Genomic DNA, 144,179 nt, shown 5'->3' on the forward strand with positions numbered 1-144,179 from the left:
AAGGGACCTGCATATTTATGCACAAGTGCAAGGGTTAAAAAAACACATCCTATTTTGCCCACTGTGATTGATCAGGTACTACATATGTATATTTATTAAACATTTATTCTGATAGGCGAACCCACGATCATAGAAATAAAATCAGGTACTTAAATATAAGCGCGCCTCTTCAATTTGAACCCAAATGCGTTCACACAATTCTAAGTTCAGGTAGGCACACGTCAATGCCCATGTCCCATGCATACACACAGGCACATACACACACGCACATGTAAAAGCACATAGGCATACAAATGCTTCTACAAAAGATATCCCATAATTGTTCGATTCAGATCCCATGCGTACACACAATCAAATGTATATGCATACATACATACATTGTATGTATGTATGTGAGAACATCACAAGATCAACCAAATGCAAATGCTGGGACCTAAAATTGCTACAGGCAGCAAGAGCTTCGCACACAGGCACACAAATGCTCATGGTACATGTAGCAAGGGAGAGTGTGTGCGTGCGCGCTCGTCGCGAAAGCATTTTCACTATGAGCACCAACGCTTTCATACCCTTCCCACATTTAATATTGAAAACACAAATACATATTTTGTACGAGCTTGCCAAAAGGTTTAAAGAGTTCGGTATACTCTTCACACAGAAGGGAAGACATGGGTTCTTGCTGCGAAGAAATTTAAATTTTCGTGTGCTGCTGCTTGTGCTCGCATGCATACATACATATACATATGTACATAGCTGAGAGAGCAAAGAGCACCGAGAGAGAGAGAGAGAGCAAGGGAAACATTTAGCATAGAGGGATCTTTTGTTTAACAATCGATCATCTCGGTTGAGCGCATGAAGAGAAATGATTTTGTGTTCCCATATTTTCGTAGCACAAGCCTAATTAGTGAGGAGCCGAGCAAATACGAACGGTCTGGGAACCAATGCTCGAAAATAAGTGTGCAAAATGCTTTGCACTACGTGTTCGGTATATGAGTTGTCTGGTTAGTGGTTCAATTGAGGCTTTTGAGCCTTTTAAGCCAAAATCAATTTTTCGATTATTCTCGATAAAAGTTATCTGACGATTTATCGAAAAAAAGCACACTCGTACAGCGTATGCACACAAAATTTCAGCTCTCTAGCTTTTGTATCTTGTGAGATCGACGCACTCAATGGGTTCAGGGTATAAAAAGTGTAGTACCTGATTCATCTCAGTATACAACATGTACAGTGGCTCACACCTTATTTCGTGCAGCAGCATAGTAGAACTTTGAAACAGTATTCCCGCTAAACCAGTAAAGATATCCAAAAAATTTAAATGAGGTTTTATTTATTGGTTATTCATTATGTATTAACACTTTCAATTATTTTTATATTATAATTAATAAGTTTTAAAACTAAAGAAAACTAAAAAAACAGCCCTTTTCCATGTCACAGCTTATTTCGTGCACTTCACTTTCAATGACTTTATTGTCCAAAAATTCTCAAATTAGGATAATTTTTTAACTCATTTTTGTTTAATCACCTCTTTGAATAGTGATACCATCGAGTTTACTCATTTTCGGGTGATTCCTCTGGAGATTTTTGGCCAATCCTCCAACACGGCCGTTTTGAGGTCATTTTTATTGAATATTGACCATTTCCGAATGGCCACGCCCAATTTTGCCCACAAATTTTCTATAACGTTCAGGTATGACCATTGGGCCAGCGGATTTACCACATTTGGACTGTTCCAGATCAACCAGGACTAGTCAATACCCGGTTTATTGTTTTGGTCAATTGCCTGATGCAATCGGGATCGCCCTTCTAGACCCAGTTCTTCTGCATTTTGGAGCAAATTCTTCTTCAAAAAAGATAGGTACATGTTATTGTTCATATTACCATCAATGAAAACTAAGTATCCAACTCCCAAACCCGACTTGCAGGCCCAACCATGCAACAGCCACTTCCATAGGTAATATTTGGTTTTAGGTGCTGATCTTTGAGCTCAGTATTTGGTGGGCGCCAGGCAGATTGCTTCCAATCCGACCCATATATATGCACATGAGTCGAAATTTAATATATTTGCGTCGGATGGGCTCCAATATGATTGCCGCTAAGCAAATACTGAGCTCAAAGATCAGCACCTAAAACCAAATATTACCTATGGAAGTGGCTGTTGCATGGTTGGGCCTGCAAGTCGGGTTTGGGAGTTGGATACTTAGTTTTCATTGATGGTAATATGAACAATAACATGTACCTATCTTTTTTGAAGAAGAATTTGCTCCAAAATGCAGAAGAACTGGGTCTAGAAGGGCGATCCCGATTGCATCAGGCAATTGACCAAAACAATAAACCGGGTATTGACTAGTCCTGGTTGATCTGGAACAGTCCAAATGTGGTAAATCCGCTGGCCCAATGGTCATACCTGAACGTTATAGAAAATTTGTGGGCAAAATTGGGCGTGGCCATTCGGAAATGGTCAATATTCAATAAAAATGACCTCAAAACGGCCGTGTTGGAGGATTGGCCAAAAATCTCCAGCGGAATCACCCGAAAATGAGTAAACTCGATGGTATCACTATTCAAAGAGGTGATTAAACAAAAATGAGTTAAAAAATTATCCTAATTTGAGAATTTTTGGACAATAAAGTCATTGAAAGTGAAGTGCACGACATGGAAAAGGGCTGTTTTTTTAGTTTTCTTTAGTTTTAAAACTTATTAATTATAATATAAAAATAATTGAAAGTGTTAATACATAATGAATAACCAATAAGTAAAACCTCATTTAAATTTTTTGGATATCTTTACTGGTTTAGCGGGAATACTGTTTCAAAGTTCTACTATGCTGCTGCACGAAATAAGGTGTGAGCCACTGTATATAAAACAACTCCGCTGGCGGCGCCACCATCAGCGTTACAACGCGGCTTTATGTTACCCCAATATTCTCATAGTCTAAAATATTTTTAAATATTATTATCAAATCAAATTTATGTAGTTAAATATTTTATTATGTTATAATCTCGCATGGATTGACACCTTTGCTCATAATTAAAAAGGGCTGATTCCAATTTTCTGAATTCGACATTCAATAAACTGTTACTCTTTTTTAGCTGGACTATAAATGCATCGACTGGCAACTTTGGACTCAATGCTGAAAAAACAAAAACACATGTGAGATGGTATATATATATGTATATGTATATATAAGTATATGTTATGTCCAAATATGTAAATATGTAGCTTCATTTACTTTCGATCTGAAGTTTGCGCTCAATTGTTGGTGGCGCGTTTGAGGGAAACCGTCGTGCTTTACTTCCACTTTCCACAAATTGAGCAATTACAGCTCGGAATTTTTCAGGAATTAAGAAGAGTCTATCCAAATTTCCTTTTTTGTAACAAAGATATGCTGACTTCATTTGAAACCATTTCCGACGAACTTGAGTTGGAGATTTGTTTGGAAATCCACGCTTTTTCATCTTACTGGCAATTTGAGTAAAAGTGTTGTGCGTCGTCGTAATATGTGAAGACCCTTGATTTAGTTTTACTTCTTTTATTAAATTAAGCATGCATTCAATTTCAGCAGTCAACCAAAAATTCCTTTTTAATTTCCCAGCCTTCATTTTTACATATGTATGTATGTAAAAAACCTTCACTTAGAGAAATGCATCAATATGCTTAATAACGTGACACTTAGGGACACATCCATCGAATACTTTACAGATAATTTCACTTTCAGACAAGTCGTGATATTATACTCAAATTAGGGATGCAAATCCATCGATTTGGGATATAGGGTATAGATAAATCGGGAATCTCATGATATATCGATTAATTTTCATCAATTGATAGTTTACTACTTGGTGCGTGTATTCAATTGTATGTTTACACATGAAGTTAATGCTATTATTATTTTGTAATTAGCTTTTAAAGCAATATTTTAAAGATATTTTGTGGTTCTTCGTAAGAAGAAAGCATTAATTTCTAAGAATTTATAATTTTCGATGGATATCGATAGTATCGAAGGCTCGTTCCATCGATGTCACAAACAGTGAAGTCATTTTTTTCTGAGCGAAAAAAGCCAGATTAGCAAACAAAATAAACTGAAAAAAGCTGAGTCCCAGTAAAAAAAATCGAAAAAAAACTATTTTTTAACAAATATTTTTATTTATTTACAAAGACATTATTTAGAAAAGTAACTCAAAATTAAATGAAATCTAGGATATTTTCCTGTTCCTCGGTCGGATAGTAATTTCTTTGCACTATTTTACTTAGGCAGCTTGGTGGCACTGACCAAACAACACATAGACTAGATATTTAGTACAAAGTTTTTCAACACCGAAAAATCTGCCTCCTAGGGTCTATCGATTTCATATTTGCTCGGCTCTTCACTTTTAGGTTCAAGCTACGAAAATACACAGGTGCACAAATGTTGAATAAAAGACGCCTCTGTGCTCAATTTATGTTGTTGATCTCTCGTGATGATTTCAGCGACCATAGAGAGCGAGAGAGAGGGACTGAGAGAGAGAGAGAGTAGAAATGGCTAATAGCTGTGCTTCATACGGAATTGGGACCATTTCGATTGAGCGCTCACAGCGCACTGTTTCTGTCGTGCAGTAGTTTCACTGCTCGAACTTCCAGCGACCGAGCCGAGCACATACGAAGTATAGTGGTCCACCAACGTAACAGTTTCGAGCTGTAGAAAAATTTGTTCTACATGTCTCATCTATGCGTTGTCTGGTCAGTGGTTAAACGCTTTACCCACTTTTTTTGGAGATTGCGACCCTCACAACTTCGTATTTGCTCGGCACCTCACTTTTAGGTTCAGGCTACGAAAATATACGAAAGCACAATCAATTTGCTTCATGCGCTCGACCGAGACAGTCGATGGTTGAACAAAATATCCCTCTATGCTCAATCCCAGTGGCGGAAATGCCCATTTTTTGTCCATTACTCATGGATTACTTTTCGCATGTGTGCATGAGAAATCGATTACAGGGTGTCTAACTTTTTTAAGGAATGGCCGCTTTTTCTACCGGGTGCAAGAATTTTGTAATGCAGAAAGTAATGAGGTGCCGAAGTTTCCTTCGGCTCTCCTTTACCCATGCGTATACTTTTTAAATATTGTAATGTAGAAATTCCGCACTCTGAAAAAAAACGCCGTATATAATTTCAAAATCGCTTATGGGTTAGTAATGTGCGTACATTACTACACAATATACTTACTTACTTACTTCTTTGCAAATGTAATTACATAAATAATAGATTACTAATGGAAATATGGAAATGATTCAGTAATGTACTATTTTTTACGGACACGTAGTGTAAAGTGTTTTGCACACTTTTTTTTGGACATTACGACCCACACAACTTCGTATTTGCTCGGCTCCTCACTTTTAGGTTCAGGCTACGAAAATATACGAAAGTACAATCATTTTGCTTCATGTGCTCGACCGAGATGGTCGATGGTTGAGCAAAAGATCCTCTATGCTCAATCCCAGTGGCGGAAATGTCCATTATTTTGTCCATTACTCATGGATTACTTGTCGCCTATGTGTATGAAAAGATCGATTACAAGCTGCCTTACTTTTTTAAGTAATGGCCGCTTTTTTCCCGGGTGCATGAAAATATTGAATTTCATAATGCAGAAAGTAATGAGGTGTAAGAATAAAAATGAACTGATCAGCTATGTTGTCATTTAGCGAATGATTTATTGAATTATAAAAGGTTTCGTCTTAGCTTAAATACATAAAGTTTACATAAAGAATTCTGTCGCTAAAAGCAGCGGCAGAATGGGAGTATATAGCATGTGGTATGTGTGTGTATATATGTTTGTATGTATATGCAGAAGGCATATACATTTTAGCGTTTAAGCTGCGGCGTAACAATGCTTACGTTGCAGATCCCACGCTGCAGGCCGGTCTATACATAAGTGACCGATCATATTACGGCACTTATGTATAGCTGTTAAAATATAAATAAAGCAACAAAGTGTTGCTATGTTGTGGGCATGATAATGTTCGGGCATATGTAAAATCATATATTGTGTACACTACTATACTGTGAGCATATGCTTATATGTATATCATACAACATACTACACCTCCCCTTTTTAAAAAAATAACGTAATATAATGTAGTTATTTAAAAATAAAAAAAATTGTTTTTATATATTTATAGCTATGTTGTATTCTTAAAACAAAATATTATACTTTTTTTTTTTAATAATTTTTTTGTAACATTCTTTTTTTTTACATTTTTTGTGTATTAAATTTTTAATGAATTAAAACAATATTTTTTTTTTATTTTTTTTTTACAAAAAAAAAAATACAATGTATTTAAAAAAAAAATGTTTTATTTTATTATTTTTTATATAAAAGAAATACAATGTTTTCAAATTTTTTTTGTTTTTGTTTTTGTTATTTTTGTTTGTTTCTTTTTCAAAAAAAAAAAAAATAAATAAATTGATTTCATTGTTCAAGAGATGATGGCATTAATATATAATATGTTTTATATATATATATATCCTTAAATTGGTTGATCAGACCAATCTTATATCTTATCATTTTTTGAATTTATGAACTGTTCTTGTAATCACCTAAGACTCGTATGGACCTCATATGGACCTAATGTCTGTTTTGTGCTTTTGTTCTTTAAAAATTCGCACGTCTCATTAATTGTGGTATTATTACTTTGGTTCCATGTCCGTAATGAACGTCTTCATTGGACCATGTTTTAGAACAAAAGTTTTTTAATATTGCTTTGGCAATTGTATGTAAACAGTATCGCTTCTCGATCGTTATTAATTATTAGGGTCACCGGCTTGAGTAGCGCTACTCTAAAATATATTATTGCCCATATTATTGAAAGAATCAGTTGAAACAAGTTCAAAGATCTTTTGCACGGTGCCTCTTGTGTTGCTGATTATATATACACCGGCTTGTCATGCAAGCCTTTGGAAAATCTGACCTAAGTCGAGAATTCCATTGGAGTACAAAATCGCTAACATCAATTCTTGCTATAATTTCTTCATGTTTCTAAAAACATGTCGATTTGTTATATGCAAGGCCAGTACTTTTCATATTTCGTCATTACAAATGACGTTGGGCTTAGAAGCGTTTGTTAAGAGATTGCTGAAGCAAATCTTCTTGAACATATCCTGCAGGAATTTTTTTGTTTACTTGCCTGGTAGTGACTTCAGGACTTTCATAAAATTTTGGTCTTGGCCAGTTGAGATTCTTAGTCGCCTTTTACGACAAGCGTTCTCTCACTGTGGTTGTATTCTAAAGCCCCGCGACCACACGGGTGGGTCTTAGGCTGGCTTTAGTTACATATTAAATCATAATTGTTTTGTATGTAGGATATTATAATATCCATTGTAGCTATTATGCCAAGATATTTTATGACGAAATAAATAATAAGTTCAGGGCTGAAATCGACAATATCGAGTCAGCAAGAACACAAAATTTCAAATGAAAAAGGATCAAAACAGAGTTGTGCAAATATAAATCAAATAAAACTTATAATTTTTTGGTTTAAATTGGTATTTCTTGAATAGTTTTTCATACCTAATCGACCAACGCAGTGGTCTTCCTGGCTAATATTTGCATGGCTTTACGGGCCATGCTCTATACCGAGCAACGCAATCGTCGCTCAGTAGTACAATTTTACAATTTTAATTTAATAAAAAAAAATATTGTTGGGCGTCCTCGGAAACGCTGTCGGTCCATAAGTTGTGTGCTCTTTGTAGCACTGTCGGTCCTTGAAGATCCGTTGGCCTAGCTTGGCGCTATCGGTCCATAAGTTTTGTGATCTTTGTAGCACTGTCGGTCCTTGAAGATCCGTTGGCCTAGCTTGGCGCGCTAGGCGTGGCCGGTGCAGGTCTTCGCACAGGCTTTCCTATTTATAGATGCTGATGATTATAGGTGAATATAGATGTCAGTTGTTACTGTTGCTCATTGTTTTTGATGTTGTCGCTGTTGTTGTTTTTGTTGTAATCAGCTTCTGTTGTTGCTTTAGTAATGGCTGCTGTAGCTGTTGCTGCCGCTGCTGCTGTTGAATCAGGCATATGGGTGATTCTTCGTTGAGCAGCAAGGCCAAGAAAGTGACACAATTTTGACGCTGAGGTGGGCCCATGAAGACTTGATGTGCATGGAGCGTACGTTCAATTCAATTCTTCTTGTTCTTCATTGGTTGTTGGATTGATTGACTGATGTAATTAGATGTCGCTGTGCTTGCACATTGCAATCAAATAACATTGCTGAGTGATTGCGATCTTGTTGTCTCTGTTTATTTCATCTCGCTTTGTTTGATTTTCACTGCTTTATATTATTAGCACAAACATGCTAGGCTTGTGACCATGTCACGGTCGCCATGTAAGAATAAAAATGAACTGATCAGTTATGTTGTCATTTAGCGAATGATTTATTGAATTATAAAGAGTTTTCGTCTTAGCTTAAATACATAAAGTTTACATAAAGAATTCTGTCGCTAAAAGCAGCGGCAGAATGGGAGTATATAGCATGTGGTATGTGTGTGTATATATGTTTGTATGTATATGCAGAAGGCATATACATTTTAGCGTTTAAGCTGCGGCGTAACAATGCTTACGTTGCAGATCCCACGCTGCAGGCCGGTCTATACATAAGTGACCGATCATATTACGGCACTTATGTATAGCTGTTAAAATATAAATAAAGCAACAAAGTGTTGCTATGTTGTGGGCATGATAATGTTCGGGCATATGTAAAATCATATATTGTGTACACTACTATACTGTGAGCATATGCTTATATGTATATCATACAACATACTACAGAGGTGACGAAGTTTCCTTCGGCTCTCCATTACCCATGCGTATACTTTTTAAATATTGTAATGTAGAAATTCCGCAGTCTGAAGAAAACGCCGTATACAATTTCAAAATCGCTTATGGATTTGTAATGTGGGTACATTACAACACAATATACCCACAACCTATTTTCCCACTATATAATATGGCTTACTTCTTAGCAAATGTAATATAGAAACGAATCAGTAATGTATATATATTTTTTTTTTAATTTATAAGAATAATTTATTTTGAAATATTACGTACATATCTTCTTATCTTCTTATATATATAAAAGAGAGTTGTGAAAAGTGTCCCTACACTTATAACTCGAGATCTGCTGGACCAATTTTCATGGTTTTTGATTTGTTGGATTTGTCTCCGCTACGAGTAGGATAGTAGATCTTAAAAATACTGAAAAAATTTGACGAATACTTGAAAAACGCGGTTTTTTCCTAAAGATTCAAATTTCCATTGATACTCAGTAGGCTTGATAACAGTGACAGTTTTCGGTCCTGCTTTCATATTATACAATAGTATAGAAGTAAATAAACAAATGTAGTCAGTCAGTCTACGGCACAGCCTCAGGCGAACCTGACTATTCATAAAAAATTAAAATAACACGCGTGCATACAGAAGCTAAATATCTCGAAAGTTCAGTTATTTGTTTGTCTCAAACATAAATTTGTGTAAATTATTTATATTTATATTTCTCGATTATTTTATGTGGTTTTGTGCGAGGGCATATTCAGTATTACTATTAATAAAAATGCCGCGTCCTAGATGATCTAATCTTCCCCGGCGGACCCATGATGCAATTTTCTGACGAAGAACGAGAAATCGCCCGAGAAAGGCGCCGCGTTAGTACCCTTTATTCGTGCTTCTCAAAGAGAGGCAGCCCGTGAAACGGCAATAAGAAATGGCTCAAAGATTTTATTATCTGGCGATTTCCAACAAACACTACCAGTAAATCTAAGATCTACTGCTGGCAACGAAATAAATGCTTGCCTCAAAGCATCAAATCTGTGTAACCAAACTTCAACTGTCTGTAAATATGAGAGTTGCATTGTTGAACGATCTATCTGCTGTTGATTTCTCGAAGCAATTGCTGAATATCGGTAATGGCCGTATTCCTGTTGACGAATCGAGTGTTTTGATTTCATTTCCTCAAAATATTCGTCTCATTAAAAGATGAGCTTATCAACAAAGTATTTTCGAATATCATTGCTTTCCACTAAAATACTAAATGGTTAGGTGAGCGAACAATTTTGGCGGCTAAAAATACAGATGTGGATGACCTTAATTTTATAATTCAAAATAACATCGTTGGTACTCTGTATTCATTGAAATCTATCGACTGTGTAACAAACGAAGAAGAAGCCACAAATTATCCAACTGAATTTTTGAGCTCCTTGGATGTGCCTGGTTTACCACCGCACAATTTACAACTGAAGGTTGGCTCGGTAGTTATTATGCTTAGAAATTTAAACCAACCAAAACTGTGCAAAGTAACGCGTGTGGTGATAAGAAAACTGATGAGCAATGTGATTCACGCGTCGATACTCAAAGGAAAATTTAAAGATGATGTTCTTATTCTTAGGATTCCGATGATCCCAAAAGATATGCCCTTTGAGTTTAAACGAATTCAATTCCCGATTCGTCTTGCCTTCGCCATGATGATCAACAAATCACAGGGCCAATCTTTGACTATTTGTGGCCTCAAGCTATAAAATGCGTGTTTTTCTCATGGTCAATTGTACGTGGCATGATCACGTGTTGGCAAACCATCCGCATTATTTGTTCGTGCACCTGACCAAAAAACAAAGAATGTCGTTTACCACAAGGAATGGCTCTTTTTCTCCTGGGTGCATGAAATTATTGAATTTTGTAATGCAGAAAGTAATGAGGTGACGAAGCTTCCTTCGGCTAACCATTACCCATGCGTATACTTTTTATACCCTGAACCCATTGAAAATGGGAAATCAGGGTATAATGGTTTTGTTGAAATGTATGTAACAGGCAGAAGAAGGCGTGGCAGACCCCACAAAGTATATACATATATTCTTGATCAGGGCGACGAGCTGAGTCGATTTAGCCCTGTCCGTCTGTCTGTCCGTCCGTATGTTTGAACGCGTCGATTTCAGAAGATATAAGAGCTAGAGACTTCAACTTTTTTTTAAAATGTCCGTATATATCACGCGCATATCGAGCTTATCACTAAAAAACGATAACTCATTCCGATACTTTTTTCTCGATAAAAACCTTATCGAAGATCACTTAAAAAATTATATCTCCTACATCTTTCAAGCTAGAGTCTCCAAATTTAAAATGTATATTAGATGTATTTTAAACAATTTCGGTTTTTGTTAAAATTTACCCCCACCCCTAAATCCTTCCCCTCACCATCATCTTTGTAAAAGTCGTATATCGAATACTAGAGACTTGTGTATACACATACATTTAAACATCATGATTACGTTCTGAAAGTTTCATTACGATCGTACGTCTAGAAATTAAATTATTCAATAAATAAGTTCTCATAATATTGCCAACACTGCAGCGCATCCCAAGCGCAATCGCCTGTATATGTGAGTGTGTGTGTGCGCGTGTGTTTATTTGTATGTGTATGTGCGTGTGTGTGTTAGTTTGCATGTGTGTGTCTGTGCTAATTATTATTGAAATATCAGTTGCTTGTAGGGTTCAGGGGATCTCGTAGTCGAGCAGTCTCGACTAGAGCTTTCTTACTTGTTAAATATTGTAATGTAGAAATTCCGCAGTCTGAAAAAAAAAACGCCGTATATAATTTCAAAATCGCTTATGGGTTAGTAATGTGCGTACAATACTACACAATATACCCGCAACCCATTTTTCCATTTTATAATATGGCTTACTTCTTTGCAAATGTAATTACATAAATATTTGATTACTAATGGAAATATGGAAATGATTCAGTAATGTACTATTTTTTATTTAAATTTATAAGAATCATTTATTTTGTAGTATTACCACTAACCAGAGAACACATAGACCGGACACGTAGTGTAAAGTGGTTTGCACACTTTGTTTTGGACATTACGACCCACACTACTTCGTATTTGCTCGGCTCCTCAAACGGTTTAAAGAGTTCGGTATACTCTTCACACAGAAGGGAAGACAAGGATTCTAGCTGCGAAGAAATTTCAATTTTCGTGAGCTGCTGCTTGTGCTCACATGCTACATATATATACATAGCTGAGAGAGTAAAGAGCACCGAGAGAGCGAGAGAGAGAGAGAGAGAGAGAGAGAGAGAGAGAGAGAGAGAGAGAGAGAGAGCAAGGGAAACATTGAGCACAGAGGGACCTTTGTTCAACCAGCGACCATCTCGGTCGAGCGCCAAAAGCAAAATGATTGTGCTTTCGAATATTTTCGTAGTCTGAACCTAAAAGTGAGGAGCCGAGCAGATACGAAGTAGTGTGGGTCGTAAGTCCAAAAAAAGTGTGCAAAACACTTTACACTACGTGTCCGGTCTATGTGTTCTCTGGTTAGTGGTATTACGTATCTATGTATATAATTATTTTTGGTTTTTTATCAAATTTCTGCTTTGCAAGCCGACCCTTGTAAGCCCAAAAGCAGTTCCTGTGCACCCATTGGTTTTAATAGCATCTGTTAACTAAACATTATTAATTTTTTGTCATTAAAAATTATATTAAGATCATTTATACATACATACAGACAGAGCATCGTTCAAATATTTGAACTGCTTTCACGAATATAATGCAACAAGCCAATTTATATTATATATTATATATTTATAACTTACTGTAGAATACTTCCCTTTAAATTCACGTCCGTACGACTCAAAAAAATCAATAAAGTGACTCGTCACGGCGGGTAAACCGAAAACAAAAATCATCACACATATGCAATTTTGCACTTGTATTTACACTCATTAACACTATACACACAAAAGGAATAGGCATAGACAAAAAAACAAACGAAAGAAGGCCGCATTCCATGCAACAAACGGTAAAATTAAAAAAGAAATTCGGCGATTTCGTCACGACGCAACGAAAGACGAAAATCGTTTGTTGATTAGCGGGGAAGGGGCATACAAAAACGAAGTTGACAACAGCTGGAGTCTGTCGTATGAGTAGCACTTTTTATATTGTACATTATGAAAGCGTGGCGTAAATGCGTAGAGCATAGAGAAAATGTTTTCGCGATGACCATGCACACACACACTTTCCCTTGCCACATGTATTATGAGCATTAATATGCCTGTGTGCGAAGCTCTTACTGCCTGTAGAAATTTTAAAGCCCAGCATTTGCATTTGGTTGATCTTGTGAAGTGCTCAAGTACATATGTATGTACGTATGTACGTATGTATGTGTGTATGTATATACATTTTATTGTGTGTACGCTGGGCTGCAATGCTAACAGTTATGGGAGATCACTTGTAGAAGCATTTGTATATCTATGTACTCATGGGAGATGAACATTGGCGTGTGCCTACCTCAGCTTAGAATTGTGGGAACGATTTTGGGCTCGAATTGAAGAGCCGCGCTTATATTTAAGTACCTGATTTTATTTCAATTATCGTGGATTTGGCGTGGCACTGGTGCATAGAAATTATTAAAATCAGTTCGGTGATTTATTCGTAATGATTTGTTACAAAAATATAATTTGTTACAAAAATATAATAATGGGCGCTGGCGCTGTATCGCTGCCGCTGCTGCCTACGTTGCTGACGCTACCGATGCCACTGCGGCTTGTTGTAGTTGCTGCCGCTGCTGCTGGTGCCGCCGCTGTTGGTTGTTGTAGTCGCTGCCGTCGTTGCTTGTGTCTCTGTGGTTTGTTGTTGTAGTTGCTACAGTCGCTGCTAGTGTCGCTGCAGTTGTTGTTCTTCTTTGACTCCGTGGTAATGCTGATGCAGCGCCCGTGGTGGAAGCCTGTGGTTGTTGTTGTGTTTTTGGACTCCGTGGGAATGCTGACGCAGGGCACGTAGCGGAGGCCTGTTTTTGTTGTTGATTTTTGACTCCATAGGAATGCTGCACTAACACTGTTGCTGAGCAACTCTGCTTGGTATAACTTTGTGTGCTAGCTCCTCCCCATTTAAGATGCTACCGTCCCCGGTAGCGATGGATAAGCCTGTTTGGGTTATGGTTGAATTTTAGGCTCATCTGATGCTTTCTTAGCGGTGCACGATGTTTGCTTCAGCTTACAGACGGTTATGGCTGCGATAATGGCCACCAGGATCGTTGAAGACGTAATGTTCGTCGCTGTTAGTGTTGAATTGTCTTCTGTTATTTATTCGATCTCCAAGCTGTAATTTATCTTATTACATTAGATAATAATTTTATATTTTATTTCGTTAATAAGTTTTCCCTGCTTAATTTGTATTAGGAGTGTGGATATACAATTTTCGTTAGTAATTAGTGGTATGTTAATAATGTACAATAAGCTTTTGCCGTTTCTTGACTTTTGAAAATTCTAGTAATTCCTCAATGTTAATGAACACAACCTCTTTCTCTGAATTTTGGGGTAAACTTTCACCCTAGCCGCTTATCTATACTAACGTAGACCCTTTCTCCGACCTGGTACTTTCTGGTGGGTGTTTTCTTTTGTTATGATAATTCAGATCTATATTGTTTGTATTTTCGTTTCTCGGTGATTTTTTCTCTGCACCTGTAATTTCAGCTGGTCTTTTTCTAGTCTATTTCCGAAAAAAAAACGTCTATTGGCTGAGGCATTATATTCTTGTACGGCTCTGTTAAGCTGTCGAGATTTTTCGAATTGCCTTAAAAATATTAAACGATTAGTTTATTAACTATTCTTTGAGTTTACAGAGCTATGTGATAGACGCGAGCAAGCGACTAGATTGTCGTGCTGTCGGCTACTATGTATGTAATAGTCAATCTAACACTGCATCTGTTCTAAACTAGAGTTAATTGCTTACTAAAATCAATGACCGCAAGCCGGCGTGATCTCGTTTACAAATTCTCTTAAATGCTAGCAGATTCGTTGAACTGTCGCTCTTAATTACAACGAAGCGATGGTTAATGAGCCCAACAGGCTCAATAAATCAAGTCTTCGTCAGTATTCAAGCATCTCATGACTTCGGTCAGAGTCGAGTGAAATCTCTCGACGTGGCTGTTGCTATTGAGGTATGCTTGTAAGGAACTTTATGGCTGTTGAATTTAACGCTCGCTCGTTATCCATCACTTCTAATCTATTCGTACCGAAAGCTGTCTTCCGACGCTTTTGATTTGATTATGTGCGAATTTCGGAAACTTATCAATGGCTGCGAGAATTGAAATCTTTTGTATTGTGTAGATGTCAATATGGATTATCTCCCCAGGAATATTTTGCCACCTTGCAGGTTTTATATGATTTGGCGGTGGCATCTGTTTTCTTTCGAAGGCTAGGGAAGATATATTTGCTAAGTATTTGTATTTTATTTTCTACGGCGTTTCTATGGCACCTCTTCGGAGGTGACGTCGATAACTTGTCTTTGGGTGTATCTACTTTTGAAACACCTGAAGTGGAGGGGATAGATATTTTTTATTTTTCCCATGATCCTTTCAGAAGTGAAAATGCCATTTATGATTTTGGGGTCTAGGTGTTTTTTCAGAATGTCTACCAGGCTTTCCTTAGAAAATGCTCTTCTCTTTATGGTATGCCGATGGTAGGTGGGGAAGGGGAGAGTGAATTCTCCGCTCTCTGTATCGGATTCTATTATAAAAATTTGATTTTTACAGACGTTAATGGGAACGTTCTCGACTGGAATGAGATTGTGGGGCGAGTTTTCGTCACTATGAATCGTGGCTGTAGTTCTATTTATTTGTGGAGTTAGCGGGATCCTTGATAAGGCGTCTAGTTCACCGTTGTGGTTTTTGGAACTAAGGGCAAAAGTCAGAGGTTGATGATCTGTGAATATTATCACTTTAGCGGTACCGTAGAGGTACATCCGCAGGTTTTGAAGTGCCCAGACTATGAGATATGAGGGGTCGAGTGTGAGTTGGTCTAGTATTGTGGTTACGGAAGTCCGGGCCTCCCCAGTTTTTCGCTGGGATTCCCATTGAATGGGGGTTATAATAGAGTCTGGGGTTAAAGGTCTGCCAGTTAGTTGCTGTATGGTTTGATATCAAGGAGACCTGATAGTAGACCGCCTGATAGAATTCGGCAATGGTCAATTAGCTCTGGGAGTTGATATTCTAGTGTTGTCAGGTCACGCTTATCAGGAAATGATCTGTTAAGCACTTCGAAATAACCTTCCAGTTCAGAGGCGTGTTATACGATTCCAGGACTGCATCAGCTTTACCGGTAACCTTGTTACGAATCGCTAGCGTCATGAGATAATAGGCCTGTGTATCTTCCCTACATTCCTATAAGCTCATGGTACGTGATACGTTCTTCCTCCATGAGCCGATCTCGGTACGATTTCCTGAGAACTCCCTAACTAACTTTGCTAAGTCTGGAAGCTTTTTCTGGTCTCTTGGAGAAAGGGTTATAACTGGTACATCGGTTAGCGTTTCCGCCCTATCGTTCTGACCCTGGAAAATATCCCCTCTTTCTAATGTTTCCTCAATCAGACTCACGATAACTTCCTTCAGTTCTAGGCTAGCTACGGGAGTACTAGATGCATTTGGGGTTCTTTTATTAGTGCTTATCTTTTGGGCAGCCAACGAGCTAGGTAATTCTTTATCCATTTTGTTTTAACTTGATTAGTTTCGGTTTCAGACAGACAATGCTTAAATTTTGTGGAAATATGTGTGTTGTAATTGTGTTAATTATAGAATTATCAAAAATATCAAAAAATTTTCGTCTTATTGAGCTCGATTACTTATTACTTATCGACGTAATTTATACTTTTTTTCTTATATTTTAGTTTTCAAAAATTGTATTTGTTTTTCTTTTTTATTCACAAGTACTTTTTCGTCTATGTTTTTGTGTTCACTTAACTTATTTCTTTCTTATTCACTAACTTACGTAATTATCCTATGTTCCGCGTTGGCTCCTCGGGTTCCAGGTGACTCGGGACCCTCTGGCAGCACTGAATTGAAATTGAAATTGTTCGCGTTCTTCTGCGGACGGATGATTATTGACACGCGGAAAATTAGCGAACAACGTGTGGCGATGGGGCACAATATAGATGTTGAACGCGATCCTTATGGTTAACGGACATCGCGATGGGGCACGATCTAAGTGTTGAACGAAATCCTTTACTAGGATACAATGAGACGACTGGCAGGTCGTGCTATTGCAGTCACTCTGAGTTTGAGCTACCATTTGGCATGCTCTGGCCTCAGCATTACCAATTGTGCTCAGAGACTGAATAGCCTTTGAAAATACCACGGGATCAAAAGTATCCAGCCGATACGATTCCCTCCACAAGGTTGACGCCATGGCAGGTGGCTCACCTGTTGTGAACAGAAGTGCCGTATGATCGCTGCCCGTATAGCTATTGCAGTGGCTCCATGTTGCTTCCCGAAAGAGGGATGAAGTGACAACAGTAATGTCAATTACAGATCCGTATCCAGCCCGACTGAAGGTGAACTCGTGGCCAGTGTTGAGCAGTGCAACATCTAGTGTCGCGAAAATCTCCAGCAGGATAAGGCCTCTGACATTTGTTGAGTGGCTACCCCATTCTAACGCCCATGAGTTAAAATCTCCTGCTATAATGGTTTTCCGAACCCTAGCATCCTCGGCAAGCTCGTCTAGCATCGTTGTGAATTCACTGAGCTGCATGCTGGGAGCCAGATAGCAACTGTAGAGCCATAAGTTACCAAATCGGCCACGTACGAAACCATTGAATGACCTAACATCCGAAAGTACATTCGCTGAGTTGCCACATACCCACAACACAGCTTTGCCATTTGCGTCTGTTGCCCATGCTCTACGGCAGGCCGACCTACAGTGATGAGGATCACTGAGAAAGGCTGCGTCTATATATTTTTCTCTTATGGCCTGCTCAAGTAGATCTTGGGCAGCAACACAATGATTTAAGTTAAGCTGGAGGAACCTTAACATTTCATTTTACGTGCAGCTTCACGGTAGGATGGGCACTTGATGCTGCCTGCTGAGTGATCCGTCTGCCTTTCACCTTTCCGGATGCAGAGGCTACATTTGGGTGGCTTGGTGCATGCTTTTGCACTGTGACCCATCTCTGAAACAGGCGCCCTTTAGGTAACAGTCGCTGCGACAGTTTGCTGCCATATGACTGTAATCAAGGCACTTGAAAGAGCGTTTAGGATGATCCACGTGGCGGATACGGTATACAACCCATCCAATTCTGATTTTGCACAGCTCGAGCAGAGTTTTGGCTTTCCCAATTGGAAGAGCAACTGTAGCTCTTTGCTATCCACCAAAAGCCGGTCGAAGCGACTTGATAGCCTCAATGGGGAGTGAGCTATCCTTCAACTCCGCCCTAATTGATTCCAAGATCTCCTCTTTGCTCGCTAACTCATCTAGGTCACGAATCTCAATTTGAGCCGATTCGGTGAGTGTTTTAAATACCGCTCGATCACCCAGGGCCTTGCCTACAGCTTCGTGAAGGGCCTCAGCACTATGCTCCGGCTTTCTGCTCAGTTGCAACAAAAGGTCCCCCTTAGCTGTCTTCCTAATGCCTTGAACGTCGCCGCTCAGATGCTTTAGATTTGGGTCGGTCTTGAATACACGAAGCATGTCCGCATAGCTACAACCACCTACGCCTGAAATTGCAATTGCGTCACTTCTGGGTCGTTTTTGGATGGGCTTGCGTCCTTTAACGACTGTCCAGCTGTTCGGGTTCGTCTGTCGACCTGCCTGATTTGAATTTTCAGCTGTAGCCCGTAGAGCCATTGGTTCTTTTGGGTTCGCTGCGCCTTTATTGGGCCTCGGCTTTTTTGAGGGTGTTTTCCTCTGATCGGTGGCAGCTTCCCTCGACCGCTTGGGCGTATTGCTACCTAAGATCGCGCTAGTGCTCGCTTTCTCCACTACTTTCTGGAGCGGCATGGTCTGCACCTCGCAGTTTTTAACCGGTCGGTTGCAGAGCTTTTCGGCCGTCTTATGGAGATTGACCAGCCTAGCCAGCTCCTCTCTCATTAGGGCATTAATATGCGGCTGACCCCCAAATAAGGCAGTCAAGCCCTCTAACGTAACGCTAACGCTTCTATTAGTGAGTTGGGTGCCTGGCACTCAGCCACTGGGGACTGATTAAAGGTCGGAGGCTGCGGCAGCGCCCTCTGTTGTTGCTGCGTTGATCGCTGCAACGAGGAACGGCGCGCGAAAGCTTGCAGCTCGTCCTCCATACTGGCATCCATTTTTGCTGCGACTACAACGACGTGAAGTCTGTAGTGGGTAATGGCTACTAATATAATTTGAGTTTACAGACCGGAGTATCTTAAACTCAGCTTAACTACAGAGAGAGCCCGAAAGTATGCACTACTTTTAGTAACTACGTCTTCACTCCAGATGTTAGGTTGCTGTCTATGCTAAGACTTAGCAACTCACCAAAGTTAGCGAGCAGCTGATTGTCCGCAATTTCCAGCACTGCTAACAGCTGTTAGAGTGAATGCACCTGATTTTTATTAATTGCGCAAGTGCGACGCCTAGTGACAAAACTTTTTGCGCTTGGAAAAAGAAAAGTAAAGAGAAAAGCCCTGACGCTATTGCCCTTTCTTGCAACAACTGGATTCTACCACCGGGGTATTCCACGAACCGCCGTGCAGTAAGTTTTTGGTAGCTTTCGAGGTCGCTGGGTACGTTGCGCCCACAGCATACATGTTTTCTTCAGATATTTCCACTTTCGCAGGGAAAAACTCGGAACAAGCTATAGTCAACGATGGATCACAATAACATCGACCGCACTCCACGAAAACGCAACTCGAACTCCTGTGTGTGTGTGTGTGTGTGTGTGTGTGTGTGTGTGTGTGTGTGTGTGTATACGTGTGTCTGTGCAAATTATTATTGAGATATCAGTTGCTCGAAGTTTTCAGGGGATCTCGTAGTCGAGCAGTCGCGACTAGAGCTTTCTTACTTGTTTAGTGATAAACTCGATATGCGCGCTGTATATTCAATAAAAGTAGTACAAAATTGAGCACCGGTGCCAGCACTTCGTTCGTGCCTATTTTAGAGAGACCGCAAGTTGCAGTCTACATTAAAAAAATATATTATACACTGGCCCATCGACGGACCAGACTCCTTTTGGAAGGATATTTTTGGCGCCCCCGGGTGGACACTCTCTGGAATTGAAGGAAGCTGGATTATGAACTTTGTGGATAATCAGGGAAGTACATAAATACATAGAGCACATAGATGACCAAGTAATGCAAACGATAAATAAATAAATGCTTTACTTGAGACATACAAAATATTAATGTATGTATAATCTCCGCCTATGTACATTGTGTTGAGCTTATTTAAAATTGAAATTTAATAAAATAAAAAAATAAGGTGTGTAAGATCAGAAGCGTTTTTCTGTCTAGCATGAGTTCAGAGTATGGGGATGCTGTTCTAACTAAACTAATGAGCCGTATATGAAATTCAGCGCATCGTAGGTGCAACGTTTATTCGTAGAGTTATTAATATACACTAAAAGTACAAACGTATGAGCAAGCGCAGCTTGCTTAGAGCTAGGCGAATTAATGCAAGTAATAAGAGTTCACCACGCAAGAGAGACAGAGTAATTAGGGTGAACCCAAATGTAAAAATATAGGTATAAAATTCAAGTTAACAATAAGATGAGTGAATTTGGCCCAACATCCCGGCCCCATTGAATGACGAAGTCTTTCAAGAGACAGGAAGAATCGCTATTTTGTGAACTGGTCTCCGGATTATGCCTTTGGTAGTGCGGACATCTACCACTCGTACTCGTTGATCTCGTCCAGGAATTGTAGCTGTAATGCGACCCATTATCCACTTCTGAGAAGGTACGTTGTCTTCATGTATGATAACCATGTCCCCGATAGAGATACTGGGTGATGGTTTGGTCCACTTGTGGCGCACGTTCAGCTCATTGAAGTAGTCTGTCAACCAGCGTCGCCAAAAATATTGTTTGATACCAGTTATCAAACGCCAGCGATCCAAAGATTTCAACTGTTCATCTTCTATGTTGTGTTCAGGCAATGCTCGCAGGGAGTCTCCAACTAGAAAGTGACCAGGTGTCAGAGCACCCAAGTCGCTTGGATCTGATGATAGTGGTGTGAGTGGGCGTGAGTTGAGGATGGCTTCTACTTCTGCTGTGATTGTGGCCAATTCCTCAAACGTGCAACGGGCGTTCATAAGGCTGCGCGTCATAAGCCCCTTGGCGCTTTTAACTGCGGCTTCCCAGAGGCCGCCAAAGTGTGGTGCTCTGGGCGGGATGAAACGAAAGTTTATGAATTCATTTGTGCAAAAACTAATAATTGACTGTTGATTTTCTTGCTTGAAGAAGAAGGTTCGCAGTTCCTTTAATTGATTGCTTGCTCCAGTGAAATTCGTGGCATTGTCGCAAAATATATCCACAGGCAATCCTCGTCGTGCAATCATGCGCCTCAACGCGGCTAAGAAAGCATCCGTTGAAAGGTCAGATACCACTTCGATATGCACAGCCTTGGTGGCGAAGCATACAAATATGGCAATGTAGGCCTTGCGAGGAGCCTTGCCCTGAATGCGGAGATAGACGTTGACTGGTCCACAAAAGTCAACTCCACAGCGAGCGAAAGGTCTCGATGGCGTCAATCGCTCTACAGGCAGATTTCCCATGAGTTGCTGTTGCAACCTTGGCTTGTAGCGCACACAGTGCACGCACCTTCTGACAATAGAGCGAGCCAGGTCTCGAGCATTTACGATCCAGAATTGCAGACGAATTAGTGCGACAAGTGCCTTTGAGCCAGCATGATAGTGTTGCACATGAAGAAACTGCACGTAGTGACGAACAAAATCATCTTTGCTGGGAAGTATGATTGGATGTTTCTGAACCTCCGGAGCATTTGCCAATTCGAGACGGCCGCCAACCTTCAATAGTTGATATCCGTCTGTAATCTGTAAAAATGGATTTAGAAATTTTATATGACTTGATATTTGCCTATTTTTGTTCAAAGCGTGAATTTCATCTGCGAAGTGTTGCTGCTGCAGATTCCAAATAATGCAATTAAATGCACGCTGTAGCTCTTGAGGTGATGGCGAGGGCGTAGACAGCTCAACGGGTTTCCGAAGCGCGTGTATAAAGCGCAGCATCCAAGCAACAATTCGCAAACAACGACGATGCGAACTTATGTTTCTGAGTGTGTCGAGTAGATGATTGATATCCGTCGTAGCCTTGAAAGCTGACTTGCGCATCTCAAGTGCTACAATCGCAGGATCTGGTTCATGATGTTTGTCTCTTGGCCAAGTGTTTGAGCTCTGCTTTAGATACGCCGGCCCCATAAACCAGATTGATTCGTTCAATTCGATGGGTGTACACCCCCTCGAGACCAGATCGGCGGGATTCAATTTAGTTGGGACATGTCTCCAATGACAGTCCGGTGTAGCTTCTTGTATGTCAGAAACGCGGTTTCCAACAAAGGTTGATAGTGTCGACGAATGTTGCTGTATCCAATGAAGAACTATCGACGAGTCGCTCCACAGATAGGTTTGTTTCGATGTGAAAATCCCCTTGATTTTCACGTAGAGTTAGGCCAGTAGGTGAGAAGCAGCGAGTTCCAGTTTTGGTAGCGATAACTTACGAGTTGGTGCTACTCTGCACTTTGACGTGATCAGGTGAATTTGAACCTCGCCGTCCGCTGCGACTGTGCGTGCGTAAATGCAGCATCCATATGCACGTATGGAAGCGTCACAGAATCCATGCAACTGCAACTCCTTGGTGTTCGGCTGCATACAGAATCGAGGTATTTTCAGCGACTCTAGTGAAGTAAGTGATGCAGCAAACGATTTCCAAGCTAAATAAAGGTTTTGCGGCACAGACTCATCCCATTGTAATTTGACTATCCACAGTTCCTGTAGAATGATCTTTGCTGTCACAATGATTGGCGCTACCAATCCCAATGGATCAAAAAGTGAAGATGCCACAGATAAAATTGTCCTCTTGGTGATTGCATCAACGGAGCATTTGGGTCGCAAGGCAAATAGCAACACATCCAGACGTTGGTTCCATGCTAAGCCCAATGTGCTAGTAACTGAGCCATCTTCTAGATTCAAATCTTTGATCGTGCTGTCGTCGACAAAGTCCGGATGATTCGAATGCCATTTTGCTAATTCAAATTTGCCCTTGCCAAGTACTTCGATGACCTCTGCCTTGAGTTGTTGCAGGCCTTCTGCTGTGTCATGCCCACAAAGAAAGTCATCCACGTAGAATGATGAATTTATAGCTTGTGATCCCAATTTGTGAGTTTGCATATGTAGATCAGCCAAATATTTCATACTGCGTATGGCGAGATATGGTGCTGAGGCCGTACCATATGTGACTGTGTTTAGTGAATATGTCCGTAGTGGTTTGTCTGTTGAATCTCTCCAAAGAATGTATTGGAACTTGCGGTCACGATAGTCCACCAATACTTGCCTGAACATTTTCACAACATCGGCAGTCAGTGCATATTTGTACGTTCGAAAGCGTAGCAGAAGCGTATATAGATCAGTCTGAATAGTCGGTCCAACCATTAGCAAATCATTGAGTGATTGTTGCGATGAAGTTCGATTTGAGGCATCGAAGACAACTCTGAGCTTCGTTGAGGTGCTATTTGGCTTGAAGACGCAGTGATGTGGTATGTAATTATGTGGCTCGTCAAGCCTTGGTGAGTGTACCAAACTCATATGATTTAAATCTTCATATTCGCGCAGAAATGCTATGTATGCTGCCCTTAACTCGGGATTGCGATTTAAGCGCCGTTCCAGTGACTCAAATCTCAGCTTAGCAGACTCGTATGAAGATCCTAGATGTCGTGGGTCATCCTTGAATGGTAGCCGAACAATAATTCTACCATCTGCTTGTTGGCGTACAGAGCGAGTAAACATTTGTTCGCACTGCAGTTGCTCAGGTATGAACTTGTCGATTGGTTTACTCAAGTCTTCGATACGCCAGAGTCGTTCCAAATTGTTGTTTATTGACTCCTCCTGTGAGAGCGAGTAGCAGTGCGTCTGTTGCTGTCCTCCCTTATAGCGTCCAGACACAATCCATCCAAGTAACGTTTTCTGAAGCATAGGAAGGTTGGGACCCAATTTGATTTGTCCCACTGCAAGAATTTCAAAAAATGTTTCAGTGCCAATAAGTAAATCGATATGACGAGTTTTGTGAAACTTCTCATCAGCTAAAGGTGTGTTCTTCGGTATGTTCCATGATGAAGTGTCGATGTCCGATTCTGGCTGATAGGCAATGTGTGACGTTACGCAGAAATCAATGGGCATCTTGAAATCCTCCAAGCGTGATTTGATTGTGGCCGAAGTGCCAAACTTGATGTATGTGTGTGACTCACCAACGCTACAGATTCGCATGTGACGTTTGACCCTTGGCAAGCGTAGTGCTTGTGCGAACTGTTCTGAGATGAAGTTCACCTGTGAGCAAGAATCCAATAGAGCACGACCGATCCTGTAGTTTCCAGATGCATCCATGACCTCAACGATGGCCGTTGCTAGAATGACTTGGTCTGTTCGATTGGTGTGTGTATGTGTCACCACATCATTTGAATTCGAGCCGCTGGGCAACATAGTTGTCGATCTACTCACAGCTGCCTCTCGATGTAGTAAGCTGTGATGAAGTCTCGAGCAACATCGACATCGTTGAGTAGAAGGACACTTGGATGCCTGGTGGCCCTTGCCAAGACAGTTTAGGCACAGACCATGTCGTTTCGCTGCTTCATAGCGCTCTGCAACCGACATCTCTTGAAGTCGACTGCAACGTGAGACTCGATGCTCTGAGCTAAGACAAAGAGGACATGAGTGAGTTGAACAATTAAAAGACAAACCATGTCGCGTGGTTGTCTGGCTTCGTGGTTTGCTAGCAGTCGCTGTACGGGCCTGGCTCGATTCGGACTTACCGCATGATTCCAAATATTGGCAATGCCTCTCAACTACCTGTACACATAAATCCCACGTAGGCAACTTGGAATAATCCAATGATTCGTTCCATTTGCGCTTAGTTTCCATGTCCATCTTATCCATAACAATGGCTATTAACATTGCCTGTGCGATTTGTGCCTCGTTGCCTAATGATTTTAGCGAGTTGTACAATGCTGTAGAGTTGTCAATCAAACTTCGAATTTCGTGGCTGTTTGACTTTGATACACTCTTGAGCATAAATAATGACGAGATATTGTCCAAGAACACTAATGTTGGATTGTCGTAGCGTTGATTCAAACGATCAAGTGCCTTTCGGTAGTTTTCAGGTGTGATCTGAAATGCCTTTACCGTTTCTAATGCTGGTCCCTTTAAGCAGCTGATTAGTTGATTAAACTTCTCGATGTTTGATAAGCTGTTCTGTTGATCCACCATTTGGTTGAATAGCGCACTAAAGTTCTTGTAGTCCGCATAATTGCCATCAAATGTAGGTAACGCAAGTCTGGGCAGCTTGGCCGACGATAAGAATGTGGGCCCAGATACCGCAGCGAATGTTGATTCGTGTATATCCTCCGTGAGTTGCTCTGTAATGCAAACCTTTATTTCTACATACAGTTCCTCCAATTCGGTGCGTCCTGTATCGGTCGAACATTCCTTTTCAATTTGAGTCTGCAATACCATTGCTTGCTTAAAGTAAGCTTCCAAAATTTCCAAGCGACACTTTAATTCAGCTTGAACTGGTGCAGATTTTCCTTCTCTTAATTTGGGATCGACAACATTGCGGATGCGACTAATATTGCGGCGAGTATTCGCGCGCTGTGTTTTAAGGCTCTCCAGAGACATTATTCGATCAACAACAACTTTATGGGTTTATTTAAATAACGATGATCAAATTCACTACCAGAGTTAAACCCAAATTGCACAAAATATTTATTAGCGCGAAGAAAATGCAAGTGACTAATTTCACTCAACTGAGCTAATGTTGCGTGATGAATATAAGAGCGACGAATAATGCAAGAGACAAATTCCACTCAACTGAGCTTGCAGAAATTCGGCGATGAGTTTCACTCAATAATATCAAGTGAGAAGAGTAATTCCAGCGGTGAATTGTATATGTATATGTGTATGTAAGTGCGTTTGTGATTAACCGCACTTATGTATTTCGAATTCGACGAATATGATTATCCAAACGTTTGACGAATATGATGGTAAGCGCACTGCCAATAACTTGCTGCTGCGATCGCGGGGGGATCGTAGGGGTAGCGAAGTGACGAAGATTGCAAGCAGAAGCTGCTTTGCTGCGAGAGATTGACAAAACGAAGAAGATGACTCGGTGATGCGACGACGGGGGTCACAGAGCGACAGCGAAGTCAACCAAAGCGAATGACCGGTGCGAACAGCAAGGCAAGCGAGTGCATGCACAACTAATAGCTTGTATGCTGATATATCCCACTTATGCACAGAAGTATGTATGCAGAATATGTCTGTACATAAGCCGAACTATAACTCTAAATGCGTTCCACGGAACTTGAACAGCAATGCCCCACGTTGGGCGCCAAAATGTAAGATCAGAAGCGTTTTTCTGTCTAGCATGAGTTCAGAGTATGGGGATGCTGTTCTAACTAAACTAATGAGCCGTATATGAAATTCAGCGCATCGTAGGTGCAACGTTTATTCGTAGAGTTATTAATATACACTAAAAGTACAAACGTATGAGTAAGCGCAGCTTGCTTAGAGCTAGGCGAATTAATGCAAGTAATAAGAGTTCACCACGCAAGAGAGACAGAGTAATTAGGGTGAACCCAAATGTAAAAATATAGGTATAAAATTCAAGTTAACAATAAGATGAGTGAATTTGGCCCAACAAGGTGCATATTGTAATTGACCTGTGATCTGCAACAAATTCAATCTCTATTGCCTCGCATAATCCAAGTTTTCTTTGGCGCCGTTAGTGTGTTACAGTTTTTTGCTCATTTTCGTCTCACACTTTCGTTCTGCGCTTGCGCTCACAACTCGCTCTCACTAGCCCATAAAAGTTCGTTCTCGCTTGCACAGATAATTGCGCTCTTAATTTACGCTCTTCATTTGCAAGCGCGCTTGCAATATCGTTTGTACTCGCGCTTACACAGTAAATTGCGCTCGTACTTAACGCTCTTCATTTGGTAGCTGGCTTGCAATATCGTTTGCACTCGCTTTTACACAGTAAATTTCGCTTTAATTTACGCTCATCGTTTTCATGTTCGCTAGCAATATCGTTTGCACTCGCGCTTGCACATATACATAGTTGCGTTTTCATTTACTGTCTCGCTTGCGCATATTGCACTCATTGCATGCTCACTTGCAATATCGTTTGCACCCTCGCTTACACACAGTAGCGCTCTCGCTTTGCGCTCAAAACTTGCGCTTGTCACTTGGATTTATTGCCGCTCAAAACTTACACTCTCGCTTTGCGCTCATCGTATGAGCTCGATCTACATTTTTATTTCAAGCTTGCAATATCGTTGCGCTCTCGCTTGTGCATGTGTATGTGTGAATGCATTGCACTCAATCGCTCTACAGTCAAATATAAAAATAACTCAATGTACCCATACTAATACTCACTCAACATTCTGGTTGTTGTCTTTGCTATATCGTTAGCAGCTGTCTGTAACAGTCACTCAAGTATAGTTTAACACTGCCAGCGTAATATATTGAGATTTATTACGATCGCGCGCAATTGTTAATAATCTTGAGTTGCTCTTCGCTTGTTGTCATACATTAGGTGAATTTTTATTTGTTTCGATTGAAATTGGTTTCACATGAGCATCACTTATAGCATCATGACTAATAAGCGAGGAAAGAATAGGTCTATGGACGAGTCATTATCGGAGCGTGTAGAAACTCTGTTGGCCATTTACAAAAATGTTACAAACGATATAACGCGCATAAACAAGTAGCTAAAAGATTACACAAAACCAACTATTTGATCTCCCACACATGTCCGAACCATCAGCATCACCTTTGCGCATGCTGATAGACTCAGTCCGTGCCATTTACAAGTCTCTATTATCGCTAGGATCTGATAAGCAGATTTCGAATGCCATGCTCATTCATTTAGTGATGATGAAAGCGGACGCTGGCACGCGCTCTAGGTGGGAAGAGAATCTTGACTACAATAAGCTTCCATTGTGGCAAGATTGTGAAGCTGCCTTAAACAGACAGTATCAGCATTTAAGTGCTGAAGAATCATCTGGTCCAAGTATCAGCAGTCCCTGTCCTGCTGCTCGGTGCTGATATCTTTTTTGATACATTACATTTGATACATCCTGATAACAGCCCAACATTGCAATTGACTGCCTTTGGTTGGATTGTATCTGGTCGCTGCCGAACATTGAATGCAGCTACTAGTTCGTCGACTTCAATTAGCGTCGTAAACGACGACGTAGCTATAGATTCAATAGTTCGCAAATTCTGGGAGTTGGAAGAAAAGCCAAATACAATTAATTCGAATTTGTATACCCCAGAGCAACAACTGTGCGAGAAGTCATTTGTGGAGACTATTTGCCAAACTACCTCGGGTCGTTTCAGAGTGTCGCTGCCATTCAAATTTTATGAGACAGCCAAGCGACGATTTCTGGCCTTGGAAAGAAAAATGAGCAAGCAAGAAGACATTCGGCCAATGTACATTGACTTTATGAAAAAGTACTTGGCCTTGGGTCACATGAGCCCAACTGACAATCAAATTCCGAGAGAGCCGCATTATTTCATCCCATATCAATGCGTGCTAAGACCGCATAGCGCATCCACTAAACTTCGAGTAGTGTTTGATGCATCTAGCAAGTCCTCCTCTCAATTGTCGCTGAATGATCTACTCATGGTGGGTCCGACCATCCAGCCGCAGTTATGGGAGACTTTGCTAAGATTTCGACTTCGTCCTTGGGCTGCTACAGCAGACATCGCTAGAATGTACCGTCAAATTGAGCTTGACGAGTCCCATCGCAACTTTCAACTTATTGTGTGGAGGGAAACGCCCACTGATCCGTTACAAATCTTTCGATTAAACACAGTAATGTATGTGACAACGACTGCTCCATTCTTAGCAATTCGATGTTTAAAACATCTGAGTGACTTGCATGGCTCCACTAATCCATCTGCTGCAAGATCGTTAGCCCGAGATTTCTATGTCGATGATTTGTTGAAGAATTGTGCTTGTTGCATCGAGACTTGATAGCAATTCTTGAAACATTTGGGTTTCCTCTCACAAAATGGTCGTCCGATTGTAAACAACTCGCAGCACAACCAGCCAGAAATGATATTGTCATTGGTCATCAAGAAGACACAAAAACATTGGTATTAATTTGGAATTCGATGAATGACAGTTTTAGATATTCCATGAGCTGTCCAGTAGAGGTACAGCCGACCAAAAGATCCGTTTTGTCATTTGTGGCAAGGTTATACGACCCCTTAGGTTTGTTAACTCCGATTTCAACTCGTGCGAAGGTCCTTTTACAAGAAATGTGAACGTGGGTGGGATGACCAATTGCCTGTCCAAACGTGGCAAGAATTTGAGGCAGTAACTAGCTACTTTTCAAATCTAAACTCGTTGCATATACCTCGTTACGTTGGCATACTGAAATCAAAAGGATGCCAAATACATGGATTTGCTGATGCCTCAACGAGAGCTTACGGTTGTTGTTTATACGTAAAAATGCAAACAGATGAGGGTATCACTACCAGGCTGCTAGTCGCCAAGTCTAAGGTAGCACCCTTGAAAACAAAATCTGTTCAATCTGTTGGAGTTGTGTGCTGCAGAATTGTTAGCTACCTTGTGGGATGCGGTAAAGAAAATACTTGATTGTCCTATCAATCAAGTCACATTTTGGTCAGACTCTGAGGTTGTGCTTCATTGGCTGCGAATGTATTCATCTAGCTTAAATACATTCGTTGCTAATCGCGTTGCAGCCATCCAAGAGTTGACAACTAATGTATCTTGGCGTCATGTACCAACGAAAGATAACCCAGCAGATATTGTATATCGGGGATGTTCGGTTGAGGAGCTTAAGATATCATTGTGGTTTTGCGGACCAGGACTTTTAAAGCTTTCTGACACGTTGTGGCCAGCCAACCCACAAATTGCCTTATCAAAAGAATTAGAGCTGCTATAGAAGCGTAGAACTGCAATTACTATGATCGCGGTCGATAAGGTAACAAATCCAATCATACAACTTATTGAATCAATTTCGTCATTCTCTAAGCTACTCCGCATCGTTGCATTTATGTTCCGCTTTTTCAATGGAAAACAAGAGAGTCATTCTTCACTTGTTCCTACAGCTTAAGGCTTAAGCCTCGCATTCCTTGCAGTCATATCTGTAATTGAACACATTGAATTCAGCGAAGAAATTAAGAAAGTAAAGACGTCAATCGGGTTGCTGTCATTGCAAAAACTGACACCGTTTTTGCACCCACATCAGCATAGCAGGCATGTGTTGTGTTTGCTACAAGTAGGAGGTCGTTTATTGAAGGCACCATTAGCACATAATGCCAAATTCCCCTTATTGCTTTCAAAAAGGTGTCGCTTTGTGACGCTTTATTTCGAGCATTTGCATCGCTCTCATTGCCACGCCAATCCACTGTTACTAATGGGCCTGCTTCGTCAGCAGGTTTGGCTGGTCAATGCTCGAGAGGCTTGCAGTGCAGTAGTCCAAAAATGTGTAATTTGTTTTCGCTACAAACCGAAACACTTATCCCAAATAATGGGCGATCTTCCCTCTGATCGCTTACATGCTAATAGGCCATTTGAGATCAGCGGACTTTTGTGGTCCAATACTAGTTTCGCTGGGAATTCGTGGCAAATCGCCAGTCAAAATGTATATTGCCATATTTGTTTGTTTCACTTCGAAGGCAGTGCATCTTGAATTAGTCACCGACTTAACCTCAAATTCATTTCTGATGGGTTTATCCAGGTTCGTTGGTCGACGTGGGCTTGTCCGGAAGCTGTATTGCGACAATGCCACCAATTTCGTGGGTGCTGCACGCACGCTGGACCTCAAGACAACTTTCCAGGGCAACACAGCGGCTATGGAAACGTTTGCTTTTGGGAAACGTTTGCCTTTGGCAAGCGGCGGTGAAATCTGCGAAGGGTTTGGTGCTGAAAGCGATGGGCAGCGCTCGATTACGGCAAGACGTGGTGGCCACCGTGCTGGTCGAGGTCGAGGCCATACTCAACTCGCGGCCAATGATCGCTCCCAGCAGCAACCCCAACGACGGCGAAGTGCTCACGCCAGGGCACTTCCTAATAGGGGGAACGCTCACGCCGCTGCCACTCGTGTCCACAGAACCAGTCGTCGACGCCAAGCTGACAATATTAAAAAGATGTCAGCTGATATCAAACATCAAGCGTCGGTTTTGGATAGACTGGTCAAGGGACTAAATGGACCAAGGAGAGCAGAAACCTACAGGTCGGAGCAGTCGTCCTCGTGGGAGACGACAACGCTCCTCCACAACAGTGGATGCTAGGCGTGGTAATGACAGCCATAGCCGGAGGAGATGGTAGAGTGCGCGTAATTGTCGTTAAGACAAAAAATGGCACATACAAAAGGGCAATTCACCGTGTTGCCCCACTGCCACTCAACTAATTACCCCATATTATTGAAGCCCTGCGGCCTTTCAACGCGGCCGATGTTGAGGCATTTGGATATATGCCCTCTCTATTATATAGAATTAGCAAAAATGAAGAAATTGAATTATAAAAATTGTATAGGTTAAGAATGGAAATGAAACCACTGTAAAGTAGTTGTTGTTGTACGCCCCAGCACGGGAGTGTCGCTCACGCACCCGCGCTCCGCTAACTGCGCAGTAAGCAGCGACTGCGCTTGTGCTGCGCAATAGTATGAGAATTTACTTGGTGAATAACTTCTTTTGTAAACATACGATCTTAATGAAATTTTCATGCAACTAAAAAAAAAAAAAACAAGTAAGAAAACTCTAGTCGAGACTGCTCGACTACGAGATCCCCTGAACCCTCCAAGCAACTGATATTTCAATAATAATTCGCGCACACACACGCAAGCAAACAAACACGTGCACGCACGCACATATACAGGCGATTGCGCTTGGGATGCGCTATAGTGCTGGCAATATTATGAGAACTTATTTGTTGAATAATTTAATTTCTAGACGTTCGATCGTAATGAAACTTTGAGAAAGTAATCATAATGTTGATATGTATGTGTATACCGAAGCACGGAATGCACACGAGCCTATACGACGCAACGAGATCAGAGCGAACAGCATTGTAAGAAGGAAAAGAAGGTGGTGCATCTTCACTAAAGGGCGGTGGATACATACTCTCATCTCGGAGCTTGAGCCATGGGTAAGCCCCAAACACGGCGAGGTTAATTTGTATCTTTCACAGACTCTTTTGGCACATGGTTGCTTGCGAAGCTACTTGAAGCGCTTTGGCCACGATGAAACCGACGAATGCTCTTGGTGCGGACGAGGTCTGGTGGAGGATGCCAACTACGTCTTATTCGAATGAGGACGCTTCCTAAAGGAGAGGCGCTGAATGGAAATATGATAGTGAGGAGGTGGATATAGGGAAGGACGGGTAAATTTTAACAAAAATCGAAATTGTATAAAATGAATCTTAATATATATTTAAAATTTGGAGACTCTAGCTTTAAAGATGTGGGCTATAATTTTCTAACTGATCTTCGAAAAGGTTTTTTATCGATAAGAAATATTGGAATGAGCTATTGTTTTTTAGTGTTAAACTAGATATGCGCGCTGTATATACGGACATTTAAATTGAAAGTCTCTAGGTCTTATATCTTCTGAAATCGATGCGTTCAAACGGACAGACAGACAGACAGACGGACAGACAGACAGGGCCAAATCGACTCAGCTCGTCGCCCTGATCAAGAATGTATATATTTTGTTCCTGTTACATACATTTTAACAACATACATACATTTTAACACACATGCACACACACACACGCACATACAAAAGCATACGCACGCATCCTGTTCCAGCATTCACATCGTGTTAATGGCCAAAATTGTAAAATTGTTTACTGTGCGTGCACAAACTTTGATCCAGGCCGCAGAATTCATTAAGACCGAAGTGACGGGAGAGAAGAAAAATGTTGCTATTATCACGTTGAACCGCCCCAAGGCATTGAATGCTTTGTGCAACGGTCTCATGAAGGAGCTGTCCACAGCCCTGAAGGGATACGGCAAGGACAGCAACATCGCCGCTATTGTTTTGACTGGCAGCGAGAAGGCACCCAACACATACTCGCAGTGCATTCAAGGCAACTTCCTGAACGACTGGATTGAGGTGGCCCGCACCCAGAAGATATCATTGCTGTTGTCAATGGTTACGTCCTTGGTCATGGTGTGTGACATCATCTATGCCGTCGAGAAAGCTTGGCCGAAAAAGTTTGGTCAGCCAGAAATCGCATTGGGCACAATTCCCGGAGCAGGTGGCACTCAGCGCTTGACCCGCGTGGTGGGCAAGTCAAAGGCCATGGAAATGTGCCTCACCGGCAACATGATAAACGCCCAAGAAGCTGAGAAGTCTGGTCTGGTCAGCAAGGTTGTGCCAGCCGATCAACTGGTAAGCGAGGCCATCAAGCTTGGTGAGAAAATCGGCACACACTCCAAGAGGCAAGAGGGTCTCAATTTTGAGCGTTGCACCTTCCATGCCATATACTCGACGGCTGATCGTAAAGAGGGCATGCAAGCCTTCGTCGAGAAACGCCCTGACAATTTCATGAACGAATAGATGGGAGAATTAAGATTATCCAATTAAAAGCCAGTAATGCATGTTTATACGCAAATAAACAGTAATGAAGTGACGAAGTTTCATTCGGTTCTCTATTACCCAAGCATATACATTTGATACTCATAGAGATATTTTTCTTACTCTGTCTGTTTCTATGCCCTTTCCGTTTAGAGAGTATATGTAACTCTTGAAAGGGTTTGCCATGCTCATGCAAAATGTAAGTGTTTTCATGTCATTATCTTATATATCGATCTATACATAATTTTATTACCTTTTATATTAATTACTAGCTGTCCCGGCAAACGTTGCATTGCCCTATCCATTATTTCTAGGTAAAAGATTGTTGAAAGCTATGTTGTTCAGGTTGAGATACACTCTGATTAATTTATTAATCGGATTTTCATTCAAGCATCTTGTGGTAAACGACATTCTTTGTTTTTTGGTTTGTTTGCCAACACGTGAGCAGCAATTGACCATGAGAAAAACTCACATTTTCTAGATTGAGGCCACAAATAGTCAAAGATTGGACCTGTAATTTGTTAAAACAATCGTGAAATATAAATATAAATAATTTACACAAATTTATGTTTGAGACAAACAAATTCTTGAGCTTTCGAGATATTTAGCTTCTGTATGCACGCGTATTATTTTTATCAAATGTGTTTTTTTTTTTTTTTTATGAATAGTCAGGTTCGCCTGAGGCTGTGCCGTAGACTGACTGACTACATTTGTTTATTTACTTCTATAAAATTGTATAATATGAGAGCAGGACCGAAAACTGTCACTGTTATCAAGCCCACTGAGTATCAATTAAAATTGGATCTTTAGGGAAAAAACCGCGTTTTTCAAGTATTCGTCAAATTTTTTCTGTATTTTTAAGATCTACTATCCTTCTCGTAGCGGCGACAAATCCAACAAATCAAAAACCATGAAAATTGGTCCAGCGATCTCGAGTTATAAGATCTGGAACACTTTTACACAGCTCTCTTTTATATATATAGATTATTGCTTTCTACAAACACTAAGCAGAGAACACATAGACCGGAAACGTAGTGTAAATCGTTTTGCACACTTATTTTCGAGAGTAATCTCCCAGTCAACTTCGTATTTGCTCGGCTCTTCACTTTTAGGGTCGGACTACAAAAATATACGGAAGCACAATCATTTCGCTTCATGCGCTAGACCGAGGTGGTCGATGGTTGAACAAAAGATCCCTCTATTCTCTCTCTCTCGATGCTCTTTGCTCTCTCAAATATGCTCGGTGAGGCAACTCATATAACCGGACTCATTTTTATTCAACTTTTTCTCGTTCAATTAAATATTGTGCCTCTGAATCATATACGAGCGCACTCACTCACTCATAAAATTTCTGATTTGGCCTCGGTGCCACTCATTTCAGCATGAGCATTGTTAATTCGAGTACGTTTTTTTGGCACTCATGCAGCCCTCTAGTAGGCAACGACAATGTTCATGTCCCATGCATACACACACAAACGCACATGTAAAGGCACATAGGCATACAAATGCGTCTATTAGTGATATCCCACAATTGTGGCCATCAAGTCCCCGGCGTACTGTATATAGATATGTATGTATGTACATATGTAAGTGTGAGCACTTCTGAAGATCAACCAAATGCAAATGCTGGGATCTAAAAAAATAACACAGGCACACAAATGCTCATAATAGATGTCGCAACGTAGACTGTGTGTGTGCACGCTCGACGCGAAACGCACAGAGAAGGGAAGCCATTGTTCTAGCTGCGAAGAAATTTCAATTTTCGTGAGCTGCTGGGAAACGTGAGCATAGGATCTTTTGTTCAATCATCGACAATCTCGGTCGAGCGCATGAAGCAAAATTATTGTGCTTTCACCCTCGTCTTTTTAAAAGTCGTATTCCTAGTACTAGAGACTTATGTTTGGAATGTAAATACATAGATTTGAACATTAAGTCCTGAAAGTTTAATAAAGATCGTACGTCTAGAAATTAAAATATTCTACAAATAATTTCCCATTGCTACTTGCCGTCGGCAATTTAACCTGCATACATGTCGGCATTTAACCGTACATATGTTATTTTTATTTAGGTTTTATAAATATATTTATCTATTACGAATGCACTTTTTCTTTTTTGCTCTTTTAGTCACTATTGCATAGTTCTTTTTCGCACTCTTTATCGCTTAATAGATTTTTTTCCTAATTCTGCCACTATATCATTTCCTCCGCCATTTTACTTGTTCAATTGCTCAGAAAAATTTGTTACAGGTGGCCTTTACTGGCCTAGAGTTTAGGGAATCTTTTATGGACCACTGAAGACTAAAAAAAAACAAGTAAGAAAACTTTAGTCGAGACTGCTCGACTAGGAGATACCCTGAACACTCCAATCTGATATTCTACTCACTCTACACTTCGTTTAGGCACACATTGATTGATTTGTTGAATAATTTAATTTCTAGACGTACGATCTTAATGAAACTTTCAGAACTTAATTATAATGTTCAGATGTATGTACATTGCAAAGCAGAAGTCTATAGTACTTGAAATACGCCTTTTACAAAAGTGAGGGTGAGGGGGTGAATTTAGGGGTGGGGGTAAATTTTAACAAAAACCGCAATTATATAAAATACACATAAGTCTACATTTAAAATTTGGAAGCTTCAGCTTTAAAGGTGTAGAAGATATAATTAAAAAACTCTTTCGATAATGTTTTTAATCGATAATAAAATATCGGGAGTTGTTATCGATTCTTAGTGATAAACTCGATATGCGCGTGATACATAAGGACCTAGGAAAAAAATTTGAAGTCTCTAGCTCTTATATCTTCTGAGATCGACGTGTTCATACATACGGACGGACGGGGGGACGGACGGGCGGACGGACGGGCGGACGGACGGGCGGACGGACGGACAGACAGACGGACAGGGCTAAATCAACTCAGCTCGTCGCCCTGATCAAGAATATATACACTTTGTGGGGTCTGCCACGCCTCCTTCTGCCTGTTACATACTTTTAACAAAACCATTATACCCTGATTTCCCATTTTCAATGGGTTCAGGGTATAAAAAAACCAAGCTTAATTTCTTGCAAACTAAGCTTGTTCACAATATTTTACATATACCAGATATGTTTCTTCTTTTCAACCACTTTTAATTGGGAATGGCAGCTAAAGCGCGTGCAGCTGCGCAAAGCAATAAAACTGATCAGCTGTGCCGTCAGCGCCCTGCCACATTCCAGTGCTCTAATAACTATCTCTCCGCACTAACTAGCAGCTCGAAGAAAATCGTCTGGGCGATGATTGCAGTGATAACAGTTTAATAGTCTGAAATCCGCGAGATCGACTCAATTGAACTGAGAAGCTAGCATCTCTTTCTTTTTCGAAGCTGTAGCTGATCGCAAATCAGCAGGGAGTGGTGACAAAGTGAAGTTGAGATCCTGAATCTATGAGTATACGACACGGAACGAATTTTCCAGCTTGATTCTTGACAAAGATTATAGTAGTGGCTAGAAGCACAATATCAGTGAAATGAGGCGATATATGAGCTTTAGGCAAAGATGGAGACATTGCAACCATAGCAGAGAGATGTATAACATTTGTTTGTTGAACAGTGTTGGATGTAGCTACTGAAGATTAATTGATTGTTGGATATAGCTACTGAAGAGTAATTGTAATGAAATAATGAATGATGCTTCAATTGCCAAGCTGATCTGATGGTATCCAACGCAAATGCTGGAACTTCTTAATAGGGCTGAGATCAAGATCAGAATCTATGATTTATTAATTGTTCAGGCATGAACATATGAATATACGAAGATCGTAGACATACTTCCGACGCACTCAGCGACTAGCTGGCAGTGCGCTGTGAAAAGATAAGGGTCACTTGTACGGACTGTATAAATAGACAAATGAAGACCAACCCTTGCAACTCCAGAGTCAGATTACAAAGGAGACGAGCGCTGAGCCTTACAAACTTAGCGATAGGATAAGAATAGCTAATAGACCAACGCGGAGCCTTGAGTTTTGGTATATAAACCAAGGCTCAGAATAATAAAGATCAATACAAAACTAAACACCATTATAGTCAAGTGTATTCGTTCATTAATATAGCTTTTTATTTGTTAATTTCATCCCGAGTCTATGGTAGCTGTTTGGAAAAAGTTATTTCGATGCGAAAGACACAAATATGTAGCTGTTGCGCGAATGAAGACAATTTTTGTACAGAGCTTAATAGAATAGAGGACTATGCAATTAACAAACACATCAGCCGAAATTCATATTCGTATGTGTGTTATGTTTTGTCATTTGCATGAGTGCACTCACAGCGAAAAAAAAAAGTGAGAATGTTGCAGTCGGGCGTTACCGACTGCGGAATACTCATGCACACCCCATAAACAATTTAGTAGCCAAGTTTATCTCTAATACTGTAGAAAGTTCCGTTTATCTCGATTTGACACGTCCTTACTGGACGCAGACACATCATTTTCGGCCAGCTCATGCAAACCGTAACCTAGCGGCAAAACTTGGATGCCTATGCCAAAAAATGAAAAAATTAAACGGTATTTTTTTATATGCCACGCCCCTGGAAAGGTGTAACAATATTATTTGCGAAATCTATATTACATTCCAAATTTCGGCTTTCTAGCTCAACTAATACGATTTCCGACATATCGAAAAAAACATTTTCCGATTTGCCACGCCTCTAGTGGGCGGATCGGGACTATTTTAACACTTTATAAATCGGAGATATACACGAGAGTATGTGATCAAAGTTTAAATTTCGTTAAACAGTTAAGCTTCATATTACAACGCATGTTTTTCGTTTGAGTGTAACTGATTTGAGGCCAGTTTATATTCGGAGTAGAGAGAGTTTAGATCTTTTGTTACCAAATCATATAAAATATATTATTTCATTGAACACAAAGCTGTATATATTCACAAGAACCCACCACAGCGTCGCCAATCACTAGTGCTCTAGTGTGGGAGAGCTTAACTTGTATGAGTTACTCGCCGGCATACATCAGCTTTTGGTGGACAGCAAAGAGCTACGGTTGCTCTTACAATTGGGAAAGCTAAAACTCTGCTCGAGCTGTCAGAATAGGATGGGTTGTATGCCGTATCCGAGCCGTGGATCAGCCTAAATGCTGTTTCAAGTGCCTCGATTACGGTCATATTGCAGCCAACTGCGTCAGCGACTGTGACTTAAAGGTCGCCTGTTTCAGGTGTGGAGAGATGGGTCACAGTGTAAAAGCAGGCACCAAGCCACCCAAATGTAGCCTCTGCACCCGAAAAGGTGAAAAGCAGACGGATCACTCAGCAGGCAGCTTTAAGTTCCCACCCTACCGTGAAGCTGCACGTTAAATGAAATGTTAAGGTTTCTTCAGCTTGACTTAAATAACTGTGTTGCTGCCCAAGATCTACTTGAGCAAGCCATAAGAGAAAAATGTATAGACGCAGCCTTTCTCAGTGAGCCTCATCACTGTAGGTCGGCCTGCCATAGAACATGGGCAACAGACGCAAATGGCAAAGCTGTGTTGTGGGTATGTGGCAACTCAGCGAATGTACTTTCGGATGTTAGGTCATTCAATGGTTTCGTACGTGGCCGATTTGGTAACTTATGGCTCTACAGTTGCTATCTAGCTCCCAGCATGCAGCTCACTGAATTCACAACGATGCTAGACGAGCTTGCCGAGGATGCTTCGGAAAACCATTATAGCAGGAGATTTTAACTCTTAGGCGTTAGAATGGGGCAGCCACACAACAAATGCCAGAGGCCGTATCCTACTGGATACCTTCGCAAAACTAGATGTTGCACTGCTCAACACTGGCCACGAGCTCACCTTCAGTCGGGATGTGTACGGATCTGTACTGACACTACTTTTGTCACTTCATCCCTCTTTCGGGAAGCAACATGGAGCCATTGCGATAGCTATACGGGCAGCGAACGGCACTTCTGTTCACAATAGGTGAGGCACCTTTCAGGGCGTCAACCTTGTGGAGAGAATCATATCGCCTGGATACTTTTGATCCCGTGGTCTTTTCAAAGGCTATTCAGTCTCTGAGCACAATTGGTAATGCTGAGGCCAGAGCATGCCAAATGGTAGCTCAAACTCAGAGTGACTGCAATAGGAACATGTTACGTCGCAAACAGTTCACGCGACAACAGGAGCCTATGTATTGGTGGAATGTACAAATAGGTGACATTCGACGCAAATGCATCCAGGCGAGAAGAAGCTATCAACGGGCTCGGGTCTACGTTTTTCGAAAAACAATTAGCTTACCAGGCAGCTAGAAGACAGTTGAAGAAGGCCATTCGGGCAAGCAAAAGAGAATGCTTTCTAGAGTTGTGCGACTCAGCCGAATATGACCCTTGGGGCAGGGCATATAAGACAGTAGCTAAAAGACTATACGCAGGTAAACAGGTGCAGCCGACGGATCGTCTGGAGCTTAAATCGATTGTGGAAACGCTCATTCCAGAACAATTAAGCTCCATTCATGCCCCTGTGTCCGAGGCTGCTGATCCCAAATCGTGCGCTAAAGTTAGCCCTCGCCTTGCACCCTAGTACGTTTGCCGAATTATACAATGAATTTTTAATTCAGGAGACTGGAGACCTCTATTACTAGCGCCGGAGGCCTGTCACCTAATCAATTTGGTTTCCGAAGGGCCCGGTCAACAACTGATGCGATAGCAAAAGTTGTTGGCCTGGCAACTTCCGCCATCCAAGGCACCAGATGGAAGTACGGAACGAAACAATAATGCATCATCGCGACCCTGGATGTAAAGAATGCCTTCAACACAGCTAGTTGGGATATGATACTGAATGCGCTGTCACAATATAATATCCCTAAATATCTAAAAGAGATAATAAAGAGCTACTTCCGAGGAAGAACACTGGTATACAACACGAGTGAGGGTTCCCAAACTCATAAAGTTTCAGCTGGAGTACCCCAAGGCTTAGGCCTGGGGCCTCCTATGGAATATCATGTACGACGGCGTACTGCGCTTAGAACTACCAGCAGGTGCGCACACCATTGGCTTTTCTGATGATGTAGCCATAGTCGCCATTGGCAAGGAGCTTAAAGATACTTAGGATATGTGCAGTGAAAGTATCAATCGCATACGAAGCTGGTTGGCAGGAGCTGGGCTCGAGCTAGCTGCCGTCGTAGTCAGCAGTCACAAAAGAGTGGGGACTGCCGATAAAGAGATCGGCAGCGTCACCATTGCGTCAAAGAGGGCGATAAAACATCTTTGTGTCATGATAGACCCAAGATTAACTTTCCAAAACAGCAACGACGTCTTCTAATGAGCGTCATAAGGTCAGTCATCCTCTATGCTGCGCCAATATCGACCAGAGCGTTTGCAACGCCGAGCTACAGCCGAGGCATTTGCCCAACCTACAGATTGAGCGCAGTCAGAGTCTGTTGCGCATAGCCGGCATGGCGCCTCTGGAGGACTGCCCGTAGGATTTCACACGAGCCTATACGACACAACGATATCAGAGTGAACAAGTTCACAATTTTTTTTAAGAAAAGCAGCGTAGATAAGCTGGTTTATTTTATTGCAGCAAACGTAAGCTCTTGCAGTTACTCAAAGGTATTAAAAATAGGACAATTTTTCCATGCTATCCCTCCGCTTAATGCGAATTGCGCAAGGGTTTTTTCCTTAATAAATATGCAGTGGACAGACGACAGAAGCAATTTACAAGTTGAAAATGTTAGAAACATGCTTATTATACAATACATTTTTGCGGACATGAGCTGTTTAGACTATATAAAAATCGATGGATAGAACAAATGCAAATGTTTTGAAAAAAAAAATAGGCAGTACGGAGAAATATAAATGAGAAATGTAATGAAATAATGTGAGCATATGCATTCTGCGCACACGAGCTGTTTAGACTTTTAATGGATAGAAATAAATGCAAATGTTTTGAAATAAAAATAATATGAGCATACATATATGTATATATATAAAATAAGTATCAATGTACAGAAATACTTGTTTTTCAATATGAATGTAAATTTTTTATTGTTCAGTTTTCCAATATACTTTGCTTGTTGATTATATAAATTTGAAGTCTGCTAATTTTTATACTCATTCACGAAAGTGAAATGAGTATATTGGTTTTGTGCAATGTCCGTCTTCCTGTCCGTCCGTCTGTCCGTATGAACGCAGTCTATTTCGGCGCTATTGAAGCTAGAGACTTGTAACTAACCTTCTTCGGTTTATCCCGAGTCTTAGCTGGGCTAGTTTCAGCTGACTGTGGACTCGTGCCAATAAATTTATTTGTTGAAGCCCCTGCGATATTAATTTGTCACTTGTGAGTTATGATTTAGAAACGTACAGTAACTTTCTTGAAGATCTTATATAAATTTTACATATCACTTAAGTATAATTTATATGCTAATTCGCTGTTGCACGGTACGCCTGCTGAGTGCTGATTCAGCGCACTCCGGCTGGGAGAGTGTTGTGCTAAGACACGCCAGTTTCACTTGAGCGATTCGGAAAACGCCCGGATGTGGATCTATAACTCCGGCAGTTCGCTCGGCTATACAGATCTCTCCAACTATTCCACTAACTCTCAGCAAACACTAGCTTGTTTCACTCACCACACTTCTCATACGCACGGCTACGTGAACTTACTCAGCTATGCAGGCCTCGCTTCAGCTGCTGGTCTGCATCAATGTCCTTGTTGGTGCCGCTGACGATCCTGGTTGCCTCTTTATTCGTCGCAAGGATTCCCACTGGATGTCCTTGCTATTCCCACGATGCCCTGGAAGTCCTTTGAAGTCCTGTTTGCCACTCGCGTTGACTTGCCCGTACTAGTTTCACTTCGGCACGTGCTTCACTAATCACTTTCACCCTTCTTCAAACTTTGACTCTTTTTCTCCAACTCTAACTCCTCGTATGGAGCCGCCGGTGGCCTTGTATAGCCCAGCCACAAGCCCTGCTTAGGGTGGTAATGGGACTTGTTCGGCTCTGGAGCGGGGCCTTTCTGCCGCTCATGCCCATGAAAACGGTAAAGTGGCGTGATCTGGGGATCTGGTGCCCTGCAAGTGAAAGTGTCCACTACTATCACCCGTCCCGACCGGCACCTCGGCTAACGGTCCTCGGTGATCGTCGTGTGTGCGACGTGAGCCCATTTCTGAATCTGTAGGAGCGAAAGAGGCCGACTATAGTCGGACCTTGACCCCTTTCTAGTCGCGAGGGTCGCTCCTACAGTACTCGCGTCGCTGTGTGGAGCAACATGTATATGCACGTATATGCATATACACAACGCACAACGAATACGTACGTTCATATACATTCATACGTACATACCAATATTGCTCCTCATACCTATATGGCGCCTGCCTCGGCTGCGCCGCTCCGTTTCGCGTCGCTCCATCTCTCGGTGCTCCATTTTGCGCTGATTGCCGCTGTTATCGCTCTGTTAACGCCATCAGCTGCATTTCCGCTTACCTCTGGCAATGCTGTATACTGCCGATAAGTAAAAGGAGTTAAATATTTTTTTTTATTTTCAATAAAATTAAAAAACAATGTTATTTTTCAGGCTGGGCATCTTCTTCTCCATGCCCCTTGACCTGATGGCCTCCTTTCGCGTCGCTCCATCTCTCGGTGCTCCATTTTGCGCTGATTGCCGCTGTTATCGCTCTATTAACGCCATCAGCTGCATTTCCGCTTACCTCTGGCAATGCTGTATACTGCCGATAAGTAAAAGGAGTTAAATATTTTTTTTATTTTCAATAAAATTAAAAAACAATGTTATTTTTCAGGCTGGGCATCTTCTTCTCCATGCCCCTTGACCTGATGGCCTCCTGCTGCCCAATGCCCACGCCGGGCCCTGCTGCAAAATTCGCCTGTCGGTTTGCAGCCCCCTGTGGCATTGGCGCACGTGCTCGCGGCAATGGCCATTTCACCCATTTGGCGCATGCTGTCCCTCGCCGCTGGAGACGACCAACTGCTGGTCTCTGCCGCTCACTGGATTCTCAGTGATGACCCGGTGGGGCACTGCAGTCATTACTGCTGCTCTGAGATCGGACCACAGACGTCGTTCGCAAGTGGACACCGGTGTCGGATTTTTGGGGTCGGTACGCTTGTTGGCTAATCCTCTTTAGCGCACTGCCGACAGCGAAGTCCCTGGCCAGTGCGCGAGGATCGGTTGCCAAGCTTTCCCTCCTGGTTGCTGCTGCGTCTTCGTTGCGGTGCTGCAGACCAAATTCTGGATTGTTGTTGGGAGTTGGCCACATCGATGTCGTTCGCAACTGCCACCTGTGCCGAACTTTGACGCCGGCTGACATTTTGTGGCAGGCATCGATGGTGGCCCGAACTCCCAACGGGCAACCCAACTTATGGCTGCGTGCTCCTCGTCCCCGCTCGAGCACTATATGGCATGTGGACGGCACACTCGAGCGCCGTCAGTCCACTCAGGTAACTCATCCAAAAGAACCCGGCCCGATGCTCCCATGCCCATTTTATACCCTATGCTTCCATACCGCCGTTGCGTAGGCGGCAGCATATAACAGGTCCTGTACCCTCTGCTCAGCCCACTCTAGCCTTCCCTGCCATATGACTGAATTCCAGGCAGGCTACGGTATCGCCCAGATACCGTTTTCCACACTCTCATCGGCACACGCATACATAGCCCTTCGGTGGTCGAACATCCAAATGCAAGCTCTTCTGCTGCGTTGTATTGTTGTTGGCCGGTTTATGTATCTCTTTGGTAGTGATTTTTTTTATACCCTGAACCCATTGAAAATGGAAAATCAGGGTATAATGGTTTTGTTGAAATGTATGTAACAGGCAGAAGGAGGCGTGGCAGACCCCACAAAGTATATATATTCTTGATCAGCACAACGAGCTGAGTCGATTTGGCCCTGTCCGTCTGTCTGTCTGTCCGTCCGTCCGTCCGTCCGTCCGTCCGTCCGTCTGTCCGTATGTGTGAACGCGTCGATCTCAGAAGATATAAAAGCTAGAGAGCTCAACTTTTTTTAAAAAATGTCCGTATATATCGCGCGCATATCGAGTTTATCACTAAAAAACGATAACTCATTCCGATACTTTTTTATCGATAAAAAACCTTATCGAAGATCACTTAAAAAATTATATCTCCTACATCTTTCAAGCTAGAGTCTCCAAATTTAAAATGTATATTAGATGTATTTTAAACAATTTCGGTTTTTGTTAAAATTTACCCCCCACCCCTAAATTCACCGCCTCACCATCATCTTTGTAGAAGTCGTATATCAAATACTAGAGACTTGAGCTTGTGTATACACATACATTTAAACATCATGATTACGTTCTGAAAGTCTCATTACGATCGTACGTCTAGAAATTAAATTATTCCACAAATAAGTTCTCATAATATCGCCAACACTGCAGCGCAACCCAAGCTCAATCGCCTGTATATGCGTGTGTGTGTTTGTTTGTATGCGTGTGTGTGTGTGCGTGTGTATGTGCGAATTATTATTGAAATATCAGTTGCTCGAAGGGTTCAGGAGATCTCGTAGTCGAGCAGTCTCGACTAGAGCTTTCTTACTTGTTTATATGTGTGTTTTGTTGTTGGCGGTTTTAGATGTCGCTCGCTTTGACATCTTCGTGCCGCTTCGTGCGCTAGCGATTGCTGAGCAGCCGACGTAGGCCCTTGACCCTTGCCTACGATCGCTTGCTCTCGCTTCGCTCTGGGTGTGGGTGTGCAGCAATTCTTTCGTCTGGAATGTAAGTGGTTTGTTGTTGTTTTTCCGCTTTACGCTTTCGTTAGAACAATATATATGTAATTTCGGCTGAGCGTATTGTTGTTGTCGAGTGCGCATGCATTGTAGGTGGGTTCTGCTTGCACTTTCACTGCTTTTTGTTGTATTGCATTGCGCATGCACTGGCAGCTAAGTTCTAGGTACCGAACTGTTAAAGTGCTTGCTGCTGTGAGCGCGCAGTTTAAACATTTGTTGTTGTGCAATTATACAGTTGCGTTTCGACGACAAAATTCTGCATTTTGAGCAAAATTTTTGCTGTATTTTTGTTTTCTTCTCCTTCTCTTCTGTGCTTATTCACTCCTTTTTTTTTGGAAAAAAAGTAACAGCCCCAATGCTCACCCGTGTCTCCTCTCCACGGATTGAGTGCCGCCACATGCGCCGTCCTGGTCCGTTAATCGGCCTCCGACCTGATCCGGCAGATTACTGGGGACACAAAACTGGCCATTATATCAGGGCCTCCATAGCGTGGTGCCAGTTTTGCTGCAAATCCCTCTGCGGCATTCGACAAGTGGCGTTCCTTTGCCCACACCTTGTCACTTACGGCCGGCTTCCACTGCCACCTGCGTAGGTTATGATGCCGCGCCTGATCCTGTCCAGCTCTCTCCAGGTTTCGACGCACTATCTCGAACACTTCGCGCATCTTATCGGCTCTCTCCATTGGGCTCTGTGCCTCCTGCCTTGTGCCGATTTTTTGCGCGTCGAACAGTGATTTGGGCAGCCTTGGCTCTCGTCCTTGCGTGATGAAGGCGACCGAATACCCTGTGGATGCTGACACGCTGCTGTTGACCGCCAACGTCAACTCCGGCAATGCGTCGTCCCAGCATCTCTCCAGCGAACTGCGCAATCATCGTCTTCACTGTTCTGTTGGCCCTCTCTTGAGGTGTGTATGGTGCTGTCAACTGGTGACGCACCCCAAGCTCCTCCAGAAACACCTTGAATGCCCGACTGGTGAATTGGGTGCCATTGTCAGTAATGAGCACCTTTGGCGTGCCGAACCGCGCCAAGATCCGCTCTCGAAATGCCTTTTGGAGAGCCGCGCTATTCGCGCTCCGCAGCGGCACCATCTCCGTCCATTTCGAAAAGTGATCTATGAAAATCAAAAGCATAGTGTTCCCATGCTTTGATCTCGGCAGAGGGCCAACAAAATCGGCACAAACTGTTGCCCATGGCTCTTCGGGCACCTACGTCAGCATTTTCCCAGCAGCTTGCAGCTGACTGGGCTTATATCGCTGACACACTTCGCAGCGCTGTACGTATGCTCTCACATCCCGATACATACCTAGCCAGTAATACCGCGCTGCCACCAAGGTGGCCAGCGGTGGCTGCGTAGTGACTCTTCTCCAGAACTTGTTTGCGCCGATCCGCCGGCACGCACAATTTCCATGCAGCCACATCTTCGTGGCCGGCTTGATGTGGGATGTGCCGATATAAGTTTCCAGACTCTTCCATATAGTCTGGAAACTTATGTGGCGCCTTCTTAATGTCCTGCCGAAGCTTGGTGAGCCAGCGACATCCTGTCCCAGCTGGCATCTCCTTGCTCTTAACCAAACGGCACGCCTCCTCTCCTAGAGGCTGCCGTGAGAGCGCATCTGCCACCACATTCTGCTTGCCTTTCCTGTAGCGAATCTCGAAGTCGTACTGCTGCAGCTCCAGTGCCCATCTGGCAATCCTTCCCGTCTGCAAGCAAAACGGCTTCGGGAAGTTGGGACACGCCAGCACCGGTGACTCCGTTAGTTTGGCCTTCACCGTCTCGAACGCCCTTTGCCGCTTCTCCGTCCACTCCCACTTCGTGCCTTTTTTGAGCAGTGCATTTAGCGGATGCACTGTGGCTGCAAAATTCTAAGGGGGCTCGCCGATCGCCGCCTTCAAGTTAGTAGTGAGTTAAAGTTGAGATAGTTATATACTATTTAAGATAGTGATAAGTGGTAGTGTGTAAGGAGTATTGTTGGAATTCTAGATTAACAATAGGTTAAAATTGAAATAGCGATAAGTTTTAGCTAAGATGCCAATTTGATTTGTATTTGAATAGGCCGCCCAAAGTGCAGACGAACTATCGGCGATCGGCGGCGCAAACCTGCGTGGAGAGGTCTTGAGTGGAGAGTTACGTCGCCGACGTCGAGCGTTTTGGGCGAGCGTAGAAAATGAGTTGAGTTAGTTAATGCGTGACCATCGGGCGAAGCGGTCAAAATGAAGATCCCCTTTTTTGGCCTAGTTTGAGAGCAGAGGTAGTGATTAAGCGAGCGCCGCACAAAGCGGTTGTAATCTAATATATAGTTTCTTATTTGGAGTGTTAAAGTGAAATAAAAGGCGAAGAACGTGGAAAGAGGATCGACAAAGGACGGAGGAGACTCAAGGTTAAGCGGTGTTAAAACGGTACACGTGAGCGCTGGTTAATTATTATCTCCCCCTTTCCCCCTATTCCCGGCCCAATTACTAAGACTAAGTGCATAAATATATGTGTAAAGTGAGTATAAACTTATGAGCTCTGGTGTATATGAGTATGCGGGCATGGGCATATGTATATGCGCGGCCAAAAGTGGACATATATTTGAGCAGAGTGGGGTGCGTTGGATTTAACCGTTCGGCCGGAGAGCGACTTAACGGCGGGAGGGCCATAAAATCTGAGCGCACAGTGGGACGAGTGCAGCGGAAACATAGTCATGTGAGCGTGCATGGGCGTATAGGCGAGTGAGAGAAAGAGAGTGAGGGTCAATTTTTGGCCGTTTGTCCGTTACATGGGCTCGCTACACCCTACGTAGGGCATATCCGACATGTTGGTATGAGAACGCGTTTTACTGAGATTTGTCTGTTTTTATTGGCCTTTGGCCAACTATAGTAGCTCGACTACTATAGTTGGTTCGCCCGTTGCATTATTTTGTGATGCCCAACCTAGGGCATATCCGACCAAATAAAATAAAATAAAATTTAAAAAAATAAAATTTAAAAAAAAATTAAAGTAAATTAAATTAAATTAAAATTAATTAAATTAAATAAATAAATAAATAAATTAAATAAATAATAATAATTGAACAAACAATAATAATTAAAAATGAATTCGAAAGGTGGGAAGGCAAAGAAAAGAGAATAACGAAATAGATTAAGAGGAAATGAAATTAAATAGAATAAGATGGTATATGTAAGCAAAATTGTATAAGTGAAAAGAAAAGAAAAATGATATATATAAAAAAAAAAATTTTTTTAAATTAATAACTAAATAAATATACAAAAAAGAGAAAAAGAAAAAAAAAAGGGAGAGAACAAAATAAATAGAATAGCAGTAACGGGATAAGATTTGAATAAACTGAGGGGAATAAACAGACATTTAAGATGGAAGACGCCGAATATCATAAGTTATGATTCATAACCCAGGCTTGAGCTTGAGGATTTACCAGCAGTGCAAGGAGGAGCTAATCACAATAGCTCGCGAGTTCGGCCTGGACGGTGAAGGGCGAGTAGAAGATCTGAGGAAAAGACTCTCCACGTTCATACAAAGCAAATATTACTCGGCGGAGGCCAAAACGAGTTTAGCCGAGATCGAGAAGCGTTTCGCGAAGGGGTCTGAGTTCACTCTGGGGAGCGTTGCGCCAAGCATGGACAGCCGAGCCTACCTGAAATTGGAGCCGAAGTTGCGAAAGGTTCAGGAGCATGGTCCCGTTCCTTGAAACTGAGGGTGCCCATGGTGAACAGCACGGCGGCGCGGCGTCGTGAAGAGCGGAAGGAGCTCAGCAACGCTGGAGAGGGTGGGGCGCTATCGACGACTTCAAAGATTGGTCGACAAGGCCTCGCGCCCACGATCCCGTCGGAGAGATCCTCGCCCTGGGAACTCGCCGAGCAAGTTCGTAAATGGGGCATGCGGTACGATGGTCGAACGGACCCGCTAGGTTTCGTGAAGATCGTAGAAGAAAGAGCGATCACTTACGGCATCGAGCTAGATCGGATGCCACGGGCGATGAGCGATATCGCTTATACGTGCTGCCCTGGACTATCGGTTACATGTGAGGCGTCATGACTTTGCCACACTGACGCAACTCATGCCGAATACGAAAATTTTCAGAAACAGAGGAGGGAACAGGACAGAGAGGCTGCAGCGAGCAGAACGAAGGCTGCATGGTCGAGCCCGGCCGAAAATCGACCGAACAACCCTTTCCGCACACAGACGCCGGGATCCCAAACTAGAGGTCAGGCGGAAGGAGCAGCGGTGACGCCCGCGGCGACATTTCAAGAGGCTGACCGGATGATGGCACAGGAGACTGAGCCCGGAGTCGGAGCACGACGAACGTGCTATCGATGTGGACAAGCAGGCCATTTCGCACGCGAATGCCAAAGCGGACAGGCGCCGTCTTGTTGCCGATGCGGAAAGAAAGGGAAAAGCACGCGGGAATTCTGCGAGCACGACGACGTGCGAAACGGATGACGAGGTGGACGAGTTGATTTGAGCTAGAGCTATCGAACCTTCGCGAAGTCCGCATAGTGCACCCATCGTCTTAGTAAAGAATAAGACTGGAGATTGGCGCATGTGTGTGGACTACCGACAGTTGAACGCACACTCAATCCCAGACGCCTACATCGTTCCGCGGATCAATCACATCCTTGAGAGGCTGAGACATGCGCGATATATATCCACCTTAGACTTGAAGAGCGGACTTGAAGAGTGAATCCATTTGGTTTACATTCAGCAGGCGCTACGTTCAAGAGAGCGCTGGACACGGTTATAAGACCGGACATGGAGCTGCACGCTTTTGCATATTTAGACGACATTGTGGTAATCGGCACCACGAAAGCGCAGCATGTGAAGAACTTGAGGGAGGTCTTCCGTCGTTTGAGGAAGGCCAACCTTCGAATAACCCGGAAGAAATGCAGTTTCTTCAGGAAAAGGTTGGTTTATCTCGGACATGTCATCAGCGAAGAAGGCATTGCACCGATCCCGCAAAGATCGAGGCAATCCGTAATTTCCCGGCACCCTCGACTCTCAAGGAGTTACGACAATGTCTAGAGATGGCGTCGTGGTACGAGACTCCTTAAGAAGGGCCAGAAATGGGAGTGGAGCGACGAACAGGAGGAGTCATTGAGGAAACTCAAAGAAAGTCTCACAACCGCGCCAGTGTTGGCGTGTCCCGACTTTTCGGCGAGGTTAATACTACAGACGGACGCCAGCGATTACGGCTTGGGCGCAGTGCTCACGCAAGAGGTCGAAGGCGAGGAAAGGGTGATTGCGTACGCTAGCCGGAAAATGATGAAAGCGGAATTCAATTATTCAGCCACAGAAAAGGAATGCCTCGCGATTGTTTGGACGATCAGAAAGATGCGGTGTTATATCGAGGGCTATCGATTTGAGATGGCTACAGAGCACTTGGCGTTGAAGTGGCTCAACTCGATAGAGAGCCCCACGGGGAGGATCGCGAGGTGGGAGCTGGAGGTACAACAATTTCAGTTGGACATCCGCTATCGACGAGGGAAATTGAATGTTGTGGCCGACGCACTCTCTCGACAACCTGTGGAAAGCTGCCAGCAAATGATGGAGGCCACTCCCCCTGGCAAATGGATAGCCAGAATGCGTGGGAGGATCAATGAGGATCCAGAGAAATTTAAGGATTACGTCGAGAAGAACGAACAGCTGTACCGTAACCTTGGCCACCGAATGGATGATGAGGAGTATATTCCCTGGAAATTGTGCGTCCCAACTCACCAGCGGAAAAGAGTACTACTAGAATGCCATGATGCTCCCACGGCGGGACATCAAGGCATGAGGAAAACAGTCATGAGGCTAGCACAGCGATACTACTGGACAGGGATGTTCCGGGAAGCGGCCAGGTACGTGAGGCGATGCGAGGAATGTCAGAAGTCTAAGAGCGAGCAACACAAGCCGGCGGGTCAGATGCTGACCAGACAGGTAGCAGAGCCTATGGCGATTTTGTGCGCGGACTTTGCCCCGGTCGAAGCGTGGGAACACGATGTTGCTTGTGTTCCACGATGCGTTCGCTAAGTGGAGCACGCACAATTCGCGAGCAAAGGCTTTCGGTCGGTTATGGAATCCTTAGGGGTGCGGTTACAGTTCACTGCCCCGTACTCCCCGCAGGAAAATCCTACCGAGAAGACGAACCGCACCGTAAAGACGACGATGGCCCAGTACATCGAGGGACACCAGAGTTCGTGGGATGTGCTGTTGCCGGATATATCGCTAGCGATCAACTCTAGTGTCGCAGATTCTACCGGATTCAAGAAATCTTTGAAGTGGTCCGTAGCAATCTTCAAAAGGCATCGAAGGACCAAGGCAGGTATTACAACCTGCGACGGCGAGAATGGAGGCCCACGCTAGGGTCGATGGACAAATGACCGGACTGCAGCGAACTCCGCCACATGTGGAGGAACCAACTTCCCTTCCCGGTTCGCCGACCCCATCGTAGCCAAAAAGCCACGATACTTCGGCGGACGAGGAGTCGGAGAGATGGGCCAGTCCGACACCATGGACTGCCAGCGAGGGGGAGGACGAGGCTGTTGCGAGAGAGGTCCCCGACCAGCTCTCGCCACGCGGGGTAGGAAGCGGCAGGGAACACTGTCCCTCCGTCCCCAATCTTACCCCAGGAGTCGCGGCGCGAGCGGAGGCCGGAGAGCCAGAGGAGCTGTGAACAAGAAGAGTCAACCGATGCGATTACGTGAAGCCGAGCCCGATTCCACAACGCTCGTTGGAGAATGACGCGGATGAGAATCGCCGCTGCGAATAAACGCGAGGTCGCTATACTTCCGGGGCCGTGGAGAATAGGCGTCGACTGGCAGAGCCAATCTCTCGGTCAGAGCGGGCGAGGGGCATGCACGAACGACGCTGGAACACCAAGTCATGGTGAGACCACTCGTCGGAGGAGACGGGCGAGTTTCACTGGGTCGCAACCCAAATGGATGATGCTGGATGATTCCCGCATGGGTGGATCGAACCACAGGAGAGAGCTCAATACCGTGGTCGAGCGGCGAAGATGGGGCGGAGAGACGGGCGCTCCCTTTGGTCCCGTGGAATTGGAAAGTGCGTCCGGTTGGAACTGCTTTGGCGAAAGAGGCTGTCGAGCTGATACAGAAAGAAGTTGGCGCCTGTAGCCGGCGACATCGCCGTACACTATTCAAAGTGACGTCGGCAGACAGCGTTTGCAACGTCACGGTGACGGCCACAAGAGCCGTGGTCGTCTCCTTGTTAAGTAAGGAGGGGTGTAAGGCGGCTCGCCGATCGTCGTCTTCAAATTAGTAGTGAGTTAAATTTAAGATAGTTATAAGTTGTAATAAATAGTGAATATTGTTTTGATTTCTTAGATTAGTATGAATATCACTGAATAGTAAATATTGTTTAGATTTCTTAGATTGGCGATAGGTTAAATTTAAGATTAGCGATAGGTTACATTTAAGATAGTGATAAGTGGTAGTGTGTAAGGAGTGGCTCCAATCATTTACGAAGGCAAAAAATAAAAACCAAAACGATATAATTTAGCTTATGATTTATTAATTTAATGCCGAGTCTGTGGACACTGTTTAGGCGGAGTTAATTAGATTCGAGACAAAATATGTAGGTGTTGCGCGAATGAAGACCGTTTTTGTGCAGAGTTTAAAAGAATATAAGTAAAGAGGACTACGCAATTAACAGAGCGGATGAGATTTACATATGTATGTGTGTTATGCCTTGTTATGTGCAAGAGTGCGCTAACAGCGAATGAGAATGACAAGAAAGAGATTAACTTAAGAGAAACTTATTTAACTATTCAGAGCAATTATTAGCTGCTGCGCCGAACATCCTCCCCACCGTTAAAATCCCATGACTTTTAACAGGATAATCAACCGGAAGGACGCACAGCTTATTGACAGCTCGACGTGTAGTTCCAGTGGGTGTACGCAGAACAGCGACTCTCACGGCTCCATCGGCTCCAGCAATGATCTCAACGACCCGGGCTAATGGTCACTTCACAGGTGGCAGGTTTTCATCTTTCACACAGACGACATCGTTGACCTTGATAGAAGGCCGTGGGGTCCGCCATTTTCCACGCTGTTGCAGAATTGTGAGCTAGTCCTCACTCCATCGCTTCCAAAACAACTGCTGTATGTATGTCATACGCTGCCAGCGATCGAGGCGATTGCAGTTGATCCGAGATAGATCTGGTTCGGGGAAGTCGATAAGTGGTCGACCAATCAGGAAATGTTCTGGAGTGAGAACTCCAAGATCATCAGGGTTTTCTGAAATTGGAAGAAGAGGACGAGAATTGTTTATAGCCTGAATTTGGCATACCAATGTGCGCAGTTCGTCGAAACCAAGAAGTGCCGATCCCATAGACCGATATTTTAGCTGTCTTCACTGCTGCCTTCCACAGACCGCCAAAATGTGGCGAACGAGGAGGTATGAATTTCCAATCGAAGCTGTTTCTGATGCAGTAGTTGTGAACCTCAGTACGATGTTCCTGGCTCAAAAATAAACGCCTCAGATCCGCCAACTCGTTCCGTGCACCCACAAAGTTGGTTGCGTTGTCTGACCAGATGCATGTTGGAATGCCGAGGGTACTAACGAAACGCTTGAGGGCGCCCAAAAAAGCAGCTGTCGACAGATCCTTTGCAAGCTCCAGCCATACAGCCTTAGTTGTGAAACAAACGAACACGCAGATGTAGCATTTTACTGATGCTCTATTTCGTCCATCGGGCTTGTAATAAAAAGGTCCACAATAGTCAACTCCAGTGATTGTAAATGCCGGTGAGCACTGTGCACGCTCCTTAGGCAAGTCTGCCATTATATGCTCAACTAAGCGTGGCCGGGATCTGCAGCAAATTATGCATTTTCGCAATGCTCGGGCAACAGTTTTCATGACGCCTATGGGCCAAAACTGCAAGCAAAGCCTGCGGTCCGGCATGGTGATGCATTTGATGAAAATGGGATATTATAGCGAAGGTTAAGGGATGGTTTTTGGGTAAAATAATTGGGTGACGCGCATCGAAGCTGAGAGTAGAATGCCCCAAACGACCACCAACTCTTAGTAGACCAAAATCATCCATAAAAATAGCGAAAGAATGGCGCTTTGCGAGTGTATATTCCTTCCATTCTGTAGGGCAGAGTATTCCGGTTGCAACTGAGCTCTTTGAGCAAGACGACATAATAGGAACGATCCTTGACGCAGATCATCCGATGATAACTCAGGTAATTTTATTTTCCGGATGAATTTATGAACATAACCAAAGATTCGCTTCATTATTCCGAACGAATTTATATACTTGAATGACAAAGAGATGTCCACATGCTCTGCCGACAGCAAGACTCTTTGACGCATTTCAGGCAAGCATGCTTCAGACAAGCAGTGCCTGGGTCAATAACATTTTTCCTCTTGTAAAAAAGAAGGTCCATGCATCCATAATTTCGAGTGCAAGAGCTCTAACGGTGCTGCTCCTTTAGATAACATATCTGCAGGATTCATCTCAGTTGGCACGTAATGCCACTCCATGCCGATTGTGAGCTGCTGTATGGCACAAATCTTGTTAGCAACAAAAACATTGAATTTGGATGGCTCTTCCTTTAGCCAAGACAAGACAACCGCTGAATCTGACCAGCAATGCATCTCACATTCGAACAAGTTCAGTTTCTCTATCTCGCTTATCAAGTTCGCAAGCAGAAATGCAGCGCATAACTCAAGCTTAGGCACAGTGAGGGTCTTTAGTGGGGCGACTCTAGCCTTGGAACAGAGTAGATGCACTTTAACAGCATTATTCTTCGATGACCGAACATAAACACAAGAGCCATAGGCCTGAAGGCTAGCATCGCAGAAGGCATGTCATTCAACTCTTGCTTTAAGTTGGAGTACATAACGAGGAAATGCTGCATTGCTCACTTGATGAAAGTCCTTACAAAATTCGCTCCAAATCGTTTCCAACGATTGCGGTTGTCTCTCCACATGCGTTGCAAGATGATTTTTGCCCTAGTTAATGTTGGGCCGATCAAACCTAACGGATCGTAGCATCGCGCAATGGTCGACAGAACTGAACGTTTTGTGTGTTTTCCAACACTAATTTTGGGCTCGAAAGTGAATACGAAGCTATCCTTTCGAGGCTCCCAGATGAGTCCAAGAGTTTTTGTCACATCGGTCCCATCGCCGAGTTTGAGAAAACTCTCCTGCTCGATTTCTGGAACCCCGCGAAGAATGTCGATTGAGTTTGAGCACCATTTTCTCAATTTGAAGTTGCCTCGCTCAAGAAGATTTTTGGTTTGTTCCATTATGTCGCGAACTTCTTCAACTGAATTGTCTCCTGAGATCAGATCGTCAACATAGAAATCTCGCAAAACCGTTTTAGCTCCTAGTGGGTATGATGACGACTCATCCATTGCTAATTGGTGCATTGCACGAATAGCCAAAAAAGAAGCGGGTTTGGTCCCATAAGTGACAGTATTCAATTTGAAGACTAGAATGTCGTCGTCTGATGAGTTTCGCCATAAGATGCATTGAAGCACTGCATCAGGCTCTGAAACCTTCACACTCCTATACATTTTGCTAAAATCACCTGTAAGTGCAATAGAAAATGTGCGAAAACGAACGAGTGTGTGAAACAATGTAGCTTGTATGGTCGGTCCTGACATAAGAATATCATTTAATGAAAGCCCAGATGTGGTAACAGCCGAACCGTCGAATACCACTCTCAACTTTGTTGTCGAACTTTCTTCTTTGTATACACAATGATGAGGCAAGAAGTATTTGCATTTAGAAATCTCTGCGCTGGGCACCGGTGACATATGGCTGAGATCAATATATTCTTTCATAAATGCAGAGTATTTTTCCTTCATAGCATGATTTCGAGCAAACTTACGCTCCAAATTTAAGAGCCGACGCTTGGCCTGCACATAAGAGTCGCCCAAAGATTCGAAGCCTTGCTTTTTTGGCAAGCAGACTAAGTATTCCCCTGAAGACAATCGACGATGAGTTGCGATGAAATGGTGCTGACAGTGGAGCTCCTCTGTTGTTACCTTGGCGATAGGCTCGAAAACGTGCTCCACTTCCCAAAATTGACGAACCAAATAATCAAGCCGAGCGCTGTGTTTGGTATCATCCGAAAGTCTTTGAGTTGCGATGAACGACGAGAGTTTGGGGGCCGATCGCCCGCCACCTGATATGATCCAACCGAGTTGAGTTTTTTGCAAGACTGGCAACCCAGGTGCCAACATAATTTGCCCAATACACAGCAGCTCAAAGAAAAGACCAGCTCCGATGAGAAGATCAATCCGCTGTGACTTATAAAATAAGGGATCAGATAACTTTATATTTGAGGGTATGTTCCAACTATTAGTAGACATTGAAATTCCAGGCTGATTATCAGTAATAGTCTTGGCGATGATTGCGCTGATGGTGGTTGAGTAATCTGAAATCCGCGATTTTAGAACGAGATCGACTGAGTATCCATCAGTTGAGAAGCTAGCATCTCCAATGCCAGAAACTGCAGTAAGCGACTTTCTTTTTCGGAGCTGAAGCTGATTAGCGAATTGCGTGGTAACAAAGTGAAGTTGAGATCCTGAATCTAAGAGTACACGACACGGAACGAATGTTCCAGCTCGGTTCTTAACAAGGATTATAGCAGTGGCTAGAAGCACAACATCAGACGAATGAGGCGACAGATGAGCTTGAGGCAAAGAAGGTGACATTGCAACCATAGCAGAGGAATGTATTGCATTTGTTTGTTGGACAGTGTTGGATGTATCTACTGAAGATTGATTGCAATGCAATAAGGTATGGTGCTTCGATTGACAAGTGCGGCAGGTACTAGATTTGCAATCTTTCAGCTGATGCCCCTTTCTTAGGCACAGAGCGAGTCTCTTGGCCTCCTTATGTCGTGCAATGGGTGGTAATTGCTCAAAACGCTTACATTGAAATATCATGTGGCTCGTGTCTTCGCAAAAGACACAACGACTGGGAGTTTTAGAAGCAACAAATGATTTTCTTAGATGTGTACTCACGATCTTCCCTGACTTGCCAACCTGACCATCCTGCAAAACTTGATCCACATTTTCAAGCATTCGACACCGCTCTTGCAAGAACGTTGACAACTTGGCCCACGATGGTAACTCATTTGTTGATGATCGTTCCTCCCATTTGTCCAATTTCTGCAACACTGTCTGCACGATGATACAATCAGCGACTTCTTCCCTCGATGCAAGAGAATCCATAGCACGAATGTGAGATGTAACCTTATCCGCCAACTGCCTCAGTCTGCCCACAGATGAATCTGCCTTCTCAAGCCCAAATATCGCTCTGATGTGTGCCTGTAAATTAAAACGTTTATTATCAAATCGACGTTGAAGAATATCCAGAGCGACGCTATAGTCAGCCTTATTTATTTCCAATGAGCTGATGGTATCCAGCGCAGCACCACTTAAGCAGGACCGAAAATGTTGAAGCTTCTCAATAGGGCTGAGATCAGAGTCAGCATCTATGATCGTTTTGAACATAGAGAAAAAGTTTTCCCACTCAGTATATATTCCACTAAATTTTGGCAATTCCAACTGCGGCAAACGCGAGAGATTTGACATAACGAGCACTGGCTGAGCATTTGTAAAGCTTGTATTAAGTGTCGAAGAAAACTGTTGATTTGGCCGACTTCCCAGTTCACGTTGAAGCAAGGCCTTAAACTTCAGTAGAATTGATTCAAATTTCGCAGGTAAATCACTGGATATGGACTCAAAATCTGATTCTTCTAAGTTACTGTGAACCGCATCGAAATTAGACTCTAATTTGGTGATCGAGTCCAAAAGTACACGTAAATCACACGAATCCACATGGCTTAATTTGTCCGCGTCTGATTCGGCATATAGTCTTTCAAGTCTATCGAACAGCGCTTTCGTTTTACGCTTTAGATAAGTGACCTGAGATACAGGCACATGATCAGCACTCGAATCTAAATTATTCATTTTAGTCACAAATTTATTTGTTTTATGTTCACTTTTGAAAAAACGCTTGCAATTGAAAAGTTAATGCACAAGCTAATATTACCACTTATACACTTCTAATTTAACTGCACCTTTTATATGCAAGCCCACTGTACATATGTATGTATGTATTTTTGTAAATGTGTGATCGACACAGCTATTTTCGGAATAACTGTGAGGACGCTGCACAAAAAAGGCGCCAAACGCGCTAAGCGAGCACCACAGAGTGTATTAGAATCACGTCGGGGTCACCAAAATGTTTGAAGCTGCCGAGCCTTTTCGACAACTCTGGCTCCAATCATTTACGAAGGCAAAAAATAAAAACCAAAACGATATAATTTAGCTTATTATTTATTAATTTAATGCCGAGTCTGTGGACACTGTTTAGGCGGAGTTAATTAGATTCGAGACAAAATATGTAGGTGTTGCGCGAATGAAGACCGTTGTTGTACAGAGTTTAAAAGAATATAAGTAAAGAGGACTACGCAATTAACAGAGCGGATGAGATTTATATATGTATGTGTGTTATGCCTTGTTATGTGCAAGAGTGCGCTAACAGCGAATGAGAATGACAAGAAAGAGATTAACTTAAGAGAAACTTACTTAACTATTAAGAGCAATTATTAGGTGCTGCGCCGAACAAGGAGTATTGTTGGAATTCTAGATTAACAATAGGTTAAAATTGAAATAGCGATAAGTTTTAGCTAAGATGCCAATTTGATTTGTATTTGAATAGGCCGCCCAAAGTGCAGACGAACTATCGGCGATCGGCGACGCAACCCTGCGTGGAGAGGTCTTGAGTGGAGAGTAGCGTCGCCGACGTCGAGCGTTTTGGGCGAGCGTAGAAAATGAGTTGAGTTAGTTAATGAGTGACCATCGGGTGAAGCGGTCAAAATGAAGAGCCCCTTTTAAGTTAACGAGTGGCCACCAAGCGAGGCGGCCTAGTTTGAGAGTAGAGGTAGTGATTAAGCGAGCGCCGCACGAAACAGTTGTCATCTAATATATAGTTTCTAATTTGGAGTGTTTAAGTGAAATAAAAGGCGAAGAACGTGGAAAGAGTGCGTTTAGTGGAGGCGGGCGACATATTCGGAGGATCGCCAAAGGACGGGGAAGACTCAAGGTTAAGCGGTGTTAAAACGGTACACTTCAGTGATGGTTAATTATTATCTTCCACTTTCCCCCTATTCCCGGCCCAATTACTAAGACACTCCTCTTCGAGGGCTCAGAAAAGCGTCCACCTCTGGGTCCGTGTGCATGGGCTTTGGCTGTCCCATGTTCGCGTCCACTGGCGTCTCTGGGCTCGCCTCCACGCTGGCCACAGCCATGGACAGCTTCTCCTCTGACTGTTCGCTCGACTGTGGGATTCTTGGCTCGATCCTCAATGTTAAGCTGCCGCATTCCAGTGTGGTGCCCATGCTGGCCAAGAAATGCTAACCCAGCACCAGATCGTCGATCACTCCTGGCAGAATAAGCAACGGGATTTGGCTTTGCTGATGACCCAGGCATATGCGCCGCCGTGTAGCATGCACCACGCCCACTCCTCTGAGCCTGTCAGCAAGCTTTTCACTTATAAAGCTGCTTGTGGCTCCCGTGTCGATCGTGGCTCTTTGTTGGGTGGCTCCAATGGCCACAAGCGCTGTCATCTGGCTGCCTTCGTCCTGAAGACGGAGGCCTGGGGGCCCCTGGTCGCTGCTGCCGCTCGCCCTGGATGGTGGGTGCCGCTGCTCGTTTCCAGACTGGCAGCAGCTAGCAGTTCGCACTTCGATGCGCCTACACTGCCCTCTGAAATCCAGCGCCTTGTTGCGGCATGCAAACGCGCGATGCCCCTCTTGACCACAAATTCGGCATACCCTGCCTGGATTTGGAATATGTGTCCTTGCTCCGGCTGCGCCTGCCCTTGGCGCAGGCGACGGCTTCGCCTCATCGTCCATGCGCCTCCAGCGTCGTCCATGGCCATAAATCGTGCCCGACCAGGCCGTGGCTGCTGCCGCAACCTCTCGCGGTCCTTCTCCAGCTCCTCGAACTCGTCTACCAGGTGCATCAATTCCACCAGATTATGGAATTGATACGGGCGGGAGTAGGCACGCAGATCCGGCAGACTGTTATTGTGGATGAGCTTCATCTCATGGTCTGCTCCATAGCGCAGAGGCCGCATGAGAGTCTACATCTCCACCATGTAGACCTTGAAGCCCTCATCTACCATCTGCCTTCGGCGTTTGACGTCGTTCTCCAGCTTCTCCTCTGGGCATGAAAAACTCCTGGAAGCTGCGCACAAACGTCGCCCACGCCGTCCAGTGTCGGTTGTTGGCCACGTAGCACTTTGAGGCCATGCCTTTTAGAAACTCTGGCATGGCCCTCGGGATCATGTCCAGATCCAGGCCATATGTGTCCGCCGACCACTCCACCTGCTCCAAGAACTCCAACGGCACCACTCTCGCACTTGTTTGACCACCTTTGGATATTCTTTGGATGTACTGCCAAGTCCTCGTGGCCTTATTTCAAGTTGCGGGGTGGATGTGGCTCTCATCTCACCCTGTCGCGCGTCCTGTAACGCGCTGCTGTACTCGTGGAGTCGTCAAGTCGTCATCTACTAAGGCGGTCGTTGCCTCATCCCTCAGTGAGGCACGGCGTCCATGCAGTCGGCCCAGCTCGGCGATCCTCAGTGAGTAAGGAATGCTACTTTCATTCCTCTCAACCCACTCGCCAAACTGCCTCCGCATAACGTCCAGTGTACCTGACAACCTCACTCCGAACTCGTCACCATAACTCAGCACCTCGTCCGGCCAGCTATGCCCACGTCTCACAGCCAAATATGGTCAGTGAAACTACTGAAGCTATAAAAGGAAAGTGTTTGATTTCCCTAAGATGAGCTAAAAGCAAACTTTTTATTTTAGGAAGAGAGAGCTCTAAGGAAAAAACATGATAATATTTATTTAAATTAACCCTAAGAACGTGAAATGCACTGTGCAAAGAATAATCCCTAGTGCACACAGGTAAATGAAGCGGACGATAGTGTCTAGTTGTTCGGGACGGAACCGAAAAATTTAGACGACCGAACATAGAGGACGAATCAATATCACCACTAATCAATTTATGCAGAAAAACTATTCCTAAAGTTGTTCTGCGATTGGTTAGCGATGGAAGATCAATAAGCTAGAGCCTACTATGATAAGACGGTAATCGTAAATTACCCATCGAAGGTCTCTTAAGGCAAAGTTCTTGGACCGATTCGATACGATCCTGATGCAGTTTATGCTGCGGAGACCATACAACCGAGCAATACTCTAAGATAGGACGCACAAGCGAAGTAAATAAGCGCTTGGTGGTAAAAGGATCTTTAAATTCCTTAGACCAGCGTTTAATAAAGCCAAGCACACTTTTGGCTTCATCAATGATGGTAGAAATATGAAGATTAAAATTTAGTTTACAATCAAAGGAAACACCAAGATCTTTGACTGTATGGATGCGTCGTAAGGAAATATTGCTAATTTTATAATCAACAATATATTAATGATATTATAATCAACACTTTGAGCAATTTAAGTCCAGCTCGTTTGCCACACAACAATGTTGATATGCATTAAGGTTGTTGGGCCAAATTCACTCATCTTTATTGTTTAGCTTGAATTTTAGACCTAAATTTTTAAATTTGGGTTCACCCTAAGTACTTGCTTCTCTTGCATTCTAAAAACTCATTACTTGCATTAATTCGCTTAGCTCTAAGCAAGCTGCGCTTGCTCATACGTTTGTACTTTAGTCTATATCAAGAACGCTACGGTTAAACGTTGCTCCCTACGATGCGCTGAATTTTATATACGGCTCATTTGTTTAGTTAGAACAGCACCCCCATACTCTGAAACTCATTTTAGACAGAAAAACGCTTCTGATCTTACATTTTGGCGCCCAACGTGGGGCCCTGTTGTTCAAAGTTCCGTGCACGCACTTAGAGTTATAATTTGGCTTATGTACAGACATATTCTGCATACATACATCTGTAAATAAGAGGGAATGTTTCAGCATACAAGTTTATAGTTGTGCATACATTCGCTTGTTTTGCTGTTCGCACCGGTCATTCACTTTGGTTGACTTCGCTGTCGCTCTGTGACCCTACGATCCCCCCGCAATCGCAGCAGCAAGTTATTGGCAGTGCGCTTACCATCATATTCGTCAAACGTTTGGATAAATCATATTCGTCGAATTCGAAATACATAAGTGCGGTTAATTACAAACACACTTACATACACATATACATACGCAATTGCATTGTAAATTGCCTTGGAATTACTCTTCTCACTTGATATTATATGATATTATTGAGTGAAAGTCATCGCCCAATTTCTGCAAGCTCAGTTGAGTGGAATTTGTCTCTTGCATTATTCGTCGCTCTTATATTCATCACGCGACATTAAGAGCTCAGTTGACTGAAATTTGTCACTTGCATTTTTCTTCGCGCTAATAAATATTTTGTGCAATTTGGGTTTAACTCTGGTAGTGAATTTGATCATCGTTTATTTAAATAAACCCATAAAGTTGTTGTTGATCGAATAATGTCCTTGGAGAGCCTTAAAACACAACACGCGAATGCTCGCCGCAATATTAGCCGCATCCGTAATGTTGTCGATCCCAATCTAAGAGAAGGGAAATCCGCACCAATTCAAGCTGAATTAAAATGTCGCTTGGAAATTTTGGAAGCTTATTTTAAGCAAGCAATGGTATTGCAGACTCAAATTGAAAAGGAATGTCCGACCAGCTCACGGAGAATATGCACGAATCAACATTCGCTGCGGTATCTGGGCCCACCTTTTTATCGTCGGCCAAGCTGCTCAGACTTACGTTACCTAAATTTGATGGCAATTATGCGGACTACAAGAATTTTAGTGCGTTATTCAATCAATGAAAGATTATTTCCAAATTGAAGGGAACCCAGAAGTATCCAAGGACAAGTTAAAGAATTTTAGTAACGGAAGAGAAACACTCCGCTCTTTAATCACACAACTAGGAATATTATCGGCACCAGGAGAGAAAGATGATTTCAACGTCCTAAAGGCTGCAGCCAGAGAGGCTGCAGTAACTTTAGGAGTATTTATAGACCCATATTCAGAAAGTGAATATGGATATGAGTTGTTGTAGAGATCAACAGAAGAGTAAAAGAGTCTTGGTAAACCAATATGGCTTATTTGAAACTGGCGAAATACGGTAGAGAGGGACACAAACATCCAGAATTGAGTTTAAGGTAGAATAAAAAAAGGATGCTGCTAAATTAATATCATTCGACTCATATAGAATAGACCAGTCTGTTGAATTAATTAATTCATTAAGCAAAACAAAATCGCATTTGCGATATCAACGACTCGGTTTAGAAGGCAAAGAAGTATAATTGAGATGATCATCAACAGCTAATAAAACCTCTAAAGTGGGGTGATGTAAATCCTCTGGTAAGCAGAAAGGAGTTGACCTCGCGACTTTAATGAGCGAATCATGATTAACAAACACAAGATCTAGAGTGCGATTTAGATGGTTTAAAAAAGAGTTCATCTGAAACATAGACAGGTTAAACAATTCATCAAAAAGATAGTGATCAATTGTCGGAATAAAGTAATTTTCATTACAAGTTGATGACCAAGAAGTATTGGGAATATTAAAATCACCCAACACAAGTCTCTATCATTTACATTCTCATGTTTCTTTAATACAAGTTATATGTTAAACATCGGACGAGGGAGGCATGTAAGAGCATTTGATAAATAAGGAGCACAATGGGAGGGTTAATTTAGCCCCTATAATCTCTGCATCCTGAAAGGACGAAAAGATAAACACTTCGGAGTGGGTACTGGATTTAACAGCAATTAACACCCCACCCCGTCTACGCAAAGCACGGTCAAGTCTATAAATAATGAAATTATTTGACAGGATCTCACTATTTTAAATATTATTTATTACACAACCAGAAGATTGTAAACTATTCAGTTTTTTTTCGATGTTGATGGCACAGAAGGTTGATTCAAGGAAACGATGTGTTACGATTCTGAGGTTTGAATTCATGCACAACTACATGAGGATCACATATTGTTGTAAAATATTCCACAGGCACATTTATGTTAAATGAAACAATTTCTCGCGGAGTAGCGAAACTAAACTTCGATATAAAAACATTGGCTGAAACCTTGCTAGAAATAAAAACAGATACTGTCTCACATGTAGAATCGGATGAAAGCCTTGATAAAAATACTTGCTTTCGAGGAGAGACAACAGATAAGGTGATGCCTGGAGTGGCTGACTTATTGTCACTATTTGTTTGAGCAACGAAAGAAGTAATATCCAAATTTGGGACAGGGCTTGAGATTCATAGAAGCAACAATAGAAGAACCAGATTTGGGGCCAGGTGAATGAGGATCTAGTGAGTTAGGAGCCGACGACAAAACGGAAGCACAAGGTGAGGGAGGAGCACGCGAATTAGGTGACGGTATTATTACAGAAGGAGTTACCGACAACAAAGGAGTCTCCATTGAGAGAGAGGCCTTTCAAAGCCATACTGATTTAATATTTCTTCAGCAGCAGCCATGTGGCTTGTCAACTGCATAGAAATTTTCTTCAGTTTTAAAAATTGAGCCCTCACAGCACTATACATTTTAGAAAAGTTTATCTGTTTTTCCAAGCTCCAACCCGGACAAGACCAGCGTATACCTCCACTACCAGCTTTAGTAGAGGACATAATCTAGTCGCTTGTGCAGAATCAACTGCCTGCCTGAAACTGCAAGTTTTTTTGCAGCAACTCATATTGGCAATTGGGATACGATCACAAACTACTGAATGTAAACAGAAATGTAAAAACAAAGTGAGGTATAAAAATGTTGAGAGCGAGTCCAACAACAAACAGCCGCTACAGAGCGCAACGAAAATATATGTTGAGAGAGCGACTCACAACAAAAACAGTCGTTACAGAGCAGATCGAAAGTCCACAGCGAGAGAGTATACTTGCACAGCACGAAACTCAAAGATTCGAGAGAGGCAAATATAACAAACAGTAGATAGTGAGAGCTATTATGCACACACCCTCACTAACAAACATAGCAAGAGTGAACTGGGGAGAGCGCCAACAAATAGAAATACAAAAGCAAAAATGCAAATAATGAACCTAATGAACCGACGCTGCACACAAAACTTCACAAATTAAATAAAGCAAATTATAAAGAACACAGTGAACAATGGATTAAACCTTGCACAGGAAAATATAAATATATGCAATATTCAACCAAAACGCAGTTACGTGAAATTTAATAAGATATTTGACTAAGACAACAAGAATAATTGCAGAGCAAAAAAGTAAACACTGATAACTGATAACTCTGATAGCTTTCACTGAGAACTCTCTCTCAGTTGTAATGAACCTTCGGCTTATCCCGCCAACAAATTTATTTGTTGAAGCCCCTGCGATATTAATTTGTCACTTGTGAGTTATGATTTAGAAACGTACAGTAACTTTCTTGAAGATCTTGTATAAATTTTACACTTCACTTAAGTATAACTTATATGCTGATTCGCTGTTGCACGGTACGCCTGCTGAATGCTGATTCAGCGCAATCCGGCTGGGAGAGCGTTGTGATTAGACACGCTAGTTTCAATTGAGCGATTCGGAAAACGCCAGGATCTGGATCTATAACTCCGGCAGTTCGCTCGGCTATACAGATATCTCCTACTATTCCACTCATTCTCAGCAAACACTAGCTTGTTTCACTCACTCCACTTCTCTTACGCACGGCTACGTGAACTTACTCAGCTATGCAGGCCTCGCTTCAGCTGCTGGTCTGCATCCTTGTTGGTGTCGCTGACGATCCTGGTTGCCTCTTTATTCGTCGCAAGGATTCCCACTGGATGCCCTTGCTGTTCCCACGATGTCCTTGGAGTCCTTTGAAGTCCTGTTTGTCACTCGCGTTGACTTTCCCGTACTAGTTTCCCTTCGGCAGTCTTGTCACTCTAATAATATCAATAATCACTCTTGTTTTTCACTTTTCTTCTAACTCTCAACCCCTCACATGGAGCCGCCGGAGGCCTTTTATAGCCCAGCCAGAGGCCCTGCTTCGGGTGGTAACGGAGCCTGTTCGGCTCTGGAGTGGGGCCTTTCTGCCACTCATGCCCATAAGAACGGTAAAGTGGCGTGATCTGGGTGACGCCACTTTTCCGCCAAATTGCTTGCCAGCCTCCCATTGGCCGAAGTACCGTTGGTGCCCTGCGAGGTGTCCGAACGGCGGTTTTTTCCTTAAAGATTCAAATTTTCAATGATACTCAGTAGGCTTGATAACAGTGACAGTTTTCGGTCCTGCTCTCATATTATATATACATTAGTATAGAAGTGAATAAACAAATGTAGTCAGTCAGTCTACGGCACAGCTTCAGGCGAACCTGACTGTTCATAATAAATTAATCAGAGTGTATCCCAACCAGAACAACATAGCTTTCAATAATTTTTTACCTAGAAATAATCGATAGGGCAATGCCGGGCCAGCTAGTACATATATTTGCTCGGCTCTTTACTTTTAGGTTCGGACTACGAAAATATACGAAAGCATAATTCCGCTTCATGCGCTCGACCGAGATGGTCAAATGTTGAATGAAAGATTTGTCTGTGCTCAATTTTTGTTCTTGCTCTCGCACTCTCTGCTCTCTGCTCTCTCATATATGTACATATATGTATGTATGCATGTGAGCACAAGCAGCAGCTCACAAAAATTTAAATTTTTTGCATACATACATATAGCAAGAACAACAAGTCGAGACTGCTCGACTAGGAGATACCCTGAACCCTCCAAGCTGATATTCTTATCATTCTGCACTTCTTTTGTGCACGCCCACATACATACATATGCACCCACCCTCACGCGCCCGCGCTCTGCTAACTTTAATTGGTGAATAACTTCTTTTGTAAACATACAATCTTAATGAAATTTTCAGGGCGTAATGTCAAAATGTGTGTATATTCCAAAGCACAAGTCTCTAGTACTTGAAATACGAATTTTGCGAATTGGGGGCGAAGGGGGCGTGGTATCCAAAATCTGTTTTGTTTTGTATTCATCATTTGTATATACACAAAAAACAAAATCAATTTTTCGATTATTCTCGATAAAAAGTTATCGGATGAGTTATCGAAAAAATAAAGAAAACTCGTACTGCGTATGGTATACACGAGTATGCACACAAAATTTCAGCTCTTTAGCTCTTATATCTTCTGAGATCTCGGCGTTCATACGGACAGACGGACGGACAGACTGACAGGGCTATATCGGCTCAGCTCGACGTGCTGATCAAGAATATATATACATTATGGGGTATGTTACATACTTTTTCACAAAAACATTATACCCTGATTTCCCATTTTCAATGGGTTCAGGGTATAAAAATCGAGCACAGAAAAATCTTTTATTCATTATTTGACCATCTCGGTCGAGCGCATGAAGCGGAATGATTGTGCTTTCGTAGTCCGAACCTAAAAGTGAAGAGCCGAGCAAATACGAAATTGATGGGCCCTAGGAGGCAGATTTTTCGGTGTTGAAAAACTTTGTACTACATGTCTAGTCTATATAGAATATATCTTAAAAATATTGAAAAAATTACGAATACTTGAAATTAACTTAACAGTTAATTAATTTCGTCAAATTTTTTTTGATCAAAATCAGAAAGTAATGATGGACATTTAACCGTGCGTTCATAGAACTAACATTTTATATCGAATTCGTGTCAGCTCAAGAAATCCCGATCTTGAGGCAAATCAGGAGATGCATAACCAGACCTTTCTCTTGATCGAAGATGTGTTTCCTCATATGCGGTAGTTTTATAGTTAGGTTAGGAATACCAGCCCCAGATCGCGCAATGAATCACGCATTTAATAGAGAATTAGAAAGTGAACGTGAATATGATCCACATGAACTAATCCAATCAGTTCAAACGAATGTACCACTGTTGAATTCTAAACAGAGGGAAGTCTATGATACACTGATTTATCCAATTGATGATGGAATTGGTTGCTTATTTTTTTTAATGCCCCAGGTGGAACTGGGAAGACATACCAGCCACATTGTGAGACGGATGCCGTACGGCATCACTCCGCGTTAAAATAGCCATTAAATATCAAAACCCTCCGCAATGGTCTTAGTTTTAGTAGCATCAAAAATTATAATTTGGGCACAAGACCGAACATTACTCGAGATGTTTGGTGGTTCAATAATTATATTATCTGGCGATTTATAATAAACACTAATTCCAAGATCTACTGCTGCAGACGAAATAAACGCTTGCCTCAAAGCATCAAATCTGTGGCGATATTTAACCAAACTTCAACTGTCTGTAAATGTGAGAGTTGCATTGTTGAACGATCTATCTGCGGATGATTTGTCGAAGCAATTGCTGAATATCGGTAATGGTCGTGTTCCTGTTAACAAATCGAGCGGTTTGACTTAATTGCTCATCAACAAATTATTTCCGGATATCATTGCTAACCACAAGCAATTTCAGCGGCTAAAAATATAGATGCACATGACCTCAATTTTATAATTCAAAATAAATTCGTAGGTACTCTGTATTCATTCGTAGCCATTAATTATCCAACTGAATTTTAGAACTTCTTGGATGTGTCCGGTTTACCAACGCACAATTTACAACTAAAGGTTGGCTAGAAAATTAATTTAAATTAGAAATTTAAACCGACCAAAACTGTGCAATGGAACGCGTTTGGTGATAATACAAATGATGAGCAATCTGATTCACGAGTCGAAACTCAAAGGAAGATAAGGAAGTTCTTATTCAAAGGATTCTGATGATCCCAACAGATATGCCCTTTGAGTTGAAATAAATTCAAATCCCAATTCGTTTTGCTTTCGACATGACGATCAACAACTCACAGGGCCATAAAGGATACAAATTAATTAATATCTTTTGATAGCGGTTTGAAACATTTTATTTTAAATTTATATACAGACATTCTACTTACTTCGTAAGGGATTGCAATATTATACTATAATAACAATAAGTTCGCTTCTAGATCAACTTCTACTACCCGTAACCTGAAGTGGTATTACGCTTTTAAGTGTACTTGATGGTGTTTTGGGAATAAGGGGTACATAAGTGTCCTCATTGTACACAATCTTATCGTCCTTAGTATTATTAAAATACCATTTTTTTTTATTCGCCAGGAACAAGAGCATAAGAGCTGGTAGATGAATCAACGAAAATCGAAATAACCTCCGAGAACTTCCGCTATCAGATTTCTGATAAAATTTATAAGCTGCAAAAAAGACAATTTTTACATTAAAAGTGGTCAATATTATGAAATCTTCTTTGTTAAATAAATTCTCTTGAAGTAAGATTAACTGAATGAAACTCTTAGAACGTGATGACAACGCGTATTCGCCAAAGCACTCTATTTGGGGAAAAGTAGCGTGGTATCCGAAATCTTTATATTTAACAAGTAAGAAGGCTCTAGTCGAGACTGCTCGACTAGGAGATACCCTGAATCCTCCAATCTGAGATGCAAATCATTCTGTACTTCTTTTATGCACATATGTATATATAAATACATACACATGCAAACGCACGCACGTATAAAAACGCGCTCTGCTAACTGCGCAGTAAGCAGCGACTGGGCTACGCTGCAATGTGGGCAATATTATGAGAATTCGTTTGTTGAACAATTTTATTTCTAAACGTACAATCTTAATTCCAAAGCACAAGTCTCTAGTATTTGAAATGCGTTTTTTACAAATTGGGGGCAAAGGGGGCGTGGTATCCCAAATCTGTAAATTACAAAATGTTTGTATTCAACATATGTATATACACAGTAAATCTCAAAGTGTTCAAATGAGATTTGAAAAAAAAAAAATCAATTTTTGGATTATTTCTCGATAAAAAGGTTAAAGGATGATTTAAAGAAAAAATAAAGCAAACTCGTACTGCGTATGGTATACACGAGTATGCACACAAAATTTCAGCTCCCTAGCTTTTGTATCCTCTGAGATCGACGCACTCATACAGACGGACGGACAGACGGACAGGGTTATATCGACTCAGCTCGTCGTGCTGCTCAAGAATATATGTACTTTATGGGGTCTGCGATGATTCTTTCTGCCCGTTACATACTTTTACACAAAACCATTATACCCTGATTTCTTATTTTTAATGGGTTTTATAAAAAATCTTCGAATTCATAAAATGTAAATTCACAATAGTAAATCTACACTGAAAGTCACGAAATCAATGTTCCGATTATTTTTAATGACAAAGAAATGGAATGAGCTATGAGAAAATATGATAAGCTCGTTTTGCTTATGGTATTCACGCGCATGCATGCAAAATTTTAAGGCAAAACGGACGGTCATGGTTATTTGAACTTGTCGCCCTGATCAAGAGTATATATACTTTATGAGGTCTGCCACGCCTCCTTTTGCCTGTTACAATAAAAAAGCCACCCCGATATTCCATTATCATTTTGTTCAGGATAATAAAATCAAGTAAGAACGTTTTGGTCGGGCGTTCCAACTGCCGATTACTCATTCACATCGCACCAGCAATTTAGTACCTAAGTTTAGCTCTAATACTGTAGAAAACTACTGTCATTTTTGGGTCATCGATAGAGGAGGTTACTAACTCAACTACCTAAATTTCAAGCTCTTAACCACAATTTGAAAAATCACTATATCTTCAGGTCCGATTTGCCCCACCCCCAGTAGACGTAGTCATATAATTTATTCATTAATCTTTATAGAATCATAATATTAGCTCATGAACAAAGTTTCAATGTTCTAGCTTTATGTTCTAAATTTCAAGTCACTAGCTTCATTTGCTCGGAAATAAATTTCGTTCATACGGACAGACGGGCGCACAAGACCAATATACTCAATTCACTTTCGTGAATGAGTTTATAATAAGAGTGTTCCGAATTTCGTCTACATGAAGTCTTGACTACAGAAATTTTACTTAGTTAGAATAGCGGTAAGGATGATAGCATTAAGAGATTTACTTACCAAGATAACAAAAGTATATGTTTAATGGCAATGATTCCAACGCAAACCAATAATTAGTAACGTTAAAAAATGGAGCTACCAAACTCATACCACATATAACTAAAGCATATCGCAATGCAGTACGACGGCATAAAGCTGGATCGATGACAGCCATCATACGATAACCGGCTCGTGAATAATCCGGACGTAGGTTCCAGGAAAGAGCATTGAAATGGGGAAACTGCCAAGCGTACAGAACTCCTGCAAGTATAATAGCGCCTGTGTCGAGAGTTCCTGTGCAACCTGACCATCCCATCAGTGGAGGGATTGCCCCAACGATTGAGCCTATCCATGTGTTAGCAATACTAATTCGCTTCATTGGAGTATAGATAGATGTGTAGAGAAAGAGATTTCCAGCACCCAATGCAGCTGTAAGCCCATTAACTCCAAAATATAATAAACATAATCCTGTTGTCGCTGACATTACTGCGAAACCGAGGGCATTAAGTGGGGTTATTTGACCCGTCACCAGGACACGGTTTTTTGTTCTCGACATTTGAGAATCAAATGGAACTTCATGATATTGATTAATTGCGTTCGCCGCTGCTGAGACCAAACCAGTTCCTAATGTGCACATAATAAATGAGGTTGCATCAAAGCTTGCAGGTGCCATAGCATATCCACCCATTGTTGTTATTACCACTAACGCTGTTAAAGAGAGCTAATCATAAATTTTTATCTACAAGTTTTTGGTCTACTTACATGTCAGACGAAACTTCGAAAGTTTCTTATATTTATTTGAAATGCTGCCCATATTTGGATATGGGCTTGGAACCCAAGCCGCTTTAAATTTATTTTTTTCTTGTTCATTACATATGCGAGAATGATTTAGCTGGTCAGATAATGGCACGTCTTTTATCATATGAAGCTTTGCATTGACTGATGATTTTACTGTGGTTGCTATGGTTGAAAACTAAAAATATATATTGTTAGGCAGATGCACATTGCATAACTAATGTATTTGTATCTTACCCGAATCAAGTTGTTTTCCATTGGCAGTATTTGCATTGATAAGCACTCGAACGTCCTTACATTCTTAAGTGTGCGAAAAATCCTGTACATGATGTGCTTGATTTACACTAAACGCAATTCCGAACCATGTTCAATTAAAATAGTTTTATTAAAAAATAGAGATAAGTAATGTAAAGGTACTTGAAAGTAGAGGTGTCACTATCGAAATTATCGAATTACGGACACCATCGATCTATCAATATATCGATGTCAAATAAGTCGATGGTTATCGATAGTGTTGTCAATATTTTTGGGTTTTACATCACTTAAATACTTTTTAGCGCTTTCTTTAATTTGAGGGTGAAAAGCTTAATAATAATAAAGATATTACTATATACATATGTTATACAAAAATTGATCGCTTCCTTCAAAAAGGCAATGCTCAAAACACACTGTTTAAGTATTAGAATGTGTTTTAGAAATATTTGTGTCTGATTTAAGGTAAGCGCAGCACTTGTAGATCTAGTATGAACTCTATAGCGTCCCATTTCAAAAGTACTTTCAAATCTTCATCTGGAATACGATTTTCAGATACCGAAGTTAATGTCAACATTTTCATAGATAACATTTTGGACATAATAGAGTTAAATTCAAAAATGGTGGGATTGGTATTTGTTGCTCCCCGACTTCTAATTAAATAAAATAAATTCTGTAATGGGTCTTGGTTCAATTTCAATGTGGCAACAAAGAAAAGATCATTGTTGTCACTCCAAATATATTCTGCCAAAGCAATTACCGATGAGTTTGTGTTAATCATCCCATCAATGCAATACACTTTGTGTGGATAATGCAGATTTTGGAAATAATCACACATTTCCTGAAGGTACTCGTGAACATTATTTTTCTCCCTAAGAGCACATCTATACGTATTGCTATCAAATAGCACATAACAATTCGGACTGACATGTTTTAAGCTTTATTTCGGACATAAACGAGTTAAATTTTTCGTCTCAGTTTCGTATAATTTTCTAATTGTACTCCATAAAACTGTGCCATCAGGTGTTAAAATATTATTCTTTAAAAGAATATTTCGAAGAGATTTCACTAGATGCGGTGCATCAAATATCGCAAAAATTTCTTCACCATTAACATTAAAGGTAGAATTATTTATATCAATACCCCATCTATTAAAAACTGCTCTATTATTGGATCCCTGATTGCAAACAACTGCTTTCACATTAAGCCCCAATGCTTGCAATAGTCCAATATTTTCTTCTACTTTTTGTTTAAGGTCAAGTATGGTTTATGCCACGAGCGGAAACCGTATAGCCACTGACCAGACAACACATAGACTAGACATGTAGAACACTGTTAAGTTGAGGTACCACTATACTTCGTATTTGCTCGGCTCGGTCGCTGGAGGTTCAAGCAGTGAAAATGCTGCAAGTCAAAAACAGTGCGCTATGAGCGCTCAATCGAAATGGTCCCGATTCCTTATGAAGCACAGCTGTGAGCCATTTTTTCTACTCTCTCTCTCTCAGTCCCTCTCTCTCGCTCTGTATGTGTATGTGTGTAGTATAGTTACTCGCGGGTAACTCGCGCTTATATTTAAGCACCTGGATTTAATTTTAATGATCGTGGGTTGGCTATCAGAAGGAATTAAAAAAAAAAAGTTTAGTACCTTATTAAGCTCAGTATACAAATGGGATGCGATTTTCGATCCTTTGTACCTGTTTATATATTTACATACATATACAGATGCATGCCAATAAAAAAAAACTTCTAAAAAGAATTGGCATAAGCGTGAATTTAAAATATATACATATGTACATACAAACGCTTTGTGGCACAGTGACCGGCGAGTAACTCATACACATACATATGTATATATATGTACATATGTGTGTAGTATAGTAACTGCACTAACCAGAGAGCACATAGACCGGACACGTAGTGTAAAGTGTTTTGCACACTTATTTTCGAGAGTAATCTCCCAGTCAACTTCGTATTTGCTCGGCTCATCACTTTTAGGGGTCGGACCACGAAAATTTATGAGAGCACAATCATTCTTCTTCATGCGCTCGACCGATTCAATTTTTGTGAGCTGCTGCTTGTGTTCTCATGCATACATACATATATGTACATATTTGAGAGAGCAGAAAGTAGAGAGAGCGAGAGAGCAACCAAAAAAATCGATCACAGAGGCATCTTTTATTCAACATTTGACCGTCTCGGTCGAGCGCATGAAGCGGAATGATTTTGAACCCGTGTATTTTCGTAGCTTGGACCTAAAAGTGAAGAGCCGAACAAATACGAAATCGATAGGCCTTAGGAGGCAGATTTTTCGGTGTTGAAAAACTTTGTACTAAATATCTAGTCTATGTGTTGTTTGGTCAGTGCCACAACTAATCACTGTGGAAATATTGCAGATGCATTGCGAGAAATATTTATTGGATGGAACATTCTCAATAAAAGGGTATGCATTGTTACAGACAATGCCAGCTCCATGCTTAAAGCATGTGAGATATTACAAATCCGCAATCTGCAATGATTTGCACATACTATAAACCTGGTGGAACAAGATGTTTTAAAAGTTGATGATTTAATACTACAAAGTTTATTTACCAAGTGCAAATCAATAGTTCGATTAAAAAAAAAAAACACGAATGCGAATGAAAAATTTAAGTTAGCTCAAGAAGGTTCGTCGTATACTTTGTTGCAGGAAACACCCACCAGATGGAATAAGTTCTATTTTATGATTGAGCGTATTTTAAAAACGAACGATGCCATTGCCAAAGCCTTATTACCAACTAGAAATGCGTCCCGCAGATCAATCCTCCAGCCAATCATACCCTCTATAGTTTTGTAGTCCCCGTCTAAATATTTGTGCCCCGCAGATCAATCCTCAAGCCAATGATAGTTACGAAGTCTAGGATCACAATTCTGGAATCTCCCCGTTACCATGAATATTCGAAACTAGGAGACATACCATTGGCATCTTGGATATCCACGAATATTCCAACTAGGAAGGATATACACATGTTAAATGCTGTGGGTGCTGTGATATCCACGAATATTCCAACTAGGAAGGATATACACATGTAAAATGCTGTGGGTGCTGTGAAGTGATTATTAAATAAATCAGTATTTTCCTTCTTCTTCTTCTTTTTTTTATTTTCTTAAGTGTGACTTATGAAAAATTTTCCCAGTATTTGTTTTGATTGTCACATTGCGATTTTCCTTTACTTTATCTTTTGTAAATCTTGTTTTGTCCTTCGTCTTAATTTGATTGTTTCTTACATATACTTCATCTCCTTCATTATATTGTATTGGTGTAGTTCTCTTTTTATTTTTCCAATTATTTGATTGTTTCTGCCTGTATTTAATTAAACCTCTTATATCATCATGTACCAATTGTGTAAAATTTGTCAATCCTTGATGATTTATCCTTGAAGTTCTGTTGAAGAATATATCTGCTGGTTTTTGTTTTGTAACAGAATGTACACTGTTATTGTATCGATCTACAGAAATATTTACTAATTCCTTAAATGAGTAATTTGAATTTTGTTGCTTTAAGCATCTAAATATTTCCAAAAAGGTTGAATGAAATCGCTCAATTTGTCCATTGACCTCACTTTTTATTATACACCTGAATATCAAGAGAAGCCAAATAATTCAAAACAATAGGAGTCTGAAGTGCCTTTTCATTATCTGTAACTATCATTCTGGGAACTGTGAAGTAATGAAGCACTTCAGACAACTTACTTAGCACATCTTCCACAGACTTAGTTTGTATATGAAACAGTTTCGCAAATTTCGAAAATTTATCGATACAACTCATGAATTTCTCTCCCTGTAATGTGAAGATATCCACATGTATTATTTCACACGGATATGTTGGTACTGGTGTTGATTGTAGAAATGGTTTGTTTGGATGTCTATCATTTTTGTGTTTTACAAATTTCACAGGATGATATCCACGATTTGATTCGATAACTCATTTTGATCAAATAATATTTTTCCAAAATCTGTATTTTAACTTCTTTTGCACAACGGTGTGCTCCGTTTCAATTATTTTTAATATTTGCTCCTCATCAACAACATCAATTATTAAGCGTTGTGTCACTCGTATTTTATAACAACTGAATAATTCTAAATAACACGATTGGAGATGCTCTATGAATTCTTCGGGAATCTTAATTCCATTTATAACTGTTGGCTTCATATAGTTTCTCAGTGCGCTTGAAATACTACTTATGACATCCTTTGTTATTGGAATTTTATGTCGACTATATCCGATTTGTGGAGTCTCGTACTTATTACTGATTATATGTTTATCGAATATTAATTGATTTCGGAAAACATTGATTGGCACTTCCACATAAGGTATTAAATTTGAAGCATTTTGTAAAGCACTGTATACTGTGGAGGGTGAATCATTGATCAGTGTATTAATTTGTAATGGAATTCTCGACAGAACATCGGCGACTACATTTGATTTTCCCGGCTTATAAAAAAGTTCACACCTCAATTCTCGATTTCCAACGTTTCAGCTTGGCATTATAATTTCTGTTTCCACAAGCGAAAGTTAACGGTTGATGGTCTGTGTATACCCTAATTAATTTTGCTCCATACAGATAAGATCGTAAATTATCCAATGCCCAAATAATTGCAAGCATCTTTTTTTCATTTGTCGCGTAGCCTCCCTCAGTTTTATTCAATGAACAGGATATGAAATCGATAGGCCTGTCCATGCCGCTATCATTCTGGGAAAGAACTGCCCCAATAGCGTAATTAGAAGCATCCGTTGTAAGCTTAAACGGTTTACCAATGTCAGGAAAATCCAGCACCTCAGTTGATGACAGAAGATTCTTAAGGTTATTAAATGCCCTCAATGCATCTTCGTCAATTGTAATCGGTATATTTTTAGACTGCGATGCTTTTACCTTTGAATGTTCTCCCCGTGTCAAATTCGTTAGTGGCTTTGCAATTTTTGCATAGTCTCGAATAAATTTTCGATAATAGGAAGTCATACCCAAAAACCTCTTCAATTCAATATTTGAAGGGGCCCTCATCTCCTTGACAGCCTCCACCTTTTTCTCATTTGGTCTTATACCGTCAGCAGATACAATATATCCAAGGAATTCTACTTGCGAGCATAAGAACTGTGTCTTTTCCAGATTAACTTGAAGTTTTGCTTCTCTAAGTCTCATAAAAATGGCTCAGGTTTGTTGTTCTTCTATTAATAAAGACTCATTATCCTTATTTTCCAATTGATCCACCTTATTATTCAATTGCTTCAATTCTTCTTTTAGATTTGAAAATTGATCGGCTAACACCGTTATTGCCGCGCTTAACTCTTGCAATGTTTCATTTATATTTTCCATACTGCCCGTTACCTGGTATTTTTTATTCTATTTATTTATATAATTTTTATTATTATTATTATTACCTTTTTTAGTAAGATTTCTTTTTAGGTTTTTTTTTATTTTTTTGTAAATTTTTAAAAAAATTTTTTTACTTACGGCCTGAGCTCGGTGCAAAAGTGAACTAAATAATTTTAATGTCGGAAAACTTACGTACTATTCGACTCGATGCAAGGCCTACTATGTTATCAATTTAATTTTTCGATTTAATTTTTCTACATTAAATCAGTTTTTTCATTGTTTCCAAGTTACTGCTATTTACCGTTTCCAGTGGAGATAAGAAAATGATATTAATCGTCTCGCAGAATTCCTTGCTGTGGAGATAAAACGTTAGTAATGCTCTAACAGCGTTGTAAACACAATTTTTTTTAACACATTTTTTTTAAATTGTTGACATGAATATTATTTCTTTAAAATTATTTAATCGAATTACCAATTGTATTACTACGTGTGTTATTGTTTTGTCTGTTGTAGAATTATTTGAATTATCAATTTCTAAGTATGTTATCTTTATATGGCATGGTCTCATCATCTGGCTTCTCTCTTACATTTATTGCATTTGCATTTATTTAAATATTTCATGTTTTTATATTTGCATATTTATGCCTTGTTTGTTGAGATTTCCAGACAACCGCCTTTTAATTTTATTATATAGTTAGTGCTTTAAACTTAACTCCTTTTAATTTATACGGAAACCCATCATTCAACACAGGTGGAAATTGTAACGTTTATTTTTTATGACATTTGTCTTACGGAAGGATTTGAACCTCGATACGAGAATCAATCTTTACCACCATTTAGCCTGCAAATTTCTTGTATTTCGTTTTAAGGATCGTCTCGGCAAGGATTTGAACCTAGGTATTGTCAATACCACCATTTTGCCACGACTTCTTTATGTTTATAGAATTGTCTAGTGCTTGCTAGAAATTATGTTATTTATTGTATTATAATGTTATGGCAAGGTGTTTCACCCCATTACTTTGCAAATCACAGAAGTACTTCTTAATTTTGCCAACAATTGTCCAATCCAGCTTTTAGATTTGAAACAATTTATTTGTACTTGTTTTTTTATAAGTTATTTTTATATTTTGTTATTGACACGTCACCATTTTCTTTTTTTTCGTGAAGAATGTGGGTCCCTGCTCGGGCGCCAGTTAAGCGCACCCACACTCGAGTACTAGTGATTGGGGACGCTGTGTTGGGTTCTTGTGAATATATAACAACTTGGTGTTCAATGAAATAATATATTTTATATAATTTGGAACAATAGGTCTGAATTGTGTCTAGTCCGAATATAAACTGAACCAAATCAGGTCTACTGATCAGGTTCTCTCCTTGAATGTCTGACTGGACTCTCCAGCCTCCTTAGATTGTCGATAGTCTTAACTTATATATATATATATATATATATAATGTATATAATTTATATATATATATATATATATATATAGCTATATACATTTGCATATGAGGGTGAATTTATAAACTCATTCGAGAAAATATACTTTACATTCAAAAACCAAATCACAAGTGTCTAAATGTTATTGCAGGGGCTTCAACAAACAAATTTGTTAGGACGAACTCACAGTCGGCTGCCCAGCTTTGACCCAGGATAAACCGAAGGTTCGTTGCAATTGGTAGACAATTGCTTCTACAATGATAACTCCATAATGTGAGCATCGTGGTCGCTGCGTACACACAATTGACTATGTATGCAAGTGTGAGCAGCTCAAAAGATCTACCAAATGATAATTCGGGGCTCTGAAATTACTACAACCAACCAGAGCTTCGCACACAGCCATACAGATGTTCATACATGTATCTAGGGTCTGAAGTTTGCGTGTGTACGCTTGTCGCGAAAACATTTTCATTATGAGCACCAACGCTTTCATACCCTTCCCACAAATAATAACGAAAACGCAAATATTACACAAATAGTACACATTTTTGACAGAGCAGAGAGGAGAGAGCGAGCAAGAAAAAAAATTGAGCATAGAGGCATCTTTTTTGTAACATTTGACCATCTCGGTCGAGAGCATGAAGCGAAATGATTGTGCTTTCGTATATATAGTGGTAGCCCTAGCCTAAAAGTGAAGAGCCGAGCAAATACTTATTGATAGGACCTACTAGGCAGATTTTTCGAAATGGTCCAGATTATAAAAGCAACTTGCGGTCTCTTGGAATAAGAACGCAAGTGTTGGCACAGCGCAGCTCGCACAGTGAAAGCGCATCTATACGCGAACAGAGAGCGCACTCCCGTGCTCGCGCTCACAACAAAAATATTTACAGTAGTTCACAATTCAAGTTTCACTAATTCAATTTAGATTTTACTATCTGGCCCGGCACACGTTGCATTGCCCTATCCATTATTTCTAGGAGAATTGCTCTTACATAGCTGTGTTGATTCCTTGACGCCGGTCAAGTAGTTCTTCCATATTGCCCATGAAGCATATTTTCAAGAATTTGTGCTGTGCATCTTCAATAGGTTGCAATGATCCAATGCGATGGCAAATCTGGCCTTGAATCTTTAAATTCAAAGCCATAGTTATAGTTAGATTTACAAACACTTTTTACAGAAATCTAACAAACTACATTATTCCAATTTTTTTATTTTTTTTTTTTTACAATCATAGAAAATATAATTCTTAACGAAAATTACCTTAAATGTCGGATTATATCCGTCTCCAATAATTTCCGCCCTAAATGAAGTCATTTGGAAACAGGCATTGTATTTTTGAGTCTTCGCTAGAAAATGTCGTGATTCTAGTGTGTCGCCATAAAGCAGGGAACGCAATGGCTCTGGTGGCGGGACCACTAATGGCAATGTCACTTTACCACTAAGGCAGCACAAACCGGGTGTTTCACCAGCAAACTTCAATGCGCCACAATGCTGGCAAACAACTTCCATTGGACCAATGCACTGTGGGCCAGCGAGCTGATTTTTCGATGAAAATTAAAGTTTTAATGCTAGGTTCTTGAAATTTGGTACATATGATAGTGTCGATGCACATAAAAATATATCTAAATTTCAGACCGATCTGACCACGCCTTCTGTAGCCGCCCATATGAAATAGGTTTTCTCTTATTGATATTTGTACGGTAATTAATAATACTATACCATAAGTATTTTACATTTAAAAATGTTGTAAGCAGGAAAAAGTTCGCAAGATCGGGAAATGCTGAGCTCACGAAAGTTGTTGTATTGACTTTTAGCACTAACCAGTGCTTTTAGTCAATGAATTTTCAACCATATATGATAAAGCTTCATCCTCCGTTATTGAAACCGAGTAATTTTTCTGAGTAAAAATATTTTTTCTAGCCTTATTGGGGTCACTCTGAGTAAGAAGTGTATTTTTTAACACAAGGGCTATCTTTCTCACTCGATTTTTCGGTCGAAACGGCGGCGGCATGCACAAGGAGAGATGTGTTATGCCCTTGATTTACAGTCAAATCGGTTGCCAATTTTCTCTTCTGACGAGGCCCGCCGTCAACATATTTAACGGGTCTTGATGTTGACGGCTTTGGATTTGAAGACAGCAATGAGCTTACTGTTATAGCCATTTTGGACAACAGCCATTTGGTATGCTTTGTCTTAAATCTGGTCATATTTTTATTACATTTTAGCAAGTTTTTTGTATGTAAATGTGAAAGCTTCTCACTTTGGTGTTAATTTCACCTTTTTTCTCCATATTCAAGTCAATTTAATATTTCCTGTGCAAGGTTTGATCCGTGGTTTGCTGTGTCTCTTTTAAAATTGCTTTTTAATTTGTTGAAGTTTGGTGCAGCATCGTATTTAAATTTATTTTGCACTTTGCTATTTTCTGTCTTTACTCTTTACTCTTTACACGTTAGTTAGTGTGAGTGTGAGCATACTTGCTCTCTCGATTTCGGTCATCGTGCTGTGCAAATAACTCAGTGTCTTTTCGTTACGCTCTGTAACGGCTGTTTTGTTCTTTTAAACTCCCTTTGTTTTTATACCCTGAACCCATTGAAAATGGGAAATCAGGGTATAATGGTTTTGTTAAAATGTATGTAACAGGCCGAAGGAGGCGTGGCAGACCCCACAAAGTAAATATATTCTTGATCAGGGCGACGAGCTGAGTCGATTTAGCCCTGTCCGTCTGTCTGTCCGTCCGTCCGTCTGTCCGTATGTTTGAACGCGTTGATTTCAGAAGATATAAGAGCTAGAGACTTTTTTTAAAATGTCCGTATATATCACGCGCATATCGAGTTTATCACTAATTCACTATCATTTCGATACTTTTTTATCGATAAAAAACCTTATCGAAGATAACTAAAATAATTATATCTCCTACATCTTTCAAGTTTAAAATGTATATTAAGATGAACTTTATACAATTTCGATTTTTGTTAAAATTTACCGCCCACCCCTAAATCCACCCCCTCACCCTCATCTTTGTAAAAGTCGTATATCAGATACTAGAGACTTGTGCTTCGGTATACACATACATTTTAACATTATGATTACGTTCTGAAATTTTCATTACGATTGTACGTCTAGAAATTAAATTATTAAACAAATAAGTTCTCATTATATTGCCAACACTGCAGCGCAGCCCAAGCGCAATCGCCTGTATATGTGAGTGTGTGTGTGCGCGTGTGTTTTTTTTATGTGTATGTGTGTGCATGTGTTTGTTTGTATGCGTGTGTGCGTGCTAATTATTATTGAAATATCAGTTGCTTATAGGGTTCAGGGGATCTCGTAGTCGAGCAGTCTCGACTAGAGCTTTCTTACTTGTTATACCCTGAACCCACTAAAAATGGGAAACCAGGGTATAATGTTTTTTGTGAAAAAGTATGTAACAGGCAGAAGGAATCATCGCAGACCCCATAAAGTATATATATTCTTGATAAGCACGACGAGCTGAGTTGATATAGCCCTGTCCGTCTGTCCGTCCGTCCGTCTGTCCGTATGAAGATATAAAAGCTAGAGAGCTGAAATTTTGTGTGTATACTCGTGTATACCATACGCAGTACGAGTTTGCTTTATTTTTTCGATAACTCCCCCGATAACATTTTTATCGAGAACAATCGAAAAATTGATATTCTTTTTGAGCCTCATTGGAATACGATTAGACGTGGAGACTTCAAATTTACTGTGTATATACATATGATGAATACAAACATTTTGTAATCAACAGATTTTGGATACCACGCCCCCTTCGCCACCAATTTGTAAAAAACGTATTTCAAGTACTAGAAACTTGTGCTTTAGAATGTACACACATTTTGACCTGAAAATTTCATTAAGATCGTATGTCTACAAAAGAAGTTATTCACCATGTATATTCTCATACTACTGCCTACACTGCAGCGCAGCCCAAGCGCAGTCGCTGCTTACTGCGCAGTTAGCAGAGCGCGGGCGTGTGAGGGTGGATGCATGTGTATGTATGTGTGCGTGCATAAAAGAAGTGCAGAATGATAAGAATATCAGCTTGGAGGGTTCAGGGTATCTCCTAGTCGAGCAGTCTCGACTAGAGTCTTCTTACTTGTTATTTCTGCTGTATTTCTTTAATTTCTAATTTGATCTCAATTGCCAATATGAGCTGCTGCAAAAATTCTGCGTAATTTGTCAATTGCTGGTTGTGCGATAATATGATACATATTAAATTTGCAGGTCTCACTTGTCGTGATTACGACAAGATTATGTCCACGGTAAAAATTGGTAGAGGGGGTGTACGCTGATCTTGTCCGATTTGTTTAGAAAGACAATTTTTCTAAGATGTGCAGCGCTGTATACCCTGAACCCATTGAAAATGGGAATTCAGGGTATAATGGTTTTCTGTAAAAGTATGTAACAGGCAGAAGGATTCATCGCAGATTTACATATGATATGATGAATACAAACATTTTGTAATCAACAGATTTTGGATATTTCAAGTACTAGAGACTTGTTCTTTGGAATGTACACACATTTTGACCATATAATTACGCCCTTAAGATCGTGTGTTTACAAAAGAAGTTATTCATCAAATAAATTCTCATACTATTGATCACACTCCAGGGCAGCACAAGCGCAGTCGCTGCTTACTGCGCAGTTAGCAGAGCGCGGGCGCGTGAGGGTTGATGCATATGTATGTATGTGTGCGTGCATAAAAGAAGTGCAGAATGATAAGAATATCAGCTTGGAGGGTTCAGGGTATCTCCAAGTCGAGCAGTCTCGACTAGAGTCTTCTTACTTGTTATTAATAGTAATACTGAATATTCCCTCGCACAAAACCACATAAAACAATCAAGAAATATAAATATAAATAATTTACACAAATTTATGTTTGAGACAAACAAATACCTGAACTTTCGAGATATTTAGCTTCTGTATGCACGCGTATTATTTTTATCAAATGTGCTTTTTTATGAATAGTCATGTTCGCCTGAGGCTGTGCCGTCGACGGACTGACTACATTTGTTTATTTACTTCTATACTATTGTATAATATGAGAGCAGGACCGAAAACTGTCACTGTTATTAAGCCTACTGAGTATCAATGGAAATTTGAATCTTTATGGAAAAAACCGCGTTTTTCAAGTATTCGTCAATTTTTTTCAGTATTTTTAAGACCTATTATCCTACTCGTGGCGGACACAAATCTGACAAATCAAAAACCATGAAAATTGGTCCAGCAGATCTCGAGTTATAAGTGCTGGAACACTTTTACACAACTCTCTTTTATATATAAGATTACATTTCAATTTAATTCAAGGCAAAGGACTGAAGACAACTTCCATTCTCCGCTCCGCACCAAACATTTCCATATCTGCTGTTGCCATGGAAAGTAGCTTTACGGTCCAGCGTGCGTGCAGTGCTCACGAAAATGGTGGCATTGTCGCAGTAAAGCTTCCGGATAAGTCCACGTCGACCAACGAACCTGGATAAACACATCAAAAATTAATTCGAGGTTAAATCGGCGACTAATTGTAGATGCACAGCCTTCGAGGTAATACAAACAAATATGACAATATACATTTTAACTGGCGATTTGCCTCGAATTCCCAGCGAAACTAGTATGGGACCACAAAAGTCCACTCCACTGATCTCAAATGGCCTATTTCCATGTAAGCGATCAGCGGGAAGGTTGCACATTATTTGGGATAAGAGTTTCGGTTTGTAGCGAAAACAATGTACACATTTTCGGACTACTGCACTGCAAGCCTCTCGAGCATTGACCAGCCAAACCTGCTGACGAAGCAGGCCCATTAGTAACAGTGGATTGGCGTGGCAATGAGAGCGATGCAAATGCTCGAAATAAAGCGTCACAAAGCGACACTTTTTTGAAAGCAATAAGGGAATTAGGCATTATGTGCTAGTAGTGCCTTCAATAGACGACCTCCGACTCGTAGCAACCACAACACACGCCTGCCATGCTGATGAGGGTGCAAAAAAGGCGTCAAAAAGGCAATGACGGTTGCAACACGATTGATTTCTTCATTTTCTTAATTTCTTCGCTGAACAACTTCTATGAGTTGAATTACAGATATGACTGCAAGGAATGCTAAACTTAAGCTGTAGGAATCAGTGAAGAATGACTCTCTTGTTTTCCATAAATAAAGCGGAACATATATGCTACTATGCGGATTAACTTAGAAAATGACGAAGTTGATTCAATAAGTTGTGCGATGGGGTTTGTCACCTCATCGACCGCGATCATAGTAATTGCAGTTCTACGCTTCTCTAGCAGCTCTAACTCTTTTGATAAGATGATTTGTGGTTTGGCTGGCTACAACGTGTCAGACAGCCTTAAAAATCCTGGTCAGCAAAACCACAATGATGTTTTAAGCTGCTCAACTGAACATCCCCGAGATACAGTTGGTACATGACGCCAAGATACATTAGTTGACAACTCTTAGATGGTTGCCACGCGATTAGCAACGAATGTGTTCAAGCAAGATGAAGCATTCGCAGCCAATGAAGCACAACCTCCGAGTCTGACCAAAATGTGACTTGATTGATAGGACAATCAAGTATTTTCTTTACCACTTCCCACAAGGTAGCTAACAATTCTGCAGCACACAACTCCAACCGTTGAACAGATTTTGTTTTCAAGGGTGCTACCTTAGACTTGGCGACAAGCAGCCTGGTAGTGATACCCTCATCTGTTTGCATTCTTACGTATTAACAACAACCGTAAGCTCTCGTTGAGGCATCAGCAAATCCATGGATTTGGCATCCTTTTGATTTCAGTATGCCAACGTAACGAGGTAAATGCAACGAGTTTAGATTTGAAAAGTAGCTAGTTACTGCCTCAAATTCTTGCCACATTTGGACAGGCAATTGGTCATCCCACCCACGTTCACATTTCTTGTAAAAGGACCTTCGCACGAGTTGAAATCGGAGTTAACAAACCTAAGGGGTCGTATAACCTTGCCACAAATGACAAAACGGATCTTTTGGTCGGCTGTACCTCTACTGGACAGCTCATGGAATATCTAAAACTGTCATTCATCGAATTCCAAATTAATCCCAATGTTTTTGTGTCCTCTTGATGACCAATGACAATATCATTTCTGGCTGGTTGTGCTGCGCGTTGTTTACAATTGGACGACCATTTTGTGAGAGGAAACCCAAACGTTTGAAGAATTGCTATCAAGTCTCGATGAAACAAGCACAATTCTTCAACGCTATCTGCTCCTGTCAACAAGTCGTCAACATAGAAATCATGGGCTAGCGATCTTGCAGCAGCTGGATGAGTGGAAGCATGCAAGTCGCTTAGATGTTTTAAACATCGAATTGCTAAGAATGGAGCAGTCGCTGTCCCATACGTTACTGTATTTAAACGAAAAATTTGTAGCGGATCAGTGGGAGTTTCCCTCCACACAATAAATTGAAAATTGCAGTGGGACTCGTCAAGTTCAATTTGACGGTACATATTACCGATGTCTGCTGTAGCAACCCAAGGACGAAGTCGAAATCTTAACAAAGTCCCCCACAACTGCGGCTGAATGGTCGGACCCACCATGAGTAGATCATTTAGCGACAATTGAGATGAAGACTTGCTAGACAAACACTATTCGAAGTTTAGTGGATGCGCTGTGCGGTCTTAGCACGCATTGATATGGGATGAAATAATGCGGCTCTCTCGAAATTCGATTATCAGTTGGGCTCATGTGTCGCAAGGCCAAGTACTCTTTCATAAAGTCAATGTACATTGTCCGAATGTCTGCTTGCTTGCTCATTCTTCTTTCCAAGGCCAGAAAACGTCGCTTGGCAATGTCATTAGACGTACCAAGACATTGTGGGCTTGACTTGAATGGCAACGACACTCTGAATCGACCCGAGGTAGTTTGGCAAATAGTCTCTACAAATAACTTGACTAACTAATACAGTTGATGCTCTGGGGTATGCAAATTCAAATTGATTGATTTTGGCTTTTCTTCCAACTCCCAGAATTTGCGAACTATTGTATCTATCTCTATGTCGTCGTTTACGACACTAATGAAAGTCGACGAACTATTAGCTGCACTCGATGTTCGGCAGCGGCCAGATACAATCCAACCAAAGGCAGGATGTATCAAATGTAATGTATCAAAAAAGATATCAGCACCGAGCAGCAGATCTATACATTGGGGCTTGTGGAATTGAGTATCAGCTAATTGTACGTTCTCAGGTACCTTGATCTCTTGAGTGTGCTTCTCTGGTTGATACGACGAAATGGAACTTAACACACCAAAGTCTGTTCGGATTTCTAAGTCGTCCGTTCGGGACGCTATCGAAGTTTGAATGCTTTGTCGAACAGATAACTGACAATTAGCAATGCCCAACAATTGAATCCCAGATCTTTGCCTTTCTAATTTCAACTGTTTTGCAAGTTCTTCAGTTATAAAATTAACTTGCGAGCCCGAATCTAATAAAGCTCTAGCACTTAGATAAGATCCAGATTGATCTTTTATCTTCACAACTGCAGTTGCCAAAAGAACTTGATCAGAGGCTATCCGTGCATGATTTACAGATGAGATCTGTGACAGTGTGACAGCTAGTGAAGTTTTTCCAATTCTTTTCTTACTGTCCTGAGCTACCTTACGACTTGGACCAGATGATTCTTCAGCACTTAAATGCTGATACCGTCTGTTTAAGGCAGCTTCACAATCTTGCCACAATGGACGCTTATTGTAGTCAAGATTCTCTTCCCACCTAGAGCGCGTGCCAGCGTCCGCTTTCATCATCACTAAATGAATGAGCATGGCATTCGAAATCTGCTTATCAGATCCTAGCGATAATAGAAACTCGTAAATGGCACGGACTGAGTCTATCAGCATGCGCAAAGGTGATGCTGATGGTTCGGACATGTGTGGGAGATCAAATAGTTTCGAAATGCTGTTAAAAAATATGAGACACTGATTGTCGTACACATTTTTCAAAGCAGCTAACGCTTTTGGGTAATTAGCATCTGTCACCTAATATGCCTTGACAGTACCTAATGCTTCCTTGTCCAAGCATGTCAACAAGTGATTAAACTTTTCTATATTTGATAGCCCTGGCTCGCTGTCAACTAAACTCTCAAAAAGTCCGATGAAATTCTTATATTCCGAATATTCTCCGCAAAACCAGGGCAACTTTATATTTGGTAGATTCTTAGGGTGTGACACTGAGCTAATCATTGTAGAGTTAGCGGGACTCTCAATTTTAGGATGGCTATCACTACCTCGCTTCATTAGAAGTGCCTTGGTTTGACACACACAAATCCTCTAACGTTGACCGGGGCACTAAATCTGCGTTAACGTCGTCCAACTATTGTTGTGTTTTAAAGGCCTTTTCTATGTAGTGGTTCAATATCTCAAGTCGACGTTCAATTTCAAATGGCTCCACTGGTTTAGTGTAATCCTTCAAGGATTTGTTCATGCGAGTAATATCATTTGTAACATTCTTGTATACGGCCAAAAGAGCTTCGACACGGATGATGACTCATCCATAGACCGATTCTTTCCTCGCTTGCCAATTTCAATCGAAACAAATAAAGTTCACTTAATGTATGACAACAAGCGAAGTACAACTCAAGAATGTTAACAAATTCGTGCAATCGTAATAAATTTCAATATATTACGCTGGCAGTGTTAAACTATACTTGAGTGACTGTTACAGACAGCTGTTACTGATTTAAAGAAGATAAAAACCAGAATTTTGAGTGACTATTAGTGTAAGTGGTCTATTGAGTGAAACTTAACTGTGCAGAGCAATTGAGTGCAATGCATTCACACATACACATGCACAAGAGAGAGCGCGCCGGTATGTGCAAACGAAACGCCATGATATTGCAAGCTTGAATGTCAAAAGTTTAGTGCAGATCTAGTTCATACGATGAGCGCAAAGCGAGAGTGTAAGTGTTCAGGCATGAACATATGAATATACGATGATCGTATACATGCCTCCGACGCACTCAGCGACTAGCAGGTAGTGCGCTGTGATAGCGATAAGGGCCACATGTACGGACTGCATAAATATACAAATAAGACCAACCCTTGCAACCCCAGAGTCAGATTACGAAGGAGACGAGCGCTGAGCCTTACAAACTCAGCGATAGGATAAGAATGCTAATAGACCAACGCGGAGTCTTACACACTCAGCGATAAGATAAGAATATGTAATAGCCCAATGCTGAGCCTTACACACTCAGCAATAGATACATTAGATTTAAGGGTTGAAATTATACATGAGTCTGGGTATATAAGCCCAGGCTCAGAATAATAAAGATCAATACGAAACTAAACACCATCATAGTCAAGTGTATTCGTTCATGGTCCTTCGAGCCAGATGAAGTATTTTAATACTTCGATGCAGCCCACAAGGAAAAGTGTTTGTGTTTAGTACAAAGTGAAGTTCTAAATAATTGTAGATTTGTGCATTGGCTTACCAACCCAAGCTGTGAGTCGAGGCACAGCAAGATCAACCTAGTGATCGAATCAAAAAAATCTCCAACGGGAAAAGCCAATGGATCTACAATAAACAAACAACTGTGTCGTCAACCATCAATATTTAACGATAAATATTTGATGGCATAATGGCAGAAATCAGGACCAAAGTTACCGATTACGCCATAGACACAGACCAACTTTATAGCTGGGAAACGAGACTGGAAACAACAAAGCAGGAGATGTTTTTATTCGGTTGGTCGAGCCCAATGGTGAAGTTGTTTAACCTTTTGGACAAAAGAGTTCAAAGAGTATGGCTGCACATTGAAGAAGTGCAGGCCAACATTGAGCTCAGCAACCAGGAGGATGCTCTAGACAGCAAAGAAACGCTAGAGTTCCTCTGGAATAAAGTCCAGTCAACGCTTACCGATTTGGAGGATAAATATGATAAGCGTGTCCATGAAATCGATGGCATAGACGCACTTGAAGTCAAAGTGTACACAGTGTCTAAAAGGCTGGAAAGAAAAAGTGCACTGCAAAGCATAAAAGAAGACACTCCAAAGCGACCGAGACCAACACTTCCTTACTTTAATGGACCAAAAATATCCACAACAGAAAGGATATCAGCGACAACACGAAACTGCTATACTTCCAAATGTATGTCAAAGGAAAAGATGTACAAATGATAAGCAATTTCGCAAGGGGACTGGGTAACTACAAGTTAGCGTGGGACTGTTTATGCAGACGCTACAAACGTTATTTGCCAGTGGAAAAGGAACTGCTGAAGAATGATGATGAAGGCAGTATCCGAAATTGCGTGAGCTCCTCCGATAACAGTGACGAGGTCACCGCTGATGAGATGCTAGCATCTCAGGCAGCTTTGGATGCAATTGTGTTCAAAAAGTGGGATTTCAACCCGCCGGCAAGCCCACACATGGGAAGAAATGTAACTGAATCTACAGAACAAGAAAATAAAGTTCAAGTAGTAACAACCAAAACAAAGCTGGGTGAAGACAAGAATAAAGAAAATCTGGGCTCCACCAACTCCAATATTGGATTCGGAGGGCATAGAAGATGAGGACGACAACTTCGACATCGACGTTGAGTATCGCTGAAAATACATCAACAGATATCCAATTGGAAGTTCGACCAATGGATGATATTTCCACAGTTGGCCGCACGACGGAAGAGCAAACTTCTGCGGAGACTGCAACAGCGGCTGGATGTGCAGCTGAAGAGAACAGCGACAATACCGACTCAAACTCTCCAGTGATAACCACAGCAGCGCTACCAACTGTGCACACTAAAACTGCAAGTACAATTACATCGGAAAGGGATTCAATTGGAAGTAGCAGCAACATTTTAAGGGAACCAACCATAACCACTACAAGCGAATCAATATCTGTTCTAAAGCATCAGGATCAAACGAAGGATATCTACCATTTGGAGGCTTTGGCTTCGGCAACAATGAAACGATTGACAACTTCCTCAACAGATGCACTCAGCGGTACTAATGCAACAAATGATGACACCCAAAAGCCGCGAAAGTTCTTCAAAGAGGCTCGACTTCACTTGGCATGGGAGCCGCCACCTAAGCAAAAGTACTGGTGGCACACTCGGTTTATCTGGATGTCACACACTCTGGGCCCCGCAGAATGTTCAGGCACGCACATAAGGATTGAATTGATGATCATTTCGTCAAGAATATTAACATTTATCAAATTTGTATTTGTTCTGTATATTATTAAGATTTCCACAGTCAGCAATTCCGGAAGTCACACACTTGGCCCCCCGCAGAATGTTCAGGCATGAACATATAAATATACGATGATCGTATACATGCCTCCGACGCACTCAGCGACTAGCAGGTAGTGCGCTGTGATAGCGATAAGGGCCACATGTACGGACTGCATAAATATACAAATGAAACCAACCCTTGCAACCCCAGAGACAGATTACGAAGGAGACGAGCGCTGAGCCTTACAAACTCAGCGATAGGATAAGAATAGCTAATAGACCAACGCGGAGTCTTACACACTCAGCGATAAGATAAGAATATGTAATAGCCCAATGCTGAGCCTTACACACTCAGCAATAGATACATTAGATTTAAGGGTTGAAATTATACATGAGTCTGGGTATATAAACCCAGGCTCAGAATAATAAAGATCAATACGAAACTAAACACCATCATAGTCAAGTGTATTCTTTCAGTAAGTTTTGAGCGACAATAAATCGCAAATGACGAGCGCACAGCACGAGCGCTTCTGTGTGTGTAAAAAAGGGTGCAAACAATATTGCAAGTGAGCATGCAATGAACGCAAAGTCAGGGCGCACTATATGTGCAAGCGAGACAGTAAAACGAAAGCGCGACTATAAGTGCAAACGCAAGTGCAAACGATATTGCAATTGAGCTAACAAATGTTGAGCGTAAAGTAAGAGCAACTTACTGTGTAAGCGCGAGTGTAAACGATATTGCAAACGCGCATGCAAATTAAGAGCCACACAACGAAAGTGCGAGTCGAAAAATGAGCAACAAAAACTGTAACACACTAACAGCGCCAAAGAATGCTTGGGTTATGCGAGGCAACAGAGATTGAATTATTTGCAAATCAAAGGTCAGTAACAATATGCACCTTATGCTTATACCCTGAACCCATTGAAAATAGGAAATCAGGGTATAATGTTTTTGTGAAAAAGTATGAAACAGGCAGAAGGAGTATATATTCTTGATCAGGGCGACGAGGTGAGTCGATATAACCCTGTCCGTCCGTCCGTCTGTCCGTATGAACGCCGAGATCTCCGAAGATATAAGAGCTAGAGAGCTGAAATTTTGTGTGCATACTCGTGTATACCATACGCAGTACGAGTTTGCTTTATTTTTTCGCTAACTCATCCGATAACTCTTTTATCGAGAATAATCGAAAATTTGATTTAGTTCTTTGAGCCTCATCGGAGTACTATTAGACGTGGAGACTGTCCGTCTGACTGTCCGTCCGTCCGTCTGCCTGTATGTCCGTATATATGAACGCTTCGATCTTAGAAGGTATAAGAGCTGGAGACTTCAACTTTTTTTTAAATGTCCGTATACATCGCGCGCATATTGAGTTTATCACTAAAGAACGATAACTCATTCCGATATTTTTTATCGATAAAAAACCTTATCGAACGTCAGTTAAAAAATTATATGATATTATATGATTATGGCTAGAGTGTCCAAATGTTAAGTATATATTAAGACGTATTTTATACAATTTCGGTTTTTTTTAAACTTACCCCCCGCCTCTATATCCACCCCCTCACCCTCATCTTTGTAGAAGTCGTATATCAAATACTAGAGACTTGACCTTCGGTATACACATCCATTTATACATCACGATTACGTTCTGAAAGTTTCATTACGATCGTACGTCTAAAAATTAAATTATTCCACAAATAAGTTCTTATAATATCGCCAACACTGCAGCGCAACCCAAGCGCAATCGCCTGTATATGCGTGTGTGTGTGCGTGTGTTTGTTTGTATGCGTGTATGTGTATGTGTGCGTGTGTATGTGCGAATTATTATTGAAATATCAATTGCTCGAAGGGTTCAGGGGATCTCGTAGTCGAGCAGTCTCGACTAGAGCTTTCTTATTTGTTTTATTATTAATTATTTTCTCTTTAAATAAGCTCAACACAATTTACATAGGCATAAATTAATTTTTACATACAATAATATTCTGTATACCTCAAGTAATGCATTTATTTATTTATCGCGAGTATTTCGTATTTCGAGTCCAACCGGGGGCGCCAAAAATGTCCTTCCAAAAGGAGTCTGTTTCGTCGAAATGGTCCAGATGATAAAAGCAACTTGCGGTCTCTTGGAATAAGAAGGCAAGTGTTGGCACCAGTGGTTCAATTCGTACTATTTATTATATTACCGCAAGCGCAGCTTGCACAGTGAGATCGCATCTATGAGCGAACAGAGAGCTACACCATTAGAGTGCACTCCCGTGCTCGCGCACAAAAAAAAAAAATTGTTACAGTACTTCACAATTCATAATTCACTACTTCAATTTAGATTTGATTACATTTAAATTTATATCAAGGAAATTGCCTTAACACGGTGTTAAAAAAGTTTTTTCTAAATGTCTAGTCTATGTGTTCTCTGCTTAGTGACAACATAGTTCACTCAAAAATTTAAATGTTCCTATCTTACGCTTTTCGTGCAAACATGTTGGAGAAACATAGTTTCGAGTGCTCGCAGGAAATCATTACGGACAGTCTACACGTGCTAAACTGAATGGGAATTTGCCTGCTTTAGTTTTCAAAGTTATTTTTCGTTTTTTTTTTCCTATTTAAATACAAATGTATTCCAATTAGCATTACCTTTTTGTTGTCTTCCGTTTGCATCTTCACAATCCAATTTTTTTAAAATGATATTTGTGAACATGTTTGCTTAGTTAGTAACACTACTAACCAAACAACAAATAGACCGGACACGTATTGTAAAGCGTTTTGCACACTTTTTTTTTGAGATTACGACCCACACAACTACGTATTTGCTTGGCTCCTCACTTTTAGGTTCATTTTGCTTCATGCGCTCGACCGAGATGGTCGACTGTTGAACAAAAGATCCCTCTTTGCGCTCTCAAATGTGTATATTTGTGTATGCATGTGAGCACAAGCAGCAGCTCACGAAAATTTAAATTTCTTCGCAGCTAGAACCCATGTCTTCCCTTCTGTGTGAAGTATGTAAATACATATGTATGTATGATTGTCTGTACGCATGGGACGTGATGCCCACAATTGTGGGATATCAATTGTAGAAGTATTTGTGCATATGTGCTTTTACATGTGCGTTTGTGTGTGTGCATGAGTGTAAGCATGGGACATGGTGAACATTGGCTGCCTACCTCAACTTAAATTTGTCTGAACGATTTTGGGTTCGTATAACAGAGGCGCTCTTATATTTAAGTAGCTGATTAACTAAAGTGACAAGTGCACTTGATAATACTTTGTGGCACTGTGACCGGCGAGTAACTCATACATATGGATGTGTGTATTATAGTGACTGGCGGGTAACTCGCACTTACATATGTATTTAAGCATCTGATTTAATTTGAATGGTCGTGGGTTGCCTATCAGAAGGAATTTAAACAAGTAAGAAAACTCTAGTCGAGAGTGCTCGACTAGATACCACCGTGAACCAAACTAATAAAAACGCACATTTAGTATGGTTAAAATTTCAATTTCGATGTATTTAAGAATATTAATGAAATAGAAAAGTCATTTATTTAAATATATAAAAACTTTGAAACAATTAAAAAAAAAGAACTACGGCGCGCTGGGTTTGAACCAGAGACTTTGCGATCGAGCGCCACGCCTTTTATCACGACGCCACCTCACTGTTCGAATTTCCATTGGCAAAACTGAAAAATAGATTCACTGGTGCAGCGCCATCTAGCAGAACTAAAGGAAACTAACTGCTGATGTGATTCTAAGAATGTGCTTGAATGTATGTGCGCTCACGAATAGGAAAACTGTTGTAACTGCAGCACGTGCGTTTATTTATTGGCCAAATATTTTGTTATTTTCTAACGTCGATTGACCTAACAGAATTTAATGAAATTTTCAGCATATGATCTACATATTCTATTAAATAATTGACAAATTTGAAAAAATTAAAAATCATTCACAATTAGCTACAGTGGCATCTGCCTTAATTGATAATGTTTTTAATAAAATATCGAGAATGGTTATGGACTTTTAAAGCAAAACTCGACATCCGCGCTGTATATACGGTCGTTTAAGAATATATATACTTTGTGGGGTCTGCCACGCCTCCTTCTGCCTGTTACATACATTTTAACAAAACCATTTCCCATTTTCCCATTTCAAGGGGTTCAGGGTATAAGAAAGAGTAAAATTGCAGCAAACATTTGGAAGACTGTTTTAACAGAAATCGTCTTGATGAGTCTTTTTTGACCCTTTGATGATTAAAAAACGATTAATCTCCTGGGCGATCGAAAGAAGACTCATAAATGACCCTTGCTTTGAAATACAAAAACCAAATGCAAAACGCCAAAGGAGCATGCAGGTGATAAAATATGAGTATTGCTTAGTTTTGCTTTGTTACTATGCACTCATATTCTGCTTGCTTGGCTGATCCAAAAGCGATCCTTATTTAAGCTTAGATCTAAGTTAAACGGCACTTTTTTTTAAGCACATGCCGAAATGTGAACTGCAAGTGCGAAGTGCAAATAAATCAATTATATCAAATAAAAAGGTAATTATGTCAGTCAAACAATTGCGTCGCGTGGCCAAAAGAGAGGCCTGTAAACTATTATTTCCTGCTACATTGTAATCGTAATAAAAAGTATGTATTATTTTGGAAAATATTTAAAATATTTATTATTAATTAATATTTTCCCTTTTAGATATTACTAATAAAAATATAAATGCAAGGACAAAGATTTGAATACGGTGCTACAAAAACATGTTGTCCATACCAATGACAGGCTGGCGAAGAGTAGGCGCTTAAAGTAATATAAAACATACATGTAAATAATATTGTAAATATTTTTGTTATTATCTACATTAATTCAATTATTTATGTTAAATGTTATGAATTTCTATTACCTTTTTGTTTTTTTGTTTTGAATATCTATTTACTTTCTGTGTTATTTTTTAAGATAATATATATATATATAGTAAATGAAAATTATTATAATTAAATAATTGTTTTTGCAAATTATTAAAAATTTCATTCAAATATGAATCATAAATGATTAAATTATGACTCGTAGAAGTCTCTTATGATTAAAAGATGACTCGTGGAAAACTCTTTTATGATTAAAAGAAGGGAAATAAGCGACTTATCAATAAGAGTTGCGGCTAGCGTACAGTTTTCTCCCGACAGAACAGTCTCTTATGATCAGAAAATGAGCGCAAATATGACTATTTTCAATCGAATCTTTTAAGACTGACTTATACCACTAACCAGAGAGCACATAGACCGAACACGTAGTGTAAAGTGTTTTGCACACTTATTTTCGAGGGTAATCTCCCAGTCAACTTCGTATTTGCTCGGCTCATCCCTTTTAGGGGTCGGACTACAAAAATATTCGAGAGCACAATCATTTCGCTTTATGCGCTCGACCGAGATGGTCGATGGTTGAACAAAAGATCCCTCTACGCTCAATGTTTCCCTTGCTCTCTCTCTCTCTCGATGCTCTTTGCTCTCTCAAATGTGTATATGTGTGTATGCATGTGAGCACAAGCAGCAGCTCTGAGCTGCCAGCTCACGAAAATTGAACTTTCTTCGCAGCAAGAACCCATGCCTTCCCTTCTGTGTGAAGAGTATACCAAACTTATCAAACCGTTTGCCAAGCTCGTACAAAATATGTATATGTGTTTTCGATTTTATTTGTGGAAAGGGTATGAAAGCGTTGGTGCTCATAGTGACATGCTTTCGCGACGAGCGTGCACGCACACACTCTCCCTTGCTACATGTACTATGAGCATTTGTGTGCCTGTGTGCGAAGCTCTTGCTGCAAGTAGCAATTTTAAATCCCAGCATTGCATTTGGTCGATCTTGTGAAGTGCTCACATACATACATACGTACATATGTATCTACATATATACATTTGATTGTGTGTACGCATGGGCTGCGATGCTTACAATTATGGGAGATCACTTGTAGAAGCATTTCTATGCCTATGTGATTTCATATGTGCGTGTGAGTATGGGCATGTGTGCTTGGGAGATGAACATTGGCGTGTGCCTGCCTCAACTTAGAATGATGTATTAACTGGCGAGTAACTCGCGCTTATATTTAAGCACCTGATTTCATTTCAATGAATGCATTTTTTTTTAATACTTGATATGCACTTGTCAATACAGCGTATAAGTTTTTTTACTTGCCTGCATGTATATATAATAACAGGTGCAAGGGATTGCATTCCATTAGCTTAATGAACTTAATCAGGTATTACATATTTTTAAAAAATGCATTCATTGAAATGAAATCAGGTGCTTAAATATAAGCACGAGTTACTCGCCAGTTAATACATCATTCTAAGTTGAGGCAGGCACACGCCAATGTTCATCTCCCAAGCACACATGCCCATACTCACACGCACATATGAAATCACATAGGCATAGAAATGCTTCTACAAGTGATCTCCCATAATTGTAAGCATCGCAGCCCATGCGTACACACAATCAAATGTATATATGTACATACATATGTACGTATGTATGTATGTGAGCACTTCACAAGATCGACCAAATGCAATGCTGGGATTTAAAATTGCTACTGGCAGCAAGAGCTTCGCACACAGGCACACAAATGCTCATAGTACATGTAGCAAGGGAGAGTGTGTGCGTGCACGCTCGTCGCGAAAGCATGTCACTATGAGCACCAACGCTTTCATACCCTTTCCACAAATAAAATCGAAAACACATATACATATTTTGTACGAGCTTGGCAAACGGTTTAAAGAGTTTGGTATACTCTTCACACAGAAGGGAAGGCATGGGTTCTTGCTGCGAAGAAAGTTCAATTTTCGTGAGCTGGCAGCTCAGAGCTGCTGCTTGTGCTCACATGCATACACACATATACACATTTGAGAGAGCAAAGAGCATCGAGAGAGAGAGAGAGCAAGGGAAACATTGAGCGTAGAGGGATCTTTTGTTCAACCATCGACCATCTCGGTCGAGCGCATAAAGCGAAATGATTGTGCTCTCGAATATTTTTGTAGTCCGACCCCTAAAAGGGATGAGCCGAGCAAATACGAAGTTGACTGGAAGATTACCCTCGAAAATAAGTGTGCAAAACACTTTACACTACATGTCCGGTCTATGTGCTCTCTGGTTAGTGCTTATACTCTGTTAAACTCAAAAATGCTGGGCGGTAGTTTATTGAATGTCAAATTCAGAAGATTGGGATGAGCCCTTTTTAATTAAGAGCAAAGGTGTCAATCCATGCGAGATTATAACATAATAAAATGTTTTACTTCATAAATTTGATTTGATATGTTAATAATAATATTTAAAAAATATCTCAGACTTCATTTTCGTCCATTCGGAACGCTCGCAGCGCACTGGCTTTGTAGTGCTGTATTTTCACTGCTCGAGCCTCAAGAGACTGAGCCGATCAAATATGAAGTTGACCAGTCTCATGCACATACATATTTTCGACGTTGAAAAAGTGTGTTCTCGTCTCTCTACGTGTTCTTCGGTTAGTGGTATAACAAATTCGACTGTGGATACACCGCATTATCTGAGAAGCTATCGATAGATGTACTCGATATTTTTCTTATATATTTACCATTTCCTTTTTATTCATTATCAGTCTGTCTGCTTTTGTCTATTCGTTATTTCGAAAGGCTAGTACCAACTAGTTTCTTTTAAAATAAAAACGGTTTATAAGTACAATATGGTTTTATTTCGCTGAAAACTCTACGACTGCGACCTACGCATACCTTTGTACATATATACGTGTTCAAAATACTATAATATTTGTGTATGTATAAAACATATATGTATATATATTATTATATTCAGTCATTTCATAAACAATATGTCTTTAGTTTCTATTGTGTCACCTTAAGTGTATATTGTATTATAAACATTTTTAGTTTTGTACTGTCAAAAATTCTTTTATTATAATCGCATTACGTACTTTCCATGCATAACTACATACATTGTATGTACATTTGTGTGTATGTATGTATATCGAATTCAAGTTTAGTGTGTATGTATGTTAATGTATTTGTGACTTAAAAAATATATACATATGTATATTAAAAATATTGATATATACATATATTCGGGGCACAATTTTCAAGTTAATATATTAAGCTGTAGTAAATGTTAGTAAGCGAGTTTTCCCTTTAAATAATGATTTATAATACATTTGCAAAATTTATTGAAATATTGACAAGGTGGCAACACTTCAGGGCCAATCAGTCGCTTAGTAGTAGGTCACTAAAAATGGTATTAGTTATTATTTATATTCACACTTGAAAAATCGGACTTCTGTAATGTTTTTTTTTTTTTTTTTTTGTAAATAAATATTATATAAATAATAATAAAAAATAAAATATATGTATCAAAGCCATGTATTCTAATAATATTCAACATAAAGAAAATTAAAATTCTGTTTTATTGTCGTCAAAAAAGTATTGGCACAAAAATGGTATTCTTTTTTCTATCGCTACTGAATCATGCTAATACTTTGTTGGCCCTCCGTTTGAATAAATAACAACCTGCAAACGTATCTTCATACAACTTATTAGACTGAACGTTTTATAAGTTGTGTTTAGGCCCATTCAGCCTTAATGCCTTTTTAGAAAATTCTTCGAGTTTATTTGGTGAGATTGGATCTTTCTTTCCAAAAGGCGCCACACCTACTCGGTGGGGTTTAAATGTCGGGGGATTAAATCGAATGATTATCTTGCTAAGAGCAAGTTATTTTCCTGAAGTTCCTTAGGTTTCCGCCAGGTTTTTTGCACTCCATCAGACCCAAATAGATTAAATTTAGACTCGTCACTAATGGTGCACGAAATAACTGGCGAGGCCCTAAGAAGAGATCATCCAAATACAATTGCCAATTCTCAATCCAAGATGGTTTCGAGAGCCGAGTTCCACGGAAAAATTAACGTTTTTGGGACGTTTTGAAACTATTGGTGTGAAAACAGTACATCAGCACATTATCCGAGCTTTGGGGAAGTTCCGCCAACAAACGTCGACATTGCATCGATACGCATTTTTTGGCACTCACTATTGAAGCTAGAGACTAAATTATACTCATATATATCTCCACCCACCGGGGACGTGGCAAACCCCAAGTTCATGTCCCCTACAGTTTAAGGGCTAGAAGATTTAGATTTTTATACCCTAAACCCATTGAAAATGGGAAATCAGGGTATAATGTTTTTGTGTTAAAGTATGTAACAGGCAGAAGGAATCATCGCAGACCCCACAAAATATATTCTTGATCAGCACGACGAGCTGAGTCGATATAGCCATGTCCGTCTATCCGTATGAACGCCGAGATCTCAGAAGATATAAGAGCTAGAGAGCTGAAATTTTGTGTGCATACTCGTGTATACCATACGCAGTACGCTTTATTTTTTCGATAACTCTTTTATCGAGAATAATCGAATATTTGATTTAGTTTTTTGAGCCTCATCGGAGTACTATTAGATGTGGAGACTGATTTACTGAGACTTGTGCTTTGGAATATACACACATTTTTACCATATAATTACGCCCTGAAAATTTCAATAAGATCGTGTGTTTACAAAAGAAGTTATTCACCAAGTAAATTCTCATACTATTGCCCACACTGCAGCGCAGCCCAAGCGCAGTCGCTGCTTACTGCGCAGTTAGCAGAGCGCGGGAGCGTGAGGGTGGATGCATGTGTATGTATGTGTGCGTGCATAAAAGAAGTGCATAATGATAAGAATATCAGCTTGGAGGGTTCAGGGTATCTCCTAGTCGAGCAGTCTCGACTAGAGTCTTCTTACTTGTTATAGTTGAGTTACTGATAACTCTCTCAATAGCCCAAAAATAATTATTACGCCTTTTTAGAAGCGTGACATATAGAAAAATACTCTGTAATTTATTTGTCGATTTTGGCGGCATAAAATAAAACTATAAGCCTAATTTTTGTACTCTAAACCCATAGAAAATGGGAAATCAGGGTATAATGTTTTTGTGAAAAAGTATGTAATAGGTAGAAGGGAGCATCGCAGACCCCATTAAGTATATATATATTCTTAATCAGACTTATGCTTCGAAATATACAAACCTTTAAACATTATGATAATGTTCTGAAAAATTAATTAAGATTGTCGGTCTACAAAAAAAATTATTCTGCAAATAAATTCTCATATTAAATATAGTAAAGATTGTTCCTTAATTTGAGCAGTTGCAAGAGCTATTTTATATATTTGAAAGCTTCAACAGATCATCTGACGTTCCCACAAAGAAAGAATTAACCCCCGGTACAAACAGAATTTGTTTTCCATCTAACTGGAGTGTTAACAACTAACATACAAATATTTAATATTTCACCATACAGTTTTGGACTTTATGCCATATATCATGGAAAATCGCCCATAGGGGAGCGTTAGCGTCAAAAATTTACAGTTCAATAAACTTTTCAAAACTTTTCAGTGGGCATGGCGAATCGAGAAAAACTTCATTTTCTACAGTATTAAAACTAAAAACTCAATGCTTAGCGTCTAAATTGCGGATAGCAACTTCTATTGATTTGCAAAAAAAAAAAAAAAAGAAAATGGGAAGTGAATGAGTATCCTGCAGTTGCAAACGCTCAAACTTGTTTATAGTATTCTGAAGGAATAATTCATTAAAATTTTATGAATAAACTTATAGTGGCATTCCCATTTGTTTTTAATGACGCAAAAACCCGAAGAATTGATGGTGTATGTTGAATTTTTCCTTCACTGAAATAAACTTTTAATATTTAACAAAAACTATTAATATATATACAGGAATAGGACATCATTTTGTTGTGACTCCAGTAAAACTATACTATATATACATAAAATAATGAACGGCTTAGCAAACAGTAATGACGACACTATTGAGTGCCCATTATGTATGGAACCCCTAGAGGTTGATGATTTGACTTTTTTCCCATGCACGTGTGGATACCAAGTAAGTCTAGTGGAGATAGGAATTTTATTGCACGTATATGTCTTTTAAAATTTACAGATTTGTAGATTCTGTTGGCACAGAATTCGTACAGACGAAAACAAACTGTGTCCAGCATGTCGAAAAGAATACCCAGAAAATCCAGCTGATTTTAAACCGCTTACTCAAGAGGAAGTAAGTATATTGTATCAAAATGCATGCATTTTTGCCTTACAGCCTCAAAACGGTTGTATAAGTATTTACAAGAAAAGTAACAAAATTTTCAAACTTTTTTTTGACGTTTTTCCGATTTTCACATTCAAAATTGTTGTATACGTTTCTTCATGAATATATACATATTTCAAGTCGCTAGTACGGAATACGTATACTTGACAGAACCTCATGTTCCGATAAGCATAGAAATAATTACATTATATTTATGACAATTAACGGTTTATACGAGTCTATAGCTAACACCGTAAATAATAGAATTTTTGCTATGCCAGATTCTTGTACTTTCTGCCTTTATTGTTATATAAGTCTTACCAGTCAGTGTCATTTAATAAATAGTATTTATATGGATAAAACTGTACTGTATACTGTAAAAATCCAATGTGCTGCTGATAAATTCAGTTTGTTGATTTCGTGTGTCAAAGGAAATGAAATAACTTCTTTTAATAATATATTAATTAAATTTCCCTCAATAATGTTAGATGATTGCATTCAAATCTCAAAAGCGTCAAAGAGATCAACAACGAAAACAAAAAATAACTGAGAACCGGAAACACCTAGCTAATGTTCGTGTGGTTCAAAAAAATTTGGTCTTTGTTGTTGGGTTGCCGCCCCGACTAGCTGACGCAGACGTAAGTGTATATGATGCGATTTTTATTACTTTCTTCCTTTAATGTACTGACAATTATGTAACAGATATTAAAAAAGCACGAATATTTCGGGAAATATGGAAAAATTCATAAAGTTGTTATAAACCCAAGTACAACTTACGCTGGAGTACAGGTAAATAAATTTCTATTATAAAAACATTTAGCTAATCGTCAAATTTAATAAAAGGGTCCGTCAGCGTCGGCTTATGTCACATACGTACACAATGCAGATGCATTGCGAGCTATACAAAGTGTAAACAATATAATGATAGATGGGCGTCTAATAAAAACCAGTCTCGGAACAACAAAATATTGCAGTCATTTTATGAAGAACCAACAATGTCCCAAGTGCGACTGTATGTATTTACATGAGTTGGGTGATTCAGAAGCTAGTTTTACTAAGGAGGTAAAATATCGTATATAAAATGTATTATGTAGTACATCATTATTCAATTTTAAGGAAATGCATCAAGGAAAACATCAAGAGTATGAAAAACGTCTGCATGATGTTTTAATTGCTTCTTCTGGGGTCAATAATATATCTGGAATTGGAGGGAGCGCTAATGGTGTAAGCGTCGTTGGTAGCGGTACCTCAAAAATAAACGGTAAAAATGTTTTAGTAAAAAAATAGAGCAATAGTAACCATGTTTCTATGCAGCTTCGGGTACGATGTCATCATTATCATCGTCGACAGCGTCGGTATCGATTGCAAATAGTTCAACTTTAGGAAATGGACAGCAGAAAGAAGCTTGGCCAAGTTTATCAGTTTCTCCAATTAATAGCAAAGAAACTTTAGGAACTGCCTCTAATATGAACGGAAAAAGTAGGAAAGAAAAGTCACGGAATGACAAAGGTCGTCATGATAAAAACAAAACTAAAAACAAAAGTCATGTGTTCCCTAATGCTAATACATCTAACAAAGAGAACTTTATTCCTGAAGCCAGGGTTGATTCCAGTTCTATAACTATAACAGTTCCAGCTGAAGACTTAGTCACAACTTCTAAAAAAATAGAACTAGATTCTCTTAACAATCGACCAAAATCTGAACGTAACAAGGAAAAAGGATCATTAAATCGTGCCTCATTTTCAAAAGATCAAACAGAAATTAAGGAACCAATCCAAAAGACTCCGACTGAAGTAAATGAGCAGTTGGATATTTCTGACGACGGAGCGAATTCCAGTAAAGAAGTAATCGATCGCAATGAAAGTAATGTATTCTCACTCTCAAATCGGTCAGCATCCAATGTACATCGGTCGCTTAGTTCTAGCAGTGAAAATAGTTATGATCATTTGTCGGAAAGTAGTACAAGTGAACAAAGTTCGCCTGCCAATGTAAAGAATGTGCGATGTAATAGTAACATAACCAATACAGATATGACTAAAAGTAATATAGAATTGGAAAATTCTGATATTTTGTCAACAACGAAAACAGCAAACGTACATAAAACGTGCGAACCAAATACTAAAAAAAAAGATGAAATAACTCAATCAAAAATCAAAGATGATGATGTGGAAATACTAAATATCGGAGGAATTGTCTCCAAAAAGGAAGAATCAGGTATGTTATTTCTATACCCTGTTATTAACTAAATTTTTAATATGTTTGAAATGTGAAATGCGTTTTTATTGTTTTTGACAATGTAACGGATAGTACAATAGCAATATCTACTCAACTCATCCGAAACAGTATGTCCATTGATTATTTGCAAAACAAAAAAAGTCAAGTTCAACCTTTGCATCATATTTTATTAGTTTTTTTAGATTTTTTCTTTATGTATACTCAACGAAAATAAAAAACAATAAGAAAAGAAACAAAAACATAAAAAAAAAAAAGTCAGAAAATTCTAGTCGAGACTGCTCGACTAGGAGATACCCTGAACCCTCCAATCTGATATTCTACTCACTCTACACGTCGTTTAGGCACACATACATACACACGCACGTGTTAGAACGCGCTATGCTAACTGCGCAGTAAGCAGCGACTGCGCTTGGGCTGCGCTGCAGTGCGGGCAATATAATACGAATATATTTGTTGAATTTAATTTCTAGAAGTACGATCTTAATGAAACTTTCAGAACTTAATTATAATGTTCAGATGAAATACGCCTTTTTCAAAAGTGAGGGGGAGGGTGTGGATTTAGGGGTGGGGGTAAGTTTCACCAAAAATCGAAATTTTATAAAATACACATAAGTCAACAACAGTCTGCCACGCCTCCTTCTGCCTGTTACATACTTTTAACAAAACCATTATACCCTGATTTCCCATTTTGAATAAGAATGTTGCAGTCGAGCGTTACCGACTGCAGAATAGTCAGTCACATCCCATCAGCAATTTAGTAGCTAAGTTTTGCTCGAATACTGTAGAAAACTCGGTTTTTATACCCTGAACCCATTGAAATGGGGAATGGTTTTGTTAAAAGTATGTAACAGGCAGAAGGAGGCGTGGCAGACCCCACAAAGTATATATATTCTTGATCAGGGCGACAAGCTGAGTCGATTGGCCCTGTCCGTCTGTCTGTCCGTCCGTCCGTATGTATGAACGCGTCGATCTCAGAAGATATAAGAACTAGAGACTTCAATTTTTTTTTAAATGTCCGTATATATCACGCGCATGTCGAGTTTATCACTAAAAAACGATAACTCATTCCGATACTTTTTATCGATGAAAAACCTTATCGAAGATGACTTAAAAAATTATATCTCCTACATCTTTCAAGCTAGAGTCTCCAAATTTAAAATGTATATTAAGATGCATTTTATACAATTTCGGGTTTTGTTAAAATTTACCCCCCACCGCTAAATTCACCCCCTCACCCTCATCTTTGTAAAAGTCGTATATCAAATACTAGAGACTTGTGCTTCGGTATACACATACATTTTAAAATGATGATTACGTTTTGAAAGTTTCATTACGATCGTACGTCTAGAAATTAAATTATTCAACAAATAAGTTCTCATAATATTGCCACCACTTCAGCTCAACCCAAGCGCAATCGCCTGTATATCTGAGTCTGTGTGTGTTAGTTTGTATGTGTATGTGTGTGCGTGTGTTTGTTTGTATGCGTGTGTGTGTGCGTGTGTTTTTGCTAATTATTATTGAAATATCAGTTGTTTGTAGGGTTCAGGGGATCTCGTAGTCGAGCAGTCTCGACTAGAGCTTTCTTTCTTGTTTTTCATTCGATTCCAAGCGTAGCTCATAAAATAAACCAACGGTTACCTAGCTGTAAAATTTGCATGCTTACGCTGAAAAAAATTACAGGGTATTTTTGGATATGCCACGTCCCTAAAGAGGCGGAACAATATTATTTAAGGGAATCGATAGATGAAGTTACTACTAACTTGACAAATTTGAAGCTTCTAGCTCTTAAGCTGTAGGAGATATAAACTTTTGTGGTTTGTCACGTCCCCTGTGAGCGGACATATGTACATATATCCACCAAAACTTTTTGGTCTTGGGAGGTCAGCCCGAGCATGTATACCAAATTTGAGGTCTTTAGAATCAATAGTGTCCAAAATATAGCATAATTTGAAAAATCACTATATCTTCAGGTCCGATTTGTCACGCCCCTAGTGGGCGTAGACAAATAATTATACCCTGAACACATTGAAAATGGGAAACCAGGGTATAATGGTTTTGTTAAAAGTATGTAACAGGCTGAAGGAGGTGTGGCAGACCCCACAAAGTATATATATTCTTGATCAGGGCAACAAGCTGAGTCGATATAACCCTGTCCGTCTGTATGAGTGCGTCGATCTCAGAGGATACAAAAGCTAGAGAGCTGAAATTTTGTGTGCATACTCGTGTATACCATACGCAGTGCGAGTTTGCTTTATTTTTTCGATAAATCATCCTTTAAACTTTTGTATCGAGAATAATCGAAAAATTGATTTTTTAGCCCTGTCGGTCTGTCTGTCCGGCCATACGTATGTATGAACGCGTCGATCTCAAAAGATATGAGCTAGAGACTTGAAATTTTGTTTCCTAGGTCCGTGTGTATCACGCGCATATCGAGTTTATCACTAAAAATCGATTACAACTCCCGATATTTTATTATCGGGAAAGCTAGTTTTTTAATTATATCTTCTACACCTTTAGAGCTAAAGCTTCCAAATTTTAAATATAGACTTATGTGTATTTTATATAATTTCGATTTTTGTTAAAATTTACCCCCCACACCTCACCCTCACTTTTGAAAAAGGCGTATTTCAAGTACTAGAGACTTCTGCTTTGGAATGTACATACATCTGAACATTATAATTAAGTTCTGAAAGTTTCATTAAGATCGTACTTCTAGAAATTAAATTATTCAACAAATATATTCGTATTATATTGCCCGCACTGCAGCGCAGCCCAAGCGCAGTCGCTGCTTACTGCGGAGTTAACAGAGCGCGTTCTAACACGTGCGTGTGTATGTATGTGTGCCTAAACGAAGTGTAGAGTGAGTAGAATATCAGATTGGAGGGTTCAGGGTATCTCCTAGTCGAGCAGTCTCGACTAGAGTTTTCTTACTTGTTTTTTCATTAATTTGTATAGAATCATAACATTAGATCACATGCAAAATTTTAACAGTCTAGCTTAAAAAGTCTAGGAGGTGGAGTTTTATCAGATTTGCCACGCCCCCAATGGGCGTAGATATATCCGCAATAGTTCATGGTCTTGAATGGTCGACGCGGAACTACATTCAAAATTTCAGCTTTCTAGCTCATCAACTAATATGATTTCTGGCATATCGGAAAATGCGTAGTAGGCGAATCGGAAAATTTTTAACACCTTATAAATCGTAGATATACACCAAATTTCAAGTCTCTAGCTTCAATAGCACCGAAATATAATGCGTTTATACAGACAGACGGACAGCAAGGCGGACATTACTCATAACCAATATACTCAAATGAGCATGGTATGTCCACAATTAATTTGAATTTGAACTAACTATTGCTTTACTGGATCGGTACATTTTCCCACGCACACAAGTGCACAGATGTGAATAAACAGTGTAGCTTTTTTATAGATCGTCGGCCCCAGGCTCCCGTTACATTTATATTATCCGCTGCGGTCGCAAATATATAAGGGATGAAATGTTTATTACCTAGTGTCATACATACACTGCGAATATTATGTTCAGAGTTGAGGATGACAATTTATCAAGTTTATAATTTTTCACTCAGATAGGCAAAATGTTAGTATACGGCAAAAAAGAATTATCACAAAAATATTCATAGTTTTTATATAATTCAAAAAATTCTCAAAAAAGTCGAAAAAATGCCGAAAAAAATAATAGCAGCACTACTACTTTTCGAGTGAAAACCTGTATTTTTAGCAGAGTTACATATCTTCAAAAGCACTTATTTATGAGATTTGTTGTTTATATATCTATTTTAATTAAAAAATTTACAAAATTTGTAAAAATTTTCAAAAAATGGGTCATGGAAAGTATTGCACCCCCGAACAACGCAATCTAATCAAAAAGTTGATTTCGGGTCGAAATTTTCACAGGAAAGTTGGTCGTTTGATGGGTTATTCACATAAAAAGATCCACGATGCATTAATCCATAAAAAAAATGGTGAAAAATGCGGACAGCGTTGAGTTCTGACCTAGCAACAGATGACTTGACTCATTCGCGTGAGTAAAAAAGATCCTTTTAAGTCGGCTACTCAACTGAAAAAGGACCTAAACATATCAGCAATAGACCAAACAGTACGGAAATACTTAAAACATTACGATTTAAATGCTTTCCGTTCAAGAAAAGTACCATATTTGAATAGAAAACACATTTCTAAACGGATGGCATTGGCAAAGGATCACAAATATTGGTCTGCGCAGGAATAGAGCAACATTCTTTGGCTTGATGAAAGTAAGATGATATTTTTTGGTGGAAAGGGATCGCGGTCCAACGTTAAAAGTCCACAAAACTTAGAATTCAACCCTAGACGTGCAACAAAAACCCAATTCATTGGATCAAAACCATAACTGACCGACATGTTTATGTTGATATATTGGAGTCCTGAGCTAAAATTCCCTTTAAACGATGTCAGGACTTGGTTGAATCCATGTCTGGGCGTTGAGCAGCCCTAATTGCTAACAAAGGCAAATCAAATAAATGCTAAACTTAAGGGAGTATATTTATTTTCATTTGTCATTAACTATAAATTAAAAGTTTTTACTCATTTTAATTATACCCTGAACCCATTGAAAATGGGAAATCAGGGTATAATGGTTTTGTTAAAATGTATGTAACAGGCAGAAGGAGGCGTGGCAGACCCCACAAAGTATATATATTCTTGATCAGGGCGACGAGCTGAGTCGATTTAGCCCTGTCCGTCTGTCTGTCCGTCCGTCCGTCCGTCCGTCCGTCCGTCCGTCCGTATGTTTGAACGCGTCGATTTCAGAAGATATAAGAGCTAGAGACTTCAACTTTTTTTTAAAATGTCCGTATATATCACGCGGATATCGAGTTTATCACTAAAAAACGATAACTCATTCCGATACTTTTTTATCGATAAAAAACCTTATCGAAGATCACTTTAAAAATTATATCTCCTACATCTTTCAAGCTAGAGTCTCCAAATTTAAAATGTATATTAAGATGTATTTTAGACAATTTCGGTTTTTGTTAAAATTTACCCCCCACCCCTTAATCCACCCCCTCACCATCATCTTTGTAATAGTCGTATATCAAATACTAGAGACTTGTGCTTCGGTATACACATACATTTAAACATCATGATTACGTTCTGCAATTTTCATTACGATCGTACGTATAGAAATTAAATTATTCAACGAATAAGTTCTCATAATATCGCCAACACTGCAGCGCAACCCAAGCGCAATCGCCTGTATATGTGAGTGTGTGTATGCGCGTGTGTTTGTTTGTATGTGTATGTGTGTGCGTGTATTTGTTTGTATGCGTGTGTGTGTTTGCGTGTGCGTGTGTGTGTGCTAACTATTATTGAATATCAGTTGCTTGTAGGGTTCAGGGGATCTCGTAGTCGAGCAGTCTCGACTAGAGCTTTCTTACTTGTTTTTTAAATAATTTTTAGCGCAAAATGAAAAAGTGGTGCTATTATTTTTTTCGGCATTTTTTCGGCTTTTTTGAGAATTTTTTGAATTATATAAAAACTATGAATATTTTTGTGATAATTCTTTTTTGCCGTAATAACTAATTCATTTCTGCTTATCTGAGTGAAAAAATTACATCAATACATTGATAAATGTGTCCAGGAGAACTCCTCAAACTCTGAATATGCAAGTGGTGCTATTTTATTTTTCGCAGCTGTACATATTATCGAATATTGTCTATATTCGTATGTAAGTTTAATGCTTGATCACTCGTTTTCTGTCTTAGGGCATCGCTTAGCTGCTTTTTTTCTTTATTTCGGGCTCTTGGGTGGGGTGTCAATAGCTTTTCTGCAATTATAAAGCATCCAAGTGAGACAGCACTTTTTTCAAAGAAATACAGCACATGGCCATGACTAAAAGCTTGCCTATCTTAACAGTGGGCACAATGTTTTCTGCCAAACTTTTCCAGGGCTATCATTATAGAATAACATTATCTGTCTCGTCGCAAAAGATTACGTTATTCCGCAAGTCAGAAGGAAAGTGAATATGGAGTTTTGCGAAGGTCTTAATATTTACAACAGACAGCAACGGTTTATTTCTTGCCACATGTGATAAGCATTTAAATAAATGTAAACTAAGAACTTTTTGTACAGTCTCGAGGCACGCTGTCTTTTGAATGTTTAATTTAATTTCCGTCGCCCAAGTCCCTGGGACTTTTGTGTGGGTTGTCTTCCACTGTCTTAAGAATTTGTGAACGATCCCGTCCAAAGACGTGTAGTTCCAATCTATTTTATTTTTCTGCCGAATTAATTATAAACTGTGATGGTGTTTCATTTGATATAATTAAAATACACTTATTGTATCAAATTGTCATTGGTATGTGTTTGAAGCAACCGAGCTTTTTCAGTAACTCTGGCTCCAATCATTAACGAAGGCACAAATAAAAGCCAATACGATGTAATTAGCTTATTATTTATTAATCTGTCTGTGGTAGCTGTTTAGGAAAAGTAATTTCGATGCGACAGCGACAAATATGTAGGCGTTTCACGAAGAAAGACATTTTAGTACATACTTTAAAAAATAGAAGTAATGAGTAAACTAACAGCGAATGAGAATGACAAAATGCAAAGGATTAAATTAATAGAAACTTATTAACTATTAAGAGCGCCGTTTGTTTATGTTTACAAGACATTGCGAAAATTCAAATTTTGATTAGGTATTGATTCCAAGACCTAATCAAAACGAATGACGAATAATTTTGATATCCCCTTAGCTTTTTTCCGTTGTATTTCATATAATGTTTGCATTTAGTATTAGTCCGTTCGTATGAGTGCGTCGATCTCAGAAGATGCAAAAGCTAGAGAGCTTAAATTTGGCATACATACTCGTGTATACCATACGCAGTACAAGTTTGCCTTATTTTTTCGATCACTTATTCGATAAATTTTTATTGAGAATAATTGAAAAGTTTCTTTTGTTTTTTTCAGCCTCATTTGAATACTTTTAGACCTGGAGATTTATTGCGAATATACAATACATAAAAATATTATACAATTCACAGATTTTTTTTCGCCCCAAATTTGTAAAAAACATAATTCATGTACTAGAGACTTTTACGTTCTGAAAGTTTAATCAAGATTGTATGTCTACAAAAGAAATTATTCAACAAATAATTTCTCATAATATCGTCCACACTGCAGCGCAGCCCAAGCGCAGTCGCTGCTTACTACGCATTTAGCAGAGCGCGTTCTTATACGTGCGTGCGGATGCATGCATGATTCGAATATCAGATTGAAGTTTTCAGGTTTTATCTTCCTAGCCGAACAGTCGACTACAGCCTTCTTACTCTACTATACTCATTCACGAATTCAATGTCCGTCTTGCTGTCCATCCGCCTGTCCGTCTGTAAACGCAGTCTATTTCGGCGCTATTGAAGCTAGAGACTTGAAATATTAAAATTTTATAAAGTATTAAATTGGAAAATTCATTTTCCGATATACCAGAAATCATGTTAGTTGAAGGGCTAGAAAGCTGAAATTTGGTATGTAGATCCGCGTCGACCACCAAAGAACACCAGCAAATCGAATAAAACTGTATCTCCCAAAGCTGTAAATCTAGAATGCTAAAATTGCACGTGAGCTAATGCTTCGATTCTTTAGAGATGGGTGGAAAAATTATATATCTACGCCTGTTATATAGTGATGATCAAATTCTGCTATATTTTAGGCACTATTGATGCTAGAGGCCTGAAATTTGGTATATATACGCAAGTTGTCCTCTCAATTCCAACAAGCTATAATGGATTTATCCCCGCCCAAATGGGGCGTGGCCAACCGCAATATCTCCTATGTATATCTCCTAAAGTATATGAGCTAGGAGCTTCAAATTTGGTTAGTTAAGTTACCAGTAACCTCCTCTATCGATTCCCCAAATAATATGGTTACGCCTCTTTAGCTGCGTGGACTATAAAAAAAAGTACCCTGTAATTTTTTAATTTTTTGAGCGTAATTTTGCAGCTAGGTTACCGTTAGCTTGTTCTGCAAGCTGACCAAAAATGAAGTGTCTACGCCCAGTAGGGAAGTGGTAAATCGCAAAAACTGAACTTTCTACAGTATTTGAGCAAAACTTAGCTACTAAATTGCTGATGAGGTGAAGTTGGTAACGCCCGACTGCAACGCTCTTACTTGATTTTCTTTGGATATATATTGTATGTTTCTTGTTATTTATTCTCAATGTTTCTGTTATTCATTTTCTTTAAGAATGCATGAAGCAAGAGTTAAGTTAAACAAATAAGAAAGCTCTAGTCGTAAATTAATAACTTAATTAGTTTCATGAGCATAGTTCATCAACAAGAAAAGTTATTAAGCAATTTAGTTTCCATTGTAAGCCTACACTCCAGCCAATGCGTGTTTTTGCTTTCATTCCTATGTTTTCCTGTGTGAGTGTGTGTTTCTTGTGTAAGCAGAAAGACTCAAAAAATCATTGCATTTTCGCTTTTACTCTATGGGAGTTCAAGATGTTAATTTTATTTGATTATTTAGCTGTCTTTTCTGAAAATTTGAAATCATTCGGTTGGCTGGGTAGCTATCTTCTATCTTCTATATATATATAAAAGAAAGTTGTATAAAAGTGTTCCATCACTTATAACTCGAGATCTGCTGGACTAATTTTCATGGTTTTTGATTTGTTGGATTCGTCTCCGCCACTAGTAGGATAATAGACCTTAAAAATACTTAAAAAACTTGACGAATACTTGAAAAACGCGGTTTTTTCCCTAAAGATTCAAATTTCCATTGATACTCAGTAGGCTTGATAACAGTGACAGTTTTCGGTCCTGCTCTTATGTAATAATAGTATAGAAGTAAATAAACAAACGGCACAGCCTCAGGCAAACCTGGCTATTCATAAAGAAGCACATTTGATAAAAATAATACGCGTGCATACAGAAGCTAAATAATCTCGAAAGTTCTAGTAATTGTTTGTCTCAATCATAAATTTGTGTAAATTATTTATATTTATATTTATTGATTGTTTTATGTGGTTTTGTGCGAGGGCATATTCAGTATTACTATTAATAACAAGTAAGAAGACTAGTCGAGACTGCTCGACCAATCTTTGACTATTTGTGGCCTTAATCTAGAAAATGCGTGTTTTTCTCATGGTCACGTGTTGGCAAATCATCCGCCTTATTTGTGCTTGCACCTGACCAAAAAACAAAGAATATCGTTTACTACTAGGTGCTTGAATGAAAATCCCATTAATAAATTAATCCAGAGTGTATCCCAACCTGAGCAACATAGCTTTTAACAATTTTTTAACTAGAAATAATGGATAGGGCAATGCAACGTTTGCCGGGCTAGCTAGTAAGAATAAAAAATATAAAAAAGTTCAATGTTACACTGTTGCAATCCGGTCATATCTAACAAATATATTTATTAATAATGAATCTATGGCCCTTTTTTTTTTTGAGTTCATTAATACCATTTGCCCTCTGCAACGTCGCGCCCTTTCAGGAGGATTCGCGCACCAATTGTTTTTGTTCCTCTCCCACAGCTCTATCATTTCTCTTGGAGCCAACCATAATTCGCAGGCTGCGATTTCACATGACTCCATGCATTGGTCTAGAGATTCCAGAGCTCAGTTTGTTGTCTGTAGCAGCACAATATGACAAACTGTCGAGCGCGGTGGCTGCTTTTTTATGGTTTAGGGGCGCATTTACAAAGACTGTGTTGAACCCTTAATTTTAATCGATGGAATAACATTTTAGGAGTAATGCCTGACCATTCTACAAAAGAATTTGGAAAATTAAGTCAACATCTGAGTTTTACAACCGGAAAATGCAAAGCAATGGTTCAAAGAACACGTCCTATTTGGTAAAAAAGTAGGTAATATTGAAAGGATTCAAGTGCATGAAGTGTCCTGAGGTATCTTCAGACATGAATTTTATTGAAAATTCATGGAGTCATGTGAAATCGCAGCCTGCGAGTTATGGTTGGCTCCAAGAGAAATGATAGAGCTGTGGGAGAGGAACAAGGAGAATTGTTGCGCGAATCCTCCTGAAATGGCGCGACGTTGCAGAGCGCAAATGGACTCAAAAAAAGAAATTAATTATAAAAAGTGTAACATAATTAAAAAAAAGTAACATTTGACTTTTTTTATATTTTTATACCCTGAACCCATTGATAATGGGAAATCAGGGTATAATGGTTTTGTTAAAAGTATGTAACAGGCAGAAGGAGGCGTGGCAGACCCCACAAAGTATATATATTCTTGATCAGGGCGACAAGCTGAGTCGATTTGGCCCTGTCCGTCTGTCTGTCCGTCCGTCCGTCCGTATGTATGAACGCGTCGATCTCAGAAGATATAAGAGCTAGAGACTTCAACTTTTTTTAAAATGTCCGTATATTATCACTAAAAAAACGATAACTCATTCCGATACTTTTTTATCGATAAAAAACCTTACCGAAGATGACTTAAAAAATTATATCTCCTACATCTTTCAAGCTAGAGTCTTCAAATTGTCTCCAAAATGTATATTAAGATGTATTTTATACAATTTCGGTTTTTGTTAAAATTTACCCCCCACCTCTAAATTCACCCCCTCACCCTCATCTTTGTAAAAGTCGTATATCAAATACTAGAGACTTGTGCTTCGGTATACGCATACATTTTTAAATTATGATTACGTTCTGAAAGTTTCATTACGATCGTACATCTAGAAATTAAATTATTCTACAAATAAGTTCTCATAATATTGCCACCACTACAGCGCAACCCTAGCGCAATCGCCTGTATATGTGAGTCTGTGTGTATGCGTGTGTTTGTTTGTATGTGTATGTGTGTGCGTGTGTTTGTTTGTATGCGTGTGTGTGTGCGTGTGTTTGTTTATATGCGTGTGTGTGTGCGTGTGTGTTTGCTAATTAATATTGAAATATCAGTTGCTTGTAGGGTTCAGGGGATCTCGTAGTCGAGCAGTCTCGACTAGAGCTTTCTTTCTTGTTTACTCTTATAATTCTTTCAACCAACCGAATAATTTTCAGAGAAATATCATACTAATCAAATAAAATTAAGATCTTGAACATCCATAGAGTAGAAGCGAAAATACAGGCCCTTGAAGTTGCAACATTAACTTCGTGTTATAGTTTTGCTCGTCACTGTACATTTGAACTATCATAGTTTTATGAAGAATTTTTGTTGTAAGCTCCCTTTGCAGTCTATGCGTGTTTGCAAATATGAGTGGGTATAGCATATTTCTTGTCTGACTACAAATAAAAGACAATAAAAAAAAATTTAAAGAGTTTAAAAAGCACATTTTAACAATCAAGCGGCGTGCTATTTTCAATGGAATGATGTGTCTAACTCCTTAATTTTATTTATTATTTCAGAGTCCACGTGTAAGCTTATGTTTGATGATAGCAACAGCTTTTTCTCGTCGTCTCCTACTTTGCAACAATCGGTGCTGTTGAGGAATAAAGTGGAGGGGGATGTAAGGCAGCCGCAAATGAACAGCGTAACAAATCCCCATTTGCCAGATTTGCTCAATGGTAAAATAAATTATATTAAAAATAAGTTGTAGAGTAAATACTTTATTTACTACGATAACTTCATATCAGTATACTGAATATTTAATATTCTAAAAAACGTTTATGGCATGATTTCAATTTCTTTTATGTTCCACTTGGGACAATACGACGAATTCCCTGGCGTATTAAATCAATAAGGCATTGATGGATACCAAAATGCTGTCAACACAAATGGTAATTATAATTTTGTATTTGTTTTATTTTATCTTTTTTTTATACCCTGAACCCATTGAAAATGGGAAATCAGGGTATAATGGTTTTGTTAAAATGTATGTAACAGGCACAAAATATATACATTCTTGATCAGGGCAACGACTTTTAAGTGTCCGTATATAACGCGCGCATATCGAGCTTATCACTAAAAATCGATAACTCATCCCGTTATTTTGTTATCGATAAAAATCCTTTTCGAAAATCAGTTATAAAATTATATAACTATATAACAAGCAGAAGGAGGCGTGGCAAACCCCACAAATTATATATATTTTTGATCAGGGTGACAAGCTGAGTCTATTTGGCCCTGTCCGTCTGTATGTTCGTATGTATAAACGTGTGGATCTCAGAACATATATAAACGCTAAAGACTTCAAAATATTTTTAAATGTCCGTATATACATTCTGTCATATTAGTACCCGGAAATTTTAAATAAAACCCAAACAACTTCTCAATCATCTAAATTTATTATATCCCTTCTGAGACAGCACACTTCTTCCAACGAACAATCCAATAATCGAAACCCTTTTTAAAGCTATATTACGGGATTGCCCTCAATTCTCGTTGCGAATTAGGTTTGAAGTCTTCAATGCTATCAAAACGGGTTCCATGAAGTGGAAATTTGAGTTTTGGAAACAGGAAAAAAACACACGGAGCCATATGTGGAGAGTCCGGTGGTTGTTCGATGATATTTGATGACTTTCATTTCGAAAACTCGTTCACAATGATCGCTTTGTGCGCTGGTTCATTATCGTTGTGCAAAATCCAACTGTTGTTCCGTCACAAATCTGGTCTTCGCTACGACCATTCTCTCTTAAAAGGCTCATGACGCCAAGATAATATTCTTTATTGACGGTTTGGCCCTCTGGTAAGAATTCCGAATGAACATCACGAATTCTTCAGTCGACAGGTCGAAGTTCGTCCTGGACGTAGTAAATCGTTCACTTATTTTCGCACCGCTTTTAACTATTTATACCAATTGTAAACTGGAGTTTTCGAAATGGTTTTTGTTCGATATTTTTATTCATAGTAAAAATCGCAACGCACGCAAAAATTGACTGGTTCCTGATGACGCCGTAACCAAACTAAATGACGTAGCAATAAAAATTTACAGAATAGTGGCTGACAGCTGTGCCAACCTGGGAAAATTTTTTTAGAAATATTCTCAAAGGGAACATGTAAAATTAGAATTTCCGGGAACTTTTTTGACAGAATGTAAAGCGCGCATATCGAGCACTTCACTAAAAAACGATAACTCATTCCGATTTCTTATCGATAAAAACTGCTCGAAAATCAGTTCAAAATTATATCTCCTACATCTTTACATTCTTAAATTTACTTCCCACCCCTATATCAACCCCCTCACCCTTTTCAAGGGTTTTTGCTAAATTGCTGATAATTTACATATGTATTTTATTAGGTATGTTCAAATTGATTAATTTTTGAAAAGATTTCATTTTAAAGTTTGCCTTGAAACAATTTGCTGATGCTCAGACTCTATTCTTGTCCGTCTTAAATTTTGCATGCATACTCGTGTATACCTTACGCAGTACAAGTTTATTATATTTTTTCGATAACTCATTCGATAACTTTTTTTCAGCCTAATTTGAATACTATTAAATATTATTATATTTAATTTATGCGAAGATTTTATAATGTACAGATTTACGCGCCCCCAGCCCAAGCCCAGTTAGCAGAGCGCGGGCTTATGCGTGCTTGTGGATTCACGTGTATGTGTGTATGAAAGAACTGCAGAATATTTAGAATATCAGCTTTGAGGGTTCAGGGTATCTCCTAGTCGAGCAGTCTCTTCTATAAAGATTAATGAAAAGGCCGTGGCAAATCGGACCTGAAGATATTGTGATTTCTCAAATTCTGCTATATTTTGGACTCTATTGATGCTAGAGACCTCAAATTTGGTATATATACTCGGGCTGACCTACCAAGGCGAAAAAGCATTGTTGGATATATTTCCGCCCAAATAGGGTGTGGCAAACCGCAATATCTCCTATATATATCTCCTAAAGTATAAAAGCTAGAAGCGTCAAATTCGGATAGTTAAGTTACTAGTAACCTCCTCTATCGATTCACCAAATAATATTGTTACGCCTCTTTAGGGGCAATGCATATCGAAAAAAGCCCTGTGTTTTTGTATTTTTGGAGTGTAAGAATCCTATTTTCGCAACTAGGTTACCGTTGACTTGTTCTATGAGCTGGTCAAAAATGAAGTGTCTACGCCCAGTAGGGGCATGGCAAATCGAAAAAAACTGAATTTTCTGCAGTATTAGAGCTAAACTTAACTACTAAATTGCTGATGAGGTGTGAGTATTCCGCTGTCTGTAACGCCCGACTGCAACGTTTTTACTTGTTTTTTAGCCTCATTTAAACACTTTTAGACTTGGAGACGTCAGATTTACTGGGTATCTATATATATAAAAGAGAGTTGTGAAAAGTTTTCCAGCACTTATAACTCGAGATCTGCTGGACCAATTTTCATGGTTTTTGATTTATAGGATTTGTCTCCGCTGCGAGTAGGATAGTAGATCTTAAAAATACTGAAAAAATTTCACGAATACTTGAAAAACGCGTTTTTTTCCCTAAAGATTGAAATTTCTATTGATACTTATTAGTCTTGATAACAGTGACAGTTTTCGGTCCTGCTCTCATATTATACAATAGTATAGAAGTAAATAAACAAATGTTGTCAGTCAGTCTACGGCACAGCCTTAGGCGAAACTGACTATTCATAGAAAAGCTAATTTTATAAAAAAAAAAAAATGTGTTTGTCTCAGACATTAATTTGTGTAAATTATTCATATTTATATATCTAAATAATAATAAATAATAAATAAAAGATGAGCTTATCAACAAAGTATTTCGGAATATCATTGCTTTCCACAAAATTACTGAATGGTTAAGTGAGCGAGCAATTTGGCGGCTAAAAATAAAGATGTGGATGAACATTCGTTCCGTAACGTGTACTCTTAGACTAGAAAATGTGGATCAAGTTTTAATCGTGAGTACACATTTAAGAAAATAATTTGTTGCTTTTGCGATGTGGATGACCTTAATCTTATAATTCAAAATAAAATCGTTGGTACTCTGTATTCATTGAAATCTATCGACTGTGTAACAATCGAAGAAGAAGCCACTAATTATCCAACTGAATTTTTGAACTCCTTGGACGTGCCTGGTTTACCACCGCACAACTTACAACTGAAGGTTGGCTCGGTAGTTATAATGCTTAGAAATTTAAACCAACCAAAACTGTGCAATGGAACGCGTTTGGTGATAAGAAAACTGATGAGCAATGTGATTCACGCGTCGATACTCAAAGGAAAATTTAAAGATGAGGAAGTTGTTATTCCTAGGATTCCGATGATCCCAACAGATATGCCCTTTGAGTTTAAACGAATTCAATTCCCGATTCGTCTTGCCTTCGCCATGACGATCAACAAATCACAGGGCCAATCTTTGACTATGTGTGGCCTCAATCTAGAAATGCGTGTTTTTCTCAAGGTCAATTGTACGTGACATGCTCACGTGTTGGCAAACCATCCGCATTATTTTTTCTTGCACCTTTCCAAAAAACAAAGAATGTCGTTTACCACAACGTGCTTGAATGAAAATCGGATTAATAAGATAATCAGAGTGTATCCCAACCTGAGCAACATAGCTTTCAACAATTTTTTACCTAGAAATAATGGATAGGGCAATGCAACGTTTGCCAGGCCAGCTAGTATACATATAATGAATACAAACATTTTATAATTTACAGATTTTGGAAACCACATCTTCTTCGCCCCGAAGGAAAAAAAAGTATTTTAAATACTAGACAATTTTGCTTTGGAATGTACATACACTTGAGCATACACTCTGAAAGTTTCATTAAGATTGTACATCTAGAAATTTAATTATTCAACAAATAAGTTCTCTCGCGCAGTCGCTGCGTTAGGCGCAGTTAACAGAGCGCGAGCTCATACTGAGTGTGGATACATGTGTATGTGTAAATAAAAGAAGCGAAGATTGGTTAAAGTATTAGTTTGGAGAGCTCAGGGTATCTCCTAGTCGAGCAGTCTCGACTAGATCCTTCTCATTTTTTTTTTTTTTTTTTTAATATATAAAAAAATAAATTTTTTAGACAGAATTTCTGAAATTATTTTGGTGTACGTATTTTTTCATCATGAGTGTAATTATATGTCTCTTTTCAGAATGGGAGGATGCCTTTAAAAACTTAATGTTACGCAACAACCGACAGGTAGAAGAACAGGTGCTACAGCAACAACAACTTCAAATGCAGCAGCAACATCATCACCAACAAGTACTAAAACAACAAGAAGAATTTTTACGTGTTCACGAATTACAAAAGCGAAGCAGTTTATTAACTAATGGAATTCCACAAACTACACACACTGGTAGAGTATTTATACCAAATAAACATTTCATAACTTTGTACCACTGTAAACCCATTAAAAATGAGGAATGGGTATAATGTCAACCGTTTACTTGAACTTACTGAAAATTGGAAATCAGAGTATAATGGTCCATCCGTCCATCCGACTGTCCGTATGCTTGAACGCATCGATCTCAGAAGATATGAGAGCTGGGGATTGGAAATTTGTTTCTAGGTTTCGTGTATACCACACGAATATCGAGTTTTGATTCAAAAATCGATGACTTTTTCCGTTATTGTTGTTTATCGATTTAACAAATCGAAAATCAGTATATATCTGCTACATTTTTAAAGCTAGAGTCGCCAAATAAATAAATATACATTAAGATGCTCTTTATACAATTTTGGTTTTGTTAAAATTTATTCGCCACCCCTATGTCTATATCTGCCCCTTCACACTCATATTTGTAAAAGGCGTATTTCAAATACAACCTACGTTCCGAAAGTTTCATTAAGATTGTATCTCTAGAAATTAAATTAATCAACAAATAAATTGTGTGTGTGTGTGTGTGTGTGTGTGTGCATTCGTGTATGCGAATTATTATTGAAACATCAGCTTCTTGAAGGGTTCAGGGAATCTCGTAGTCGAGCACTCTCTACTAGACCTTTCTTACTTGTTTTTATACCCTGAACCTTTAAAATGGGAAATCAGGGTATAATTTTTGTTTTGTGAAAAGTATGTAACAGGCAAAAAGAATCATCGCAGACCCCATAAAAGTATATATATTCTTGATCAGGACGACGAGCTGAGTCGATATAGCCCTGTCCGTCTGTTTGTTCGTCCATCCGTCCATCTGTCGGTATGAACGCGTCGATCTCAGAAGATATAGAGAGAGCTAAAATTTTGTGTGCATTATCATGTATACCATACGCAGTACATGTTAGTTTTTTTTTTTCGATAAATCATCCGATATTCGTATTTCAAGTACTAGAGATTTGAGCTTTGAAATGTACATACATTTCCACGATTGTATGTCTACAAAAGCATATTCAACAAATAAAGTCTTAAAATATATTGCCCACTCTGCAGCGCAGCTGCTTGCTACGCAGTTAGCAGAGCGCGGGCTTATGCATGAATGTGGATGCATATGTATGTATGTGTGCGTGCATAAAAGAAGTGCAGAATCAGAGGAGGGTTCAAGGTATCTCCTAGTCGAGCAGTCTCGAGTAGAGCTTGTTTATTTTTATACCCTGAACCCATTGAAAATGGGAAATCAGGGTATAATGGTTTTGTTGAAATGTATCGCAGAAGGAGGCTTGGAAGACCCCACAAAGTATATATATTCTTGATCAGAGCGAAGAGGTGAGTCGATTTGGCCCTGTCCGTCTGTCTGTCCGTCCGTCCGTATGTCCGTATGTATGAACGCGTCGATCTGAGAAGTTATAAAAGCTAGAGACTTCAACTTTTTTTTTTAAATGTCCGTATATATCACGCGGATATCGAGTTTATCACTAAAAAACGATAACTCATTCCGATACCTTTTTATCGATTAAAAACCTTATCGAAGATCACTTAAATAATTATATCTCCTACATCTTTCAAGCTAGAGTCTCCAAATTTAAAATGTATATTAAGGTGCATTTTAACAATTTTGGTTTTTGTTTAAATTTACCCCCCACCCCTAAATCCACCCCCTCTCCCTCATCTTTGTAAAAGTCGTATATCAAATACTAGAAACTTGTGCTTCGGTATACTTATACATTTCAACATTATGATTACTTTCTGAAAGTTTCAATACGATCGTACGTCTAGAAATGAAATTATTCAACAAATAAGTTCTCCTAAAATTGCCAACACTGCAGCGCAACCCAAGCGCAATCGCCTGTATATGTGAGTGTGTGTGTGCGCGTGTGTTTGTTTGTATGTGTATGTGTGTGCGTGTATTTGTTTGTATGCGTGTGTGTGTGTGTGTGTGTGCGTGTGTGTTTGCTAATTATTATTGGAATATCAGTTGCTTGTAGGGTTCAGGGGATCTCGTAGTCGAGCAGTCTCGACTAGAGCTTTCTTTCTTGTTTTTTTTTTTTTTTTTTTGAGAAATAAACCTTTAAACTTTAAGTGTATGAATTTTATTTTTTTTTTTTTTACCAAATGGTTATTAAATTAATCGCTCTGAAATTGGGCAGTACTTACGTTGTTTTTGTATTGTATTTATATACTAGAGTGCTGCTTGAATTCCGGAAATTGTGCTCGAATGAATAATGTGCGATATATTTAAGTTAAGTGACATAAAAGCTAAGCCAAAGACAGGTTGAGTGAAAGAGCTCGTATATCACTCATGGCACTAGGTGTTGAATCAATTACATATATACATAAGTAGAGAATTATAAAGTAAATGATGACATAACTCACATTGTATAAAATCAAAATATAATTTTATTCTATTTCTTAGATTTCCCCAGACAATACTATGGTAATGATGTTGATGCAAATAGAACACAAACACATGCACCCATGCATCCACAGCATATCACACAGCAGCCTGATGAAAATTCCCTGAATGTAAATAATACTTTTGTTGGAAATATGTCAAAGTTTTTCGACTTTCACAAAAGTCAGCAACAGATTCACCAACAGTACATTAATGGACAATCTCAGAAAAGTAATGTGGATTCTCATCGATTAACTATATTTTTGGAAAACAACCGACCTAACTCTTCAGTTTTTGACAACGGTATTTATTATTTTGTATATGACGCGTGATAATAATAATTACATTTTTAATTACAGGTATTTTAAGTCAACAAGCGCAATTACAGAAACAGAGGTTCATGGGAACTTTTGAAAAAACCGTGAGTACTACATATGATATATGAAAACGGAAAATATTGAATTTCATGAATTGAAGAAAAATACTTTCCAGCATAAATCTTCGTACACTAAATTTGGAGTATAGATTCATATTTACTTTATAAAATTTAGATTTTTGTTAAAATTTTACCCCCACCAGTTTATCTTTAAAAAATCGAAAATAATCCCGTTTTATCGATTGAAAATTGTATCGATGTGGGCTTTAAAAAATATACATCTCTTACACCTTTGGACGTATCAGATTTGATATAATTCACCCCACACCCTTAAATACTAGAGAATTAGTCTTTGGCAAATGCTCGCGTTTGAATAATATAATCACAATCTAGAAGTTACATGAAGATCTATCCACAATAAAAGTTTTCTCTGTGTGTGTGCGTGTTTCTTGCTTAAGCAGAAAGACGCGAAGAAATATTTAAAAATAAATTCTTCGAAAGGGTTCAGGGGATTTCGTAATCGAGCCGTCCCGACTAGATCATTCTTTCTTATTACTTACATTATTCTAGAAAATTGTCAATTACTATGAAAACAATTCTGTGCGTGCTGGCCAAAACTTACCAAAAAGAAAATGCAAAAAGCTTGACAAAAATGTTTCATTAGATCTAATGAAATCTATAACTCAGCCCGTTATTTGTTATCGATAAAACCCTATCGAAAATCTGTTTTACAATTATATCTCCTACATCTTGAACGTTAGTCTCCATATTTAGATGCATATTAGGCGTATTTCAAATACTAGAGATTTGTGCTTTGACAAATGTATGCATATCCACGTTTTTATCATCAACTGCTACCATGAAATGGTTTATCAACAAGAAGAGTTGTTAAACAATTCAATTTCTAAGGTAAGCCCACACTGCTGCCAATGGGTGTTTATGAGTGCGTTCGTATGCCTGTGTGTGTGAAAGTGCGAATAATTATTTAAATATCAGTTGCTTAAAGGCTTCATGGGATCTCGTAGTCGAAGTCTCTCTAGTATTGACTACAGTTTTCTTACTGTTTTTTGTTCAATTTAATAGTATCTAGAGCACCCATTAAAAATGGGAAGAGCTATAAAGCTGAAATTTGGAATGTAAATCCGCATCGACCACCGAAGATCACGTGCTATGGCGGATATATCTACGCCTATTAAGAGCGTGGCAAATCGGATAAAACTATATCTCCTAGAGTTTTTAAACTAGAACGTTAAAATTTTGCACGTGAGCTAATGTTATGATTCTATAAAAATGTATTAAAAACTTTATGTCTGCGCCTTTTAGTTTATCTCCTAAATTATAAGAGCTGGAAATTTAGATAGTAAAGTTACCAGTAACCTCCTCTATCGATACCCTAAATAATATTGTTACGCCTCTTTAGGGGCGTGGCATATAAATAAATACCCTGTAATTTCATCATATTTTGAGCGTAAGCATCCTAATTTCAGCTAGGTTACGGTTAGCTTGTTTCATGAGCTGGCCAAAAATAAAATGTCTACGCCTATTAGGGGCGTGGCAAATTGAGAAAAACTGAACTTTCTACAGTATTAGAGCAAAACTTAACCACTAAATTGCTGATGGGGTGTGAATAAGTATTCAGCAGTCGGTAACGCCCGCCTTCAACGTTCTTACTTGTTTTTCTTAGGTCTATGTATGTCACGCGTATATCGATTTTTTCTCTAAAAATCGATTACTACTCCCAATTTTTTATAATCGATTAAAACCCTTATCGAAAGCTCATTTTAAATGTAGACGAATGAGTAACTAATATAATTTCGGTTTTTGTTGAAATTTACCCCCAACTCTATATCAAACAGCATCATCTTTATAAAAGCCGTATTTAAAATACTAGACTTGTGCTTTGGAATGTACATAAATTTGGGCATAATGATTAAGTTCTGAAAGTTTCATTAAGATCGCACACCTAGAAATTAAATTATTCAACAAATAAATTCTAATAAAGTTGCCCACACTGCAGCGCAGCCCAAGCGCTGCTTACTGTGCAGTTAGCGTGTATATGTATGTGTGCCTACAAGAAGTGTAGAGTGATTATAATTTCAGGATTTCTCCTAGTCGAGCAGTCTCGACTAGAGTCTTCTTACTTATTATACCCTGAACCCATTAAAAATAAGAAATCAAGGTATATAGGTTTTGTTAAAATGTACGTAACAGGCAGAAAGAGGAGTGGCAGACCCTACAAAGTATATATATATTCTTGATCAGGACAATAAGCTGAGTCGATTTGGCTCTGTCCGTCTATCAGTCTTTTCAACGCGTCGATCTCAGAAGATGTAAAAGCTAGGTCCGTGTATACCACGCGGAAATCGAGTTTATTACTAAAAACCGATAACTTGTACCGTTACTTTGTTATCGATTAAAAACCTTACCTAAAATCAGATATAAAAATCTTTAAATCTAGTCTCAAAATTTTAATATTTTTTGAGATGATTTTTATACAATTTCTCTTGTCTTATTTTCTGGATACCGGCTCCAAATTCAGCAAATTCCCCAGTTCAGGTCAGATGCCAGTATGACTAATTGTGAATGATTTGGCATTTTTTTAAATATGTAAAATATTCAATAAAATATTAATTATATTAAATTCCGTTAAGCCAATCGACGTTACAAACTAATAAAATGTTTGGTCAATTAACAAACGCACGTGCAGCAGCTACAACTGTTTTCCTATATGTGTGCACACATGCATTTAAACTTATTCTGGCATATTCTTAGAAACACGTTGCCGTTGTTGTTCTAGAGTTCTCAACAGCAAGTTAAGTTTATTTTTGCTAGATGGTGCTGCTTCAGTGAACCTGTTTTAGTTTTGCCATCATCATTTTCACAAGAGAGGTGGTGTTGTGAGTAGCGGCGCGGCGCACGATGGAGAAGACTCGGGTTCAAACCCAGAGCGCGCAATTGATGTCTAGTTTTTTAATTGTTTAAAAATGCTTATATATTTAATTAAATGAGTTTTCTATTTTTCTTATATTTTTTCTTAAGATTTTAGCCATACTAAATGTCCGTATTAGTTTGGTTCAGGGTAGTATCTAGTCGACCACTTTCGACTAGTTTTCTTACTTGTTTTTGTATTAATTTATTTTATTTTATATTATATTTTGAAGTGTTTTCAAATTAATAATAATAGTATAATTTTTCATTTCCAGTCTTCGATAAACCAACCGCCAAACGTGCACTCACCCCAAAATCGTTTCTCACACAACTCATTAGTGGATGATGACCTAGGTAAGATTTTAACTATATTTCCTCTGTATTTTCTGCACAAAAATTATTTTAAAAAAATACTATGAGTACATGATATAATAAGTAAGCCATACTTCTTAAACAAATGTTATACACTTAACCCATTGAGGATGGGTCCTGTCCGTCTGTCCGTATGTTTGAACGCGTCGATTTCAGATGATATAAGAGCTAGGAACTTCACATTTTTTTAAACTGTCTGTGTATATATCGCGCATATCGAGTTTATCACTAAAACTCCATAACTCATCGTTATTTTTGATATTGATTAAAAACTTTATCGATAATCAGTTATAGAATTATATTTCCTACGTCTTCATAGCTAAATCCAAATTTTAAGTATTTATTAAGATGCATTTTATACAATTTCGATTTTTGTTAAAATTTACCCTCATATTTGTAAAATGCGTATTTCAAATATTAGAACGTTTTGTGAAGATAGTCCATCGACAAAAAAAGTTATTAAACAATACAACTTTCAAGGTAATCCCACACTGCCGTCAATGCGTGTTTATGCGTGCGTTTGCATACCTGTGTCAATGCGTGTGCATTATTGAAATATCAGTTGTCGAAGTAGTGCTGGAGATACATCGATGTTTGACGACATCGATGTTTTTCAATCAAAAACATATATATCGATGAAAAATCGGGATTTTTTTATTATAAATGATTTCATTGTTAATATTCTTAATAAAATTACATAATATATATAGACCCTGTTTCCTTAGGAAGCTCGCTTACAGTTAACGTCGGATACATTCTTTTTAAGTGGCCAGATAAATTACTGGTATTGCCACTTGTAAGATACATTTTTCCACACTATACGCATTTAGCTGAACCATTAGACAATTTAGTAACAAATTTCCATACTTCCGACTGTCCATACCTTGTCTTTTTCACGAGTGTTTCTCCTTCGTCAATGCCTACTGTTGGTTTGCGATCACAAAAATAACACAAACTTGTCCATTGCCTGCCAACACCAATATCCTAAAAAAATCTTCTCTTTTTTTTTATTTTATTTTTTATTTTTATTATGTTATTTTATTATTTTTATTTTATATATATCAAAGAGAGTTGTGAAAAGTTTTCCAGCACTTATAACTCGAGATCTGCTGGACCAATTTTCATGGTTTTTGATTTGTTGGATTTGTCTCCGCTACGAGTAGGATAGTAGATCTTAAAAATACTGAAAAAATTTGACGAATACTTGAAAAACGAGGTTTTTTCCCTAAAGATTCAAATTTCCATTGATACTCAGTAGGCTTGATAACAGTGACAGTTTTTGGTCCTGCTCTCATATTATACAATAGTATAGAAGTAAATATATTTATATATCTCGATCGTTTTGTGGTTTTGTGCGAGGGCATATTCAGTATTACTATTAATAACAAGTAAGAAAGCTCTAGTCGAGACTGCTCGACTACGAGATCCCCTAAACCCTTCGAGCAACTGATATTTCAATAATAATTCGCACATACACACGCACACACACACGCATACAAACACACGCACACACACAACAGACACACACATATACAGGCGATTGCGCTTGGGTTGCGCTGCAGTGTTGGCGATATTATGAGAGCTTATTTGTGGAATAATTTAATTTCTAGACGTACGATCGTAATGAAACTTTCAGAACGTAATCATGATGTATAAATGTATGTGTATACCGAAGCTCAAGTCTCTAGTATTTGATATACAACTTCTACAAAGATGAGGGTGAGGGGGTGGATATAGGGGCGGGGGGTAAATATTAACAAAAACCGAAATTGTATAAAATACGTCTTAATATATATTTGAAATTTGGACACTCTAGCTATAATGATGTAGGAGATATAATGTTTTAACTGACTTTCGATAAGGGTTTTATAGATAAATAAATATAAATATAATAAATAAATAAAATATCGGAATGAGTTATCGTTATATTTAAAAAAAAAAGTTATTTTTTAAAAAAAGTTGAAGTCTCCAGCTTATATATCTTCTGAGATCGACGCGTTTATACATACGACAGACAGACAGACGGACGGACAGGACCAAATCGACTCGGCTCGTCGTGCTGATCAAGAATATATATACTTTGTGGGGTCTGCCTCCTTCTGCCTGTTACATACTTTTAACAAAACCATTATACCCTGATTTCCCATTTTCAATGGGCTCAGGGTATAAAAATGCCGCGTCCTTGAAGATCTAATCTTTCCCGGCGAACCCATAATGCAATTAGGCAACGGAATAACTCGAGTCAATTATCTGACGAAGAACGAGAAATCGCCCGAGAAAGGCACCGCGTTAGTTCCCAGCAAGGAAGGGCCTTAATTCATGCTTCTCAAAGAGAGGTAGCCCGTGAATAGGCAATAAGAAATGGTTCACAGCATCAAATCTGTGGCGATATGTAACCAAACTTCAACTGTCTGTAAATATAAGAGTTGCTAATTGCTGAATATCGGTAATGGCCTGTTGACGAATCGAGTGGTTTGATTTCAGTTCCTCAAAATTTTTGCAATTTCGTCTCATTAAAAGATGAGCTTATCAACAAAGTATTTCCGAATATCATTGCTTTCCACCAAAATACTAAATGGTTAAGTGAGCGAGCAATTTTGGCGGCTAAAAATAAAGATGTGGATGAACATTTGTTCCGTAACGTGTACTCTTAGACTAGAAAATGTGGATCAAGTTTTAATCGTGAGTACACATTTAAGAAAATAATTTGTTGCTTTTGCGATGTGGATGACCTTAATCTTATAATTCAAAATAAAATCGTTGGTACTCTGTATTCATTGAAATCTATCGACTGTGTAACAAACGAAGAAGAAGCCACTAATTATCCAACTGAATTTTTGAACTCCTTGGACGTGCCTGGTTTACCACCGCACAATTTACAACTGAAGGTTGGCTCGGTAGTTATCATGCTTAGAAATTTAAACCAACCAAAACTGTGCAATGGAACGCGTTTGGTGATAAGAAAAATGATGAGCAATGTGATTCACGCGTCGATACTCAAAGGAAAATTTAAAGATGAGGAAGTTGTTATTCCTAGGATTCCGATGATCCCAACAGATATGCCCTTTGAGTTTAAACGAATTCAATTCCCGATTCGTCTTGCCTTCGCCATGTCGATCAACAAATCACAGCTCACTAGCTCGAGCAGTCTCGACTAGAGCTTTCTTATTACACCCTGACCCCATTGAAAATGGGAAATCAGGGTAAAATATTTTTGTGAAAAAGTATGTAACAGGCGGAAGGAATCATCGCATAAAGTATATATATTCTTGATTAGGACAATGAGCTGAGTCGATATAGCTCTGTCCGTCTGTCCTCCGATATCTAATGTCCGTCCGTCTGTCGGTATAAAAGCTCAGACGCTAATAAAGCTAGAGACTTGAAATTCGGAACACATACTCGTGTATATCTCAGATTTATAAAGTATGAACATTTTCCCGATTAGAGGCTTGGCAAATCAGAAAATGCATTTTCCGATATGGAAGTAGTGTAAGTAGTAGTGTAAGCTTATTAAAATTCAGTTATAAAAATTATCCTTAGTGCTACAGCCCGAATTGTGTATTAAGTTTCGTAGGTGTTTAATCTTTATTTTAAATATTTTTGAAATTTTACCAAATTATATTAATTAAATTATCCTAGGGTTTACGTCCCGAATTGTGTATTTTTTTACCAAATTATGTTAAGGTCAGTCGCTTATACTCTGCGCTTCATCAGGTTAGGTCCCCCTCCTCTTACACTCATTTTCTTTAACTTTTTTCTTTTTGCCTATTGCACGGCACTTCTTAGATTTTTTTTTATTTTATTATTTCGTATGAGATGTCTCTCATAAAAAGAGAGAAAAAACCCGTTGTTTTTTATTCCTTATTTTCACAAAATAATGCGTGCGCTTTGCAATACAATTATCATTATCTTTCCTATTTTTGGCATTACGTTCATCAAATTTTGTATGCAGCCTTTGAGCTGCTATTCAATATCTTTAAATATATTTTTAGTATGGGTAAAGAAACAGTTTTATCTTTGGTTTAAAAACCAACGACCATAAAAATTAATACCATAAAGTTGCTGAAAAGTAGGGAAAAAACAGAAAACCAATTGCCAATACCAAAGTGCTCGACTAGGAGATACCCTGAACCCTCCAATTAGATATTCTAATCACTCTGCACTTCTTTTCGGCACACATACATACACACGCACGTATTAGAACGCGCTCTTCTAACTGCTCCGTAAGCAGCGACTGCGCTTGGGCTGCGCTGCAATGTGGGCAATATCATAAGAATTTATTTGATGAATAACTTAATTTCAAGTACTGGTGGATATAGGGGCTAGGGGATAAATTACAACAAAAACTGAAATTATATTAAATACACATAAGTCCACATTTAAAATGGAAGGTCTATCTCTAAAGGTGTAGGAGATATAATTAGAAAACTAGCTTTCAATCAGTTTTTTAATCGATAATAAAATATCGGGAATAGTTATCGATTTTTATAGAAATACTTGATATGCGAGTGATATACACGGACCAAGGAAATAATTTCAAGTCTCTAGCTCTTATATCTTGAGATTGACGTGTTCATACATACGGATGGACTGACAGATAATGATACTATTAGAACGTAATCATAATGCTTAAATGTATGTAGCGAAGCATAAGAAAAATCGAAATTGTATAAAATTCATCTTAATGGAGACTCTAGCTTAAAAGATGTAGGAGATATAATTTTAATCAATTAATAATTTTCTATCAAGTTTTTATCGATAAAAATAACGGGATGAGTTATCAATTTTTGTGATAAGCTCGATATCTGCGCGATATATACGGACATTCTAATCAAAAGTTAAAGTCTGTAGCTCTTATATCTTCTGAGATCGACGCGTTCAGCCGACGGACGGACTCAGCTCGTCGCTGATCAAAAATATATATACTTTGTGGGGTCTGCCACGCCTCCTGCTTGTTGCATACATTTTAACAAAACCATTTTCAATGGGTTCAGGGGTATGAAAAAAGACTCCAGTCAATATGCTGAGAAAAGAAATACGCATTAATTTAGTCCGTGTGAACATGGCGTGGTCTACCCAATGGCATCATGTTGTCTTTTCTGATAAGAAAAAATTTAATTTAGATGGACCAGATCTCTATAATTAGTATATCCATGACCTACGCATAGAAGAACATTATTTGGAACGGTTGCCAAGCCGTGCGGCAAGTGGTGTGGCATTGGTGTAGGTAACAATATCTCACAAAAGCACTTGTAAGCTTCAATTTTTGACATCGCGCATGAACGCACAGGACTATAATGACGAAACTAAAACTGCTGTTCCTCGTTTTTGAAACCTGTCTGAAAACCTGCAGTAGATTTTCCAGCATGATAGTGTTCCGATTCAGACTGCCTTCATGGAGTGGCTACCATACTCACCCGACCTTAATATTATTGGAAACGTCTGGTTGGTCAGGAAAGTGTATTACTCTGAAAAGCAGTACAGTACAAAGACAGGGGTAATCAAAGGTATTGAGCACGCATGGTCAACCATATCCATAAATCCAACTTTAAAATTCCATTTCTAAATAATTTTTTAAAGTAATTTTAAATATTTTAAGATGGAGCTCTGATGCTTTAGATTTTATTTAGCTTTGAGGTTGAGTGTAAAGAAGCGCTAACCTGATGACTCGCAGTGTATATTGAGTAAAATTAAGCTGGTAGTAGAATATCTAATTCAAAATCATTAAGTCACAAATAAGTTTAACAAAACGTTAAATCAAATGGACATTCTGCAGCGTCAAGTTTTTTCTATACGTGTATAAATATACAAATTTTTGTGCTATTTTTTATTATTTTAGGTTTCGATCCGTTTATTGAAACACAAAAAGGGTTTGCTGAACTTATGGAAAATGAAGTAGTTCAACAGAATGTAAATGGAATTGTTGGACCAAAAGTACAACAGCAAACACAACTTCCTCATCAAATTCATGATAACATGCAACGCACCCGAATGCCCCCACCTGGGTTTAATCATATGAATTTATTAGGATTTGACGGTGCAACCAAAGTACACTCGAGTAAAATTTTTCCTCTTATTAATATGTCAAGCAGCTCGTTTGGAAATAGTACTGCGCAAGTCGAGCAACATCCGTTGGCAACTAACTGGAGCTCGCATTTGTCAACATTACACCAACCCCAAGGAACACCGATAAATGACTCCCATTTACAGCATCAACTTGCACAAGCTAGCATCCAAAATAAAGGTAAATAAACTTCAATGTTATTTAATGAATAAAAAGTAATTTGAAAATTTGGTTTTTAACATCTTTAACGAAATTTTAACAGTTTGAATAAATAAAATTTTTAAATATGAATAACATTAATTAGATAGTTGTCCTACTATACTGAAAATCAACTCTTATTTTCCACAGTTAAAAGATATTAAAATATGAAGTAACTTCAAATAAGACAAATCATAACTTTTTTTTTTAGTATATAGTAGCAGTGACTGGACTGCAATGGACCCAGCTATATTATCATTTAGGCAGTACTCGTCTTTTCCCCATCAAGCTCAAATGGCTCACCAGCATCAACAAGATATATTTCTGCAACATTTGGCTCAAAATCAACACCAAAACGGACAAGGTAAAATAAGAATTATGCTTGATATAGTTTATAGATAAATTATTATTATTTGTTGCATAGGAGGGTTCAGCAATCAATCCCAACAAGTGATTCCTGGTATGAACATGACCAGTAATATGATCAATGGGCAGTCTACACCTCAAACACAGGTTAATTCAAATGTTCAAGGAATGCTGGAGTTCTTGAAAAACCGCCAATTTGTTTAAATATTGTATCCGATTATTATTGATTGGTTTACCTGTACTACTTTTAATACACTATTGTAATACATACATTGTAAAAAATCAAATATAAAAATCAACGCACGTCGGTCTTTTTATTTCAGTATTTATAATACCAAACCAAAAATAAACGATTTCAGCTCATCTTTATATAAGTCATGGTAGTAATATTAAAACCATCAGGGCTATCTAAATTAAAACGTTTTTCAGTAAAAACAACTGTACGCCAATAAATATACTCGTAAATATACGCAGTCTATAAAAGACATTATTCAAAATATAAATTCATTCATTTTTGGCCAGTTCATAAAACAACCTATCTGCAAAATTTGGATGCTTACGCTCCAATAAGGAGAAAATCGCATGGTATTTTACAATATATCACGCTCCTAAAGGGGCGTAAAAATATTTTTAGAGGAATCGATAGAGAAGGCTACTAGTTACTTAACTATCCAAATTTAAAGCTTGTAGCTCTTATACTTTAAGAGATATAAACTTTTGCGGGCTAAAGATTTTTCGTTTTCGGAAGTCAACCTGCGTATTTATACCAAACTTGAGGTCTCTAGCATCAATAGTGTTCACTCAGCTGTTAGCAGCTGTGAAAAGATAAATAAACATAACATGCATAAATAGACAAATGAAGCACTCGTGTGTAAGCCCTCCAAGTGTACATACGCGTTCTGCAAAAGTAAAGTAAAGTTAAAGAAATCTTGATACAAATATACCACAAACCTCCTAACAGTGTCGAAGTGCTGCTGCAGTGTCTTCAGTAAGACACGGTGATCGTAGAAACGTCCAAAGTCGTCAAAACTACTTTTGTGCCAGCGAAATTGCAAAGTGGAGCCCCGGCCACACACCGGCGGCCACGCTCAAAACAGCTGAGCAAATTAGCTGGGCTTTCGCAAGAAATATAGCATACTTCTAGGGCGAAGTAAATAAAAGAGCGATGAACACTGACAGCCTAGCAGCTGAATCCGAAAGGATTAAGGCAGTAATGCAGAGCAGAATTGATGCACGTATGGCTGAAATACGTGCCAGAAGCAGCGATTCGTCCCTGAAAAAATCGACGTGGCATCCATCCAAGGACCGAAAGCACCAGGCATAAAACGCAAGCAGCTAAGCTCCCCTGAAGCAACCAGAAAAAAATAACCTTCTGTGCTCGACCAACCGAGCACTAGCAAAGCTGCGGCAGCAAGACAGAACAAATTTGCACTTCTTGATCAAGAAGACGAAGAAGACCGCGAAATGGAAGTGACCGCAAATGCTGAAGATCAGCAGCCAGCCGAAAAACCCAAGCCTCGACCGCCTCCTATTTGGTGCCCGGACATTAAATCTGTTGCCAAACTTCAACAAGTCATCGACGAAGTCATCGACCCCAAATCGTACGTAATTAAGCCCAAAAGGAACAACATTGGAGTCCTTACTAATTGCAGCGATGACTACCGCGCGGTCGTAAAGCACCTCTCAAAGATAGGACTGCAGTTCCACTGCTACCAGCTGAAGGAAGATAAGCCCTACCGAGTCTGCGTAAAAGGACTGCACTCAAGCACGGACGTGGACCAGATAAAGTCAGATATCGGTCTGAAGAGCATACAGTTGTAAATATATTTAACCCGCTCAGCCGGATCGACAAAACGCCGTTAAATATATTTTTTGTGGATCTGGCGCAGGCCACAAACAACAAGCAAGTCCACGACCTTCGCATTATAGCTCGCCAGAGATGCACGGTGGAGCTTCCGAGGAAATTCAATGATCTCACGCAATGTCACCGTTGCCAGGAATTCGGGCACACACAGCGCTACTGCCACAAGGCTGCCAGATGCGTGCGTTGCGCCGGTCAACATGCCTCTAAGGATTGTCTGCGAGCAAAGGACCAACCCCCGATCTGTGCTCACTGTGAAGAACAACACCCGGCGAACTACAGAGGCTGCCATGTATACAAGCGACTTCTAAAGGCACAGGCTCCTGCGCAAAAACGTAACCCGGCACGAACCCTCAACGCTGCCCTGCGCTGTGCTGACAAAGGACTTAACATTGCCCACTGCACTGCCGTCCTGCGGACTAACATACGCCCAAGCTGCTAGAGGAGAAAAAGCCCAGCCAGCATCTAACAAGCTCGATCCAGCTATTATTGAGCTTCTTCAACAGCAGCAGCGACAATTCGACGTCATTAATGCTGAAATGAAAGCAATGCGAGAGCTGCAAGCTCAGCAAGCAAATGTCTTGACCAGCCTTATGGCTCTCATAACAAAACTCAGCTCAAAATAATGTCGCTTCGCGTGGGCATATGGAACGCTAATGGCCTGAGCAGCAAGGCTCAAGAATTAGCCGTCTTCTTATCACAAAGAAACATCGACGTCATGCTGATTGCAGAAACTCGTGAATGCCCCACGCTAAAAATCTACGGATACGAACACTATCACGCTCATGGTGGGGGTGCTAACAGTTTCGGAGGATCCTCGCTGCTTATCCGCTCAACTCTGGCACACACACCATCGGCTCAACTCTCCGACGCTCTACTTCAATTCTCTGCCATTAGCCTTTTAACATCGATTGGCAAGATTGAGATTGCATCGATATACTGCCCGCCCAACGCAGATCTCCGTGTACAAGACATCGTACAACTCATCAATCGCAGAAACCAAAAAACGCTTATTGGAGGCGACTGGAATGGTTGGCACCCATTTTGGGGTAGCAGCAGAGCGAACCAACGCGGAGAGACAATATTCGACGCAATACAAAGCGCATAATACTCCATCCTGGCCACGGGAGCCCCCACACGCTACCCAATAAATGGACACCATCCCTCTGCAATCGACTTCGCTATCTACAAAGGAATAGGCGACAGACTCTTGAGCATTGAAGAATGTCTCGATTTGTCTTCGGATCATCTTCTGCTGATAGTCACCGTCCACGCTCACCCACAACCTTTTCCGACCAGACAACGCCTTCTTCCCGCTGGGTCGGATCTAGCAATCTTCAAGCTCGCTCTACAATCCTCACTGCACCCGGAAATAGAACTACGCACTGCAGAAGACATAGAGTATGCAGCAAACAGAATGCAAGATGCAATAACAGAGGCAGCGCTGCTAGCTGCACCGGCTGCTCACAATCAAAAGCACACGCACTACAGCATTCCTCTCACCCCGCACGTTCAAAATCTGCTTGAGTACAAACGATGGACCAGGAGCCACTGGATCAGAACGCGCATAGCCAGCGACAAAAGCAGATATAATGAAGCTACCAGACAGCTCAAAGTTGCCCTGGCCCACATGCAATGTACGCGTATTAGAGAGGCGCTAGAACGAGCAGATACTCCAGCTGGGGCGGAATTCCAGCTATGGCGATATACGCGCAATATTAAAAGGCAGCCTCTGCGTCGTCACCCCATCCTGAGTGCTACGGGTCAGTGGATTACTGGAGACGAAGCGCAGGCCGAAGCCTTTGCTGACCACCTCTATGAGCAATTCTCGCCGCTGCTAACTACCGAGCTACCAGATCTAAATAGCATCAGAAGTACTGCGAACTGTCCTATCCCAGAAGGTACCCCCATCGAAGCATGCACAAAGGCAGAGGTTCTCAAGCAGATGAAAGCTGTAAAAGCAAAAAAGGCGCCGGGACACGACCGTATAGATGGAAAAGTTATCAGGGCATTGCCTGATTCAGCTATAGACTACTTCGTAGTATTATGCAACGCCATCCTTCGCATTCAGCACTTTCCGTCCAGCTGGAAACGTGCTGAGATAATTATGATCCCGAAGCCTGGAAAACCCGAAAAGGAAATTGCTTCCTACAGACCCATCAGCTTGCTACCGGTACTCTCTAAAGTATTCGAAAGAATACTGCTGCGAAGAGTACTGAACGAGCTGAGTCTTAGAAGTACCATACCAGAGCATCAATTCGGCTTCAGGAGACAGCACGGTGCATCGAGTAATCAACCATATTCTCGGCGCGTTCGAAAGCAAGGAATACTGTTCCGCAGTCTTCCTCGATGTCAAGCAGGCATTCGACCGGGTGTGGCATCTGGGTCTCCTTGACAAGATTAGAAAAGCCCTACCTGTCTCCCACTTTAAGTTGCTAGCCTCCTACCTATCAGGTAGAAGCTTCAAGGTGCTAAAAGGACAGGCAAAATCTGCGAGTCGACTAGTCAGAGCAGGCGTGCCCCAAGGTAGTGTGCTTGGCCCAACACTATATACACTGTACACCGCAGACATGCCGTTGCCTCCCAGCAACAGCGACATGCTCATAGCGACATACGCAGACGACACCGTAATACTGAGTCGCAACAAGTCGCCCGAAGCAGCCTCAAGCCAAATGCAAGTTTACTTGCAGGATCTCAATCGGTGGCTGACTCGCTGGCGCATCGGAATCAACGCCCAAAAGTCCACGCACATCACATTTGCAACCAGGAGGGGAGCCTGCCCCGAAGTGACCCTAGGAGCTCCAATACCACGGGCAAACAAGGTGAAGTACCTGGGAGTCACTTTGGATAAGAGACTGACCTATGGCCCGCACATAACAGAGACAGCCAAAAAGTGCAAGTACAAATTAAAAAAAACTTGACTGGATGTTAAGAAGCGATAGCCCTCTGTCACTACGAAGTAAGAGGCATATATACAACACAATAGTGGCACCGGTCTTTACTTATGCAATGCCTTTATGGGGGTCTGCTGCAAAAACCCACATAAGCAAAATTCAAGTCATACAAAACAAAGCACTAAGGACTTGGACCGGAGCCGAATGGTACGTCAAAAACGAAACCCTGCACACCGACCTCGAGATGCCGACAATTGCTGAGCTCATTGGCCGACACAGCACAAGGTACGCGGACAGATTATCCAGCCACCCAAACCAGCTTGCTGTCAACTTATTAACGAACACCATCAACAGAAGGCTGAAAAGACCACACCCCCTGGACCTGAGAAGCGACCTCAATTAAAGTAAAATCTAGTAATAACGGCATAAAGCCAATTTAATAGTTAAGGTACCCTTATACATGCGCTATAGAGTCAACAACAAAAGCTGCAATAAAACTATAATAAAAAAAAAAAAAGACAAATGAAGACCAACCCTTGCAACCCCAGTGTCAAATTACGAAGGAGACGAGCGCTGAGCCTTACAAACTCAGCGATAGGATAAGAATAGCAAATAGACCAACGCGGAGTCTTACACGTTCAGCGATAAGATAAGAATATGTAATAGCCCAATGCTGAGCCTTACACACTCAGCAATAGATATATTAGATTTAAGGGTTGAAATTATGCATTAGTCAGGGTATATAAACCCGGGCTCAGAAGAATAAAGATCAATACAAAACCAAACACCATCATAGTGTATTCGTTCAATAGTGTAAAAACTACAGCAGAATTTTAAAAAATTACTATATCTTCAGCTCCGATTTGCCACGCCCTTGGTGGGCGAAGACATATATATTTTTATACCTAGAACCCATTGAAAGTGGGAAATCAGGGTATAATGTTTTTTTTTTTTTAATGTATGTAACAGGCAGTGAGAGGGGTGGCAGACCCCACAAAGTATATATATTCTTGATCAGGTCGACGAGCTGAGTCGATTTAGCCCTGTCCGTCTGTCTGTCCATCCGTCCGTCCGTCCGTATGCTTGAACGTGTCGATTTCAGAAGATATAAGAGCTAGAGACTTTGAATTTTGTTTAAAATGGTCGTACATAGCGCGTGCATATCGAGTTTATCACTAAAAATCGATAAGTCATCCCGTTATTTTGTTATCGATAAGAAACCTTTTCGATAGTTAGTTTAACAATTAGTTAAACAATTATATCCAGACGACGCCTCTCCTCCAGGAACCGTCCACATTCGAAAAGAATGTGGTTGGCGTCTTCCACGTGCCCTCGCTCGCACCAGGGGCACTCGTCAGATTCCTCGTGGCCGAAGCGCTTCAAATAGCTCCGAAAGCATCCATGTCCCGAGAGGATCTGCGTAAGGTAGAAGTTTACCTCGCCGTGCTTGCGGTTGACCCATGGTTCAAGCTCCGGGATGAGCTTGTGCGTCCACCGCCCTTTAGCTGAGCTATTCCACTTTCTTTGCCATCGTGCAATGCTGTTCGCCCTGATAGCGTTGGGTCGCGCAGGCGCGTGCGAATTTCGCGCCACGGCTTCGGCGACCAAGTACTCCAGTGGTACCATACCAGCTATGACGAGCGCCGCGTCATCGGAGATAGTCCTGAAAGCGCAGCTGACTCTGATTGCGCTCAGTCTGTAGATCACGCAAATGCCCCGGCTGTAGCTCGGCGTTGCCATCGCTCTTGAGCATATGGGCGCAGCATAGAGGAGCCAATGGTGTGCGCACCTGTTGGTAGTTCCAAGCGCAGTACGTCGTCGTACATGATATTCCATAGGAGAGGCCCCAGCCCTGAGCCTTGGGGTACTCCAGCTGACACTGTATGAATTTGGGGACCCTCACTCGTATTGTATACCAGTGTTCTTCCTCTGAAGTAACTCTTTATTGTTGATATTTAGGGATATTATATTGTGACAGCGCATTCAGTATCATATCCCAACTAGCTGTGTTGAAGGCATTCTTTACGTCCAGGGTCGCAATAATGCAGTATTGCTTCCATCTTGTGCCATGGATGTCGGAGGTGGCCAGACCAACAACTTTGTTTAGCGCATCCGTTGTTGACCGGGCCTTTCGGAATCCAAATTGGTTTGGTGACAGGCCTCCGGCGCTAGTAATCGCAGTCTCCAGTCTGGAGCAGATCAATTTCTCAAACACCTTTCCCATGGTGTCTAAGAGGCAGATCGGTCTGTATGAAGATGGCTCATCTGGTGGTTTGCCAGCCTTGGGTAGCAACACCAGGTTCTGGGCTTTCCATTTTGCCGGGAACGTCTCTTGTATTAAACATTCGTTGAATAAATCAGCGAATGTATTAGGGTGCAAGGCGAGGGCTAGCTTTAGCGCACGATTTGGGATCCCGTCCGGCCCTGGAGCAGTGTTGGTTCTAAGACCCCGGAGAGTTAATATAATTTCTTCCTCTGTGACTAAAACAATTTCAGTGCTCGTTGAGCCCTGATCAGCAGACTCGTACCGAGGGGTGTGAATGGAGCTTAAACTTTCTGGAGAGAGCGTTTCCACAATCGATTTAAACTCCAGACGATCCGTAGGCTGCACCTGTCTACCTGTGTATAATCTTTTAACTACTATCTTATATGCCCTGCCCCAAGGATCATATTCGGCTGAGTCGCACAACTCTAGAAAGCATTCTCTTTTGCTTGCCCGAATGGCCTTCTTCAACTGTCTTCTAGCTGCCTGGTAAGCTAATTGTTTTTCTAAAAACGTAGAGTTACCCCGAGCCCGTTGATAGCTTCTTCTCGCCTGGATGCATTTGCGTCGAATGTCACCTATTTGTGCATTCCACCAATACGTAGGCTCTTGTTGTCGCGTGAACTGCTTGCGGCGTAACATGCTGCTATTGCAGGCACTCTGTATTTGGGCCACCATTTGGCATGCTCTGGCATCGTAGTGGCTCCAGGTTGCTTCCCGAACGAGGGATGAAGTGACAAAAGTAATATCAATTACAGGTCCGTATCCAGCCGTATCCAGGTGAACTCATGGCCAGTGTTGAGCAGTGCAACATATAGTGTCGCGAAAATCTCCAGCAGGATAAGGCCTCTGACATTTGTTGTGTGGCTACCCCATTCTAACGCCCATGAATTAAAATCTCCTGCTATAATGGCCTTCCGACCCCTAGCATCCTCGGCAAGCTCGTCGAGCACCGTCGTGAATTCACTGAGCTGCATGCTGGGGGCCAGATAGCAACTGTAAAGCCATAAGTTGCCATATCGGCCGCGTACGAACCCATTGAATGACTTAACATTCGAAAGAACATTCGTTGAAGAAGGTCTTGGGCAGCAATACAATGATTTAGGTTAAGCTGCAAGAAGATGGTAAGATGGGCACTTGAAGCTGCCTGTGTGTGTGTGTGTGTGTGTGTGCGTGTGTGTGAGTGTGTGTGGCCCACATGCAATGTACGTGTATTAGTGAGGCGCTAGAACGAGCAGATACTCCAGCTGGGGCGGAATTCCAGCTATGGCGATATACGCGCAATATTAAAAGGCAGCCTCTGCGTCGTCACCCCATCCTGAGTGCTACGGGTCAGTGGATTACTGGAGACGAAGCGCAGGCCGAAGCCTTTGCTAACCACCTCTATGAGCAATTCTCGCCGCTGCTAACTACCGAGCTACCAGATCTAAATAGCATCAGAAGTACTGCGAACTGTCCTATCCCAGAAGGTACCCCCATCGAAGCATGCACAAAGGCAGAGGTTCTCAAGCAGATGAAAGCTGTAAAAGCAAAAAAGGCGCCGGGACACGACCGTATAGATGGAAAAGTTATCAGGGCATTGCCTGATTCAGCTATAGACTACTTCGTAGTATTATGCAACGCCATCCTTCGCATTCAGCACTTTCCGTCCAGCTGGAAACGTGCTGAGATAATTATGATCCCGAAGCCTGGAAAACCCGAAAAGGAAATTGCTTCCTACAGACCCATCAGCTTGCTACCGGTACTCTCTAAAGTATTCGAAAGAATACTGCTGCGAAGAGTACTGAACGAGCTGAGTCTTAGAAGTACCATACCAGAGCATCAATTCGGCTTCAGGAGACAGCACGGTGCATCGAGTAATCAACCATATTCTCGGCGCGTTCGAAAGCAAGGAATACTGTTCCGCAGTCTTCCTCGATGTCAAGCAGGCATTCGACCGGGTGTGGCATCTGGGTCTCCTTGACAAGATTAGAAAAGCCCTACCTGTCTCCCACTTTAAGTTGCTAGCCTCCTACCTATCAGGTAGAAGCTTCAAGATGCTAAAAGGACAGGCAAAATCTGCGAGTCGACCAGTCAGAGCAGGCGTGCCCCAAGGTAGTGTGCTTGGCCCAACACTATATACACTGTACACCGCAGACATGCCGTTGCCTCCCAGCAACAGCGACATGCTCATAGCGACATACGCAGACGACACCGCAATACTGAGTCGCAACAAGTCGCCCGAAGCAGCCTCAAGCCAAATGCAAGTTTACTTGCAGGATCTCAATCGGTGGCTGACTCGCTGGAGCATCGGAATCAACGCCCAAAAATCCACGCACATCACATTTGCAACCAGGAGGGGAGCCTGCCCCGAAGTGACCCTAGGAGCTCCAATACCACGGGCAAACAAGGTGAAGTACCTGGGAGTCACTTTGGATAAGAGACTGACCTATGGCCCGCACATAACAGAGACAGCCAAAAAGTGCAAGTACAAATTAAAAAAAACTTGACTGGATGTTAAGAAGCGATAGCCCTCTGTCACTACGAAGTAAGAGGCATATATACAACACAATAGTGGCACCGGTCTTTACTTATGCAATGCCTTTATGGGGGTCTGCTGCAAAAACCCACATAAGCAAAATTCAAGTCATACAAAACAAAGCACTAAGGACTTGGACCGGAGCCGAATGGTACGTCAAAAACGAAACCCTGCACACCGACCTCGAGATGCCGACAATTGCTGAGCTCATTGGCCGACACAGCACAAGGTACGCGGACAGATTATCCAGCCACCCAAACCAGCTTGCTGTCAACTTATTAACGAACACCATCAACAGAAGGCTGAAAAGACCACACCCCCTGGACCTGAGAAGCGACCTCAATTAAAGTAAAATCTAGTAATAACGGCATAAAGCCAATTTAATAGTTAAGGTACCCTTATACATGCGCTATAGAGTCAACAACAAAAGCTGCAATAAAACTATAATAAAAAAAAACAAGTAAGAACGTTGCAGTCGGGCGCTACCGACTGCGAAATACTCATTCACAGTCCCTTTGTAAATTTAATTTAATTTGGCTTTAAAAAAAATTAGTACAAAACAATTATGCTTTTTGATTATCTTGTAGCTTTTGGTGATTTTTATCGAGTAATCGATAATTATTATATTGATCGTGCACTTTTTGAGTACAAATGTATGGTAATTTTCGTTGATAGCTTTCGGTCACACCTATTGCAGATTCTTTAGCGTTTGCTTACATTACAAAAGCGCGCTTTTTAGCATTCTAAGAATTGCGATTGATTTCTGGATTTTCTAGCTGTTATTGTAGTTTTGTCAGATGACACTCTGTTATTAGCTTATTGTATTTTAGCTACCAGTTTGTAAAGCAAAGCGATAGCGTGGGCGAAGGTTCAAGTCCCCATCAGGGTTACGTTTTTTTTTTCATATATATTTCGTTTTTTATAAAAGAGATATTTTATTCTTCTTAAAAAGCCCTCATATATGTATGTACGCATATATGCGTGTATATGTATGTACATACATAAGTCTGCACGCATATGTAGCATCAAGCATTCCAGCCTTTCTTATGCACGCGCTCATTTGTATGTGTGTATGTATGTACACATAAATGCATACTCTAGCGTTGAAATGA

The 144,179-nt window shown here is 40.0% G+C and overlaps 6 protein-coding genes, 3 long non-coding RNA genes and 1 pseudogene across 10 annotated transcripts; 4 read left to right on the forward strand and 6 right to left on the reverse strand.

The window, feature by feature from the left end:
* Positions 1 to 2,961: 2,961 nt before the first annotated feature.
* On the reverse strand, positions 2,962 to 3,690 carry LOC115565570 (uncharacterized). The gene is made up of 2 exons (XM_030390778.2): positions 3,227 to 3,690; positions 2,962 to 3,127 (listed from the first exon to the last, which is right to left on the reverse strand). Exons 1-2 carry the CDS (start codon positions 3,594 to 3,596, stop codon positions 2,964 to 2,966), a joined length of 534 nt encoding a protein of 177 aa, XP_030246638.1. The 5' UTR covers positions 3,597 to 3,690; the 3' UTR covers positions 2,962 to 2,963.
* An 18,724-nt stretch (positions 3,691 to 22,414) lies between these two features.
* LOC149092009 (uncharacterized) lies at positions 22,415 to 61,329 on the reverse strand. The gene is made up of 2 exons (XM_089257617.1): positions 61,112 to 61,329; positions 22,415 to 24,939 (listed from the first exon to the last, which is right to left on the reverse strand). The coding sequence occupies exons 1-2, from the start codon at positions 61,287 to 61,289 to the stop codon at positions 22,415 to 22,417; spliced, it is 2,703 nt and encodes a 900-aa protein (XP_089113743.1). The 5' UTR covers positions 61,290 to 61,329.
* On the forward strand, positions 30,584 to 31,499 carry LOC149092010 (uncharacterized; annotated as a pseudogene).
* On the forward strand, positions 32,819 to 33,560 carry LOC108658632 (putative enoyl-CoA hydratase, mitochondrial). Its single transcript, XM_018111291.3, has one exon. The coding sequence runs from the start codon at positions 32,819 to 32,821 to the stop codon at positions 33,554 to 33,556; it is 738 nt and encodes a 245-aa protein (XP_017966780.3). The 3' UTR covers positions 33,557 to 33,560.
* On the reverse strand, positions 42,172 to 42,881 carry LOC149092011 (uncharacterized). Its single transcript, XR_016196550.1, has 2 exons — positions 42,737 to 42,881; positions 42,172 to 42,333 (listed from the first exon to the last, which is right to left on the reverse strand). It is a non-coding gene; the product is annotated as an uncharacterized LOC149092011 (long non-coding RNA).
* Positions 52,771 to 58,866, reverse strand: LOC149092012 (uncharacterized). The gene is made up of 2 exons (XM_089257451.1): positions 57,261 to 58,866; positions 52,771 to 53,515 (listed from the first exon to the last, which is right to left on the reverse strand). Exons 1-2 carry the CDS (start codon positions 58,209 to 58,211, stop codon positions 53,471 to 53,473), a joined length of 996 nt encoding a protein of 331 aa, XP_089113577.1. The 5' UTR covers positions 58,212 to 58,866; the 3' UTR covers positions 52,771 to 53,470.
* Positions 61,330 to 69,165: 7,836 nt separating the features above from the next.
* Positions 69,166 to 72,459, reverse strand: Cox10 (Cytochrome c oxidase assembly factor 10). The gene is made up of 4 exons (XM_089257967.1): positions 72,251 to 72,459; positions 71,981 to 72,191; positions 71,240 to 71,926; positions 69,166 to 69,504 (listed from the first exon to the last, which is right to left on the reverse strand). The coding sequence occupies exons 1-4, from the start codon at positions 72,338 to 72,340 to the stop codon at positions 69,263 to 69,265; spliced, it is 1,230 nt and encodes a 409-aa protein (XP_089114093.1). The 5' UTR covers positions 72,341 to 72,459; the 3' UTR covers positions 69,166 to 69,262.
* Positions 72,460 to 76,801: 4,342 nt separating this feature from the next.
* On the forward strand, positions 76,802 to 77,258 carry LOC149092013 (uncharacterized). Its single transcript, XR_016196413.1, has 2 exons — positions 76,802 to 76,926; positions 76,958 to 77,258. It is a non-coding gene; the product is annotated as an uncharacterized LOC149092013 (long non-coding RNA).
* A 2,797-nt stretch (positions 77,259 to 80,055) lies between these two features.
* Positions 80,056 to 80,576, reverse strand: LOC149092014 (uncharacterized). The gene is made up of 2 exons (XR_016196562.1): positions 80,315 to 80,576; positions 80,056 to 80,180 (listed from the first exon to the last, which is right to left on the reverse strand). It is a non-coding gene; the product is annotated as an uncharacterized LOC149092014 (long non-coding RNA).
* Positions 80,577 to 98,872: 18,296 nt separating this feature from the next.
* On the forward strand, positions 98,873 to 133,834 carry Cnot4 (CCR4-NOT transcription complex subunit 4). 2 transcript variants are annotated; one of them, XM_089257607.1, is made up of 17 exons: positions 98,873 to 99,026; positions 102,025 to 102,190; positions 102,248 to 102,361; positions 102,880 to 103,029; positions 103,094 to 103,180; positions 103,235 to 103,453; positions 103,508 to 103,652; positions 103,706 to 104,605; positions 115,994 to 116,152; positions 116,330 to 116,365; positions 120,617 to 120,820; positions 123,249 to 123,530; positions 123,587 to 123,648; positions 126,807 to 126,885; positions 132,743 to 133,147; positions 133,377 to 133,529; positions 133,590 to 133,834. In XM_089257607.1, exons 2-17 carry the CDS (start codon positions 102,083 to 102,085, stop codon positions 133,733 to 133,735), a joined length of 3,249 nt encoding a protein of 1,082 aa, XP_089113733.1. In that variant the 5' UTR covers positions 98,873 to 99,026; positions 102,025 to 102,082; the 3' UTR covers positions 133,736 to 133,834. The 2 variants fall into 2 exon arrangements, with proteins under 2 accessions (XP_089113733.1, XP_089113734.1); XM_089257608.1 differs by lacking the exon at positions 102,025 to 102,190 and having other exon boundaries at positions 98,897 to 99,026.
* Positions 133,835 to 144,179: the final 10,345 nt, after the last annotated feature.

This window comes from Drosophila navojoa, chromosome 3 (assembly GCF_054131105.1).
Source record: "Drosophila navojoa isolate 15081-1374.11 chromosome 3, UAZ_NAV_1.0, whole genome shotgun sequence".
NCBI classification, from domain to species: Eukaryota; Metazoa; Arthropoda; class Insecta; order Diptera; family Drosophilidae; genus Drosophila; species Drosophila navojoa.

Coding starts and splice junctions, on each gene's coding strand:
- LOC115565570 (XM_030390778.2), bottom strand. CDS start 3,596: ATGAAGGCTGGGAAATTAAAAAGGAATTTTTGGTTGACTGCTGAAATT. Junction 3,128..3,226: donor GCGCAAACTTCAGATCGAAA/GTAAATGAAGCT, acceptor TTGTTTTTTCAG/CATTGAGTCCAAAGTTGCCA.
- LOC108658632 (XM_018111291.3), top strand. CDS start 32,819: ATGGCCAAAATTGTAAAATTGTTTACTGTGCGTGCACAAACTTTGATC.
- LOC149092012 (XM_089257451.1), bottom strand. CDS start 58,211: ATGAATAATTTAGATTCGAGTGCTGATCATGTGCCTGTATCTCAGGTC. Junction 53,516..57,260: donor TTGGCAAGTCAGGGAAGATC/GTGAGTACACAT, acceptor TTCCAATTTCAG/AAAACCCTGATGATCTTGGA.
- LOC149092009 (XM_089257617.1), bottom strand. CDS start 61,289: ATGTTCGGTCGTCTAAATTTTTCGGTTCCGTCCCGAACAACTAGACAC. Junction 24,940..61,111: donor CTCTCTTCCTAAAATAAAAA/GTTTGCTTTTAG, acceptor TAAAATCATTAG/GCAACGAGGCACAAATCGCA.
- Cox10 (XM_089257967.1), bottom strand. CDS start 72,340: ATGTACAGGATTTTTCGCACACTTAAGAATGTAAGGACGTTCGAGTGC. Junction 71,927..71,980: donor TTCGAAGTTTCGTCTGACAT/GTAAGTAGACCA, acceptor TCTCTTTAACAG/CGTTAGTGGTAATAACAACA. Junction 69,505..71,239: donor CATATACTTTTGTTATCTTG/GTAAGTAAATCT, acceptor TCTTTTTTGCAG/CTTATAAATTTTATCAGAAA.
- Cnot4 (XM_089257607.1), top strand. CDS start 102,083: ATGAACGGCTTAGCAAACAGTAATGACGACACTATTGAGTGCCCATTA. Junction 103,653..103,705: donor CGGTACCTCAAAAATAAACG/GTAAAAATGTTT, acceptor GTTTCTATGCAG/CTTCGGGTACGATGTCATCA. Junction 104,606..115,993: donor CTCCAAAAAGGAAGAATCAG/GTATGTTATTTC, acceptor TTATTATTTCAG/AGTCCACGTGTAAGCTTATG.